Source organism: Arabidopsis lyrata (assembly GCF_000004255.2).
Source record: "Arabidopsis lyrata subsp. lyrata unplaced genomic scaffold ARALYscaffold_9, whole genome shotgun sequence".
Lineage (NCBI taxonomy): Eukaryota > Viridiplantae > Streptophyta > Magnoliopsida > Brassicales > Brassicaceae > Arabidopsis > Arabidopsis lyrata.
The window spans coordinates 1,730,705-1,869,063 of NW_003302547.1; the positions used below are offsets into that span (position 1 = coordinate 1,730,705).

The 138,359-nt window shown below is 38.3% G+C and overlaps 9 protein-coding genes and 1 long non-coding RNA gene across 14 annotated transcripts; 6 read left to right on the plus strand and 4 right to left on the minus strand.

Moving 5' to 3' along the window:
- Positions 1-4,049: 4,049 nt before the first annotated feature.
- Positions 4,050-6,873, plus strand: LOC9299390. Its single transcript, XM_002863185.2, has 4 exons — positions 4,050-4,240; positions 4,355-5,892; positions 6,020-6,092; positions 6,454-6,873. The coding sequence occupies exons 1-4, from the start codon at positions 4,193-4,195 to the stop codon at positions 6,664-6,666; spliced, it is 1,872 nt and encodes a 623-aa protein (XP_002863231.2). The 5' UTR covers positions 4,050-4,192; the 3' UTR covers positions 6,667-6,873.
- Positions 6,874-7,059: 186 nt separating this feature from the next.
- On the plus strand, positions 7,060-10,427 carry LOC9299308 (uncharacterized membrane protein At3g27390). 2 transcript variants are annotated; one of them, XM_002863186.2, is made up of 9 exons: positions 7,073-7,301; positions 7,562-7,670; positions 7,748-8,077; positions 8,164-8,452; positions 8,823-8,929; positions 9,056-9,221; positions 9,309-9,504; positions 9,593-9,833; positions 10,040-10,427. In XM_002863186.2, exons 1-9 carry the CDS (start codon positions 7,208-7,210, stop codon positions 10,233-10,235), a joined length of 1,728 nt encoding a protein of 575 aa, XP_002863232.1. In that variant the 5' UTR covers positions 7,073-7,207; the 3' UTR covers positions 10,236-10,427. The 2 variants fall into 2 exon arrangements, with proteins under 2 accessions (XP_020876508.1, XP_002863232.1); XM_021020849.1 differs by lacking the exon at positions 10,040-10,427 and having other exon boundaries at positions 7,060-7,301; positions 9,309-9,493; positions 9,593-9,679.
- A 37,317-nt stretch (positions 10,428-47,744) lies between these two features.
- LOC110227363 lies at positions 47,745-49,695 on the plus strand. The gene is made up of 2 exons (XR_002331161.1): positions 47,745-49,187; positions 49,359-49,695. It is a non-coding gene; the product is annotated as an uncharacterized LOC110227363 (long non-coding RNA).
- Positions 49,696-60,804: 11,109 nt separating this feature from the next.
- On the plus strand, positions 60,805-61,982 carry LOC9299310. The gene has a single exon (XM_002863188.2). The coding sequence runs from the start codon at positions 61,019-61,021 to the stop codon at positions 61,865-61,867; it is 849 nt and encodes a 282-aa protein (XP_002863234.1). The 5' UTR covers positions 60,805-61,018; the 3' UTR covers positions 61,868-61,982.
- Positions 61,983-62,182: 200 nt separating this feature from the next.
- Positions 62,183-64,924, minus strand: LOC9299311. 2 transcript variants are annotated; one of them, XM_021020879.1, is made up of 2 exons: positions 63,007-64,924; positions 62,183-62,498 (listed from the first exon to the last, which is right to left on the minus strand). In XM_021020879.1, exon 1 carries the CDS (start codon positions 64,686-64,688, stop codon positions 63,015-63,017), a length of 1,674 nt encoding a protein of 557 aa, XP_020876538.1. In that variant the 5' UTR covers positions 64,689-64,924; the 3' UTR covers positions 62,183-62,498; positions 63,007-63,014. The 2 variants fall into 2 exon arrangements, with proteins under 2 accessions (XP_020876538.1, XP_002863315.1); XM_002863269.2 differs by having other exon boundaries at positions 62,183-62,502; positions 63,007-64,923.
- A 1,298-nt stretch (positions 64,925-66,222) lies between these two features.
- On the minus strand, positions 66,223-68,394 carry LOC9299392 (U-box domain-containing protein 15). Its single transcript, XM_002863270.2, has 2 exons — positions 67,914-68,394; positions 66,223-67,330 (listed from the first exon to the last, which is right to left on the minus strand). Exons 1-2 carry the CDS (start codon positions 68,276-68,278, stop codon positions 66,511-66,513), a joined length of 1,185 nt encoding a protein of 394 aa, XP_002863316.1. The 5' UTR covers positions 68,279-68,394; the 3' UTR covers positions 66,223-66,510.
- An 11,001-nt stretch (positions 68,395-79,395) lies between these two features.
- Positions 79,396-82,149, plus strand: LOC9299393 (nudix hydrolase 7). Its single transcript, XM_002863189.2, has 9 exons — positions 79,396-79,689; positions 79,784-79,954; positions 80,216-80,281; positions 80,380-80,520; positions 80,670-80,747; positions 81,272-81,322; positions 81,421-81,455; positions 81,537-81,648; positions 81,747-82,149. The coding sequence occupies exons 2-9, from the start codon at positions 79,811-79,813 to the stop codon at positions 81,966-81,968; spliced, it is 849 nt and encodes a 282-aa protein (XP_002863235.1). The 5' UTR covers positions 79,396-79,689; positions 79,784-79,810; the 3' UTR covers positions 81,969-82,149.
- A 263-nt stretch (positions 82,150-82,412) lies between these two features.
- Positions 82,413-95,477, plus strand: LOC110227283. 3 transcript variants are annotated; one of them, XM_021021043.1, is made up of 6 exons: positions 82,414-82,807; positions 83,178-83,237; positions 84,133-84,363; positions 84,450-87,400; positions 87,483-87,576; positions 87,660-88,136. In XM_021021043.1, the coding sequence occupies exons 4-5, from the start codon at positions 84,554-84,556 to the stop codon at positions 87,573-87,575; spliced, it is 2,940 nt and encodes a 979-aa protein (XP_020876702.1). In that variant the 5' UTR covers positions 82,414-82,807; positions 83,178-83,237; positions 84,133-84,363; positions 84,450-84,553; the 3' UTR covers position 87,576; positions 87,660-88,136. The 3 variants fall into 3 exon arrangements, 2 of the variants coding, with proteins under 2 accessions (XP_020876695.1, XP_020876702.1); XM_021021036.1 differs by having other exon boundaries at positions 82,413-82,807; positions 84,133-87,400; XR_002331068.1 differs by lacking the exons at positions 84,133-84,363; positions 84,450-87,400; positions 87,483-87,576; positions 87,660-88,136 and adding an exon at positions 95,099-95,477 and having other exon boundaries at positions 82,431-82,807; positions 83,178-83,394.
- A 9,919-nt stretch (positions 95,478-105,396) lies between these two features.
- Positions 105,397-106,957, minus strand: LOC9299312 (fasciclin-like arabinogalactan protein 2). The gene has a single exon (XM_021020523.1). It carries the CDS (start codon positions 106,800-106,802, stop codon positions 105,591-105,593), a length of 1,212 nt encoding a protein of 403 aa, XP_020876182.1. The 5' UTR covers positions 106,803-106,957; the 3' UTR covers positions 105,397-105,590.
- A 12,258-nt stretch (positions 106,958-119,215) lies between these two features.
- LOC110227147 lies at positions 119,216-120,439 on the minus strand. Its single transcript, XM_021020502.1, has 3 exons — positions 120,160-120,439; positions 119,381-120,082; positions 119,216-119,292 (listed from the first exon to the last, which is right to left on the minus strand). Exons 1-3 carry the CDS (start codon positions 120,437-120,439, stop codon positions 119,216-119,218), a joined length of 1,059 nt encoding a protein of 352 aa, XP_020876161.1.
- Between the last annotated feature and the right edge of the window lie 17,920 nt (positions 120,440-138,359).

Below are 138,359 nucleotides of genomic sequence, written 5' to 3' on the forward strand. Positions count from 1 at the left end.
CGAACCAGTTTATCCGTTTGTACATTCGCATTTCGAGAAACTAAAGATAATGAGAATACGTCGAACTCTTCCTTGTCACTCTAAATTGCCTCTAGGTAGGTTGTGAACGCTGGCCACTCTTGCGGAGAAGACACCATCTTCACCAGGCATATCAGTCTGTAAGGAAAGCTACCTTTCTCTTGTCTTGGCCGATCATACATCTCATCGCCCAAATTAATGATTCGACCTCTGTGTGAAGTGAGGTTAAGCTTCTTCGAAGATTAGCAGCTCCCATATCTTGCGTTCCATCATTTGGGCTAAAACAAAACCATTCTAGCCCGGAAAATCGATCGCTCTCTTTCCAGGACCCATCTACAAAACACCGAAACCCATTCCCCGACTGCACTGGATCGTCAATTTTGGAGTGTGAGTGGGTATTCCCCCCGACTGAGTCTACAACGTCATCCATTATTTCCACCTGAGCTAACTACCAAGCTTGCTTTTCATTCTCTGCTAACCGTAAAATTTCAGAGAGACTTTGGTCCAAGTTATTAGACACTTTATCATTTATAGCTTTCCATAGATACCAAAGTATCCATGGAAACATATCTTTATAAACATTTGATGATATCCGCCAAAATAAATAATCCATGTTTGCATATAGTGAACCTGAAGGAAAAACTTCAGGGGCCGTTGGAATCTGTGATAAAGCCCATGTCTGGCGTGCAGGCGGACATTCAAAAAGGACATGATTAATTGTCTCTTCAAAGTCCCCACATCTGTCACAGCCTACATTGCAACTAACCCCACATTTCTGAAGGTTTAAAGTAACCAAAACACACCCATTTAATACCTGCCATATAAAATGCCTCAATTTAGGAGGACACTTTATCTTCCACGTAAATGATTTTAGTGGTTTAATATCTGGTCTGAATCCACATATAATAGAATCCTTTAGATTATCAAGACGGACTGTCTGATACCCTGATTTCACCGTATATTTACCATATTTTGTGAAATGCCATCCCATGACATCTGGGTTTGACAGCTTCCCCAGGGGGTTAGCATTAATCAACTGAACATCCTCCGGATCAACAATAGCGTTTAAACTATCTATGTTCCAGGAATTTGTTCTCGTATCGATAAGATTTTTAACTTGGAGTAAAGGTTCTGTAGATGAACCATTACTTTTTGCTGGTCTCGAGAATTGAGCTGGAATCTATGGGTCATTCCATACTGCAATGGACTCACCTGAACCAACTCTTTTAATTAGTCCTTTATTAACCAAATATCGAGCAGAAACAATACTTCTCCAGCCATAGGAGGGAGAGTATGATCGAATTGGATCCATTAGATCTGACTTTCTATAGTACCGTCCTTTGAAGACCTTCGCAAAGAGGGAATTAGGAACTCGTTTTGCAACGCTTTGTATGATTTTTGCTTTATGTTTTTGTAAAGAGTTTTGATAAAGACTAGGATATGACCCGCGGTACACCGCGGGTTAATTTTTTTTGTTACAAAATAATTTAAATTATAGGTTGTATTTGTTTTGGTAATATTGTTTGTTTTGTTTAGTGTTTAAAATTATATAATTGTATTTTAATTCTTAATTCTAGGATTTCACCCGTGATATACTGTCTCGTATTAATATAAATCCAAACCCGTCCCACCATATAACCCCGTCCGGTGAAATTAAATATCATTTTGTTATTTCTTTTTAATAGGACTTTATATTCGAGACATAATTCGAATCAATTTAAAAATTTGCTTTCAAATGGTTATCATAATATATAAGTTTATTTATAGAGGTTCAAATATTATATTAATATTATAGTTTTAATATCAAAGTTTATATTTATAAATTGATTATATTAATATCATAGTACTTTATATATTTATAAATAAATTATGCTAACATAGTACTTTATATTAATATATCAAGCAGGGAATTAGGAACTCGTTTGAAGACCTTTGCAAAGAGGGAATTAGGAACTCGTTTTGCAACGCTTTGTATGATTTTTGCTTTATGTTTTTGTAAAGAGTTTTGATAAAGATAACTTGGTTATATAATTTTTGTGTTTAATAATTACAATAACAAAAACTAACATTATCTAATTTCAATAGTAGAAGTTGTTACTATCAAATTTGTGAACTAAAAAAAAAAAAATTCGGCTATTTAAAACAAATAAAAAATTAATTTTAATAATTTAAGATATTATATGATAATTATGTTTGAGAAGACAATTAAATAACTTAACTTAAATTTCCCTCAAAGTCAAATTAACTTGTGCCCTTAAAACGGTAATTTTTCACAAAAGCACCTATACTACTATGTTGCATGGAAACTGCAACGGAAACGTGAAAGCGAAATGTTTCGGAAACGGGAAATGATTATTTTCTAAAATTAGGGATTGGAAACGTTTTGGAAACGTATACACATACATATATCTATACTAGTATTTTTGCAACACTTTGGTGACGGGTGGGTAAAAATGCTTCTGAGTTAATCGGATATCCGACCCGTTTTTTAAAATCCTTCACAAAACATTTGTTGGGTCGGGTTATATTTAACCCAACTCATACACCGGATATTCCATATTTAATAATTACATATTTAGAAGATTTAGATTTATGATTCTCCTATCATCTTTGTTTGATTTGTTTTTAATTGTTTTGAATCATCATATAATACATAAAGTAAAAAAAAAAGATCAATTTTTTTCTGTATATACTGTGATTCGAAATTTTAAAAACGGACATATATATCTAATTGACGAAAATGTGTGTTCAACGTTCTATATCGATTAAAATATTTAGACAATGATTCAGAATCATATCATAAATAAGATCAACATTAATAAAATAAATGAGTTTTTTGGCCGGACGGGTTTTTGAATCAACAATAATAAAAAGATTAAAATATCATTAATCCGCCGCTTCAATATGGATGAAATTCTTTTTTTTTAATACCATCAATATTAGACACATTAAATCAGTCTCATTTAGAAAAGATTGTATAAAACCGAAAATTGTCCCGTGGTATAATGTTACTTAATAACAATATTTATAAAATTTTAAATATCATTAACATGCCGCTTTAATACATATTAAATCTTCAGTTTATTAAAATATAAATATCTTAGAGAATGATATGATTTGTAACTTTTATATATAATAAATAATCATTAAATTTTAAAATAAAAATAAATCACGGGACGGGTTAAAAAATTACAGAACGAGTTATATTTTGGAAAGGATTTATATGGCGGACAAATTTGAATCAATATTTATACACCGCTTTAATACGGGTTAAATCCTCAGTTTATTAATAATTGTCTCGTGGACTCGTGGTATACCGTTACTTAATAACAATTGTAAACTATAATATAAATAAATATGTTATAAGGAGATACAATTAACAAAATATTTTTATACTAACTTTAAAATTAAATCATCCCGCGGTGTACCGCGGGTTAAAATCTAGTGTATATATACAACATTAACACAAAACTATAAAAAATGGTTTAATTAAACAATACAAGTCCAAAACATCAATATTAAATAGGCTAACTAAAATTCTAAAAGATAAAGATTAAGAAGTTCAAGTTCAAATATTTAATTTAGACCAATATTTTCATCATCATTTTCATTAGTTTCATCATAGATCATATATAAACTCAGATTCTTCCAAAATTAGTTATATGTATTATAAATTTTAATATCTTCAACTTTTATTTATTAAGTTTCCACAATCAATAAAAAAGATTTGTCGTGTTTCCATTTTGGAAACGTGAGTTTCCATCGTGTTTCTAAACATAGATTTTTAGGAAACCTGTTTCCGTGACGTTTTTTTATGTTTCTGAAGAGTTTTCGATTCGGAAACGGGAAACGAAGCTCGAAGAGAGTTTGCATGGATTCGGAAACGGGAAACGGAGCTCGAATAGAGTTTCCAATTCCATGGAACATAGCTATACTATCGCTTTCTTATCAAATCGGTCGAAATGTTATTTTTGTTTGCATTTATCCATCCAGATCCAGCAATAAATGTTATTTCCGTAAATTACAATATAAACCCTAAAGTTTTGATACCTAAAAGAAAGACCTTTTTTGAAATTTGAACAAACTAATAAACCTGATACCACCAATCGCGATCCCTTAGGTTTCCGTTGAAGTCGTGAGAATCGTCTGGCTTTGATCGGATACAACAGCAAGTATGAGTACTGTTCGTAAGAAAAGGGCTCGAATTTTATCCTCCGATTCGGTAATCTTCTTGCGTTCCTCTGTATACTTGACAAAGAATCGAAAATTCTCATCTTTTTGTTGTCAATTTTGATACTTTGGTTTTGTAATTGTTTTCTTTGATAACTTTACGCAGGACGACGTTGATCAAGGAAACCCTAAAACTCACGAGAATGGTAAAATTGGAGGAAAGACTCGAAATTTAGGGCAAAGTAAGGGAGGTGATACTGAGAGTGTTGTAAAGTCTAATACTTGTTTTGTGTGTGATGGGAAAGACAATTGGGTGTTGGTATGTTATGGAGAGGAATGTCCTATAGCTATTCATCAGAATTGTGCATGTGATGAACCTGATTTCGATGAATTCGCCAATTTTTATTGTCCTTACTGTTGGTATAAGCGTGTAGTTGTCAAGTGTTTGGAACTAGAAAAGAAGCTTATGGTGAGTGACAAGTCTAGGAAGGGATGTAGAGAGAGTCTAGGAGGAGTAGATTTGGGTTTTATTATGGAGAAAGAAGCTGGAGGTGTCCAGAATTTAGTGGAGGTTAATGTATCAGGAGGTAGAACTAGAACATTAGCAAGTGGTAATCTTACTGGGAATATAAGAGAAGGTGATGGATTAAACAGTAAATGCATGGTAATGGAGAAGAATCAGATAATGCAAGAAGTTGCGGCTCAGACTCATTCTCGGGGAAATTCTAAGGGTGATGATGCTGATGTGGATGAGGGAAGACAGCAGCGAGGAAGATTGAGTGAGATAAATCATGAAACTTTGGATGTGTGCAATGTTAATGCGGGTGAGGGAAGAAATAAGGCAAGAGGTAGTGAGAAGAAGCATGGAAAGGTACAAGCGCGCAATTCTGATGTAGGTGAGGAAAGAAAGCAGCAGAGAAGATGTGATGATATTAATCATGAAACAGCACAAGCGCACAGTTTTGTTGTGGGTGTCAAAACACGAGAGACGAGGAGATACAGTGAGAAGAACCAGCAAAACAAAATAGTTGCAGGAACTCATGAGCAGGCCGTCTTTATCAACGATAAAGGAACACAAGCTTGTGATTCTGATTTGGGTGAGGGAAGAAGTGGGCAAGAATATTTCCATGAGAACAACCAGCAAAAGAAAGTGTCATCTACTGAAAGATGTGAGCTCCCTAGGACCGATAAAAGAGTGTCACACGGTTGTGGATTAGGGGAGGGGAGAGATTGTGATGGGAGACATATTGAAAAGAACCAGCATACCGAAACTATTGAAACTGAAACTCTGGGGAAGGAAGTGTTTAAGGATATGAAGAAAAAGCGGGAACGAGGAGCGGAGAGAGATGGAGATGAGTTTTATTTCGCGGAGAATCAAGACAGACAGTACCAACCTGATATGAGAAACAATGATGTGGCCTTCAATAAGCAAGCGACTTGTTTCAGCACAGATGAACAAGAAGAGCGAAAGTCTGTATCGTCTATTTCATCTCCGGAGTCTATAAACAATGTTAAGGACCCTAATGTAGCTTCTCAAGAGTTAGCTTTGATCATCCACCCTAAGGCTGGTGTACAAGAACGACCTATCGAAGCACGACCTATTTGCTCTGTCTCTTCAAAGAAACCATCTTTTCAACCTGAAAAATACGGACACAAAAGTTACCTGGAGAAGAATGGAACTACGTCTAATGATCCCGGACAAAGGTTTCTTTTCATTTGGAACTTCATGGCATTTCAATTGTCTTAGCGTAATGGATGTTTTTTTGGGAAGAGTCCTAAGCAGCTTGTCACGGGCTTTCTGCTAACAATTTTGCTTCCTTTCTATGAGCAGGAAGTTTGTTTTATGCAGTGCTAAAAAACGGAAAAGACTATTTTGGACGCAGGCAGAAGAAGAAATGCTTAGGGTATGAAACTTGCACATTCCTCAATATCCTACGTATATTTCATGCTGCAGTCGTCTTGATCTTTTAGTAATTGGAACTTACTCCTTCTACGGCTTTTTCTGAAGGTTTACACCTGTTTTAGATTTTCAGCTTTATAAGAACTGTCAGGATAGCTGGTTTCATCGTCACCTAAGAGGCTGTATTTCATTTTCAGTCGTAATGCAACTGTTTTGCAGACCAGATTTCAAAAGAAGAGAATATTTCATGGTGTACTCATATCTGAGATAAATAACATTGTTTGTGGCTGTCCAAATTAGAGTCTTGTTATGTAGTGCACAATGGTGATAAATGTGGGTTTGTCTCACTTCGTCCTGTCCTTTAGGTTGGTGTGCAGAAATTCCCCGGCGAGAGGAATATTCCATGGCGCAAAATCTTGGAATTTGGTCGGGATGTGTTTCACGATGAACGGGCTCCAAGCGACCTCAAGGACAAGTGGAAGACGTTGAACAAAATGCCTTCTGACACGGGGAAATGGGTAAACCTTTCAACTGAAAGACAACCGAATTACTATGTGTCTGAAGTTAGTTCTGAATGAGCTATCGGATTTTGCAAGCATTAGAGCTTAGAGGAGTAGTAGATAGAGCTTTGCAGTTTTTGTACAACCTTGTTCATAGTTTGTTAATTGTATATTGTAGCAAAACTAATCTTACCTTTCTAATTTGTATGTCCTCGCCAATGTAGAGAATTTATAAGAGTAAGATGATTTTTCATGACACTTGAACAAAAGTTTATTATACTAAAATCATAAGCAATGCTATACTTCAATAACTATCAAACTTTTACATGTCTTTTAATATGAAATCTCTGCAATTTGCATGACGAAGATGAAAACAGTAAAGATCAATTTTTACACTTCGTGTAAACAAACAACTTTTTTCCAAGTTTTAATAATGAAAAAAAGATCTTTTTAGACGCAAAATTGATGACGGTTGAAATTCCCGCCTGTGCGTGGGTTCCACTATAAGCTCTTTAGCCGCCATGTGTCCTAGGGGAGTGCCACGTACAGCCACCATCATCTACTTTTTAGGCTTATTTCTGTCGGCTTATTCTCTGCTCACTAAGTGGCAAAAACAGAAATGGAAGTTCCCAAAGGTTTCTTTGAGAAACTATGGAGTTTTGTCTCTTTTCTTCCTTACTTCTTCCTCTTGCTGCTTCTCGGCCTCACCAAGGGTATGCAATCATTCTTCCTCTTCTAATCTTCTTCCTTCTGTCCATCCATAAGATTGCAGAGAAAGTCTCAAGTTTTGTTAGGTCCAGAGTTGTTGAATACCTGAATATGACGTTTTGCACTCTTCAGATTAGATTTTGGTATTTGAATTCAGATTAATAATTAGCCTATATTGAGTAATGAGGTTTATTGGTACAAAACCAGAGGAGTATCTAAGCAGAGCACTGTAAGTTTTCACTCTTGTTTTGGTTTTGTTTTTCAGCCCTGATTGTTGGTCCAGTTTCATCTGCTATAATTTTGATTGGGAATTCAACTGTAATCATTGGCCTTTGGCCAGCACATTTCGTTTGGACCTACTACTGTTTGGCAAGGTATATATCCAACAAATTCAATACCTTTCCTTTTGTATTTTATCTCTGTTTCCACTAAAAATCTTCTTTCTGTGTAGAACAAAGAGAATAGGGCTGGTTTTGAAGACCTTGGCATTGATATTGTTTCCACTACCTTTACTCCTCTGGCCAGTTACTGGTATAGTAGGAAGTCTCTTCGGCGGAATCGCCTACGGGTTTTTCACTCCTCTTATGGCTACATTCGAGGCTGTAGGAGAGTCTGTTACTAGCAAATGCTACCATTGCTTTGTTGATGGTTCGTTCTCCACTATTAAAGGGAGTTGTACTGTAGTTACAGACTTCACAGATTTCTGCTTCCATTCTTACTTCTCCTACATGGACGAGTTAAGAGAAATGGTTTCCGCCGATGTTGAACCTTTAGAGATAAGGTAACAATCACTCCGTCTGTGCCCGTTAAAGAAGAACAAAAATTGTTACACTTTACAGTGATGGCGTAATCTCATTTTCTTACCAGGTTGTCTCGGCTACCTAGTTGTCTGCTTGCTAGTCTCATAGGTGTGGTGGTAGATGTTCTTCTGATAACAGCTGTTGCTCTTTACAAAAGCCCATATATGTTGCTCAAAGGATGGAAGAGGCTATTGGAAGACCTTGTTGGTAGAGAGGGCCCATTCCTAGAGACTGTCTGTGTTCCATTTGCAGGTCTTGCCATATTGCTATGGCCACTGGCTGTCGTGGGAGCCGTAATAGCTTCAGTGTTATCCAGTTTCTTTCTTGGACTGTACAGTGGAGTCATCGTTCATCAGGTTCATAGCTAATACATAAAGTCCATTCATATATCTTACAGAGTTGGTTATGGAGAGGTCCTTTCGATTTAAGGCTTCGTTGGATTCTATGTCAAAAGGATTTGAAATTAAACAGAATACTTCTTGAGCTCCTCTGGCTGTGATTTTTTGCTGTGACATAGTTACTGTAGCTTCGACAATAGTTCTGGCTATTTTGGATACTTTATGTTAGTTAAATTACGGCTTAGCCATAAATTTTGTAATTTATGTATCTGCCATGAAAATTCTTAAGACATGTCATCACTTGGACATAAAAATATGTTGCTAGACACTGATAATATATGGTTGGTTAGGAGGTCTCTATCCTTTAATAGTTTGATTATTTTTTCAGGAGGACTCTTTCAGAATGGGGCTTAACTATATAATTGCTGCGGTCTCACTGTATGATGAGTATGTAAATGATTTACTCTATTTGAGAGAAGGAACTCGCCTGCCAAGGTACATAGTGGGAGCTCTGTTCCATTAGTATTTGATCACCATCACATAGACCTTCGGTTTCGTGATTCAGCATTTGTGGATTATAATAACTTATGACTGTAAAGTGTATATGCTTGTGACAGCCAGGCCTTGCTATAGAACGAAAATAGAGACTGGTCATGGGAAAAGAATATTAGTAGAGAGTAAGAACATTGATCTCAAGAGCAAAAGAAGCAGCTCCCTGGCTTCAAAGCTTGTTTCAGAACAGTCGAGGACACTGAAAAAAGCAATAACACTATATAAACCAGTTCAGGTATATTAGACCTTTGTTTTTTCATTTATTTGACTTTACAACATAATCTCTGATGAGTGAATGAACATCTTGTGTTTCTCTTTTAAGGTATGGGAATGGTTGTTTAAGTCGTGTGAGGTGAACGGGAGGATACTTCTTCGCGATGGCTTGATAGATGTGAAGGATGTTGAGGAATGTCTTGTCAAGGGTAATTGTAAGAAGCTCTATATCAAACTACCCGCTTGGACAGTGTTACAATGTCTCCTTGCATCGGCTAAATCGAACTCCTCTGGGTTGGTGATCAGTACGTATACTCAATATCTGTACACAAATCTCGTTAAAACCTTTTTCCCCAGGACGCGAATATTGATTTTCTGGTGAATGTCTGGCAGCTGATGGCGTGGAGCTTACAGAACTAAACAGCCCACGTGACAAAGTATTTGTGTGGCTCATTGGGCCTTTACTGATAATGAAGGAGCAGATAAAGAACCTGAAGCTGACTGCAGATGAAGAGTTTTGTCTAAGGAAATTGGTAATGGTATGCAAAAATGAAAGAACCGAGGACTGGGATAGCACCGGGTTCCCGTCAAGTGATACAGTAAGAAAAGCACAATTGCAAGCCATAATAAGAAGGTATGTTATCAAACATCAGCAGAAGTATTATCTTCTTTGCATCATTAAGTTGACCACATCTTCTTGGAATACTTTTCTCATGTTGTGAATGGGTTCCCATATGTTGACTTAGACCATTCTTCATAGGAAGTGAGGCTTTTTGCAAAGTTTGGGATGATCATGTTCTGTATATACATTCACTGAGGCTAGTCATGTTCTTTCCACAGGCTGCAAGGAATGGTGGCATCAATGTCTAGAATACCGACGTTTCGACGCAGATTCATGAACTTGGTTAAAGTGTTGTACATAGAAGCTCTTGAAATGGGTGTGTCAGGTAATCGAGCTGGTGGGATCCTCAAACCCAACAGCCACCAAACAGGAAATCTGGATCGGACTGAAACACCGGACATGGATGTTGTATAAGTAGTTATGGTATCTTATCTTTTTCCTTCTTCCTACGCCCCAGTCTTTCCTCTGGAAACCGTTATTTCACTGGTATTTTAGGATTTGTTGTATATTAGAAAGTGTTTTTTTTTTCTTCTGTGTTTCTGGTTTGATAGTTAAAATTTTCAACTTGCTCCATATAATTGTTGGTTGGTTTACTTTGGTTTCAAACCGATGACAGTAACTGGCTTTTGATCCATCCAATACAGCTTGTTCTGGTTGTATGCATTATATTAAACCGGTAGCTATAACCAGTAAAAGTAAGCATTTACATCATATCGGACAGCAAAAGTAAAAGTAAGAGCTGCCCATCAGCTCGGGGAAGTGAATCGGAGTGCATAGAGCTAGAATTGACGAGTTAACTAGCTGAGGCAGATACTCAGTAGCTCAGGTCAACTGAATCAACTACTCAAAAGCTCAGCTGGCCGGGGAATTTCTAGCTAAATAACTGTTCGAGTGTGGCGGTTACCACTAGGCCTGGGCATAAAATCCGAAATCCGAAAACCGATCCGAAAAAATCCGGCTCCGAATCCGAACTGAATAGTCACAAAACCTGAACGGATAATGAATTCTCCTATCTGAATTATCCGAACCGAACCGAAAACCGAAAGGATATCCGAAAACCGAATATAAAATTATATATCCAAAAATATTAGTTATATTTAGCTATAATTTTATAACAAATAACAAAAATATCCTAAATAACCTAGATATCGAAAGTTTTTAGTTATATTTGTTAAAATTATATATATTTTTGGAAAAGTTAGCCAAATTTTAGTAAGATTAAAACTATTTTTTATTTAAATTGAACATTTTTTTGGTTTTTTTTTCTCGCAAACTGATCCAAAATTAATCCAAAACCGATCCGAATCCGACACTATCCGAACCGAATCCGATCCGAATAGTCATAAAATCCGAACGGATAATAAAATCTCCTACCCGAATTATCCGAATCCGAATAAATCCGAACCGAATCCGATCCGAAATCCGAATGCCCAGGCCTAGTTACCACACGTGACCGAATGGTGTCAATGAGCGGTTATGTCCGAAAGATCTCCAACGAATAGACGTTTTTGGGGAAAATGGTTAATAGCGGTTTTGATCGAAAAACCCTATAAATAGTCTAGGAAGCACGGAAGCTTCGTCGGAGTTCTGCTTCCCGCTTCAGAATCTTAGTTGGAATCGGAAGCTCTCGGAAGCTTTCGGAATCTTGCTTCCATAGCGTTTCCAAAAAATTCATTTTTGAAGCTTGTTGGAAGCTTACGATTCTATTTTCGAAGTTTGCGCTTCCATTTAAAATTTTTGATGTCACAAAATAAATAAGAAATATGAAATTATTTTTGATAGTTTTTTAATAGGAAAATTTGCAACTGTAACCTAAAAAAATTTATAAATTAACAAACTAACCTACAAAAAAAACCTAACAATATAACATATATATAATATATATTATTACAATTTTATCCTCACCGCTAACACCACTAACCACAATCACAACCACCACCGTCGCCGGAACCACCACCGCCGCCGGAACCACCACCGTCGCCGTCACCGGAACCACCACCGCCGCCGTCACCGGAACCACCACCATCGCCGGAACCACCGTCGCCGGAACTACCACCACCGCTGCCGCCGGAACTACCACCACCACCGCCGCCGGAACCACCACCACCGCCGTCGCCGTAACCATCACCGCCGTCGCCGGAACCACCACCGCTGCGGTCGTCGGAATCATCGCCACCGTCGTCGCCGGAATCACCACCGCCGCCGTCGCCGGAACCACCACCACCCTCTAAGATCATTTTATCTACCCTTTAAGTTACTTAATAATTACATATATAGTTCACCCTTTTTAATACAACAAAAGAAAAACCAAAAATAATTTTGCATACTAATTTTTTATTTTATTTTTAAAAATATCATAGTTAGAAAAATGACAGCAGCATAGATCATTTATTTGGGAGATGTTGAAATGATTAATTGAATTAAATTAATTTCGAGAAACTTTAGATGGATGATATTTTTATCGGTAAACAAAATTTTAAAAAATTTTATTTGATGGAATTAGTAAAATGATAATGAAGATAATGTTCTTTAATTTTTGACTTTTTGTCTATTGTAAACGTACACTATTTGATTTTTAAATATAGAGAGGTATTTAGAATTTATGTATTAATTATATTTTTTATATGATATAATGTTTAATGTTTATTATGTATATATATATATATATATATATATTAATTTTAATATACGGTTCCAACACGTACCCACTTTCTATAATTTCTATAAAAAATTGCTTCCACGTTTCCAAACGCTTCGCTTCCGCGTATCCGTTTCTGATTCCATGCAACATATACAAGTCCTTGGGGCGCATTTTCGACACACAGAAACACGAGAAATACCGGAAAATCTCCAGGCCATCTTGGAGAGAAAACAAACATAAGTTATCCATGGCTACCACCCAAATGTACGCTATGTTCAAGCTGGGGACATAAAGAGAAGGACTGTTCAAGGGTTGAGAAGGTGAAGATTTTGGTTAAGAGTCCAAGTGGGTCACCTGCGTTGAATAAGGAGGCTGGGACTGTTGCCACAATGCAAGAACTAGCTCAAAGCCTTTTAAGCGATCTTGAAAAGACCACTCCAGTTCAGTTGGGTAATGCTAAGAGTGATGAGAACTCCGAAAATGTTGACCAGAAGAATCAATGGATTGCGGTGAGGCGAAGCAATGGGGGTGGTTCTCCGAAACGGAAAACAGAGGAGGAACCTTCTGCGAAGTCTGTTTCACCACGAGGGTTCAATGTTTTGCAAATAGAGGGTGATGAGGAGGCTGAAAAAATGCAGTCCCAGTCACTAGCTACTCAAATCAATAACGTTGTGGAGAAAGAAGAAGGTGAGTTAGTCGAAACAGAGGATGGTGAGAATGGTGTTGCTGCGATTCAAGACGAGGGAGAAAAAACAACTGTTTCTTCACTTGAACTTGCGAACACAGAGAAAACTGCTAAAGGAAAACATGGTCGTAATCGCAGCCGTTCAAGAGGACCTCCAAAGCCCATTACTAATCGCCAAGTACCAGGGACTAAAGGACACAAAAACACTTACTCACGGAAGTGATGACGTCTTTTTTTTTCTAGAACATGCGGGGGTTCAATAAGCCTCGTAAACATGATGCAGTTCGTAGTTGGATTCAGGCAATCAGGCCGTCATTTGGTTGTTTTTTGGAAACTCGGGTACAAGAGATACATTCGGATTCTATCATCAGTTCAGTTATGCCAGGTTGGTCGTCTATCACCAATTACGATTTCCACAGGCTGGGTCGTATATGGGTTTGTTGGAATAATGATGTGTCGATAACTCCTCTGTTCAAGAGTGCTCAGCACATCTCATGTATTGTTACAGTGACAAGTCCCTTTGTTCTTTTGTTTATGCTTCCTCTGTTCTTTTGTTTATGCTTCGAACTTCGTTGTAGATCGTAGAGCTTTATGGGCTGATTTGTGTCACCTAAAATCAGTGTTTTTGCAGCCACATTTACCATGGATAGTCCTAGGGGACTTCAATGAGATTCTCTCTATGACTGACTACTCACGAGCTCTAGATTACACTTTCAATACAGGGGGGATGAGAGACTTCCAAAACACAGTTTCTTTCTGTGAACTTGGAGATTTATCTTCCGCTGGACCAAATTTTACTTGGATTAATAATCAAGACTCGAATCCAATTGGCAAAAAACTTCACTTGACTCGAATTATTCTGGATACCGTTGTTTTGTAGATGGATCGTGGAAAGAAAGTGATAAGTTCTCCGGTACAGGATGGTTCTGTATAGGCCTGGGCATTCGGATTTCAAATCGGATTCGGATCGGATATATTCGGATTCGGATAATTCGGGTATGAGAGTTTATTATCCGTTCGGATTTTATGATTTTTCGGTTCGGTTTCGGTTCGGATATATTCGGATTCGGATAATTTGGGTTGGAGAATTTATTATCCGTTCGGATTTTATGAGTCATCGGTTCGGTTTCGGTTCAGATAGGTGTCGGATTCGGATCGGTTTTCGGGAAAAAAAATTTTTAAATAGTTCAATCTTAATAAAAATTGGTTTAATCTTACTAAAATTTGGTTAAATTTTGCAAAAATATGTATAATTTTAACAAATATAACTAAAATTTTTCCCAAATCTAGGATATTTAGGATATTTTTGTTATTTGCTATAAAATTACAACTAAATATAACTAATATTTTTGGATATATAATTTTTATTTCCGGTTTTCGGATATCCTTTCGGTTTTCGGTTCGGATCGGGTTCGGTTCGGGTAATTCGGATAGGAGAATTCATTATCCGTTCGGATTTTGTGACTATTCGGTTTGGGTTCGGTTCCAGATTTTTCGGATCGGTTTCGGATCGGTTTTCAGATTTTGGGTTTTATGCCCAGGCCTAGTTCTGTACATCATCAAACGGAGAGCCGCCAACCATGGGAGCTGCAAATCTCCGTCGAAATTTATCTCCATTACATACCGACTTCGAGGCCCTTCTCTGGGCGATGAAGTGTATGATTGGTGCAGATAATCAAGAGGTAGAGTTCCTTACAGACTGTTCTGATCTGGTGAAGATGGTGTCTTCTCCAACCGAATGGCCGGCGTTTTCAGTGTACTTGGAGGAATTCCAGAGCGACAAGGAAGAATTCTCATCCTTTTCTTTATCTTTAATTTTTCGCAATGCTAATGTAAAAGCGGATCATCTGGCACGAAAAATTCGTACTGAACCGCTTCATATCACATTTGTAAACAACATTCCTCAAGAATGGCTCTTTTGAGCTCTAATTAATTTCAGATGACAAAAAAAAAAAAAAAAAAAAAAAAAATTGGCAAAAAACTGGACAGAGAACTTGTTACGTCGGATTGGCTTCAACAATTTCCCCTTTCATATGCTTCCTTTGAAGCAGGAGGCATCTCTGACCATTCTCGATGCATGATCCATCTATCCACCTCCACTTCACAGCAACGTAAACCTTTCAAGTTCTTTAATTTCCTGACTTCTCATGAGCAGTTTCTTCCGACAGTGGCTAAAGTCTTGATGGATTCGCCACCCCTCTACCACTCCCGAGTTGCTCTGTCTCTTTTCCACCGTAAGCTCAAATTGTTAAAGGTTCATCTCCGTATGCTTAACAAGTCACGCTTCGGAAACATGCCATTAAAAACTGCGGAGGCGTATAGCTCCTATTGTGCAGCTCAGTCTTCAGCTTTGTCGGATCCTACCACTTCCAATTTAGCAGCACTCTCAGAAGCTTCCGAAAGCTGGCAGAGATTAGCATCTTTGGAGGAGAGATTTTTCCATCAGAAGTCTCGCATCCAATGGATGAAATATGGGGACCAGAATACATCATACTTTCACCGTGTGGCTCAGGCAAACGCCTCACGAAATGCAGTGTGTAGTTTAACCATGGAGTCAGGGATTGTCCTTACTGATTTGAAGGAAATAAAGGCGGAAGCTGCTCGACATTTTCGTGACTTCTTGCAAGCTGAGGTAGACGAGTATGAAGAGGTTTCTCAGGACTATCTCACGGATTTATTGAACTACAAATGTTCTCCTACACAGTGCTCTGAGCTTGTTCAGCAGGTATCAAGCGAAGAAGTACATAAAGCTTTATTTTCTTTGCCTTCAAATAAAGCTTGTGGACCGGATGGTTATACTAAGGAGTTCTATGTTGCTGCGTGGAGTATTATTGGCCATGATTTTGTTGTTGCGGTCTAATCATTCTTCCTCTTTGGTCAAATGCCACGGTCGGTAAACGCTACTTTGCTAGCACTTATCCCTAAAAATCCAGCAGCCACCTCATCTACGATAAGGGACTATAGGCCAATCTCTTGCTGCAATATGCTATATAAAGTGGTTTCAAAAATTTTGGCCAATAGACTAAAGCTTATTCTTCCAGCCTTTATCGAGCCAAACCAAAGTGCGTTTGTGAAAGGGAGATTGCTATTGGAAAATGTTCTCTTAGCCACTGAACTGGTCAAAGATTATCACCAGGAATCTATTGCTCCTAGAAGTGCCATCAAGTTTGACATATCGAAGGCTTTCGATACGGTACAATGGTCCTTTATACTCTCTATTCTCTAGGCAGTGTTTATACGATGGATTAGCGCATGCATATCAACTGCCTCCTTCTCCGTGGTTGTTAATGGAGAACTGGAGGGATTTTTTGCAAGTAGTAGAGGTATCCGTCAAGGATGTTCCCTATCACCTTACTTATTTTTCATAGTGCAAAATGTTCTCTCTTGCCTACTAAACAAAGCAGCGGCTGGTGGCACCATTGGTCGTCATCTCCGTTGTAATCAGGTCTATGTAACCCACCTGGGGTTTGTCGATGATATCATGGTATTTACCGATGGGAGGTCTTTGTCTTTGCAGGAAACGGTTCGAGTCTTTGCGGACTTTGCAAGAATGTCCGGTCTACATATAAACGCAACTAAATCTGCGATGTATATAGGAGGAAGGTTACAACATGACTTAACGGGGACTGTTGCTACTCTTGGCATCCCTATTGAAACTCTACCGATCCGTTACTTAGGGTTGCCTCTTACCACTAAATCAATGACGGCTCATGACTACGCTCCTCTTATTGATAAGATTAGAACTCGGCTGCTTTCATGGACAAGTAAGCATCTCTCCTATGCGGGGAGATTGCAACTGATTTCATCGATTATATCTAGAATTTCAAATTTTTGGTGCTCAGTTTTTCGCCTCCCGGCTAGATGGTTAGATGAGATAGAAAGAATGTGTGGTGCATTTCTCTGGTCGGGAAATCCTAATCTATCATTGGAGGCAAAGGTTGCTTGGCTTGATATGTGTAAGCCCAAGGATGAAGGAGGCCTTGGACTACGACGGTTGCGTGATGTCTCTCGTGCTTTTGCATATCGCTTAATTTGGCGGTTGTTTACCTTATCAGGCTCTTTATGGGTTGCTTGGACTAAGGTAAATTTAATGAAGGGGGGCTCTTTTTGGACAGCTCCTAGCACAACTCTAGGTTCATGGATTTGGAAAAAGCTTTTAAAGCTGCGGGATGAGGTTAAGCCTTACATTAGTGTGGAGATGGGAAATGGTGAGAAAGCATCGTTCTGGTTTGATTCGTGGCTACAGGATGGTCGTCTAATCGATGTTACTGGACCAACGGGTCCTCGGCTCCTTGGTATCCCTCTGTTTGCAACGGTCAAAGAGGCCACTGATCACGGTGGATGGAAGTTGCGAAGAACAAGATCAGCCAAACTTTACCCTCTTCTGCAATCCATCAGATCCTTTCCTTTGCCACAAGATTCAAACGGCGAGGATAAGTTTTTGTGGAGAACAGAAGAGGGTGACTTCAGGGATCATTTCAACTCTCAACAGACTTGGAACCAGATTCGTGAACACCAAACGAAATTTTCTTGGCAAAGTCTTATTTGGTTTGGCCAGGGAATTCCATGGTGTAGTTTCATATCATGGCTCGCAATTCTGAACCGGTTGTCAACAGGGGCCAGAATGCGGGTATGGGGACAGCATCAACACTGTGTTTTCTGCCGTGAGATTGACAAAACGCGAGATCACTTGTTTTTCGCTTGTCCGTACTCTTTCACGGTTTGGTCCTCCTTAGCGGGGATGTTTCTTCGGCACCACTTGACTCCAGATTGGGATGACACTCTTATCTGGTGATCTCCTGAGAGATATCCTCATTCGCTTGTGTTTTCAAGTCTCGGTTTATCTAATATGGCGCGAACGGAATGCCCGTATACATGACAATGGTGGTATAGCAGCGGAACAGATTATCCGAAATGGCGAGAAGCTTATACGCAATAGGATCTCGTCCCTTGAATACACAGAGAAGCCACGCCTACGACTTCTGCTTCAGAGATGGCTTATGGTCCGTCCGTAGCCACGTTCTCACTTTTTTGCTCTGTTTTTTGGGGTGAGCTCTGTTTTTATCCCTCTGCAATTTTCATGTGTCGAAATCATAATTGATTTCTATCTTACGGCTGTTATGAAACTGATGTATATATTCCTTTTTTATATATATAAATTACACATTTCATCATAAAAAAAAAACAAACATAAGGAGTTTCCGGATTGAGACTTGAGAATCAACGGAGGTAGGCTAACCGTAGCATAACACCGGGATAATGATCTCTGATTGTGCGGTTTGTTTATTGGTCGTTAGGAGACTTGTGGGTTGATTGATTCATTGATCTGCATAATCAGAAAAAAACATATTCATAGTCGATTCAACTCGGTTGGAATAACAGATTGGCTGAAAAGAGGATGCGACTCGCCAAGGGATTGGAGGATCGTGGTAGATCCGACGTGACTTGGCCGAACTGATGCGCATACTTTCGCTCTCCTATATGTTCTCCCGGTCAAGTTGTTACCGATACTTAGCAAACATTGCAAGGATTCTTGCATACACTAAGGAAATCAATGACATGACTTGTTGGTTTTTTTTGGAAAGAAAGTGATGGTGAGAAGGATTTGGCTTAGGCACGAGACTCATAACCGGGAAGACGGATGGTGATGGAATCGGGTAGTTAGGAATAAATATATGACTTGTAATAGCTTATACGCAAACTTATAAGTTGTATCAAATCCTTTACTTATCTAATAAAGTATCAGATTGTTTGTTTTACTCTAATAATGCAAATTGGCTCTAAATAATGAATCACAGAATGATATAAACGAATGATATTAAGGGATAGACCCTAAAATTAGAATAAGGTATGGATCATGTAGAGATCCATTCGAGAGAACCTCTTCGAACTTAATTAATCTGGGAAGGGACCTTCTAGTAATGCATGGTCCCATCACAAGTCAATCATCGGATCGCCGTCCCTTATGTGAGATAAAGCGATACATCCTAGGGTAATGACCCATCTCACCGCACGTGTAGCAATACGGCTCCCACTGTACTAGTGCTAGAACCACATGCACCTCCCTCTCAGTCCTCGGAGTATCTCCCAGTCTGATAGCATTGTACTTCCTCCAGAGTGAGGTAAGTGGATAATCCAGGAAGGTATTATAAGTTATAGATAGAGTCACTGATGATACCATGGGCTCACTCAGAACGATCTGATTATCATCATTGTTTGAAAACACTGTCGGAGAAATGATGGTTCTGAATCTTGGAAGGGTCGAATCCGGACTATCGGTAAGGACAAGGTAGCCCTACAACATAGTCACATCTATCTCGTCCTCGGACTCAATCATCTCGTACTCGTCTAGGTTGATGATAGGGATAGGTGCCTCCACACGCTCCACCTCATCCTCAGATTAGTTTGTGAATGTAGAACTCACACCACCATCCTCACGTGGTCCTGTCTCGGTCTCAAGAATACTCTGATTTGCCACCCTCTCTGGAGCAATAGGAGAGATCTCAAGAACAAGTGTCGGGACACTTAGTCCCATTTCCGCATCCCAGTGGGACAACTCCGAGAACAAAGCCTTTCCAATAGGCATATACTAGAACCTATCCAACGATGGACTAGCAATCCGCCCACCTCTAAGTCCACGACCACGGCCCCATCTCACAATCTGCATCACGATAACAAAAGGTAAATATTAAATCCCCACTACTTAATAAAAAGCAAATGATCATACCAGTTCCTTATAGCATTTTGCGAGATAATTACTTGATAAACGGTCACGTCACTGATGATAGTCCGTCGTTGGACAGGTTCGAGTACAGGCCTATTGGAAAAGCGAGTGTCTCGATGGGATACCGATGTGGGACCGAGTGTCTTGGTACCTGTTCTTGAGATCTCTCTGATTGTACCAGAGAAGGTGGTAGATCAGAGTATTCTTAAGACCGAGACACGACTACATGAGGATGGTAGTGTGATTTCTTCATTTACATGCAACTCTGAGGATGAGGTAGAGGGTGTGGAGGTGCCTATCCATATCATTGACCTACGAGTACGAGATGGTTGAGTTCGAGGATGAAACAAATGCGACTACGTGGGAGGACTACCTTATCCTTCCCGATAGTCCGAATTCGACCCTTCCAGGATTCGGAATAATTATTTCTCCGATAGTGTTGTCTGACGATGATGATGATCAGATCATTACGAGTGATCCCATGGTATCATCAATGGCACTATCTTTCACTTATCTTACCATCCTGGATTCTCTAGTTACTTCATTTTGGTGGGAGTACGATGCTATTAGACGGGGAGATACCCCGACGACGAAGACTGAAGTTCCTGTGATTCCAGCACCCATACAGTGGGAGCCGTATTGCTACACGTGCGGTGAGATGGGTCATCACTACCTGAGGATGTGTCGCTTTTATCGTCCATACTAGGATTCGGTGATCTGATGCTTGACTTGTGACGGGACCGGGCATTACACCAGTTCGTGCCCGAGAGTTATAACGGGGTCTTCAGATGGAGCGTCTCGAGTGCTTGCTCCTACACCGACCATTGAATCCACTTCGACTGTGATAGAGGACTACTGGTCTAGGCCAGGATGTCTATGTAGTATGTTTATTTTACAGACTCATCACAAAGAAGAGTCTAAATTCGAACCGAGACATTTGAATTTACATAACAGGACAAAGTTCCTTGTTTCATGCATTACCATCATTCTAAATTTATTTACATACTCATCACAAAGAACAGTCTAAATTTGAGCCGATACATTTGAATAGGCAACACGGGACATGTACAGAGGTAATTAAGATTTCCTCGTTTTATGCACTACCATATATCCAAATCTGATTTATAGACTCATCATAAGAAGAGTTTGAAACCGAGCCGAGGCATTGGGATTGGCAACACGGGACAGAGTTTCTTAATTCATGCACTACCAACATTCTAAATCTGATTTACATACTCATCATAAAGAAAAGCTTAAACCCGAGCCGAGACATTTGAATAGGCAACACGAGACAAGTAAAGAGGTAATTTAAATTACTTCGTTTCATGCACTACCATTATTCCGAATTTTATTTACAAAATCATAACAAAGAAGAGTCTAAATCCGAGCTGGGGAATATGAATTGGAGTAACTGGATAGAGTTCCTCCTTTCATGCACTACCATCATTCCAAATTTTATTTACAGACTCATCACAAAGAAGAGTCTGAAAACATGCCGAGGCATTTGAATTGGCAACACGGGACAACGTTTCTCGTTTCATGCACTACCATCATTCCAAATCTGATTTACAGATTCATCATAAAAAAAATTCTAAACCCAAGCCGAGGCATTTGAATAGGCAACATGGAATAAGTAAATACGTAATTAAGATTTTTTCGTTTCATGCACTACTATCATTCCAAATTTTTATTACAAAATCATCATAAAGAAGAGTCTAAAACCAAACCGAGGCATCATAATTTGCAACACTGGACAGAGTTTCTTAATTCATGCATTACCATCATTCTAAATATGATTTACAGACTCATCCTAAAGAAGACTCTAAACTCGAGCCGACGCGTTTAGATAGGCAACATGGGACAAAGTTTCTCGTTTCGTGCACTACCATCATTCCGAATTTTATTTACAGTCACATCACAAAGAAGAGTCTGCAACCAAGCCGAGGCATTTGAATTGGCAACACGGGATAATATTTCTTGTTTCATGCACTACCATCATTCCAAATCTGATTACAGACTCAACATAAAGAAGAGTCTAAACCCGAGCTGAGGCATTTGAATAGGAAACACGGGACAAGTCAAAATTTTATGTAGATTATCTTGTTTCATGAACTACCATCATTCCAAATTTTAATTACAAATTACAAAATAAGAGTCTAAACTTAAGCTCAGTCATTTTAATAGGCAACACGGGACAAGTAAAGAGGAAATTTTAGAATACCTCGTTTCATGTACTACCATCATTCCAAATTTAATTTACAGACTCATCACAAAGAATAGTCTAAATCCGAGACGGAGCATTTGAATACGAAACTCAGGACAAGTACAAAGGTTATTTAGGTTACTTCGTTTCATGCACTACCATCAATTCAAATCTTATCTATAGACTCATTATAAAAAGAGTCATAAACCCTGCCGAGGCATTTGAATTGGCAACACGAGACATAGTTTTTCGTTTCATGCACTAACATCATTCCAAATCTGATTTACAGACTCATTACAAAGAAGAGTCTAAACTCGAGCCGAGGCATTTGAATATGCAACACGGGACAAGTAGAGTCTTTCTCGACTATGATCTAGTTTTTCCCAAAACAAACTGATCCCCTTAGGATCGCTGGATGCAGACATTGCAAGTCTACCCCCTAAAATGAATTCGTCATCGAATTCGGTGAGTGTTGGAGTTTCTCTTCTCCTTAACTTTTTCCCATCTTAAGTCTATCCAAAAATTTAGATATCATACTTGATCAAATATCTATTTCTGAGTTTGATCAAGTTTTCCGATCCTGATCTTTTCTAACACTCGATCAAATTTCCCGTTGGTGGCCCTTTCTCGGACTAGATCCATTTTCTTGAAGTTAGTCCTTTTCCCAACTAGATTAAATGTTTCCTAATCCTTGTCCTTTCTCGGACTCGATCTATTTTCCTGATCTTGGTCCTTTCCTGACTCGATCAAATGTTTTCCATCCTAGTCCAATCCTAACTCGAACAATTTTTTGACCGTGGTCCAAACCGGACTCAGTCAATATTTTCCGACCTTGGTCTTTCCTGGACACGGTCATTATCCTCGACTTTGGTCCTTCCTGGACTCGGTTTACAATTCTCGACCTTGTTCTTTTCCCAAACTTGGTCTATAATTCTAGACCTTGGTCCTTCTAGGACTCGGTCAATATTCTCAACACAAGTCTCTTCCGGGATTTTTCGTGTTTCTTTGATCTTGGTCTTTTTTCGATAAAATCAAAATCCTCGGACATAGTCAAATTCTGACTAAGTCTAAATCCCCATGATCTTGGTCAATCTCCGAAAAATCATTTTCTGGGTATTAGTCAATTATCGACTAGATCTAAATTCCATTGATCTCAGTCAATCTTTGAATAGATATCAACACCTTTTCCCTCATTATGTTACGTCGTTTGACTACGAGGACCATATCTTAGGGCCCAATCATGCCTTGGGTAACTTTTCCGGTTCTCCAGCGCATTGATCTCAATGGTCTCTCCGTCCTCCAAACGTACGTCTGTTCGGTTTCATGGTGGCTTATCTCCATATGTCCTCCAAACGTACGTCCCTTCGGATTCATGGTGGCTTATCGAACAATCCATGTTTTTGATCAAGTCGTTTATCAATACCACCACCCACGGTTTACTAACCGTTTATCTTTTTGGTCTATGGTGGTTGGTAAAGCGTTCGGCTTATCGATCCATCTATGCAATCCGAACAATATCATTATCACACCCAAGAGTCTGTGGATTCGTCCATCAGATCATCATAGGCTAGCCTATGAAATCTTTCGTCTGTCAGCCTTTGGTTTGCCTACGGGTCTAAAATCGGTTTCGTCCATCGGCTCCTAAATGTTACTTGGTGTTCACCATTGATCCATCTTTACTGATTTCCTCCAATCATATTCCCTGGTAATCCACCGATCCCTCGTTGGTCTAAGCTCTCCGACGTATCTTCAATCACCCCATCGATCGATCCATTCAATCGGTCGAGTCGATATTGTTATAAGATCCAAAGCTTGGTGATAGGAGATGGAGTCACGGGAAGCAACAAGCTGGCTTTAACGCTCTCTCTTGTTGTTCAATGGATGGATGCGGAGATAGATATGGGATCAAACGAGCTGGCGGTCGCTCTCTCTCATTGGATCGATTGATGGTTTTGATGGTGGATCGAGGATCGCCACTCAAAGGTGTGACAGCCTTTGTGATATGATCATGAATCTAGACCTTAATAAATCCACAAAAAGGACATAGACTCAAACTTAGATAAAGGAATCCACCTAACTTAGATAAACAAAAACAAAGCCTAAGCTTTAGAGAAAATTCTCTCTTTTATATTCCAAAAATCTATATCTTTACAATGAATGGAGAGATGAGTTTATATAGACTCAATTTACAAATCATCAACATAAATGCAAAATAAATCAAATTAATTACATAAATCAATCAAGAAACAATTTTGAGAGCTTGTGTCAATCATCTTTAATGGGGATTGGTTCATTGTATCTAGACACTTTCTTCATACTTCTTTGAATTTGGGCTTGATATGCATTGAACCATTTGTTGATGGGCCATAGACGTTAACCGTATTTTCAAGATTGCATCAATATCCCTTCGATCGATCCAACTTACCCATCGTATCATCGATCCGATCAGTTGATCGTGTCACCAATCTAATCAGTCGGTCGTGACATCGTTCTGTCTTTTTTGATCCGATCTGGCTGCACGATGATCGTTCTACCTGATCTGATCTGATTAGTTTGTTCGATGATCAGTCTATTCGATCCAATCCTGTCTCTCCGACAATCTGTCTGCCCAATCTGATCCATCTCTCTGACGATCGGTCAGATCCAACCATCCATCCAATACAATACATCGAACTGTTCTATCGTGAGGTAGCATGTGCATCATTTCGGTCGAGTCTCAGTGAATCTATTTCGATTCCTGAGATACTCGCTAAGCCGCACCCCCTTTCCAATCAAGCAACTCGTGGTGTTTCCGAGGCCAGGTTTAAGCAATGGTTATAATTGCGACCTATCTCTTCTTGTGAATCATTGGATTAGTACTCAAACAAATTCATGAGATATTGATTTAATTAAGACTTTTATTGATCCTAAGGATATTTCTTTGGTATGTGCACTGCCTTTGGGCTTACAAAACAGTCTGGATGTCATAGGATGGTACTTTACAAAAAGCGGAAAATATATGGTTAAGTGTGGATATTATACAGAACAAATGATGAAACAAGGTGAAAACCAAACTCGTTATTTTGGCCAAGATATCCGGCCTCTACAAGCTTACTCTTGGAAACTACAATGTCCACCGAAGTTGAGACACTTCATTTGGCAATTTCTTACTGAATGTGTGCCGGTTAATTCAATCTAATGAAAAGGAGTATTAACTGTGAGAAGGATTGTGGTAGATGTGGAGGTCCAGAGGAAACAATTAACCATACAATTTTTGAATGCCCCTAACCCTACAAACTTGGGCAATATCGCAAATACCAACCGTTCCATGAATTTTCCCATCATCATCACTATATGTGAATATGGATCATTTGTTTTGGAGGACACCAATAGATTCCCACAATTCAGGTTTTCCTTGGATTATGTGGTATATTTAGGAAGCACGAAGTGACAAGATACACAAAAACATAGATCAATATCCTTTTGAGACTCTTAAATTAGCAGATAATGAAGCAAATGCTTGGACTTTAGCTCAACTAGATGTGGTAAATGATCTATCGCCCCGTGAGATAGTTGGGCCAGAGTTTATAAACACTACATGGTATCGATGTTTAATTGATGGCTCTTTGAAAGAGAGTGACAACTTTTCTGGTTTAGGATGATTCTTTACATTACAAGATGAAGATGAACCAACCATGGGCGATGACAACCTACGACGAGGTCTCACATGTCTACACACGGAAGTGGAAGCACTAGTGTGGGCTATGAGATGTATGATTGGCCAAGACAAATGCGAAGTAAGTTTCTTTACAGATTGCTCAGACCTAGTGAAAATGGTGTCTTCTCCGACTGAGTGGCCAGCTTTTTCTTCTTACATAGAGGCTATTCAGAGTGACAAGGATGAGTTACAATTTTTCTATTTATCTTTGATTTCTCGACATGCTGATAGTAGGATTTTAACTAAGATCAATTATCCTTTAAGTACTATCATGTCATTGCAGTATTTAAGGTGTCAATCGAAATGGATGTGATGCTAGCAATCAAGATGCAATCAGATATCATAGAGTCAAGCCAAGCAATAACAGGTTTTGGTATTGTTAACAGCTCTAGCGATCATGCAGATAACATAAATTCTAACAATAACAGGCAATATACTCGATCACACAGCTTGATGCCAAGCACTGGATGTGGTCGAGTATCAGGTCGAGTAATTTAACAGAAACTGTAAACAGGGTACTCGACTGCACAGTTTGTTACCAAACTACTGGGTGTGGTCGAGTACTTCAAATGAAACAGGGTAGAAATGATAAAACTGAGCAACAAGTAACAAGATCAAGCAATCAATAGCGATGTAAACAAGGAAATCAAATGGAAGAGAAATTCCCGAGGATGGGGTGATCGAGTAGTGAAGTCTCCTTAATCTAACAGTTGGTTAACATGCTCAACAAACTATCCCTAGACAACAAGTTCAATAGCCAAATCAAAGTGCTACCGCAGCAGAGATCCTCAAGCAAAGCTAGTCCCAGACTCAATCACCATTGACGAGAGCTAACCTAACAGGCATTACGAAACAACAAGTCTAAGCCAAAACGCTCCCTGTAACCAATACCTTGGTACAGAGCCACGAATCTCTGGAATTAGTGGTTCAGACATTTCATCGAACACCTTTTGGGTGCGGAAATGTCTGGGCTCAGATTCCAGTTGATCAGAAAGCAATCAGCATTAAGAACAACTAATCCAGAAGAGATCTACCAATCAAACTCAACCACCTAGCAGATCAAGGATTCTAAACTACTCTAACCCATCCTCAAGAACCCTAATCTCTACTCAAAATTCATAACCAAGAACACAAACCCAGAAATACATAAAAACTTCATATTAGCAAGATCTCAACAAGATGAACAACTTTGTAGAAGAAATCAAAAGCAAATACTCAATAGATAAAGAGAAATCTGGATTACAAATATGAAGAAAGCACTAATTGTTCTGCAGAATAAAACTTAGACAGAAATAAAACTTAGTCTGAAAATTATGAGAAACAACCTATTTATAGCAAATACTAGGAAACCCTAAATCACAAGACGACAAAGTATTAAGGCGGTTTACGGAGACATTCGGCTTCGTGCAATCGAGTGAAGAGGTCGAGCAAAGCTGGCTCCTTTGCGGTTTCTTGATCTGGTCGTGATGCGATCGAGTGACTAGGTCGAGTATGCACTCGAGTCCCGCTTCATCTTCTTCTCTTCCTTATGCTCAGTGTCTGGTTGAGTTTGGATCTGAGAAGCCTCTGAAGCGTGCAGTCGAGTGCTTGGTCGAGTAAGTTGGTGGAGGATACTCGACTGCGTGCTCGAGTCGTGATCTGGAGTCGTGGTCTACTTGGTGAAGGAGCTGGTACTCGACCACGAGGTCGAGTGGTAGGTCGAGTTGGTGAAGGAGAGGGTACTCGACTTGGTGATCGACTTGGTGATCGACTTGGTGCTCGACTTGGTCGTGGTCGAGTGCATTTGGAAGGTCATGATGATGGTGCTCGACCTCGTGGTCGAGCATACTGATGGGTTCTGGTCCACTTCTTCCAATTTGCTCACCAACAGCTCCAAATCACCTGAAAACAACTCAAATATGCAACATGCATGCAAAACTATCCTAATCATGCAAAGTGATGACAAATGATGAAGAATGGTATGAAACAATGACGAAATGATGATAAAGTGATGCTAAATGGATGCTCAAAACAAGTAAAATATAGACATATCAACTCCCCCAAACTTAGTCTTTGCTTGCCCTCAAGCAAACAATTAAGAACAAGCTGGAGGAGAGGTTTGAAAGCGGGGACTCAGAACCAAAGCATGCAGACAAAGCAAATGAACTCAATGTCCAAGTTAGTAATTGTGGAATGCTTAGAGACCAAACTCTACTTAAAAACTTTAGCCATATTCATCACAAGACAACCTAACATTTGTTCCAATCTACACACACCTTCAGATCATCAATTCCCTTTAACATTGATTAAGCTCAAACCATGAATCAAGCAAAACATTGTTGAAGAACTCATTTGGTTTTAAGGACAAGGCTGAGAAACAAAGATGGTTCCTCTGTAAATGGTTTCGGACTTTTTCACAGTAACAGGGAACTCTCATGAATGGACAGAGGTTTAGTAGAATGCTAAAGGTTAGAACCAACCTACGCATACAAGAACAGACCCCATCTACCCAAATAACCATAAGTATATCAAAATCCATAGATGGTCCTATCTCTAAACCCCAGATATGATCCTAATTCTACCCTTTTGCACTCAAGGCATGTTTCAATAATCTCTTGGATCAATCCATTCTTTGTTTTTGGTTTTTTGTTCTAAGGAGAGGTTTTCTTTTAGACTTTCTAGCGGATTGAGACTTTCTTTAACAACTAAGGCTCTTCTTCTCATCTCATGACTTAAGACAACTCTAGGCTTTTGCCTTTCTTTTTACTTTGCACAGAGCCTAACTTCTTTTATTTTCAAGCTTCCCAATTCCTTTACTCGACTAACATGATATTCTTTTCTGTTTCACTTCCATCTCCTAAGAACAATAACACTTGTCTTTCTTTCTCATTTTTATTCCAAACACATTCCCAAACCCAAAGTAAAACTCCCACCTAGCCCTATCTAGCCCAAAAAGCGTGGACTAGAACTACATGGGATACCATTCTTGTCGGTTCATACCTAACACTTTCTACCAAGCTCAATCCGGAAATAGGCCTCACACACACAAATTTATTCAGGGCTTGAAAGAAAGGTTAGGTTCAGGGTGGGGAAAACTGTTCCAATGATGGGAATCAGCTACTTGGATTAGCAAGAGTGGTAGAAGGTGAAAGAAAATCCAAGTATGTGTATTGGTAGCCACAAGTTCAACAACAATGCAAAGACATGATAATTATAAGTCAAGTTCAGGTTCTAATAGATAGGGAAAAGAATCTCATCAAGCATGCTTCAATTAAAACAAGAGAGTCAAGTTGTGAATTCCAAATATGGTGCAGTCTTAATTCAAGTTCTATCACAAGCATTAAACAACTAATAACGAGGGCATTGAATTCATTCAGTAAATGAGCATGCTTACAAGGTTATCTCATCATCATCCCCTATGCAAATGCAACAATCCTATATGAAACCTTCTAGACTCAATCTTAAAATGAAAATGCAACTACATGAACACTCTATTTTTGTGAAATTATTTTCAGAAATTTTTCAAATTTTTAGGGTTTTTTTTCAATAACATAGATGAATGCAGACAATATGTACAATGCAAGAAAAAATTGAAAACAAGAACAAAGAAAACACATCAGATACTTCCTGAGCCCTCCCCCAAACTCGAATCACACAGTCCTCTGTGTGATCAAACTTGGAAGAGAGTACTCAGGACAAAAACAACACAGAAACAAAATAAACAGAAGATGGTATGATAACAGGATTTTGACCAACTAAACCTAAAACACTATCGTGTCGTTGTAGTATTTTAGGGTGTCAATCCAATCTAGTGTGATGCAAACAGATGAGATGTGATCAGAATTTGCTAAGTCAAGCCAAGCAGAGAGTTGTTGTTTTCTAATAATCCTAATGCGAAATAACAGAAATGAAATGAAACTGAAATGTAAACAAGCAATAGCAGGCAGTTGAATAACAAAGCAGGTAAGATAACAGGCAATCAAATGGATCAGAGATTCCTAAGGACAGGGTAATCGAATAGCGTGGTCTCCTTAATCTATTTAGACGGTTGACAAAACTTCACAGAAGCTATCCCTTGACAACAAGTTCAAAAGCAAATCAATTCACCACCGTGATAGAAATTCTCAAGCAGAGCTAGACACAGACCTAATCACCATTAGCGATCTCTAACTAAGCAGGCAATATCGAATCAACTTGTTAAAGCCAATACCCGCTCTAAACGGCCAATACCTTGGGATAGAGACGAGTATCTCTGGAATTAGTGGATCAGACATTCCATCAAACACCTTTTGGGTGCGGGAATGTCTGGATTCATTTTCCAGTTGATCAGAAAGGAACAAGCAATAAGCGCAACTAATCCAGAAGGGATTCAAACAATCTAAACTCAACCATCTAAATCGACTAAGACAACCACGACTACTCTATCCCATCCTCAGAAATATAATTCACTACTCAGACATATTCAAAAACAATAGCAATGAAACGATTGAAAACATGATAACAAGAAATGATAAAGACTGAAACAAAAACTGAATTATAAAATACTTGAAAGCGAATACAAAGTCGCAGGAAGAACACACTGCGGCTATGAAAACAAGTCTAGGTAAAAACTGAAAATAAAAGACTGGATGCCCTAGGGAAAACTCTTAGAGGCTGCTTATATAAGCGAAAAAAAGTTAAATAAGGAAAGTTCGGGATAGTGGTCTTCACAACGAGACTTTGCGATCAAGCATTTGATGGGCTGAAATGGGCTTCCCTGTGATCGAGTGAAACTGATCAAACTAGGCTTCGGGAACTCCGTCTTGCGATCGAGTGGTCTGTGGTGAAGACGAGATGGAATGGTCCAGCGACCTTGCGATCGAGTGGTTGACGTGAGGTGGTGATCGAGTGGTGTAGAATGGGTGATCCCTCCGGGCTTGTGATCGAGTGAAACTGAGCTGCTGGCTTCTCCGGGGTTGTGATCGAGTGATATATCCTTCATGACAGCTTCTGCTCGATCTTGCGATCGAGTGGTTTCTTCTGAAATTGCTCCGGGGTTGTGATCGAGTGGTTTTGCCCTTCATGACAGTTTCTGGGGTTGCGATCGAGTGCTTTGCTCTGTCAGGGCTCCGAGGTTGCGATCGAGTGCTTTGGCTGAGGGAGTGATTGAGCGTTCTGAATTTCTGTTCTGTTTCTCCTCTGTTTGAACTCCAAAAGCATCCAAAGTACCTGAAAACAACCAAATATGCGATGCACATGCAATCCTAATGCAAAAACGTCCTAAGTATGCAAAACACACTAAAACGACCACTAATGAGATGAAATGTGACTGAAACAATGACAAAGTGATGAAGAATGAATGCTTAAATCATGCAAATTATAGACATATCAACTCCCCCAAACTTAGTCTTTGCTTGCCCTCAAGCAAACAAGTAAACATAAGATGGAAGAGAGGTTTGAAGGTGGGGATTCAGAACCAAAGCATCTGGTAAAATAGATAAAATCAAGGTCCAAGTTGGTAGTTCTAGGATGCGATATGATCGATCTCTACTCAAAAACGTTAGCCATGCCTGGTTATAGTTCAATCTGACTCTTATACTCGACCTACACATGCTTTCAAATCGACCAGTCCCTTTAACATTTGTTAGTTTCAGAACGTGAATCAAGCAATGCACCATCAATGAACTCATTTGGCTTAAGGTGAAGGTTAGGAGACAAAGGCAGTCCCTTTAAAGTGGTTCAAGTTTGATAACAGGGGACTCTCAAAAGAAATGGACTGAGCTTTAGGAGAATGCTAAAGGTAAGACCCAACTTATGCATACAAGAATAGTATCTCATCTACCCAATAACATAAACCGTGTTCACACCAGCAGATGGTACTACCCTCAAGCCCAGAAGATGATCCTAGTTCTACCCTTTGCACTCAAGGTATTTTTTTTTTTCTCATTCTTATCTTTGATCAAATCACTCTTTCTTTTTCCTTGACTCTGTTCTAAGGAGAAGTTTTCTTTTACTTGATGGATCTAGTGGGTTTTGGTTTTCTTTGACAACTATGGCTCTTGTTATGGTTTTTGCTTTTGTTACAGAGCCTATTTATTCGACTTTTTTTTTTAGTTCCTCAAAACCCTTTACTAGAGTAACTTGTTTCTCAACTTCCCTCTCCTAAAAACATCAACCTTTACCTTCTTTTACTCATATACTCGATCCTCACCCAAAAATAGACTCCCACCTAGTCCTATCTAGTCCAGAAAACATGGACTAGAACTACATGAGACACTACTCTTGTCGGTTCAAACCTAATACTTTCTACCAAGCTCAATCCTGAAACAGGCCTCACAATCACACACGAGATATTACAGGGCTTTTAAAAGAAAGGTTTGGTTAAGGACTAGGGAAACTGCTCCTATGATGTAAGCAGCTACTTGGGTTAGCAAGGATGGTGAAAAGTTGAAAGAAAACCCAAGTATGTATATGGTATCCATGAGTTCAAATTTGATGCTAAGACATGATAATTGTAAATCAGATTCAGGTTCAAATTGATAGGGAATGGTATCAAATCATGACAGTGTGATCGAGTAGAGCATTCAAGACATGGTGCAGTTTTACTTCAATTTCATTGACTACGCATCAGACAACTAGCAACGAGGGCATTGAGTCTATCTACTGAACCAACATGCTTACAAGGCTATTTCATCATAATCCCCTATGCATATGCAACAATCCTAAATGAAACACTCTAGACTCGATCCTAAATGCAATGCAGCTACATGAGCACTCTGTTTTTGTGGAATACCTTTTCAGAAATTTTCAAATTTTTTTGTTTTTTTCTATGTTTTAGATGATATGCAGACTCAAATGATATTCACAAAAAAAACAAATCAAATACGTCTTGAACCCTCCCCCAAACTTAAATTACACAGTCCCTTGTGTAATAAAAATTTGTGAAAGAATTCAAGATAAACACAAGAAACAAAAACAAAAACGGTATTTACAATTGTGTTTTGGTGTGTTACCTCAGGAAAATTGCCTGGAGATGTAGTCATCCATCTCCGCTTGAGTGTAATCCGTAGGCATGACAGGTCCTAGCTGCGCTTCCACCATCTCTTCATCATCATGCTCAATTGCAACCCCAGCAGGTTGTTGAGCTCGGCGATCATGCGATCTCCTCCTTGACATTACTCGCCCTTTGCTTGATGAACGAACTATCTTCGCATTCTTCCTCCTCTTGTGTTCTCTGGTCTCGTGAGACGAGTGCCTTGCGGGTTCTTGCGGAGCGGCGCGTTCTCTCTGTTGATAGGCGGATTGCCTTGGCGGGGCTATGTCATGGCGCCTGGACGGCATGTCTTCGGGCGGGTTGTCTCTTGCGACGGCAGTAGTCGATGATGTGCAGCTGAGGGCCTTGATACACTTTTTGATGATCTTGTCTTGAAACTTACACCATTTTTGAACTAGACTGAGCTTCTGGTGTGATCCAGAACCGCTAGATCGCATGCCCGAGCTCTCCACTCCTATGTTGCGATCGAGTGGTTTAGTAAAAATTGAAACAATTTTTATTTCAACACTCAATCGCACCCTTGTTTATTACTCCAGATGCTATTTATTCCCTGAGAACCAAAGACACAACCAAAACACATCAAAAATACCTAGAAAATAAAAAGTATATACAAGGATAATCATGGGACTTCCTCCCAAGTGAGCTTGTTTAGAGTCTCTAGCTTGACTCCTCACACTTATTAGGCTGAAAAATTATGAGAGAGAGAACTTGAGAAGTCCTCTCCTTCACTGAACTCATCGTCATACTCAGCATCCTCTCTTGACAATTGTGCAGCTGAGTACTCAATCCCTCTTTCCTCGAAGTAAGCTGCTTCCTCTTCTGGTGGATAGTCCTTTTTCTCTGACCTTTCCGAAGTGGATTTCCCAGTAGAAGTAACGTCCATGTTGGGCTGAGGTTGAACTCCTCTTTGAATATGACTTAGTATGTCTTTAAGCTTTTCAACAGTGTGGGTCAGCTTCTGAATGGTTCTTTCTTGGAGATCAGATTTCCTTTTGAGCTCTCGCCAATCAAGCGCTGAAGGTATACTCGATTGAGTGATTGAGTTCGAAGGTTGAGTCTGGACCAGAACTGGTTCCTTCACTTTTGCAGCCTCAATTCCTTCTTCCTGAACCGCTCTCTGAATTTCCAAGGTCTTTCCCTCTGTTGTTGATCTTGTTGGAGTTTTGTTGATGTCAAACTGCAACTTGACGTGCCTCCCAAGGTTGAGATCAATCTTACCATATCTGACATCTATTAATGCTCCCACTGAGGCCAAGAAAGGTCTTCCTAAAATCAGAGGGTCCTTAGGTTCTTCATCCATGTCAAGCACAACAAAATCAGTAGGCACTTCTACTCCATTAATCATTACTGGCACATCCTCCAGCAGGCTAAAAGGTCTCCTTGTAGTCCTATCAGCAAGAATCAAGGTGATGTCGCAAGGCCTGTACTGGACAAATTCCAACTTCCGTGCCACAGAGAGTGGCATTAGACTGACTGAAGCTCCTAGATCACATAGACAATTGCTGAAAGTCGATTGCTTGATGGAACATGGCAGAGTGAAGGATCCAGGATCTTCCAACTTTTCTTGAATAATCCTCTCATAAGGGGCTTGAATCGGATCGGCGTCATATTCATCACCTGAATCTTGATACATGTTGAGCCTTTCCAGTATCAAGTTTCTCACATTTCTGTGAGGGTCCGGAATCAACTTGAGAACTTCTATTAATGGCATCACTGCTTCCATCTCGTCAAGCTGTTTTTCGGCAAGAGAATCATATCTGTCTTTCCAAGTTTTCCTAAACTTCCATGGTAGAGCAAGTGAAGGTGATGGAGTTGGTTTGAATCGTTTTACCATTCTGTCAATTATAGCAGCTTTCTCTTCTAAGGAAGACTGGGTTTGATGGCTAGGTTGAGCTGAATAGTCGAGCTCAATAACAGAGATTTCAATCTGAGTAGAAGCCTCCCCTTCTTGAATCTCACTGTCCTCAGTGATTGAATTAGGGGCATGTCGAGTAGATTTCTTTATAGCATCATTAATGACAAACTCCATCTTGAAATCTTTTCTAAGATTAAGATCAATCTTCCCCTTCTTGACATCTATGACTGCTCCTGCTGTAGCTAAGAAGGGCCTCCCTAAGATTAATGGGTTTATTTGATCTTCATCCATTTCTAGCACTAAGAAGTCTGTAGGGACTTCAACATTTCCGATCTTAACAGGCAAATCTTCTAATAACCCATGAGGTTGTCTAACAGACCCATCAGCCAGGATCAAGGTGTTGTTAAAAGATTTGTACTTGCTGAAACCTAGTCTCTTGGCCACGGAGAGAGGCATGAGACTTATAAAACCACCTAGATCACATAGGCAGTTATTGAAGGCTAAAGGACCTATAGAGCAAGGTAAGGTAAACGAACCAGGATCTCCCAATTTTTTGGGAGGTGGCAGAAAGACTGTATCCTTGGTCATTGCAGCAGATGGTTTTTCAAGAAATTGAGATGCTGCAGGAGGTGATCGAGTAGATGGATCGAGTATATGCTCCTCTGTTGCCTTTTCAGCTGAATCCTGAACTTCACTGTCCTCAGTGATTGAGGTAGTGGCATGTCTAGGTGGCAGCTCTCGATCATGGCAGATAGTGATAGCATGAGCAGTGGCATACTCCTTTGGGTTCTGGATTGCTTTCCCTGGAAGTTGGCCTGGGTTGTTGGAAATGGATGTTGAAATAGGATTGCCTTCCAGATAGCGCAGTCTAGTACTCAATGATTCAAACTTGCTGTTAAGGTCATTGAAATTGCGGTCGACTTTGTTGTTTAATTCAGCCAACTTTTTCGCAATTTCCATCGCTCCTGTGGTTTGCCCTTGAAGTATCTGTTGGATCATGTTCTTTATATCAGAATCCGGGGGCGAAGGTGCTTGATGTTGCTGTGATGGGAAACCAGGTGGTGGTTGCTGTTGTTGATATCCTCCTTGGAACTGCTGCTTTGGAACGAACCCTTGACCTTGGTTGTATGGAACAAACGGTTTGGGTTGTTGTTGCTGCTGCTGCTGAGAAGGATAAACTTGGTCTTGAGGGTTGGCAATGTTGGTGCTTCTGTATGACAGATTCGGGTTTGGTCTGTAGTTGTTGTAACCCTTGTTGTAGCCACCTTGGTTCTGAATGTAACTGATTTCAGCAGACTGATCATTCTCCCCCTCTTGGACTTGTAATTGTTCATCTTCAGAGACGAAGTGAACATGCGTTTGTTGCACGTGCAGGAGCTTGTCAAGTTTGTCATTGAGAGCTTTCATCTCTTTGTGGTGCTTGTCATCAGTGTCCGTACTAGTGCGGATGCTTCTGTCATAATCCTCGTTGTAATTGCCATCCGACTGAGCTAAGTTTTCAACGAGCTCCCACCCTTCTCCAACGTCTTTGTTGAGGAAGTTCCCATTGGAAGCGGTGTCAAGCAGCATCCTTATCTTGGGAAGGACGCCTCTGTAGAGTGTGCTGAGAAGAGAAGCTTTTCCAAAGCAGTGATGAGGGCATTTGGTCTGATAACCTTTAAAGCGCTCCCATGCTTCACAGAAGGTTTCAGCATTCTTCTGAGTGAATCCGGATATCTCATTCCGGAGTCTTGCTGTTCTGGAGTTGGAGAAGAATTTAGCCAAGAAGGCTTTTTTGCAGTCATCCCAGGTCGTGATTGAACCCCGAGGTAGCGTCTTTTCCCACAGATGGGCTTTGTCTCCAAGTGAGAATGGAAACAAGCGAAGCTTGAAACCATCTTCACTTACTCCATTGATTTTAGTAAGGCCACATAGCCTTTCAAACTCGTCAAGATGATCAAGCGGATCCTCCATTGGCAAGCCGTGAAACTTGTTCCCCTGAACCATTGCAATGAGACCGCTCTTGATCTCAAAGTTGTTGTTCTGGACTGGTGGAGGAACAATTCCATGACGCTGGTTGTGATTGTGTGGGAAGTCACCAGCACCAATGTTGTTGGGTTGGTCTTGGTCATCTACAATATCAGCCATTGTGTCTGTTGCTGTTTGTTCTCTTAGTTGGCGAGCGATACGGTCGATGTTATCGTTGAAAAGGAGATTCTGATTTCCTCTTGACCGTGTATGCATATAACAGGTAACAGCAAGGCTTTAGCAGACCAATCAAAGATGGGTCTGTAAAGCTGGTTGCTATGAGTACCTGAAACGCAGACAGAAAGACACAATGTCAGTATCTTGTGTAACAAAAACGAACTTGATCTTAACGATTCTAATGATCTCAAATATAGCAAACAAACACTAAACTGGCAACGGCGCCAAATTGATAACAGGATTTTAACCAACTAAACCTAAAACACTATCGTGTCGTTGTAGTATTTTAGGGTGTCAATCCAATCTAGTGTGATGCAAACAGATGAGATGTGATCAGAATTTGCTAAGTCAAGCCAAGCAGAGAGTTGTTGTTTTCTAATAATCCTAATGCGAAATAACAGAAATGAAATGAAACTGAAATGTAAACAAGCAATAGCAGGCAGTTGAATAACAAAGCAGGTAAGATAACAGTCAATCAAATGGATCAGAGATTCCCAAGGACAGGGTAATCGAATAGCGTGGTCTCCTTAATCTATTTAGACGGTTGACAAAACTTCACAGAAGCTATCCCTTGACAACAAGTTCAAAAGCAAATCAATTCACCACCGTGATAGAAATTCTCAAGCAGAGCTAGACACAGACCTAATCACCATTAGCAATCTCTAACTAAGCAGGCAATATCGAATCAACTTGTTAAAGCCAATACCCGCTCTAAACGGCCAATACCTTGGGATAGAGACGAGTATCTCTGGAATTAGTGGATCAGACATTCCATCAAACACCTTTTGGGTGCGGGAATGTCTGGATTCATTTTCCAGTTGATCAGAAAGGAACAAGCAATAAGCGCAACTAATCCAGAAGGGATTCAAACAATCTAAACTCAACCATCTAAATCGACTAAGACAACCACGACTACTCTATCCCATCCTCAGAAATACAATTCACTACTCAGACATATTCAAAAACAATAGCAATGAAACGATTGAAAACATGATAACAAGAAATGATAAAGACTGAAACAAAAACTGAATTATAAAATACTTGAAAGCGAATACAAAGTCGCAGGAAGAACACACTGCGGCTATGAAAACAAGTCTAGGTAAAAACTGAAAATAAAAGACTGGATGCCCTAGGGAAAACCCTTAGAGGCTGCTTATATAAGCGAAAAAAAGTTAAATAAGGAAAGTTCGGGATAGTGGTCTTCACAACGAGACTTTGCGATCAAGCATTTGATGGGCTGAAATGGGCTTCCCTGTGATCGAGTGAAACTGATCAAACTGGGCTTCGGGAACTCCGTCTTGCGATCGAGTGGTCTGTGGTGAAGACGAGATGGAATGGTCCAGCGACCTTGCGATCGAGTGGTTGACGTGAGGTGGTGATCGAGTGGTGTAGAATGGGTGATCCCTTCGGGCTTGCGATCGAGTGAAACTGAGCTGCTGGCTTCTCCGGGGTTGTGATCGAGTGATATATCCTTCATGACAGCTTCTGCTCGATCTTGCGATCGAGTGGTTTCTTCTGAAATTGCTCCGGGGTTGTGATCGAGTGGTTTTGCCCTTCATGACAGTTTCTGGGGTTGCGATCGAGTGCTTTGCTCTGTCAGGGCTCCGAGGTTGCGATCGAGTGCTTTGGCTGAGGGAGTGATTGAGCGTTCTGAATTTCTGTTCTGTTTCTCCTCTGTTTGAACTCCAAAAGCATCCAAAGTACCTGAAAACAACCAAATATGCGATGCACATGCAATCCTAATGCAAAAACGTCCTAAGTATGCAAAACACACTAAAACGACCACTAATGAGATGAAATGTGACTGAAACAATGACAAAGTGATGAAGAATGAATGCTTAAATCATGCAAATTATAGACATATCATGGTATTTGACAATGGTGAATGGTAGTGCTTACCTCCGTTGAAGTAAGATTGCAGGTGATCATCCTTGTTGCGTTTCAGCTTCTCCTTCCTGTTGGTACTCGACGTCCCTTCTCCTTCTGCGGCCAACACCGCGGTCGAGTGTGCTCCTGGAGCGCATTAGCAGCGTTGTGCTGTTGGAACGGGCAAGTACAGCCTTCTTTCTCCTCTTGTGTTCTCGAGGCTCGTGTGATGAGTGCCTTGCAGGGACTGGAGAGATTTCATGCGCACTAGGCTCAGGCTCATCATATCTCCTCGAAGGCATGTCTTGAGGAGGCTGTCCTTGTGGTACTGCTGTGCTGGAAGACGAGCAGCCAACCATGGCCTTCAGAGACTTCATACCCTTTATTAACTTGTTGATGTACTTGTCCTGCTTCTTGCACCACTTCTGCAATAGGCTCTGGTTTTTGTGAGCTTCACTCAAGCTCTTACTCTCTCTTGCTGGAGCCACGTGTTCACTGAAATGATACATACTTGTATCATATGGCTCTTCCCAATCTACTTCCATCTCATCAATCTCATCATCTGCAGCTTCTTCTTCTGTAGGAACAGCCTCATGCGTTGGCTGAGCCATCTCGACGTACAGGTCGTCAACTGAAGGTTCAAAGTTGATGTTATATCCCTCTATGATGTGTGTAAGCTCAGGGCGGGGAAGAAGGATGTTGGCTCTCTTGGTTGTGGGGTGCTCAAAGCGATATCTATACATGTCGCCAACCATCGCACGCTCCAGGAATTCAATGTGATGTAGGTGTTCAATATCCATCCACTTCCATTCATGTCCCTTGGAGATGATGGGGACTCCACATGCAATCAGAATTGGTGTCACCACACCTCCTATGCAGAGAGAACCTCGTGCTCTCTTGTTATTATTGGAGACAACCCATTTCTTGTAACCACACAGGTGGAGCAACAAGAGAATAACAAGAGGTGTGTCATTGGTATCGCAGTGCAGAATCTGATTGTTATTGGCCCGATGGAAAGTGCCTTTGAGAGCCATGGAGATCATCTCCATATCAGTGTTGGTGACCGTCAATGTAGCTTCTCTGGAGTAAAGAACATGAGCTACTGAGCGTTGGAAGTACCTGATGACCGGGCTGCGTATTTGATTACTCTTTGATCTCGAAGAGTTAAGCGCTGAGGTGCTGCCAATGGTGAGCCATAGATTCTTCAGCTCGCTTCTATCAAACCTCTGTTTGGTTCCCGTTCCACTGGGGAATGCAAACAGTCCTTCCAACCGTTGGATTGTCAGCATGTAGTCCTGCCCATGCACTGTGAATGTGATGAAGCCCAACCCGTCGCTTCGCAACTCGTCTGTAGTCATTCCTTGGTAGATTTCCACTTGTAGACTCGAAAGCAACTGTATCGTTTCATCCTCATAAGCAACATAGGGGTAGCTCATCAGAGTGTCCAGGTGACAACTCTCGAACAGGTGCTCGACATCTTCCAGCAACCCCAGCTTCTCCAATGTCTTAGGACATGGATACCTTGTTCCACAGAATTCATTCAAGTAGAAGAGTCTGATGTACTCTTCAACTGGAAGCTCATCAGGTTTGTTCAGGAGCTTTGTAGGTCTGGGAGAAGGTTCAGGGACATCCTCATCTTCCAAGTCATCTAAATCCTCATCTATTAGCTCATACCCTGCTGTCATTTCTCTCTTCCCACGAGCTATCTCCGCTCTCCTTCGGAAGGTTTCATATTCCTCATTTTCTCTTGCTGGTCTTGAAGACCATGATTCTGAATCATCGACATTGTAATCAGAATCTTCTGAAGGACCACCAGTGTAATTGCTCATGTTGATTCCTGAGAATTTTCAAAACTCAAAGCTCAAAGTTAACAGGTTAGTGTTAAGAGATTATACAAACCGAAACTGGTTTGAAAGATAAACCGTTTCCTCCTTGTGGTCGAGTAGCGAAGTTAAACCGGTCAAGTATTTGGATTTGAGATCGAGTACCGGTTTAGTTTGGAGGTCGAGTTCGTGAAAAGGGAGTCGAGTGAGCAGCTAGGCGAGGTGAACTTTGCTTCTGTTTACTCCATGGTCTTCTTCTCCGGTGAAATCGCGTTTGGTGGTAAAGTGAGATAACGAAGCGAGAATGAAGCAAAGAGATAAAGTGATTTGTGAAATGGGTAGTGAATCGAGGGAATGGTGGAGGTGGTGAAGTTAGAGAAATGGTGACTTGCGATTTGAGGTGTTTGGATGGGATGAGAGTTGAGAGGAAGAAGATGATGAATAGAGACTCGTGAGCGAAAAAGATGAAGAGAAGTATGTGTGTTTGCGATTTAGGAGAGAGTGAGTGATGAGAGAAAGATGATCATGAAAGATGATAGTGTCGGTGGGAGAAGAAGGAGTGAGATGAGTGTGAACCTTTTAGTGTTTGGATAGGATGAGGGCGATTTCAAAAGGAGTGGTGGAGAATGAATTGATGATTCTCTTCATCTTCAAAAGCGCTTGGGAAGACAGAGAGTGAAGGTGGTGGGCCACGTTCTGTCTGTTTGCTTTGAATCACTTTTTCCTGTTGACCGGAAAAGTCTCAAAACATCCCGCAATCCTCTATAAACTCAACAGGGCCTCTGTAAGTCTCTGAAGCTTCTGTAGATCGAGTATAATGTTGAATTTTTAGATCAAAACAACATCATACTCGACCTACTCTTCTAATCACCATGTGGCTTCTGTAGGTCGAGTATAGTGATGATTTTTTTTTTTTTTTTTTTTATAAAATTTTTGGCCAAAATCATCACATATACTCGACCACTCTCTCCATTTGGATATGGTCTCGTGCGATAGAGTGACATGTCGAAACTTCAAAAATCTTGAGACTGAAATCCACTTCGTACTCGATTGCACAGCTATACTTATTCTTTGCAGAATGTGGTCGAGTGTTTTGTTGCACACTAGAACTAGAATCCACTTTACTCAGCTGGTGACACTTACTTCCTGAAAGCACTACCGAAATGCATTAAAAATAACAAGGAAAGTAAAAAAAAATATATACATGGATAGACATGGGACTTCCTCCCAAGTGAGCTTGTTTTAAGTCATTAGCTTGACTTCCTTACTCCCTTAAGCATCAAGAGGTTCCTGGAGATGAACTGAGGTCACCTCTGGAAGGATTTGATCTGCTAAGTATTTCTTGAGTCTTTGGCCATTCACTGTGAAATCTCCACTCTTACCAGCTAGAGTGACTGCTCCATAAGGGCGAACTTCAGTAACACAGAAGGGACCAGACCATCTAGACTTGAGCTTTCCTGGAAAGAGTTTCAGGCGAGAATTGAATAGCAGCACCTGATCACCAACTTGGAAGTCCTTGGTGATGATCTTCTTATCATGGAAAAGCTTAGTCCTTTCTTTGTAGATTTTAGAGCTCTCATAAGCTTCTAAGCGAATCTCATTGAGATCATTCAGTTGGATCAACCGCTTCTCCTCAGCGGTTTTGATATCAAAGTTCAGGAGTTTCACTGCCCACATAGCCTTGTACTCGAGCTCAACAGGTAAGTGACAGGATTTTCCATAGAGAAGGTTGAAGGGAGTTGTACCAATAGGGGTTTTGAATGCTGTCCTGTAAGCCCATAGTGCATCATCTAGCTTTGCAGACCAGTCTTTCCTTGTAGTCCCCACAGTCTTCTCCAGAATTGCTTTTATCTCCCTGTTGGAGATCTCAACCTGACCACTTGTCTGTGGATGATAAGGAGTGGCTACCTTATGCTTCACTCCGTGTTTCTTCAATAAGTTCTCAAAGACTTTGTTGATGAAGTGTGTACCTCCATCACTGACGACGACCCTTGGTATACCAAATCTAGGGAAAAATATGGTTTTAAACATCTTCAGAACCACCCTTGAGTCATTTGTCGGACTTGCAATGGCCTCAACCCACTTGGACACGTAGTCTACTGCTACCAAGATGTATTTGTTCCCATAGGAAGAAGGGAACGGCCCCATAAAGTCGATTCCCCAGACGTCAAAGATTTCTACCTCTAGTATAGGATTTTGTGGCATTTCATTTCTTCTGCTGATGTTTCCCTTCCTTTGGCATGAGTCACATCTTGATATGAACTGCTGGGCGTCTTTGAACATGGTTGGCCACCAGAAGCTTGCTTGCAGTACCTTAGATACTGTCTTAAAAGTTGCAAAGTGACCACCATATGTTGAACCATGGCAGTGAAGCAAGATGTCTTCCACTTCCTCCTCTGAGATACATCTTCTGTAAATTTTGTCTTTACAGAGAGTGTAAAGATATGGCTCATCCCAGTAGTAGTGGTTGATATCTGTGAAAAACTTCTTCTTTTCATAACTGGTCAGGTTGGGAGGCTCTACTCCGCAGGCCAAGTAATTGACATGATCAGCATACCATGGAGATTTTCCTTCAACAGCATTCAGTTGGTGAAACTCATTCCCACTGTAATTCTTTCCAAAGAATTCTGTAACCATGAGTTGCTCCTTTGGCATCGAATCATCAATAGGGACTTCATCATCGATCCTCATCCTTGATAAGTGATCAGCTACACCGTTCTCTATACCCTTCTTGTCTACTATTTCCATGTCAAACTCTTGCAGAAGTAGTATCCATCTCAATAGTCTTGGCTTGGTGTCCTTCTTTGCATAAATGTGTCTCAAGGCTGCATGATCTGTGTAGACTATGACTTTAGAACCCACCAAGTAGCTTCTGAACTTTTCAAACGCAAAAACAACTGCTAATAACTCCTTCTCTGTTGTGGCATACTTTACCTGAGCATCATCCATTGTTCTACTTGCGTAATAGATGACATGGAGCTTCTTGTCAATCTTTTGTCCCAAGACTGCTCCTACAGCGTAATCTGAAGCGTCACACATGATTTCGAATGGATAGTCCCAGTTTGGAGCTTGGACTATTGGAGCTGAAATCAGAGCTTCCTTGATGAGTTGAAAAGCTTTCAGGCATTCCTCATCAAAATCAAACTCTGTTTCCTTACACAGCAGCCTTGTCATTGGTCTTGCCAGCTTGGAGAAATCCTTGATAAACCTTCTATAAAACCCAGCATGTCCCAGAAAACTTCTCACATCTTTGACACTCCTTGGTGGTTGCAGTTGCACCATAACCTCAATCTTTGCTCTGTCAACCTCTATACCCTTCTCTGAAATCTTGTGAAATCTTGTGTCCCAATACAATGCCTTCTTTGACCATGAAATGGCATTTTTCCCAGTTGAGTACCAAGTTCGTCTCTTCACACCTAGAAAGTACCCTGCACAAGTTTGACAAACAAGAGGAGAAGGAGGAGCCATACACGGAAAAGTCATCCATGAATACCTCAACCATCTCCATAATTAAATCCGAGAAGATAGAAGTCATGCACCGCTGAAATGTAGCTGGTGCATTACATAGACCAAAAGGCATTCTTTTATATGCAAAGGTTCCATATGGACATGTGAATGTAGTTTTCTCAGGGTGAATTGGTATTTGAAAGAAACCACTATAATCATCAAGAAAGCAGTAGTATGGGTGATTAGCTAACCTTTCTAGCATTTGATCAATGAATGGAAGTGGAAAATGATCTTTCCTAGATGCAGAAGTCAACTTCCTATAGTCAATGCACATTCTATGTCCAGTTATAGTTCTAGTGGGTATGAGCTCATCTTTATCATTTTTTACAACAGTCATACCTCCTTTCTTTGGAACACAATGAAATGGAGATACCCAAGTGCTATCGGAAATAGGGTAAATTACACCTGCTTCCAATAGTTTAAGTATCTCCTTCTTTACAACTTCTTTTAAATTAGGATTCAATTTTCTTTGGGGTTCAATGCTCGAATAAGATTCATTTTCAAGATGAATGCGATGTGTGCATAAACTAGGTGAAATGCCCTTTATATCATCAAGTGAATAACCAATGGCTCTTCTATACTTTTTCAGTTCAGTTAACAGAAGATGCACTTGTTCATCAGTTAATGCATCATTCACAATGACAGGATATGTAGAGTTGTTACCTAGATATGCATACCTGAGTCCTTTGGGAAGCGTCTTAAGTTCAACTTTTGGTGCCTTGAGTTCAGACCAGTCGTCTGATGTTGGAATGATCAGCTCCTCAGGGATGTCAACTGTAGTGGTCGAGTGTTCAGTCGAGTAAGTCCTCGAGTGAGCAGGTTGAGCCTGAGTTGAGTCCTCGTCATTCACTGCCATTACCTCTGTTTCTGACCCATTCAATTCCTCAAAGGATTCTGACTCTTCTACTGCTTTGTGTGAGTCCAACAGCTTCTGGTAACCCAAAGTTTCTAAATGCAGAAACCCTTCTTCACCATTCTTGGTCAAAGCACTCTTAAGGTGATCTTCTTCTGCTAGTTCCTCTAGTAACTCATTAGCTAACTGATCCATTTCTTCAATCCAAAAGAGTTGCCCTTCTATAGTTGGCTTCTTCATTGCATCCTTTATATCAAAGGTCATTTTAAGGTCTTTACCAAGGTTCAGATCGATCTTCCCCTTCTTGACATCAATGATAGCTCCAGCAGTCGCCAAGAAAGGTCTTCCCAGAATCAATCACCATTGACGAGAGCTAACCTAACAGGCATTACGAAACAACAAGTCTAAGCCAAAACGCTCCCTGTAACCAATACCTTGGTACAGAGCCACGAATCTCTGGAATTAGTGGTTCAGACATTTCATCGAACACCTTTTGGGTGCGGAAATGTCTGGGCTCAGATTCCAGTTGATCAGAAAGCAATCAGCATTAAGAACAACTAATCCAGAAGGGATCTACCAATCAAACTCAACCACCTAGCAGATCAAGGATTCTAAACTACTCTAACCCATCCTCAAGAACCCTAATCTCTACTCAAAATTCATAACCAAGAACACAAACCCAGAAATACATAAAAACTTCATATTAGCAAGATCTCAACAAGATGAACAACTTTGTAGAAGAAATCAAAAGCAAATACTCAATAGATTAAGAGAAATCTGGATTACAAATATGAAGAAAGCACTAATTGTTCTGCATAATAAAACTTAGACAGAAATAAAACTTAGTCTGAAAATTATGAGAAACAACCTATTTATAGCAAATACTAGGAAACCCTAAATCACAAGACGACAAAGTATTAAGGCGGTTTACGGAGACATTCGGCTTCGTGCAATCGAGTGAAGAGGTCGAGCAAAGCTGGCTCCTTTGCGGTTTCTTGATCTGGTCGTGATGCGATCGAGTGACTAGGTCGAGTATGCACTCGAGTCCCGCTTCATCTTCTTCTCTTCCTTATGCTCAGTGTCTGGTTGAGTTTGGATCTGAGAAGCCTCTGAAGCGTGCAGTCGAGTGCTTGGTCGAGTAAGTTGGTGGAGGATACTCGACTGCGTGCTCGAGTCGTGATCTGGAGTCGTGGTCTACTTGGTGAAGGAGCTGGTACTCGACCACGAGGTCGAGTGGTAGGTCGAGTTGGTGAAGGAGAGGGTACTCGACTTGGTGATCGACTTGGTGATCGACTTGGTGCTCGACTTGGTCGTGGTCGAGTGCATTTGGAAGGTCATGATGATGGTGCTTGACCTCGTGGTCGAGCATACTGATGGGTTCTGGTCCACTTCTTCCAATTTGCTCACCAACAGCTCCAAATCACCTGAAAACAACTCAAATATGCAACATGCATGCAAAACTATCCTAATCATGCAAAGTGATGACAAATGATGAAGAATGGTATGAAACAATGACGAAATGATGATAAAGTGATGCTAAATGGATGCTCAAAACAAGTAAAATATAGACATATCACATGTGAATACAAAAGCGGAGAACTTGGCACGAACTGTTCGTACCCAACCTCATCTAATCACCTATGTAAACAATAATCCCCAGAATTGGCTATTTTAAGCTAATCTAATAAAGTTGTTGACAAAAAAAAATTAGGTACAAAGAATTCTATTCAATTTCTTATTTATTCTTGTCCTTTCGTCCTTTATTTCTTCTTCTTCTTCTTCCTTCTTCCTCCTTTGTTCTTTGTTCTTTGTTCTTTCTTCTTTCTTCTCCCTATTCACAATCCTTGTCTTAGAGTTTAAATTTTACTAGTGTGAGACAAACAAATATGATGCAGATCTACGTTAACTGTGGTGTATGGAGATCGTTCGATGATAAGGAGTGGAAATTTATTGTTGATGAAGAAAAATGTGCGAAATTACTCACCTTGCAATCTACAACAATTCTTGAAGGCCTAAAGATGATGGTTTCATAAAACTAAAAAATAAAACACGAACTATCTACAACATAATAAATAATGGAAAGTAAATAAATTTTGCTCTTTCTCTATATTTTCTACAAAATATTTTTAGAAAAAATTCAAATTAATTTTGGAAATTTTATATAGGTCAGCAAGATTTTAAAAGAACTGGGTTATAATGAAATTTTTGTTATATTAAAGTGTATATGACTAATATGAAAGCATATATGACTAATAATAAACATATAATACATAGATGGACAATATTTTAATTATTTATCTTTTATTTTCAATTTTCCCATAATTTATTATCTTATAATGATTCCAAGAGAAGTTATTTTGGTCTATCACTTAGAACTAAAGAAGAGGTAAATGGAAAAGTTTATTCCTAACACAAATTTTGGTTTTATAATTTTCTAAATTTGATAGTTTAACAAGTATTGTGACATATAAATCTTTTAAAAATTTATGAATAAAAAAAAAATATTGTTTACATGTGTATTCGTCAGTAAATATTTATATTTGCATGTATTTTGTTATTTTGAAATCCAAATTAATATCTAGAGTTTTATTGTATTTTGACATATATTAAATGTTACTCTTCTGTTTCAAACTATAAGATGTTTTAATTAAAAAGACGCAGATTAAGAAAATATCTATTGTAAAAAAAAATCAGCCAATCTATAAAAAATTAATTTAATCTATAATTTGCATAATAACTTTAAAATATTTTATATTGTGAAATATAAATATTTTTTATAACATTTTATATTATGAAACAAAGAAAATAATTTATATTAATGCAGATAAAAAAAATCTGATCAAATCTTCCAACAACAAAAAAGTTTACGCGTTTTCTCTGAAGCGATGGCGACGGCGACGAAGCGATGGCGACGGCGACGAAGCTAGGGCTTTGACCCGACGATGCGCTCTTCTTCTCAGGCGACGGCGGAGCTGGTTTCTCCGGTGGCGATTGAGATCTACGTCTGGTTTGCTGATGGTTGGGTTCTTTTTGGGTGCGATTGGTTTTATTGGTTTCGGTGGTGAGAGAAGTTTTGGGCCGACAGTTTCGAAGGGGATTTTCTCTTGCTTCTGGCTTTGAGAGCGAGGAGTTGTTTGATGGGAGATTTCCTCCTACGGATCGTTTGATTCCTTTAGTTTCTCGTATTTCAGAGGTTGCTAGTCGAGGGATGAGCTCGACTATGATTTTGTGTTCGCTGGCAACGGAGGCTCTGGGACCACTGCTAGTGATTGCGATAGCGGTCTGGTGAATTGAAGATAGAGTTTCTCTTCGGGTTCGTTTGATTTCTCTGGTTTCATGGGTAACTGAATCATTCAGCCGATGGATCCAAAGAGGTTATGTCATTTTGCAGGGTCTCCGACGGGTTCAAATATTTGTATAGAAGAGTGAGATCTCTCTCCTGGGTCTTGATGGAGAATTCTATATTGGATCTCAATTGGTTTCATCGGTTATTAGGATTACGCAGGCATGTAGCCGATGGTCTTGAGGGAGATGTATCGGGGGCCAATGGAGGAGGCAAGTAAAGATTGTTTTCCAAGGAAAAGAGTTTTAAGGCTTGGAAAGGGGAACAAAATCTCAATTAAAAGCGGTATTGAGTAGATCCCGGTCTGATTTAGGTGTTTCATGCTAAGGTTTGAAATGGTTTTGGTTAAGAAGGTTTGGATCTGAGATGTCTCTTTGTAAAGGTTCCTTCTTGGCTTTTACGGTGGTTATAATTCAGACTTGGTGGTCTTGTCTGGTAAGTCTGGGGGCTTTGTGCTCGATTTGGTGGTGGTGTGTGGTCAATCGACTCTGTTTCTGGTGGTGGGATATCATTCATGAATCCCTGGATTCTATTCGATTATTTTTCCTCGATTGGAACTTTGCGTGTTTGATTAATGGGTTTAATCTAGCTTCTGGGTATTAAGAAGTTGAGGATTTGATTTTGGTAAAGGAAGAGACCGAGATGGAGAGTTCAGATATGATGGTTCCCGGTGGTGGTCACTATTTGTTTCGGTTGCTGTAGTTTTCTGATTGTATTTGGAGTTTGAGTTTCTGGAATTGAGTTTCAATGGGATACAAATTTTAGATTGCGATGTGTTGATGTCGGAATTTGAGTTTGTTTTAGTTTCAGTTTGGTTTTGGGCTGCGGATCAAAGTTACTTTCGGTTGAAAACGATTGAAAAGAGACGGTTAGATCGAGGAGTTTTTAAGAGATGGTTGTCCAATGATAGGAGTGGGAGGGCCTTGATTTCTCTTCCAAGGGCTATTGTGGGTGGTCAGAATTTTCCTAAAAGGTATGATGTTGGTCGATTGTGTTTGGATTTTGAGTGTATGGAGTTGAGTTTCAGTGGTTGTAACAAACGGTTTTACTACGGTTTGATTTCCGGTTCTTTTTATGGTTGGTTGTGGATACTATAAGGGTTAAAATATTTAGTTTCAATTGTGAATGGGTTTCTTTAAAGAAGAATCAAAGGAATGAAGGCCATTACTCGACGCACTATGGCACGGTGAAGGACTTCACGGGTGGACGCAATCCGCCGAAACACAAGGTTGATAAATGATGGTTTTGAGTTGGAATTGTCAAGGACTCGGGAATAAGGCAACTATCGGTTATCTTCGGGATATATGGAAACAACACTGGCCAAACTTTTTATTTTTTTCGGAAACAAAACAACCTTCTTGGTTTATGGAAAAATGTATCGTTCATTTTGGTTATAAAAATTTAAAAACAGTTGATCCTATCAGTTGTACTGGTGGTTTAACACTTTATTATAATAATGATTTTAATGTTTCAATTATTTATGAAAGTAATCGTTTAATTGATGCTGAGGTGGTGGTAAAAGGAAAAACAGTACATCTTACTTTCGTTTATGGTGATCCTGTTCCAAAAAATAGAGATCAAGTTTGGGAACGGTTAACACGGATCGGTTTAATTAGTTGGTTATCATGGCGGGGTTGGCGGGATAAGAAACCAATACGGTGTCGTTTGGATAGAACTTTAGCAAACGAAGATTGGCATGAATTGTTCTGCAATTTTTTCGTTAAATATTTACTAATGGTAGCTTCCGACCATTCACCGGTGGTAGCTACGCTCAAGGATAAGGTCCCACGTGGGAAAAGAAATTTCAGGTTTGATAAAAGATGGATTGGGAAGGAAGGATTACTCGAGGCAATATCAAATGGTTGGAATTCTGACTCTGAGTTAGGAAAGGGAAAATTTGTGGAAAAATTGACTAATTATAGGCGGGCTATTTTGCAGTAGAGGAAAGATTTAACTCCCTATGGGCAGCAAACAATTGAGTAACTAAAATCGGAATTATTTCTGGTACAAAGAGATGATAGGAGACCACGGGGGGAGATTACAGAATTAACATTGCGATTGAAAGAGGCTTATCGATATGAAGAATTGTATTGGCATCAGAAAAGTAGGAGCTTTTGGATGCAACTAGGGGATAATAATTCAAAGTATTTTCATGCACTAACAAAGACAGGCAAGAAATCGAATAACTAGGTTACATGATGAAAACGGGATTTGGTCTGCTGATGATAAAGATATTCAATCAATAGCGATATCTTATTTTAAGGAACTGTTTACTACAACTAAGCCTGAGGCTTTTGAGGAATCCTTGGCAGAAGTTCAAACTGATTACGGGTCAGATTAATAATTTTCTAACGTCACCCGCAACAGAATGTGAGGTAAGATCGGCTCTGTTTCCAAAAGGCTTGGGTTACTATTAAAACAGACCTTCTTTTTCTAGTCAACTTCTTTTTAGAGGATGAAATTTTGATAAACGGTTAAATACGACTAATATTTATCTGATTCCAAAAACGGAAAGACCGACACGGATGACAGAATTACGGCGTATCAGTCTTTGCAATGTTGGGTCTAAAATTATATCAAAGATTCTTTGCCAAAGACTTAAGACGGTGCTACCAAAATTGATTTCGGAAACACAATCGGTTTTTGTAGAAGAACGATTGATTTCAGATAATATTTTCATTGCACAAGAGATGTTCTATGGGATAAGGACTAACCCGTCATGTAAAGGAAATTCATGGCCATTAAAACGGATATGAGTAAGGCTTATGATAGGGTGTAATGGATTTTCATAGAGAAGGTTTTAAGAAAATTGGGTTTCTGTGAAAAATGGATTAAATGGATAATGTGGTGTATTACAATGGTCCAATATAGAATTCTCCTTGATGGACAACCTAGAAGACTAATAGTACCAGAGAGGGGTTTACGACAAGGAGACCCGCTCTCACCTTATTTATTCAACCTTTGCACTGAAGTGCTAAGTGCGAATATTCGGAAAGCTGAACGGGAAAAATTAATTACGGGTATCAAAGTAGCAAATGCAAGCCCTTCGGTTTAACATCTGTTATTTGCGGATGATAGGTTATTTTTTTGCAAGGCTAACAAGGACCAGTGTGGGTTAATTTTAGGGATTTTGAAGAAGTATGAAGCGATTTCAGGACAGCAGATTAATTTTTTAAAATCCTCGATTCAGTTTGGACATAAGGTAGATGATGATATCAAGGAAGAAATCAAATCCACCTTAGGTATCACTAAACGGATATCATACCACACGGATAGAAAAGTCAGAGACCAATTTACCCTTATTTTGCTATGATATCAACCCGCTAAAAGCTCATTCTTGGCAAGTGCAGTGTCCACCTAAGATACGCCATTTCTTGTGGCAAATCTTAACGGGTTGTGTACCGGTTACGGAAAATTTGCGGAAAAGAGAAATTGATTGTGATACGGGATGTGCCAGGTGTGGCGAATCAGAGGAAACAATCAATCATACACTCTTTCACTGCCACCCGACACGACAGATTTGGGCGCTTTCACAGATTCCTACGAGTATGGAGAATTTTCCCACGGAATCTAATTTTGCAAATTTGAATCATTTATTTTAGAGAACACCTTCGGGAGTTGATTCATCAGCCTTTTGATATATCACGGATTTTACCAGTTTTTAACCGTGATTTACGTGTTAGTTTTAGAGTCTTTTTTATTGTTTCTAGTGTCTTTTTGAGTCTTTTCAGGTTTTTGCACGTTCGGGACAAAATTGGAGAAAAAGAATCATTCTGGAGCTAAACCGAAGATTTGGAGCTGAAGAGACGAATCCGGTTCGCACCAAGGAATTGGTGTCGCTTGGTGTCGCTCCATACCATATGCGGCCCAGCAAGAAATCTCGACGGTTTAGAGTTTTTAAAGTCCGCAGAATTTACCCAGAAGACTTCCTATTTGCAATTTTAGTCTCTGCACGTTTTTGAGACTTTATAAATAGTTTTTAGGGTTTTTCTATTTCATTATCTTGTTTTTGGCTTTTGTAATTCTCTAAGCTTGAACCCTTTGGAAGATAATTGGAGAGAGCAACTTTTCAGAGATTCAACACCTCGTTAGAGAGAAGATTTATTCTAAACTCTTTTCTTCTTTTAATTTCTTATTTTGCAATTTATTCAACATGTTTTCTGTTTCATTAATCATGTCTGAGTAATCTCCCTGTTAGGTTTAGAGATTCTCATTAGGGATTTAGATGAACTAGTAAATCAATTATCTGTTAGGATTAATCCATAGAGTTCTTCATCTAGGTTGTTCTTAATGCTAGTTCTAGAGTAGCTAACTAGAACTTGATCATAGGATAATAGGTATTTGATCCGAGAGGGCACCTGTTACCTGAATTACTAGATGAGCCTGGTTTATAGGTGTGTAATAAGAATCTGCCTATCTACTGAGGTGAACTTATCAAACCTGAATTTAATGCTAGTCTAGATCTAGGAATTCGCATCGAGATGTAGAATTACTAATACTAGGCTTGTTAGTTATCGCATCGAAAGGTGGTTAGCTATTCATTAGTGATTCGAGTTCAAGAACGGTTCATTAAATAATCCTAATTAACTTGCTAGATTTACTAATAGTTTATTTCCTGAGAATTTCCCTAAACCTGACGTTTTAGTCTATTGATCTTTTCACTCGATAATATTGCTTGCTCGTGTTTTATTTTAATTTTAATTATCTTGTTTAGCCTAATTTCGAAACTTATAACTTATTGTGTGAACAAAAGAACTTTATGGAATTCGACCCTAAAGTACTGCAATTGATCTCTTATTTGAGAGAGTAGTCTTAGGTCTTAATTTAACTCATATCACCTTTCCTTGGATTATTTGGTATATCTGGAAATCAAGAAACGAAAAGATCTTTGAAAATATAGATAAAGACCCAATAGAGGTATTACGATTAGCAAAAAAAGAGGCACAATTGTGGCAGTCAGCTCAAATTGAGCTTCATATTGAAAATCATGGTTCTGTGGACTTGGTAAATCGAATTCGAGTGAGGGATGCTTTACTTGAGTCGAATTATTCTGGATACCGTTGTTTTGTGAATGGATCATGGAAAGAAAGTGATAAGTTCTCCGGTACTGGGTGGTTCTGTACATCGTCAAATGGAGAGCCGCCAACCATAGGAGTTGCGAACCTCCGTAGAAGTCTATCTCCACTACATGCCGAAGTCGAGGCCCTTCTCTAGGCGATGAAATGTATGATTGGTGCAGATCATCAAGAGGTAGCGTTCTTTACTGAGTGTTCAGACCTGGTGAAGATGGTGTATTCTCCAACCGAATGGTCGGTGTTTTCAGTGTATATGGAGGAATTTCAGAGCGAAAATGAGGAGTTTTCATCTTTTTCTTTATCTTTAATTTCTCGTAGGGCTAATGTTAAAACGGATAATCTGTCACGGAAAGTTCGTACAAAACCGCTTTATATCACATATGTAAACAACATTCCTTATAAATAGAGCTCTAATTAATTTTAGATGACAAAAAAAAAATCTCATCGGACATATAAATTAATCAGTGGTAAAGGTGTCATTGGACCTATCAATGTTAGCTAATTTACTAAAGACACATGAATTTAGCCTTTTGGGGACAAAATCAGTAGATAAGATACAACACGCGTGGACGATCAGTTCCATGTGGTGACTCACATATGATACTCATAGTCTCCTAAAATATGCCAACCACTAAATAAACTTTAATATATAAACATGTGAACCAGTAAGAACTAATAAATCATGTAATCCAATTATAAATAATATCACCGGTTTTGCTTTTATAATTATAAAGATTACAACCTAGTATCTTCTGGGCATTACATAAATACATAGTTTTCAAAAAAAATATATATATAAAATACATAGTTTTCTTTTGGAAAAAAAAGAACATCTCTCAATAGTGATGCAAAATTAATATACTGAATTTTGGTGTATTAATGGATTATTACATAATTTTTGGCGAATCATTTTGATTTGTTTTACCATATTATTTTTTGGGAGAATTGGAAGTAAATAACTTTTTTTGGATAAATGTCCATATATACTTTATAAGAAAATTTTGGTGAAATAGATTTTATAATAATTCAAATCCAAATTTACCCTCATTATTTCGAAAATTTAAATAACAAAATTCAAAAAAGTAAAAATTCCTAATATATTTAAAAAATTTAGATATTTTGTGTAAACTCAAACCCTCTAGTTGAGAAGGAGACTTCTCCAAACCCTTAATTGAAACCTTTGTTTTCTTGGACTCAAAGGAAAAAAAGGAAAAAATCGAGGAAAGTATGACACAATTTCGTGGACTCAAAAGGAAGAATGTGTAAAAGAAGATAGAAATAATTAGGGCATAAACCGATTAAACCTAAGGGTGTTATGCGATTTTAGTTTAAATTTTTGTCTAAAAAACTTATACTATGTTTTCTACACTCTATAGATCGTAATCTAAACAACCAATATACTATTTAAAATTTAATATTTAATAAATTTTTAGTTTCTTTTTTAAAAATTTCAATTTCTATATTTAGAAATTCTAAGCATTTCAAAAATTAAAATCTATAATCTTTTAGAATATGTATTCAAAAATAATAAAACATTTTCTAACATTTTTAGAACATAATGTAAATCGTAGAATGAATTTTTAAATAAAACTTAGAACATAAAACAACATAATGTAAGTCTTGAAGAACAGGTTAAACAGTCCACTATTAAATTACAAGAACGAGGAATAAGGGAAGTGAGAAAGAGGGAAAGGATACACGGAGCAAACCAAACTCGTCTAGCAGGTTGGAGAAAGTTGGCCATTCATTAGGTGACTGTACCATCGAGACCAATTCTGAACAGTCTGTTTCAAACGCCTGACAATCAATCCTTCTTGAAAGGATATTCTTCATGGCCCAAATTAGAGTGTTCATCTCCGAGTGAAGGGGTGAGAGGGATCTCCTAAGGCACTTAACACTAATCAGTATTGTTTGAGCGGTCCCTTGAAAACACCACCATCCTAAACCAATAGTTGGATCCGAAGATTTCCATGAACCATCAATCCGACATCGTAACGATTGGATTGGGGGTTCCAATATTTCCATAAAGGTATTATTTTCGATCGGTTCCACTTGAGCTTCTTCCCACAGCAATTTCTCACTCAAAACGTGATTTAAAATATATGTGGGATCTGATTGTATTCCTTTAGAAACTTTTTTATTCCTATCTTTCCATATGAACCACAAAATCCAAACAAAACAATTAGTTTTTTTCCCCATCTAGAGGACTTTGAAATTTTTTAGAACAGAAAACTAATATAAAAATCGTAGAACATGTACAACAGTTTAGAATAGAAACTCTGATATTCGTAGAACTCAAAGAAACGTATTCTAACAATATTAGACGAAATTTATCTATTAAAAAATCAATTTGTTTTCAACTAAATTACTAATTTTTTTTTCAAATCATCTTTATTCTTGTATATCTATATACTTTTCTGGTTTACTTTTTAAAAAAAGCTTAAAATAGTGTGTAGGGGTATTTAAGTCCAAAGTGATATTCTCTTAAAAAATTTTATATGGTCAAATTTTTTATTAGACATCTTTTGTTTTCAATTTTCCCTTATTTTATCAATCTCTATAGTATCTATACTAGTATTTTTGCAGTTACTTTTAAGTCGGGTGGATAAAATTGTTCTCGGATATTTTTAATATCTGACCCGTTTACAAATTTTGGTCATAAAATTTTTTTGGGTCGGGTTATATTTAACCTAACTCATACACTGGTTATTCCATATTTAATAATTTAGATCTTTAGAAGATTTGATTAAGATTTAGAATTATGATTCTCCTATTATCTTTGTTTGATTTGTTTGTAACTGTTTTGAATCATCATATAATACATAAAGTAAAAAAAAAATCAATATTTTCTGTATATACTGTGATTCGAAATTTTAAAAACGGAAATATATTATCCAATTGACGAAAATGTGTGTTCAACGTTCTACATCGATTAAAATATTTAGACAATGATTCAGAATCATATCATAAATAAGATCAACATTAATAAAATAAATAAGTTTTTTGGCCGCACGGGTTTAGCGGGACTGGTTTTTGAATTAACAATAATAAAAAGATTAAAATATCATTAATCTGTCGCTTCAATACGGATTAAATCCTTAATTTATTTTAATACCACCAATATTAGACATATTAGATGAATCTCATTTAGAAAAGATTGTATAAAACCAAAAATTGTCCCGTGGTATAATGTTACTTAATAACAATTGTAAACTATAAAATATAAATATCTCAGAAAATGATACAATTTGCAAACTTTTATATATAATAAATAATCATTAAATTTTAAAAAATTACTACTTTTAGAAAACAAATCATAGGACGGGTTAAGAAGTTATAGGACGGGTTATATTTCGAAACGAAGTTATACGGTGGACGAGTTTGAATCAATATTTATAAAATTATAGAATATCATTAACATGCCGCTTTAATACAAATTAAATCTTCAGTTTATTAAAATATAAATGACTTAGAGAATGATATGATTTGTAAACTTTTATATATAATAAATTTTTATAATAAAAACAAATCACGTGACGGGTTAAGAAATTACGGAATGGGTTATATTTCGGAACGGGTTTATATGGCGGACGAATTTGAATCAATATTTATAAATATCATTAACATGCCGCTTTAATACGGGTTAAATCCTCAGTTTATTAACAATTGTCTCGTGAACTCGTGGTATACCCTTACTTAATAACAATTGTAAACTATTATATAAATAGATATTTTATAAGAAGATACAATTTACAAAATATTTTTATACTAGCTTTAAAAATAAATCATCCCGCGGTATACCGGGGGTTAAAATCTAGTTTTTGAAGTATATTTGTTAGCATGTGGGTTAAACTGTGATCCGACAAATTTAGTACCCAACTCGGATATTTCATATTTTGCTTGGATCAGATCAAAACATATCCAAAATTATGAACAGGATATTCCACATTTAATAATATAGATATTTAAAGATTTGGTTAAAATTGAAAATTATGATTCTCGTATCAACTTTGTTTGATTTGTTTTTAAATGTTTTGTATCATTATACAATATATCAAGTTAAGAAAAATCTTGAACTTTTTTCTGCATATATATTGTGATTCGAAATTTTTAAAAGGGACATATATTACCTAATTAATAAAAAATGTGTGTAATCAACGTTCCACGTCAGCTAAAATGTTTGGACAATGATTATAAGTCATATTATAAATAAGATCAAAATGAATCAAAATCCGAATGAGCAGAAAGCTTAACTAACAAGCATCCAAATTTAAAAGTTTGTATATGGCTTAATTCGGTTTTTTAGTTAAACTGTTTAAGTTTACTGGAATGTTAAATTTTAAACGTTTTAAAACATTTAAATATTGTAATTGATATATTTAAAATCAATAAAAAAAGTTTATAATAGTATGAACATTTGAACGTATAAAAAATAAAATAACTCGGAACGAGTTATATTGCGGGACAGGGTTATATGGTTGGACGTGCTTGAATCAATATTAATAAAAATTAAAATATGAATTAGACTGATTTAGATAAGATTCTGTAAAACAAAATTGTGGTCTAGCATACCACTACTTAATAACAATTGTAAGCTATAAAATATAAATATCTTATAAAATGATATAATTTATAATATTTTATATATAATATATAATCTTTAAATTTTTTAAATCGCTACTTTTAGAAATAAATTGTCCCACGGTGCACCGCGGTTTAAAAACTAGTATACTAATGTAAAAATAGAAATAAGGTTTGTCAAAAACCCAAAAGTAAGAAACTTATTTCATGTGTTTCTATCAAGAGGCAAACATGAGATTTTCATACCTATGTTGCATGGAATCAGAAACAGATACGCGGAAGCGGAGCGTTTAGAAACGTGGAAGCAATTTTTATAAACATTATAGAAAGTGGGTAAGTATTGGAAGCGTATATTAAAATTAATATATACATAATAAGCATTAAACATTATATCATATATAAAAAATTATAATTAACACATAAATCTAATACATAAATTCTAAATATCTTTCTATATTTAAAAATCAAATAGTGTACGTTTACAATAGAGAAAAAGTCAAATAGTTCAAAGTAAAAAATTGAATAACATTTTCTTCATTATCATTTTACTATTTACTATCATCCATCTAAAGTTTCTCGAAATTAATTTAATTCAATTAATCATTTCAACATCTCCCAAATAAATGATCTATGCTGCTGTCATTTTTCTAACTATGATATTTTTAAAAATAAAATAAAAAATAGTATGCAAAATTATTTTTGGTTTTTCTTTTGTTGTATTAAAAAACTATCAAAAATAATTTCATATTTCATATTTATTTTGTGACATCAAAAATTTTAAATGGAAGCGCAAACTTCCAAAATAGAATCTTAAGCTTCCAACAAGCTTCAAAAATGAATTCTTTGGAAAAGCTATGGAAGCAAGATTCTGAAACCTTCCGAGAGCTTCCGATTCCGACTAAGATTTCGAAGCGGGAAGCGGAACTCCGACGAAGCTTCCGTGCTTCCTAATTTTATACACATGGTATAAATTTCACCTACAAGAGTTTACATAAACAATAAAGGAAAACTCTTTGACAGAAACAAATTCCAGGAAACCTACCAATATGGCAAATTAGCAATATACAAAAAGTAAATATATATGATTTCATTAACATGTTTTTAAGTTTCCATTAAAACACTTGAATAATTCATACGACTATTTTTTTTTTTGAAAATCTCTTAAAAACAAGAGAAATTGTACTAGATAACCTAAAAAAAAACAAAATTAAATATCTAACCTCTAACCCCTCTATTCACTCTCTTTCTCTTCCTATCTCTCTCTACCTTCTTTCTAAAAACTAATTTTTCTTTTTTTTTTGGTTATTCACCTAAATCACCCTAAAAACAAATCAGAGAAAACAAAAACTTAGTTTCTTCTGTACTGACACGTGACTTAATAATCTTCTTCAAAATTTGAGACTGTACAAACGTTTGCTCTCCATAACTCCATGTGCAATTTAATGAATCAAAACAAAAATAATGACACATCAATTATATATTTATTTGGGTATCTACACTATCTGACCATAAAAGACTTTATAATTAAGTTTCTATCTATGCTATTTCTTTAATTGAATGGACAAGAGAGAGAATGTTGTTTTGACATTTTTACCCTTTTTATACATCTAATTGTTTCTCTTCTCCTTCATCTTCCATGAATTTTCTTCGACATTGTCTATGGTGGGTTTTCCGACGTTATTTCCGATCACCGTCTCTCCTCCAAATCCTTCTCTTTCTTCATCGTCATCTCCATTTCTTCACAAACAAATTTTATATCTAACTTTGTATTTGACTCGTCACTTCCATCGCTTTTATACACAACACACAATCAATCAATCATCACCAAATAATTCACAAAAACAAAGAGCTTGGAACAGAGATACAAAGGTAAAGAGAGAAAAAGAAATAATTAGTTTACATGATTTTAGAATGGATTAAACTTTTCAATTGAAGAATTTGGGGATGTAAATTATGTTTTTGTAATTTAGAGAAAGATCGAAGGGGAGAAAGAGGTGGGAAAAGGAGAAGAAGAGAAGGTGAGAAGGTGAAATTGGGATTAGAGTTGCAGGTAACAATGGAGGAGGAAGAAGATTTGAGAGACGTGAAGAGAGAGGAGAATATTTGAGAAGAGAAGATTTTTTTTTCCTGATAACACAAAAGTTAACCCTGATAAATAAATTATCATGATAAATAAATATACTAATGTGTAAATTAGCGGTAATAAATAAATTATTAAAATAAATAAACAAGCTAATATATAAGTTAGTTGATATATATCATATAATAAATCATTTAACACAATAAATATCAGTTTATCATATAACTTGTAAATTTATCGTGATACAATATGATTTATATTGCTTGTAAACCAGGTTAATATATAAGTTAGCTGATATCAATCGGATAATAAATGATTTAACACGATAAATATGTGTTTATCACATAACTTATATATTTATCGCGATACAATTTTAGTTATACTGTTAGATAATCTCAAATCATTGTTTCTTTATTGCTTCCGGTGATGAATAGTGTTTTCGACGATATGTGAACAGTGTTTACCGTTGTTGTTAGATATAAACTTGTTATCTCGTTATTATTTTTGTTAGCGCGCACATATAATAAAGAGTAATTTTGGAATTAATTGAGTCAGAAGAGAGAGAACTAATAAAAAAATAATCATAGTTAGTTTTTGGGTTTTTCAATCTCTATGTATTTTAATTAATATAGCCCTTTATTTTACTCTTTTCTTGGCAATAAGAAGAAGAAATAAATAATAAGAAATAACCTAAGGATATTGTTGTAGTTTGTATTTATTTTTTTTTTTGAAGTAAACGACAATTGGGGACAAAACCAACTGGACATTATTTTTTTTGCTTTTATAAAATTTAACAAAATTTAAATAAAATAAATTGAAGAAGAACAACTGGAAAAATGACAAAAAAAAATTATTATTTGTTTTTGATAATGCAAAGCTCTCTTCCTTGAATATCCTTGCGCGTCTTCATGATCACATGGATGTTTATTCTCCTTCTTTCTTCTCTCTCTTTCTCTCAAATTTTAATCTCCAGATATTTTTGACTCAGGGATCAACAAAACCCAGTTTTTTTTTTCTTGTCAAATTACTCTGTTTTGAGATCTCTGTTTTAACCGGCTTTGTAGAATTATGTCTTTGAGATCAGAATCTTCAACGGCAGAGAAGATAACAGAGGATCCGCTGACGTATAAGACGGCTCAAAGCAGCGTGACGTGCATCTACCAAGCACACATGGTTGGTTTCTGGAGAAACGTTAGGGTTCTTTGGTCTAAAAATCTCATGAACCATTCCTTAACCGTGATGGTCACTAGCGTACAAGGCGATATGAATTACTGTTGCAAGGTTGATCTTAAGCCATGGCACTTTTGGAATAAGAAAGGATACAAATCGTTTGAGGTCGAAGGAAACCAAGTAGATGTGTATTGGGATTTTAGGTCTGCTAAATTCAATGGCGGGCCTGAGCCGAGCTCGGACTTTTACGTGGCGCTTGTATCGGAGGAGGAGGTTGTTTTGTTGTTGGGTGATCACAAGAAGAAAGCTTTTAAGAGAACTAAATCTAGACCTTCTTTGGTTGACGCTGCCTTGTTCTACAAGAAAGAGAATGTGTTTGGGAAGAAGAGTTTTTCGACTAGGGCTAAGTTCCATGATAGGAAGAGAGAGCATGAGATCGTAGTGGAGAGCTCGACGGGGGCGAAGGATCCAGAGATGTGGATTAGCGTGGATGGGATAGTTTTGGTTCAGGTGAGAAATCTGCAGTGGAAATTCAGAGGGAATCAGACGGTTTTGGTTGATAAAGAACCTGTTCAAGTGTTTTGGGATGTGTATGATTGGTTGTTCAGCTCACCCGGTACAGGTCACGGCTTGTTCATCTTTAAACCGGAGAGCGGTGAAAGCGAAACGAGCAATGGAACCAAAGATAGTAGTGTTTCTTCTTCGTCTGATTTTTGTCTATTCCTTTATGCTTGGAAATTGGAGTAAGTCTAAATGTTTTCATTCCAAAAGCTTGCATTCTTTTTTGGCCTGACTGTAAATTCACATTCAACATCAATCTTAGTGTGTGACCGACTCTTGATAATTTGAGTAGTCAAATTCACCAAGACGTGTAAAGGGCTTGTTCTCTGAGACAGGCTGTTTTCCCCCACGACTCATTACTGCCGTTTGTGTGTGCTTAACACTGACCTAGACCTTTTCTTAGCCAACTCAGAAGACGATTAGGAAAATATTGTAAAATTGCTTCACTTTAGAATCCTTGTGTAAACTCAAAAATTCTTGTAAGATTGCTTCGCTTTAGAATCCTTGTGTAAACTCAAAAATTCTTGTCATCTCGAGATTCTTTACATGTTTTATCTGAGAAAGTGCAATCTATTACTACTTGAATGGCTCTGCTCAACACAGTACACTGAGCGATTGTCAAAAGAAAACCGTTAAGGAAACATTGCGATAAATGAAGACTTTGCTGCTCTCGTGACTACGTTTCTGGTACACTTATCTCTCTTGGTCGAAGAAAAGCTCTGTTCGATCCTTAAAAATGTGACGTCCAGTTGGAGAGGAAAGAAACAGAAGAGGCCCAAACTACCATCTGCCCGAGTACTAGCCGCCAAGGACATCACTGTCTATAGGGGATGGTATTGTTAAATATCCCACATTGGTTAGGAATGGGACCAACTAATGCCTAATAAAGTCACAGGGATACATTCACTCACTCATAATCTAACTTACCTATGAGAGTTATTGGACATGGTTAAGAGCCTAGTATGGGATAGGTTCAGTTTCTATTAAGGACCACAATTAGGATATAAGACAATAGAAAGGACATCTATCATTTCCATTCGAAATCTCACAAGTTGAGATAAGTCTAAGAAAAATCCATCAACTAAGCAACTGACAAAGAAACTCAACCTAAAACACCGAAGTCTATCTAGTGACATTTCAAAAAAAAGAACAAAGATGTATAGAGGTAAATACTAGTAGTTTAGAAGAAACGTTACAATAGTTATGGAACATACAAAGCTATTCTACAAGTACCAAAGTAGAACAAGTGGAACAAGATGGTTCAAGATTTCTAACAATCTACAAACAAACAACCGTCTCTGATAACAAGCTTTTGATATGCTTACCTGAGAGATCAGCTTGCTGCTACGTGGCAAGTGCCGATTCCGTCTCTACAGTCATTGGTAAGATCATTGAATGTTTCAATCTGCTTCTTCCCTCTCAAGAACACTTCCGTATCAACAGACGCTCTCATGTAACCGTCAAAATCGACTGGGTTTCCTCCATTAAGCTTCATGGTCTCTGAATACCATTCGCTGCTCTCGTCCCAGAGATCCTTAAACTCATCCAGAAGATGGGTTTTGTACTTGTCTTTCATAGGGTTAAGGAAAGTTACATCTGGTTCATTTGTTGCAATATAAAGATTCCTCCCTTGCTCGATTTTGTCCTTCAGGGTAGATAAAATGGAGCTTGGTGAAGTATCCTTTTCCAGATTAGGCCAAACTTTCTTGTTTCTCGCCTTGTCTCCTCTCTCAATGTGAATAGCATCATAATCCCAGTTTAACCTCGAAGCAATCGCAGAAACAATCTCCATCAGCCGTCTAGATTTCCACAACAGATGCCAAGGCCTTTGCACAACAGATTCTGTCTCCCCTTCACAAACTCTGTACCAATAGTTATCTGGTTCTACTGTCCCGAACTTCCTCATTATCAACGTGTCCTTAACATCAACAAGCTTCATCGGTGTGACCCTAAAGTCTTCCACAAGATGAAGCTTTAATCCATTCTTCTTATACCATTTTCCCCAATCTGCCCAAAACTGCACCTGGTCTATCACAGAAGCAGCCTCTTTCAAATGCTCGAAATCAAAGTAAAACCTAAAGTCCTTTCCTTCCTCGTTTTGACCAGACAACGTATAAACAGAAGACAAACAAAGACTCAAATCCATCACTAAAGTCCTATTCAAATACTGAGCTTCCCCCAAAGCACACAAGAAACTCCACAAGAAATGGTTCATACTCTTACACCTATCTCCTCCACCCGAATAAACCAAGTAATGACCTTCTTTAAACGCATTCTCAGACTCAACCGCAGGAAGTGAATCATTCACTGCTTCACCAACCACAGGCAATGAGAAATCATCAACCTTACCACCACTCGAATTCCGAAACCCGGGCCTCTTCCGCTTCCTCGCATTCACACCCGAATGATATTCATCAATACCCACCACACTAACACTACAATTCTCAGACTTTGCAATCACAAACCTCCTATAATCCTTATAAAACGTAGCCGTTTTACCATCCTTAGGTCTATAACGCCAAGCCATATCACAAGAACTAGTACCTTCCACAGTCACAGGTTTACCAAACTTATAAAAGTGAATGTCTTTAAACTTCTCCATAGTAGCTTTCATCATCAAGTGAAAAACTTCAGGATCTTTGCAATCGATTGGGACATTGGAATCACAATCCAATTGATTAGCATCAGAATCATTCTCAGATGTTTCCACATCAGCTATGTTGATGAATCCAGCGAATGCGGTTTGGTTCGCCGCCATGAAATCTTCACCGGTTTTAACAACACTGTCGTCGGATTTAAGAGTAGCGTCTGAATTGGATGAGAGGAAAGTTGTGATTTTGTCAGATGGGTGAAAAAGTGGATCTTCTGGTTCATATGTAGCAGCGGTAATGGTGAAAACTACAACTCCGATTACGAATATAGAGAAGCCTATGCTTCCGATTAAGCTTACTGCGTTTTGCCCTAGATTCTCTGGTCGGAAACCTCCGGTTCTGGATCTTCCTAACATCTTTGTCTTCAGGATTCTTGTATTTAGCGTAATACGATGAATGTCATTCTCAGAGATTAGAGACCATGTCAAAGCGGAGGAAACGAAGAGCGTTTGACATTTCTTGTAATATGCTTACACGTGTAGATGTGGAGCGACTCCACTTGCGTCGTCGCCATCGACAATGGCAAAAAGACGTTACTTTTAGTTTAGATCTCACGTCTCGACGAAAAGGTTTAGCCTTTAGTGTAGCAACTCCCCATGCCCGAAATTCCCGTCAACAGAAATTTCACGACATGCCCTACCAGATCAACGAAAAATTAACCATCAAAAGTGGAACTAAACTTTATGATTTAAATGATATTTTGAAAGTTCATGCTTTTTTTGTCCAAAATTTGAAATTTTCGCGCTTTTTTCGACATTTTTCCTGTATTTTATTTACTAAACATCATTATTAAATAATTTGTGGTTGTCAAAAAAGAAAAAAAAAAACAACAGTATTAATTGTGAATCAACATATTTCAATTATTTCAACATATTTAATTAAAATATCAGATTTTGTTTAGTAAACCCATAGTATGTTTTGTTAAATTTTGGTTACTGATTTTTTTTATCCGAATTTAACCTGATTTGATCCTATTCAATATTAAAGAAAATAAAATATTTTTTAAAAAACCAAATGAAATATATATTTTAAAAGATTAATAAAGCTAGATCGTTTTTTCTTCTTTTTTTGCATCTTTCCTTTTAGCACTTTTCGAGATCGAATTCTCATAAAACAATTATCAACATTTTAGAGATAATGCAACAAAAATAAAAAATGTACTAGATTTATATTGTATAGACAAATTCAAATTTAATTCAAAACAAATTTCAGCTAATTTTGAATTTTGAATTTGTCAGCAAAATTCAAGCCGTTTAAAATTCAAAAATACAAAATTATCGATCAAATATAGATTTGGTGAACCAAGAAAAGTAAAAAGTGAGAAGACGACGGGAAATGGAGTAGAAGAGAGTTGAAACAAAGCGGAATCGAGCATATCTCTAGAATCCAGTTAACCAAATTAATGGTGTTTTAATTTAATATGTTTCATGTTTTGTTTTCTTTCTTAATCGTATTATCTCTCCGTTTTATATTAAACGTTTTTGAGACTTAAAATTTTGTTCCAACTTGAGTGTCGTTTTGTATTTTCAATCGAGTCCATAAACGAAAGCCATCACTTTTGGCAAATGAGTTGCTTGTATCAGTGAATATGATGGCGTGATATACTGATATTTATGTAGAAGTCGACGAGTCTATTGTTTGCTTTTGTAGTTTTTGGCACTCTTGATTAATTCGCGTATAGGTGTCACCTTGGCAATAATTCAGATATCATTGACACTTTCCCTTAGAATTGATGTCATAGTTATAGCTCAACGACATCATTTTGTGGGTTTGTTCATTTTTAAAAGCCATTTTTATGTGCTTAGTGTAATAGGAAATCCATTTTTCTCCGGTCATTTCTACTCTCTTTCATTTAAACTGGTTAACAAACAAAGATCAAGAATAGCAAACTTCAAAAACCAAAATACCGAATCAATTTGAAACGAGACTATGTGAAAAGCATGAGGAAGGGTTCTGATATACACATGACCCATAGCCAAAAGTATGTACAAAAGGGAAAGAAAAATTCAGCCTTAAAAACTTACCAAATGGTTTTTCTTCCAACTCCGGAGAGGTAAGACTAGACCTAAACCCGGCTCTGATTCTTGAATTTTTCCAGATCAGAACCAAAAAACCTACAAATCTCATAATGCAACCTTCTTTGCTTCTAAGGTATCAATAATATTACCACTATGATCGTTAGATATTCGATTTGGAAGAGATATTAGCCTTGTGCTGGATGCTTTTCATGCTCAGCTCCATGCTTCTATGAACCATGTTCTGCAACAGTTTCTTAGCCGTTTCAGCAGCTTTTTCTGCCCCGTCGACTTGTACTGCAATGCCATAGACAATTTTCTCGAGTATTAATGGAGCCATTTCTTTCTCACGAGAGGTTTCTCTCAGTAGGTCCAAGAGAACTCTGGCTCTATCTCGGGACTTTGATGTTCCTTCTACTGTTGAACTTAGGAGACCCGGGATTGCACCTTCTTTCAGTATGAGTTTCCGGTACTTATCGCGGTCGCTGCGGCATAGAGAAAGCAAAGCTCCAACCGCGTGTTCTATGCTAAGTGGAGAACCATCCTCTACAGTCTCTACTAAAGTCAGAATACCATCTTCGCAGCTGGTGATGGCGTTTCGCCCGTCCTCAGAGTGAGAAAGGATCATCTCAACCAAGGCTGTGGCTTTTTCAGCAAACTTGGAATGTTTTTTGCATTCTTTTAGGAGGTGGATGAGCGGGGAGACGGCTTTAGCATCTAAAATTGAAGCGGAGTACTCTTTGCAAGCTGAAAGATTGTGAAGAGCTGTGACAGCATCTACTTTCCCTTGTACAGTTCCGGAGCTAAGCATCTGAACCAGAAGCGGTGGAACTCCAGAAGTTATGATCGTCGCCTTATTAGCTGGTGCAGCTGAGAGTGTTAGAATTGCTGCAGTGGCCAATTCACGCAAACTAGCATTGTGGAGCTTCAGAATCTGTATGAGAGGTGGAACGGCACCAGCTTTCACAATCTCAATCTTATTCCTGATCAGAAATCAAAACACACAAACAATAAGTAATGTAAAGGCAATGACCACCATAAGAGCTGAAAACGCAAATATATTTCCACACAAATTACCAGGGTCAGTAGAAATTACTGCTAGAGCACGTAGGTAAATTACATCCTACATTTGCTATCGTTATCCACATAGCAGTAAACTACAGGTGAAGCTAGACCTAGAGCAAGTACATCAGTATTGCAAAGTCGGTGTTGAAGTGGGAATTCGGATGTGATTTGGATTTAACCCGATATCCTCTTGGTTTCAACAGATCTAAAAGTCTAAAATGTAGCTACTCGGTGCATTCTGATGCCTGATTCATAGACTTAAACAAGAAGAACCATTGCCTTAACACTAAAACTGCAAATCCAGAACAATGTCCTAAAGCAAGCTCTAAGCAGAGCTTGGTTAAGTTTCTTAAGCAAAAACTAACATCTTAAGTACTGCCTAAGACCTCAGATCGAGCACTGAATCCGACTCTACGCAGCAAAATTAGACCTAGAACGCAACATAAGAGAATCCGTTTCTGGTACTTGGCAATAAATCTAGAACAATCCAAGAAAGATTACCGTTCATTTCTAACGGCGAGGTTAAGGAGAGCGAGAAGAGAGGCGTGACGAGCATCAACGTTAGAGGAAATGAGCATGGGAACAAGCGGCGGGATAACTCCGGCGTCGGCGAGCTTTGACCTAGCTGAAGACTTAACCGGAGACTTTCTAAGCAGCTTCCGGATTTCCTTGGCGGCTTCAATTCGGAAATCGAGATCTCCATGGAGAAGCTTCTTGGAGAGATGTAGAATCAGTAATTCCTTTGTGTTTTTCCATGTGTTGGTGGTGGTTTCCTCCTCTGCTTCGTCTTCCGATACATTTGCAGTTATCGCTGAGTCGCCGGCGATGGAATCCATCATCTGATTCTGATTCTCTTCCACCACCATTATCTCTCTCGCTCGCTCTCTCCTCGCTCTCTCTTGTGTTTATCTAGTCAAAGACGAAACGACTTATCGAATCATTTACTTGATTAATAAAAGAAAATTATGGTATTAGTTGGAAGAGGCCATATTTCTCGAGGTTAGTTAGTTCACAATTTACCAACCGGGACATTGCAATATTTTATATATATATATATATTTTTTAATTTTATGCATGTAAAAAAAAGGAATAATTAGTTAGAAAATCTATCTTTAAAATGTGATTTTCATAATTGTAAAAAAAAAAACCCAAATTTTATAAACTTTTTTAAAGTTCAACTAGGGGTGTCGACCCGTATCATGCGCGGGATAAAATGTTGTCTCGATCATTTGATAACGCATTAGTAATTTGGCTAAATTTACTAAGTTCAATATAAGTAAAAAAAAAAATTTTACCAAAAAAATATAAGTATAAAAAACTAAAAATATTCGTATGTTATATTGTTTATTATAAAGGGAAATTGTTAAAAATGCCTCTTTTGGTGTGCCCCTTTTAAAAATGCCCTTTTAGATGTCCATTTTCAAAAATGCCCCTTTTTAAATATGAAATTTTTATAAAGTTTTATTAGGTTTATAAGGTACTTATGGATTTTAACTACTACTTGAAGACTCGATCCAAGTATTTATAAGGTTTTATAAGGTGTTTTTAAAGGTTTTACAAGTTATTTTAAAGGATTTTTAAGGTTTTTCAAAGGTTTTACAAGATATTTTAAAGGTATTTAAAATACATTTATAAGATATTTATAAAGTATTTATAAGATTTTAGATACATAGAAATGTAGTTTGTGTATGTTTTAATAATGTTACATACATATTTGGGTAAATCTTATATTTTTAAGAGCATTTTTTATAAAATTTTAAAGAAAGGACATTTTTGAAAAGTGGCATTGAAAAAGGGGCATTTTTGCAAAAGCCCCTATAAAAAATTATTAGATTGTTGAGAGATTTTGTATATAACATTCCAATAACATAAAAATTACCAAACCAACATCCATCATTATTTAAAATATCAAAATAGTAAATAAATTAATAATGATGGGATTATAATATTTTATTAATTTATCTATAAAATAATATTTATTAATTTTAATTATAAATTAATAAGTTTTATTTTAGTTGTTAAATTTTTTTTTTGAAAATATGAATTAAGACAATTTGATGTTTACCTGAAACACAGTTCTCCTTTTCTCTTTCAGACACGAGTCTCGAGATACCTGAAAAGAGAAAATGTTTTCAAAATTAGTAGATCTTACCCACTTTTTTTTAGCTATTTTGGGAAGCTTTTCCTCTGTCTTTCTTTGAGAGCTCTTCTCCTAAGCCTCTTCGATAGCATTCTCTTCGGCTAGTTGTCCCTTTCTGTCTCTCTTCACAGCCTTTGCTTCCTCTCTTCTTTGCTCTTCGCTCTCTCCTCAAGCTTTTCTCTTTTGAAAGTAAAGAACGACCTATATCTATCTCCCTAGAAGACCTTCCTGCATAAGCAGAGACTCTTTTAGTTCTATTTCTAGCATCAAGCTAAGACCCGTTATTTTGTCGATTCCCTTATCTTTTCTCACCATGTCAAAGAGAGAAAGACCAAGTTGGTACAGAGAATCTCCTCCAAAACAAACTAACGTACGTGTTTAATGTGCCGGGTTTTAAAATTCCCAAATAACACAATTAATAAGCTGCAAGTGCACAACAATCAATCGTAGTACTTAGAGTATCGAATCCACACGATTGCAAATAAAAGTAAATGAAAGAAAGCAAAGAAAGCAAGTAAAATAAACGCAAGAAATCAATAGGAAAAAAACGTTGGGCATCAAGGGTATCGCAGGGGGTTCAATGATCGCTATCTAAGAAATACTAGAATTAGGTTTGTTTACTTCCAAGTCTCGGACATACGAAACACTAAGATTCGGCTTATACTAGGTTATAGGATAAGTCGGCTAAAATCCTTATACTCCGTTACTCAACCTACGCAGACAACGATGCATATATCAAAGCAATAAGATCAAGTTCGATTCTAGTCCATAAAGCCCTATAACTAAGTGGTGTGTTCTTGTTATAACACGATACACATTCGTAAGCTAGGTCTAGCGTATTAAACAACCTTGTGAGCAATTTAAACACTTGGGATCACGAGTTAGGACATGAATCTAACTACATGCATTAAGAAACAACTTACTTAGAAAGAATACAGTGTAAACGATCAAACAACCCTAGATATTGCCACCTAAACGATCGGCCATATTCCCCCCTTTGATTAACCCTTTAAACCCAACTAGAAAACTACTCTAGCATGTTTAAAGAGATCATCAAAGTAAGGTTTGATAAACTCATAAGAAAAAGAAGAATAAGAACTGAATAGGGTTTAGAGATTACATCTTTTAATGTAGACTACAAGAGGTAAGACTTCACCTTAATAGATCTTAGAGTAAACAAGAGAAAAGAGGGAGATATTTGGTGGTTCTTCAAAGCTTCAAGGAACGAAGGCTGCAGCTCACGGCGAGGGCAGGGACAAACTCTAGGGCTTCACGGCAGCTCTTAGAAGACACTTCGAAGGCACTCCTAGGTTTAGGACTCCCAACATGTATTTATAGGTTTCGGGAACCAAGGATTAGGTTTAGGGGTAAAAGCATATTTTCCCGTGGCTTAGGTTAAGTGAAACTCGCATCTCTGGACAGGGTAGAGGCCTTAGTGACCGGGGTGGAGAGTAGGAGGCAGCCCGGGCTCGGCCCATGTGACCGGTGTCGCCAAGAAGCTCCGGAACGGTTGCATAGCTTCTGGCCGGTCTGGACATGTCTTCACTCTTCTGGTCTTAACTTCTGAACGGCTCAGTTAAAAGCTCTGATTCCACTTCGAGGCGAATCTTGACTCTTCTAGATTTCCATAGCCACCGAGATATCTTGATTTGGTAATCAGAAAGACTTCGAACGGACGCCATACTTCTGACGTACAGAAACTGTCTTGAAACGGGTTTTGATCGCCTTTTGGTCTGTAAAGCTCAAAAACTCTTAAAACTTTCTTGGCTCCATAAATACTTGAATAACTCCTTCTTAGCTCTGAAATCACTCCAAATTCTCCCTAAAACATAAGAAAACAATAGCAAATATGGGCGAAAATCCCATGATATCACAAACTCCGTTTGTCTTTGAACCCGAGGAAGAAGATGATGTTGTTATTCTCCCACAATTGGACAACTTGGCTCTCCTAGCTCGTCTTCAGCTTAGCCTTGTGGGGCGAATGTTTCACCAAGGTGGACGCAGTATTGAAGCCTTGGTCTCCTTTCTCCCTAAAGAGCACATATGGGATGTCGAAGTACGGGTCTGGGGAGTCTCTCTTGGTGACTCACGGTTCCAGTTTTTTTTGAATCTGAAGATGATCTCCACAAGGTCCTTAGCAAGCATCCTTGTCATTTTAACAAGTGGTTTTTCGCTCTTGAAAGATGGGAACCTCACACAGGAACCTCTTTTCCCGATACTATGAGTTTTTGGGTTAAAAGCAAAGGAAACCCTACAAAGTTTTGGGAAGAGGAGGCTCTGAGAAACTTAGGTAGTTATCTTGGTGTGGTCCAGAGAGTTGACCCTACCAAAGGACGAATCGAGATCTCTGTTAAGGCAGATGTTCCTTTAAGATTCAACAAGAATGCCCAACTCCCTACAAGAGCAGTTGTAAAAGTGAAATTGTTCTATGAAAAGCTTCTCCGATGGTGTTCTTACTCTGGACGTATTTGTCATGAACTTGATTTGTGTCCATTAATCAATGTAAATCAGAGAGCGGCACTAGGTGCTGAGGAGGAACAGAAGAACCCTCGGTATCTCACTAGAGGTGACGGCCGTAATCAGTATCTTTATCTTCCCCATGATTCTTCATTTGCAACCTGCAATGGTCATGGGAGAAAGAACTTACCTCTGTCTGTAGGTCCTCTTTCTACAAGACTTAACCCCCCTGTTGGAGACACAAGAAGGAAAAAGGACAGATTTACCTCTAACAATTGCATCCACCACCAGCAATACCCTCTAACCTCTAATCGGTACCCTTCTGTTCGAGCTTCAAAGCACCACCGATCGTCTGCGATAGCTTCTCTCAGGCGTCCCTCCTTCCGTGATGATCCAAAAGGTAATGGGACGGATTATGGAAGAAAGTGACGTCATGAGGATTCTTTCTCCCAGGAGAAAAGCTATGAACCTTCTAGCAAAGGCCGCAAGGGTCCTTCCCGCAAAGACCCTGCCCCCACTCACCTTCCCAGTAACTCTTTTTGTGGGAAGTAGCCTTTACATCATCTCTCTGATTCGCAATGGATGCTTTCGGTTACTCTTATAGCTCCCTTGAGGGGAAAACAAGGAACTTCTTCCCCGGCATATGTCAAGGAAAAACCCTTTCATTTAAATCTCTCTAAGAATTCGTCTACCTTTCTCTAGTCCATCTGTTGCCCCTCCATCTCGTTCTTTGATTCCAACACAGGCTATTCCGAAGGAAGGTGGGAAGGGAACCATCATTCGAGGTCAGAAGCTCTCAACCTAGATTGGATGGCGGAGGATAAAGCCGCGTATCACACCATGGAACCTCCTATCGCCACTGAGACGGACGATGACCTCTTGGGTAAGGAAATCCAAGATTCCCTTCAGAATCGATAGAATCGACTACTTCAAGTCTCCCCAAATCTGGTTCAGAAAAAGTCTCCGCCTGAGAAGCAAAAGAGTATGGTTGGATCATCGGGATCTCAGGAGTTGGGCGATGATCTTCTGGGGATGAACTCCAAGATGATCTTCTGGCTCAATCGAAAGCTCGAGGTAAGGACCCTCTCGGGCCGAAGAAGTTGCAGACTCTGGCTAGGAAGCTCAAGAGCTCGATCGTTTCATCAACAACTCATGCGGCAGGTGGTGAAGACACAGCTCTAAAATTGGGTCTTTCCCATCCCAAGCCCAAAAACAAAGAAACGAAGAAGAAAGAAGGAGCCTAGACACGTAGAGGCCAAAGTAACCAAGCCCTTTTGATACTGCTTCCAAAAAAATCCTGAACATAAAGGGCTTGTCTCCCAATAAGAGGATTTCCAGCAAATCCGGCTCCTCAAAGCCGAGAACTTCAAGGAAAGCTGCTTCAGCTCCAAAAATGAAGTCTTTCCCTCGTCAAAGTCCAAGTCTGTAACGTCAAATGTTGGTTCGGTGGAGCCCCCGTCTCCCGCCGATACTAACACATGAGAATCCTTGCATGGAGTTTTTCAAGGGGCGGCAGCGGAGCTTACTTCTCGTCGATTGGATGAGATGTGTCGAATGTATTCTCCAGGTTTTCTTTTTTTTATCGGAAACCAAAAATGATCACATGCATCTTCAGAATATGCAAGTGTCTTTTGATTCTCTTCAGACAGTTGAACCGATTGGTAACAGTGGTGGTCTTGCTCTTATGTATTCGAAAGATTATCCGGTTAAGTTTTTGTTTGTTAGCGACAGGTTATTGGATATTGAAACTATTATTGATGGAAACCGTGTTTTTATTACCTTTGTTTATGGAGATCCGGTAGTTCAGTACCGAGAAATAGTTTGGGAACGATTGACTCGTATTGGCATTGTTCGCTTTGACCCATGATTTATGATTAGTGATTTTAATGAAATCACTGAAACCATGAGAAGAGGGGAGGTAAACAGAGATCCGAATCCTCTTTCCTTCCTTTTCGTTATATGATTTAGAATTACCGAATTATCGATTTTTAATTCCAAGGTAACTTTTTCTCTTGGATGGGAAGACAGAGCTGTAGTGTCAAAGGTTTTAGGAGCTGTGTCTTAATCAAAGCTCGATTAGATAGAGCAATGGGTAATGAAGAATGGCATAACATGTTCCCACACGAATGTGGAGTATTTAAAACTATGGGGACCAGATCATAGGCCCCTTCTTGCCTTTATTCATAACAGTCCACATCGCTTTTATAAGCATTTTATCTTTGATAAAAGATGGCTTCATAAACTGTCTTTAAGGAATCGATCCAAGAAGGCTGGGCTCTCTCTTCTCGAGGAGAAGGAGTACCTCTTTTTTTAAAAAGTCAAAAACTGTAGGAAATCTATCTCTATTTGGGAGAAATCAAATATCACAAACTTTGAGTAACTGATCTTAGATTTAAAAGCCCAAATTGACTTAGCGCACGAAGACGAGAATTTGTCTTCAGAAGCCCTACTAGCCCTAAAGTGGAAGCTCTATGATGCTTATAGGGAAGAATAAATGTTTTGGAAACTTAAAAGTTGAGAAATTTGGTTTGAACTTGGAGATAAAAATACAAAATATTTCCATGCTTTCACCAAACAAAGACGGACAAGGAACAAAATTATTGGACTTTTGAATCATGATGGTCTGTGGGTAGATAATGAAAAGGGAACTGAAAGTTTGGCGGTAGACTATTTTAATGATCTTTTTCCAGTTCTAACCAACAAATTTCCATTCCGTTCTTTGGGATGTGCTGGTCTTGATATCCGAAGAAATGAACCAGAAACTTACTAAAATCATTTCCCCCGAGGAAGTTAAACGAGCATTATTTTCACTCATTCCAGATAAAGCGCCCGGTCCAAATGGAATGACGGCTCTCTTTTATCAATGTTTTTGGGACTTAACTGGACTGGATCTTATAAAATTAGTCTAAAATTTCCATTCTTCTGGCTTTTTTGATGAGCGATTGAATGAGACAAATATTTGTTCTATTCCAAAAATAGAAAGACTAGAAAGATGTCGGAGTTCCGACCCATCAGTTTATGTAATGTAAGTTACAAAGTAATTTCTAAGGTCCTAAGGATTCGCTTAAAAAAATTATTTCGGACCTGATATCCGAGACACAATATGCCTTTGTGGCTGGGAGGTTAATTACCGATAACATTCTTATCGTTCAAGAAAATTTTCATGCTCTTCGAACAAACCCGGCTTGTAGAAGAAAATTTATGGCCATAAAAACTGATATGAGTACTTATGGCCGGGTTGAATGGTCTTTTCTACGAGCATTATTGTTGAAAATAGATTTCACTCAGAAATGGGTAGATTTGATTCTCTTTTGTATTTCTTCGGCATCATACACAAAATTCTCCTAAATGGGACACCAAGAGGGTACATAAAACCTTCGAGAGAAATTCGACAAGGCGATCCTATCTCTCATTTCCTCTTTATTTGATGTATGGAGGCGCTTGTGGTGAAACTGAAAGATGCAGAATGGCATGGGAGAATCCAGGGACTGCAGATTTCACGGGCAAGCCCATCAACTTCGCATCTCCTATTCGCGGATGATAGCTTTTTCTTCTGCAAAGCAGACCCACTTCAAGGACAAGGGACTATTAACATTTTCCGCTATTATGGTGAGGCATCGGGACAAAAATTGAATGCTGCTAAATCTTTGGTAATGTTTGGACACGAAGTAAACACTACTACCCGAAATACTATTAAAGCAACTATAGGAATTTTTAGAGATGGGGATATGGGATCTTACTTAGGGCTACCAGAACAAATACACGGCTCAAAAACCCAAGTTTTCTCCTTTGTAAAAGATAGACTTCAAAAACAGATAAACACGTGGACGGCTAAATTCTTGTCAAAAAGTGGCAAATAGGTACTTATTAAATTAATGGCGCAGGCCTTTCCGACATATGTTATGTCGTGTTTTCTTCTCCCTAAAGCTATTCGCTCGAAGTTAAGCAGTGCTATTGCAAATTTCCGGTGGAACAAAAAAACAAGGAAAAAAAGTAATGGTATTCACTGAATAGCATGGGACAAGCTATGTACACAACTCTCCGACGGTGGTCTTGGTTTCAGAACTTTTGAAGAATTTAATCTTGCTTTACTAGCAAAGCTGCTATAGCGCCTCATTCGATATCCAAACTCACTCTTGAGTAGAGTTTGGAGGGGGAGATACTTTCGTTTAGTGACCCTATTCATATAGGAAAAGCTAACCGCCCCTCTTTTGGATGGAGAAGTATTATGGCTGCTAAACCATTACTGTCTCGGATCTCCGATGAACTATAGGATTTGGCATGCTGACCCGTGTGTGGGAGGACCCTTGGATCCCTACAATCCCCGCAAGACTTCCTAAGAGTATCCTTAACATACGGGACCCCCACCTCTATGTTAATGATCTCATCGACCCAACTTCAAAGATGTGGAAGATGGACCGCCTTCATGCTTTGATTGATCCTTTCGATATTCCCTTAATTTTGGGAACTCGGCCGAGTCGTACTTATATGAGTGATGGTTTTAGTTGGTCACACACCAAATGCGGTAACTACACTGTTAAGTCAGGGTATTGGACCGCGAGAGATCTCTCTCGTCCTACTTTTGACCCCCTTTTCAGAGACCAGGTGTTTTGGCTCTTCAGACACAAGTATGCAAGCTTAAAACTACGCAAAAACTCAAGCATTTCCTGTGGCAATGTTTATCAGGATGTTTAGCTACTTTCCAAAGGACTTTCAATCGTCATATAGGTACTGAAAAAGGATGCCCTCGGTGTGGAGAGGAAGAAGAATCTATCAATCACCTCCTTTTTGAATGCCCGCCTTCAAGAAAAATCTGGGCTCTATCCCCAATTCCATCCTCGGGGAATTTGTTCCCTAGAAATTTCCTCTTTTACAATTTCGACTTTATTTTGGCGAGGCCGAGAATTTGGTATCACAGAGGATGCGCTAGAAATATTTCTATGGATACTTTGGTATATTTGGAAAAGTCGCAATCGTTTCTTATTTGAAAATGTCAGAGAACCAACCTCCTCAAGAGACTCTTGATATCGCAACCAAAGAAGCGAATGTGTGGAAACAAGCAAATTTAAAGGACCATGAACCTGAGGAACCCCTCCCCTCGCAAGTAAATGTCCTTCGTCCTCCCCCTCTGCTAGTTGAATGTCAAGTTGATGCCTCATGGCATTTAGATGATACCCTGAGTGGACATGGTTGGGTCCTAATAGATAATGATAAGATTATTCATCTAGGCCTCAAAAGTGTTCGAAGAAGCTTATCTCCGCTCCACGCGTAAGTGGATTCTTTGCTTTGGGCGATGGATTGTATGATCTCGATTGGTGAAACACACTACGTTTTTGCCTCCGACGGCGCTGATCTAATCTCTTTCTTGACAGCCCGTCGGAGTGGCCAACTTTTGTAGCAGAGAGATGGCTACTTTTAGATCCCTTGATTTTTTTTCCCTCGTTCAAGATTAGTTTTCTTCCGCGTTGTTTTAATGAACCGGCTGATTGTTTGACCAAAAAAACCCGAGCCCGTAGTAGTGTTTTCTCTAATGTAAATAAGTCGGTTTCTGATTGGCTCTCTCTAGAAGAGAGTCTCTAGAAAAAACAATTTTTTTTGATAAGAAATAATACAAATTATCTTTTCTTTGATACAAAACTAACAAAGATTCTAAATGTATTCACATATACAAACGATATACATATATTCAAATTATGAATGACCTTGATCAGACTATACGACTATTTAAGAGAAATATATATTCTTAACTTCGTAAAACATAGAGAAAAAAAGAAGAATACATATTCTAACTTTCAGATGACCTTAGAAAATATATTTTAACTATTGTAGAACATAGAGTAAAAAATATAATCTATATATAAAATTTAGTAGAACATAGAGTGAAGTGTAGAATACGTATTCCAAATTTCATAAACATATAAAAATATGTAATTCCAAAAAAATTTGAACATATCACAATTCTATAATTCGAAGAAAATGTAAAGTGCATAAAATAAATAAAATAAAAAAAGTGCATAGAATAGATAGTTTTTTTTTTTTTTTTTACGCAAAAGATAAAAGGCGTATACTAAACTTAGCAGACGAATTTAGTTAATCTAAGAATTTACTTATTCTCAAAAAAATCTGAAAGTTTCGTCTTTAAATCTTCTTCATCCTTATTAGTCAACATGATTTTTTTGTTTTTCTTTTTTTTTCTCCCTTACAATTAAAATGGTCCTAAAATTTGGTTTTATCTATTGATAAAAATAGTTTTAGCACAAGCATGACAAAAACAGTTGATTGAGGTCCAAGTTTTAAAATGCTACAAGCACAAGCATGGAAAATCATGGCTCATCCAAAAATAAAACACTTTTTATGGCAAATTGCTTCGAGGATTCTAGTAGTTACTTCAAAATTAGCTCATCGTGGGATACGATGTGATATTGTCAACGTTGTGAGATGAAAGAAGAAATAATTAATCATGCTCTTTTTGAGTATCCATATTCTTGAAAAATCTAGGGATTGTCTGCGATTCCTATAGTACCAGGAAGTTTTCCTCTAAATTCGGAATATTTAAATCTAGATTATTTATTTTGGAGGATTCCATCTCGTGTAGAGGGGAGGGAGACAAATTATTGTTTCGATTAGATTTTGTGGTTCATATGGAAATACAAGAACAAGAAAAATTCAAAGGATTACAATCCGATCCCACATATATTTTAAATCACGGTTTAAGTGAAAAATTAATGTGGGAAGAAACTCAATTGGATCCAATTGAATCTATAAGATGTCAGATTGATGGCTCATGAAAATCTTCAGGTCCAACTATGGGTCTGGAATGGTGGTGTTTTCAAGGAAATGATCATAAAATACTACTTGATGGAAGATGCCTTAAGAGGTGTCCCTCCCCGTTCACTCGGAGTTGGAAGCTTTAATTTCGGCTATGAAGAATATCCTTTCAAGAATGATTGATTATCAAGTGTTTGAAAAAGATTATTCAGAGTTAGTCTCGATGGTACCGTCCCTGAAGAATAGTCCGTTTTTCCAATCTGCTAGATGAGTTTGGATTCCTCCGAGCCTCATTTCCTGAATTTTCGCTCTCTTCCATTTCTCGTTTATGTAATTCTAAGACGGATTATTTAGTTATATATTCTAGATTTCTATTTTTTGTAGTTACGTTTGTAAAATCTTCTCGTCCTAATTAGACAACTAATCATAGAGTTATTTTTTAATTAGTGTGTGCTTGACAAAAAAAAAATATAAATTTAACATAAATAAAAATTTAATAATAAAAGTATAAATGGACGAATGACCTAAAAACATCCTCTATCTATAATTTTTCCTTCATAAAAATATAAAATAATAAAAATTAGAATTATTTTGCGGAATTCCAATATATCAGAAATCAGTAAATTACATCCGTCGTTCATTTATCAATTTAAAATGCTCTGCTGTTTCTTCTGAAATTTCTGAAGTGGTTCGACGATGCTTCCACTCTGTTCTGACTTCCGAGGCCGACGAGCTGCGTCAAATAAACAAAGAGCAGCGAAACAATCGTCGTTCCTCTTTTTAAATAAAAGATTAGTTTTTTCTTCTTTTCCCGGAAAACGTTCACAGGTCTCTCTCTCTCACCTTCTCTGTATAAAGTCTTCTTGAGATCGAAGAATAACTTCAATTCGATTCTCTCCAAGGTTCACACAGGTACATATTCTTCTTCATTCTCTCTTGTCTGAGTTTAATCTCGAAATGGTTTTTTTTTTTTTTTAAGTCTACTATTTGTTTTTCTCTCGTGTAGCTGTTTTTGATAAGAAGATTGATTGTGATGGATCCTAGAGCTCAGCAGATTCCTTTACTTGAAGGTGAGACTGATAATTACGATGGTGTTACCGTAACCATGGTGGAACCTATGGATGCTGAGGTTTTTACTGAAAGTCTTAGGGCTTCGCTTTCGCATTGGAGAGAAGAGGTATTAACAATATATCTCAGATTCGAGTTTTGTATTGTTTCTTCTCTAGGTTTTTCTTTGGAATTTGATTGTGTTGATAATCTCAAGTTTTTATTTGGAAATTAATGAGTCGGAGTTTATGATTCACTTCAGATTCAATCAAGCCTTATTGTTGTTGTTTTGTGTGGAATTGATTGTGATAACTGAAACACTTCTGAGATATGAGCTCTTAAGAGGATTGTGATAACATGAAGACTTAGTCAGAGAGTTTATGATTTTCAGGGGAAGAAGGGAATTTGGATAAAGCTGCCTCTTGGATTGGCTAATCTTGTGGAGGCTGCAGTTAGTGTAAGTTATTGATGTGATGATTTGGATTTCAGTTGGTTTGACTTTAGTAAGAGGTTATTGTGATGAGTTGAAATCTGTTGTGTTTGGTGTTTTTTCAGGAAGGATTTAGATATCACCACGCGGAGCCTGAGTACTTGATGCTTGTATCTTGGATCTCTGAAACCCCTGATACGATCCCAGCCAATGCTTCTCATGTTGTAGGTGCTGGTGCTTTGGTCATCAACAAAAATACTAAAGAGGTAACCGACGGTGCCTTCTTTGAGTCTCAAAGGGACTGGAGAAGAGCATAGTTTCGCATACATTGCTTAACAAACAATGATAATTCAATGGTGTTTGTTTATGAAAATTTACTTTTGACTGAATCGAGATGAACCACTTCGATGAGCAGGTCCTTGTTGTCCAGGAGAGGAGTGGGTTTTTCAAAGCTAAAAATGTGTGGAAGCTGCCTACTGGTGTTATCAACGAGGTGACTTACATTAGATTGTTTTTGTGATCTTTTATTCTCCCATTAAATATTTACAATCCTGGTGAATGACATGAAGAGTTAATCCTAAAAAGAGTTTGGTGAACGAAGCTCCTAGGATCCTATACCCAATTGCCCTGTGAATAAACACGAGTAAACTACTAGTGAGAGCTTGACTTATAAAGGGTGTCAGCGTAATGTTTAGGGGAGTATATTCTAAAGAGTTGATAGTGCTGAGAGTTGTTGGTGAATTGCATAAGAAAGTAGTTCTTACATCTTACAGAACCATAAAGTGTTTACAATAACTCAGATAAGTTCTCAAGAGATAAACATTCTTTTCCCAACTTAGCTAGTCAGCAATTCAGCTGGGTATTGGTTTTTGGGTATTAGTACAATAATCTAGTGTCAACAATTGGTCCCTGGAAAGATGATTGATGATATGAAGTTTGAAACTAAGAGAATGGTGGAAATGAAGTTCTAATTGTTTTTTTTTTTTTGCTTCTAACTAAAATATTCGAATTCCACAGGGCGAGGATATATGGACTGGAATAGCTAGGGAAGTGGAAGAAGAAACTGGTGTAAGTATCTGGCTTTCAGAAATTAAGCATTTCAATTGGGTCTCTTACTTGACATTCTAATCTAAATTTTGTGTTCTTTTCTTGGCTTTTCACTTCAGATTATTGCAGATTTTGTCGAAGTATTGGCTTTCAGGTAACTTAAATTTTATTGTTGTAGACACATTTGATCTGGCTTAAACGCATCTGTTCCTCATTGATCAACTCTTTACCTCAGGCAAAGCCACAAAGCCATCTTGAAAAAGAAAACAGATATGTTTTTCCTGTGTGTCTTAAGTCCGCGCTCTTACGATATTACTGAACAAAAATCTGAGATCTTGCAAGCTAAGGTAAACCTTTCTAACTTTCAGTGTTGATGAGCCAACAAAATGTTAAAGTAAATGTCACATATTTCTAATTTTACTTGAACTGGTATATCGTATTACAGTGGATGCCAATCCAAGAGTATGTAGACCAACCATGGAACAAGAAAAACGAGATGTTCAAGTTCATGGCCAACATCTGCCAAAAGAAGTGTGAGGAAGAATACTTGGGATTCGCCATTGTGCCAACTACCACATCATCTGGTAAGGAGAGCTTTATCTACTGCAATGCTGATCATGCCAATCGCCTTAAAGCAATGCGTGACCAAGCCTCCGCTTCTCTCTGAAAACATTCTCATCTGATTCAGTTTGATCTCGGCATGTGTGTGTCTAGTGTGTACAAAACAGGAAACTATGTTCTATATTCTATATTATTCCGATTCTACTAAATTGCGTCAATGTATTTAAGTTTATACCATATTGTCATTGACTTCTAATCTATTTCCAGTTATGGTTTGATTCTCCCAACGCTTAAGTGCTTTTTATAGATAAGAGACTAAGAGTGTTAACATAAGACTACATGGTTTACTCTTCTAAATATCTTCTCATAACCGGTTTTAAATTCTCAGCTGTATGTTTTTTTGTTTAGTGGACTACACTGGTAAATGGTGTGAATCCAAGGAAGTGTTAATCAATACAATCTCTTACTAATAAAAATAGATCATTGAGGCTTCTAAAGCTAGCCACATAAGCTTTTCAACAATGGGTTATCAAGTTGCCACGTGGCATAAGTCCAACCTAATTCCTTCTCCTAATTGCTCTTCCCTCAATTTCGTTTGTAACGCATCAACTCTCTTCCTTAAAACTCTTCACATGTCATCGGTTACCCATTAACATTCTTCCTTTCTTCCTCCTACGTACGATGATTTTCTCCCCAAAGCGTCTTTCTCTGCCTTCTCCTCTCCCTTGCAGTTTTTGGCTACATTAACCTGCTTCTACCATTTAAAAATCTCTTCGCGTTCTGCAATACAACTATTTTACAATCTTCCATGGACCAATGGCCTCTCAAATCCAGCAAGAAACTCAGATTCCAACAGTGTCAAAAGTCGCTATATGAGACGTGGAATAGAAGTCATGAATCCGGATGAGATCAATACGATTAGCAAAGCACGAACTTTCCACCAAGGTTTTTCTAAACTTGGCTTATATCTCTGATTTTGGACATTGACGTCCATGATTTGGTATGGTCTTTCATATTATGTTCGTTTTGAATAACCTATTGGGTTTTGTTCTAATCTTCCTCCCTTTTATCAAATTAGAAATTAACAATTACGATCTCTGTACTTAGCTTTGTACTAATACTATTTTACAACTGCTTATATTTTTAGCAAAGAAAGTTTGAATTCTTAATTGCTTTTCCAAGTTCGTCGTGTTAATTGTCGATATGAGTAGATTTCTTGAATTTGGGGTCGTGGAGGAAAATATACCTTAAGTCTTAACTGTGATAGGTCTTAGTTGTCTAAGTTTGATAAAGGTTTATTTTCATTGTTTTGCAGAGCTTGAGACGAAGACAAATCTTGCTCGAGACATTAAAAGACAATAAACAGAGAAGCCAAGTAAGATTTTGCATTGTCACACCTACGAAAAAGTTGGTTTCACTTATGAATTTGTGTTAGACAGTAAGATTTTGTTCCTTTACTCTCGGTTAAGAAACCAGAAGAAAGATATATAAGTTAAAGGGTCCAAAGACTTGCAAAATACCGATCTTGAAAGGTATATATATTCTTCATCGCCTCCTCTTATATATTTCTTCAGAAGAAGTTCAGTGTTTTGCTCACTTCATTCTGTTGGTTAATTTCCACATAAACAATCGGATCTTTTGTTAAATACTGATGATTTGGCTGCTATGTGGGTTTGTTTGAGTGAAAATTGTGTGATTCTTATGTCACAACAGTGCCGGCTCAACTGTATTATAGACCCTAGAGCAAAAAAAAATTTTAGACCCTTCCAATTTTTTTTTTTTTTTGTGTTCTTTGTGTTATATAAAAAAATTGTATGATATTTTTATTAAAAAGTTAATTATTAAAACTAAAAACAATAATAAAAAAAATTATGGGCCCTTCTAAATTTTATTTTTATGTTGTAATTTAAAATTTTAATACTTTTATAAAAAAAAATTAAAATGGGCCCCTTAATTATTGGAGCACGGGATTGGACACCTGGCCGTCGCACCGCTGGCCCCCTATTTAAGCCGGCACTGTGTCACAAGTGCAGAAAATATATCTTTCTTTCTACTCCTAATGTTTTTCTTATCATTTAAGATGTTTGGGGATTATTACTGAAAAAATCCTTTTTGGGCTGCCATTTTTCAAATTTGCCATTTTTTAAATGGGCTTTCAAATATGTCATTATTGGGCTGCGCAAATACCAAATCTGTCCTCCTCGCTGTTGCCTGCGTTTTGGGGGGAAAACTGAAAGTTGAATTTTTTTTTTTCAAACGCTTCTGAACAGGATGGGACGATTGCTCCTGTGGACGAGACGACATCAGCGGTTCAGATTGCGTAGATTTAAGTTTTATTTGGATGAGACTAATGGCAGTAAATTATGTGGATATTATAAAGTAATGACCTATCTGTGTACAAAGAAACCTAGTTTCTCTTTGGGAAGAAATCTGAGAAGCGAAAACAAGGAAGAACAGCAAACTGGTAGACGAATTTGCACTATAAATCAATGGTGGGAGAGGTACGGTTTTCCGTGTAATGCTGTCTTTATAGTTGTTTGAGTGCAAATGTTTGGATTTATAATCGGTAGTTTTTTTGTTCGACAAGTGGAGGAAGTTCCTGTCTTTGTTATTGCTGGGAGCTGGGAATGTTGCGTGAAGGGAATCTGGGACTTTGTCATCGCTAAAGAGTGTTATGGGCGGAGCATTTCAATGCAAATGAGTATGACTTATGAAGATCTCTTGTCGAAAATCAGATCGGAATTCGAGTTTGAAGGTATGCAGCTCAGACCAAAGCTTAGCTACTGGCTTCCATCACAACTCTCTGTTTTTTCGGTTAATACTAGGCCGCCAGTAATTATTACAAGCAGTATGAGTATAAGGAATTTTCTGGAAGTTAGGAACACTGCAGTTCATATTAACTTGTTGCTATCCCTTGAGCCTCAACCTGCGGAAAACAGATCAGTGGTAATTAGGTCTAACTGCTCACTGGCCTCAGAAAGAGGCAAAGGGAGTGTACCTGAAGGTGGTGGTTCTGACTTCTTGCGAAGGTATGGTTTAGAAACTGGTGGGACTAATAGAAGTGAAGTCAACAATGTGAGTGGTGTTAGGAGAAGGCTGTTTGATGATGATGGACAGACTGATGCAGTCAGATTCCTCTCAGTAGCATCCAATAGTGAAGCGTCTGATTTGCAGAGAAATGATCCGCTGGTGACTGGGGTAGGCCTGCTCCCTGGTGTTGATGATAGTGGGCTGATTAGACTTGGTGATTCTCAGACACCGTCTCTCTCTGCGTCTTCTGAAGGATATCTTCTTTCTGCTGAGGCTGTCGAGGAGAATGAGAGTATGAGTGAGGATCAGGCAGCGCTGCAGGCAGTTGAAGAATTTGAAGAGCAGGAGCGCCTTCGCTGTGCTGATAAAGGAAAGGCAATTCAGGGTGCTGAAGATCTTGTTTATATTGACTCTGGAGATTCGCATACGGATGGTGTTGTTGGATCAGGATCAGATGATGATCAACAGGAGGACTCGCAGTACTGGATTGATTTGTTTGATCAACAATATCCTTTGCATTGGCCTTCACCGTTGCTTGAAGTTGGTGAACCTTCTGTGCCTGTTGGTGAAAGGTTGTCTGTTCCAGCAGGAGATGATGTAGATGTTGGTGCTGCTGTGTTAACATATGTGACACAAGGAACAGCTAACGAAGAGATTGATCTTAATACAGTAGCAGGTGTGACTCCAAATATAAGGCCAGCTCCCACTGATGTTCCTGCCATACCTGCAACTACCCAAGCAAGTGAAATAGACAATGGCATGCCTGAGCTTACGCAAAGAGAAGATGCGGCCCCTGTCTATGATGACATATATGAAGTAACAGCCACTGAAGGGTCTGACAATGATTCTGCTGAAGGAGATGTTATTTACAGAGGCCGCGTGTTTAAAAACAAAGTTGATGTGCAGAATACGCTTGCCATATATGCAATCAAGAGATTGTTCCATTTCAGACAAACCAAATCTGACACCGAAAGGCTGATTTTTGTTTGTGTTGATCAGCATTGTCCGTGGAGAGTGTTTGCCCGTGTTGTATCGCCATTCTCAGAGAACTTTGAGATTCGGACATGTACATTGACACACACTTGTTCTATAACAGCAAGGTCCCAATATGGTAAGCAAGCGTCAGCAAAGGTGATTGCTGAAGTTCTTAAGGATAGGTATGCAAATGGGTTACCTGGTCCTCGAGCTGTTGATATCCCGGATATTGTATTACAGGAGCTCAAAGTTTCTATTAACTATATGAAGGCGTGGTATGCAAAAGAAGCTGCTGTTTTTGCAAGCCGGGGTAGTGACGAGCGCAGCTATGAGCTACTTGGTGTGTATATGCATTTACTGCAAAAAGGAAATCCAGGAACTGTCTACAAGCTTGAATACACAAAAGCTGCAAATGGAGTGAAGCAGTTTAAGTATCTTTTTTTCTCACTTGGGGCGAGTATTGCTGGGATAAGGACCATGCGAAGGGCTGTGCTTATTGACGGAACAACTATCAAGTCCAAATTTAAAGGGGTGTTACTGACTGCAAGTATGCAGGACGCCAATATGCAAGTCTTTCCCATTGGCTTTGGAATAGTAGATAGTGAGAATGAGCTGGCGTGGACATGGTTTTTGAGGGAGTTGAGCCTGTTGCTGCCAGACGCTGAGGATCTGGTTATTGTTTCTGACCGGCATAGGTCAATCTATGCTGCAAAGCGCCACATTTATCCACTAGCGTTTCATGGTGCTTGTGCTGTTCATTTAGTGAGGAATGTGAGGAGTAATTGCCATGGAACCGGTGTTGCAGGCCTTGTTGCAAAAGCCGCACGGGCTTTTAATGTTGGCGACTTTGAGGAGTGGTTTAAGGAGATAGTAAAGAGAGACCACAAGTGTGCAGCCTATTTGGACGTCATCCCGCGTGAGCACTGGACTCAGGCCTATTGTCCTGCAAAGAAATACAATATCATGAGCTCAAATATTACGGAGGCCCTTAATGGTGCGCTTGCAAAGATTGTTGAGCTACCTATTCTTTCTATCGTCGAGTCTATAAGGACTAAACTAATGGAGTGGTTTTGCCTACGGAGGGAGAAAGGAAAAAGACTATCTGTTTTTCCAGATCCTATCACTCCAAATGTTAACAAGCTCCTTCTTCGATACCAGGCTGACTCCGCTGATATGCCTGTGAAACCTGTGTCAGCAATGAGTTTCCAAGTTGGTGATGGCAAGAAGAATTACTATGTTGACCTTGAGAAGAAAACGTGCACCTGCTTATTGTTCCAGAAACTGGAAATCCCCTGTAGCCACGCTTTGGCTGCTGCAAGGCTAAGGGGAATTTATGTTCCAGCACTCATATCTTCTCACTACACACTTGCAACATTTTGTGAAGCATATGCAGAATACATATTCCCTGTCCCTAATCAATGTGATGAGGTAATTCCAGCAGTGGTGGAGCAGACTCAATTCATTCAACCTATTAATCCAAATGGGCCAGGCCGGCGCAAGAAAAAGAGGATCCCATCAGCCGGTGAATTCACGGTAGTAAAGCTAACCTATATGATTACCTGTACATGTACTAACCTTAAGTTGCAAAAGAGTTAACCATTTTATGTCTTTGCAGGCTGCAAAGAGAAGGAAGAGTGGACCACACAAGTGTTCAAGCTGCTTGAAAACAGGGCATAACAGAGCAACTTGCTCTAATGTGCTTCCATAAAGTATGGAATCTCTGACTTTTATGGATGAACTGTTGTAAATATATATGAGCTGTTCGGTTGAAAACTTGTATTTGAAACTGCAGGTGTCTGGTTGCACAACAGTTTTTTGGGGGCGTTGTGATGAAGCAGATAAAGGTTGTCATGGAGAAGGTTTTTTGTTGTCTGGTGAACAAGGTTTGATGTATTACCAATAGCGGATTGAAGAACTGGAGCGGGAAGGAGTTGTTCAGCAAGTAGGGTAAAGAAGCCCAAGTTTTTTGGTGACTTTGCAATGCAAAACATGTAGATATCATTGCAAAGCATTTCTAGGTGTCTGTTTTTAACTTAAACTGCATTTGGTAGTTAGAAAGTTGGGAAGATGGTGTTAAATCTCGGTATTGTCATGTAATATCTATGTGCCTGTTTTAGCTTAAATTGCATTTGGCAGTTTAAAAGCTGGGTTTGTGGGGTTAAAACTCCATATTGGCGTGTAATAGGTATGTGTTTCCCTTTTTTGTAAACAAGGCTATGTACTTGGAACTTTGAATATGAATGACAACTGCTGCGTGCCCTTTATTAAACCATGAAAGCGTGCATTCAGAAAGAAAGAAACATGGAAACGAGTGTTAACATAGGGCTATAAAACGTCTAGCATAACTATAAAGGAAACATTTCCGGCATAGATGAACAACTGCGACATTGTTAACATAACAGTAAGGTGTAGCACCCCCAAAGCTAAATGTGTGCTCGTAGCGGCCAACCCTCTCGAAGTCCATGTCAACAACTTGCCTAATAACCATCTCTGCGATGTCAACAGCTTCTTCAACGCTTGGCATGAGAGAAAAGAAAGAGTTAACGACCTCCATCGCTTCCTCGTAGGAGCCATGGCACACAAGAACAACTCCAAGAGCAAACCGTGCATAAATTATTTCAGAAGCCGCTCCACCAATAAGATGAATTGCTTCCTGGGAAGGTCCTCTTTGTGATGCAAGTCGGAGGCCCTCTACATACATGGCAGTTGCGTTACCAGCTTCCAAACATCTAAGCAGAAAAGGCCGGTAGACCGAACCTTCATTTGCGTGCCGGCTGACAAATAACAACTCGTCTATGTCCACCTCATTGAGCACAACCTCGTCCAAGGCTAGGGAGTTGCAGTAATGACCAGCAGCAATTAAAGAGCCTAGTTCCCGAAAACCATGGTGTCCCAGACGCCTGACAATGTCGATAAGTAGAGGGTGTGGAATGGTATCCATGTCTGGTTTGCGTAGATTTGAAGGTGATAGGTAAGACGTAAATGGCCTGGTCGTTGGTGGTATATATCATGGAGAGAAAAAGCGTATTGTGGGTGCTACATTTATTGGTTCAGCTGTAATAGGGACAAAGCGTGTGGAAGAAGATGGAGTAGGGGTTGTAGGGGTGGTGACTGTATAAAGCTAAGCAAATGAAGAGTGGCCAGATGGTAGACAGTAAATGAGGAAGCAGTGTAATAAAGGTAAGTCAGAGATATAAATTGAGCCACTTGTGAGTTAAAATGAGAACAGTGCTATACTTAATACAGAGAAGATACATAATAGCTATATGGATACACTTGTTAGGTATGAATAGACTTAAAATAAAGAGACATACATGTTGGCTACTTCTGCGTACCAATTGAACAGTTTTGGCTTAACAGAGAAGTAGATACATAACACCAAACCAGTAGAAAAAACACAAAGAACAACGGTTATCTATTCTGCATCCACTCCGAAGACAGGCTGGGATGTCAGGATATTTCCAGGTGTTGGCATGAGACCGCTTCTTAACAGGACGAAGCTGCATTATGTGGTGGAAGACCTCACTGGCCACCTGATCTGCTGCTTGAAATGAACCAACAAGAGAAACGAAAGTCCAATTTGTTTCAATAGCTTGTCGGTAAAAACCTAGACAAAGCAGAAGCAACGCTTTAGTGAATACTGAATGAGGCAGAGGCGTTGTATCAACGCTTAACAAGCGGAGACCATCTTCGGCGCGACCTTCTTTGGCAGCTAATCGGAGGCTCTCAAGATAAACTGCAGTAGGATTGTTAGCTGCTAGGCAATGACGAAAGAAGTGGCGGTATGGAGATTCAAGATTAAGAAGAGAAGCATCTGAAAGCAAAGGTTGGAGGGTAACTGAGGAAAGGACCTCTGAGTTGTAGGCTAAGCTGTGGTAGTATTTGGAAGTCAAAATCATACCTCCTAGATCTATAAATGAAGATGCACCAACCCTTGAAGCAATTTCAAGAGCAACATGAAAATCTAAAGTTTCCATTGATGAATAGACATAAGTTCCTATTACCTTGCAAAATGGAGTTAAATAGGAATGGCGAAATCAGGTGGGGGTGAGTAAAGGCAGTTTAATAGATATGGTAGTACAGTTGGGAAGAGGTTTGGTTAATAAAACAAGTAACAGGTATAAATAAGCATTAACACAAATATAAGAACTGATATATTTGGACGGTAAGTGATTAGAATGGGTCTTTAAAACTGAGAAAACTCAAAGATTAACCAATGTGAAGTATAAATACACAGAAAGGTAAGTGAATGCAAATAAAACGGAGGAAATGACAGTCGGAGGATCATTTTGGCAATACAGGCAGGAGTTTAAAGTGGAGAGACATACTCTCCATACATGTCTAGCGCATAGCGCATCCGGATGTTATCAACTGCATCAGGGGTAAGTTTCGTAAATGCGTTAGTAAGACCATGAGAGTGAAGCTCCATCAGCTTAACAGAAATTGGGCCACAGTCACCACCACGAGAATTCTGTGGCAGACCAGGTAGGTGCATGTGTATGTGAAGGAAGCGGACGGCCAAGTGGTTGGCAGCTCACCAATGACCGAGGACAGTAGCGACGGAAGCATCTGACAAAGGCCATTCATGTATCCAGGGACTTTTCTTGCAGGAGTGCAGTCTTCAAATGGGTCAAGGATGGTGATATGACCTTTTATGAGATCAACTGCTAAGGCAACCCAATGTGTCTTACCCCAATTCATTGGAATGTAGAGAGTATCAATGTCAGTTACCAAGTTCAGTTTCTCTGAACGACCCGCAACACGACCTTCAACATAGGCTTTAAGCAACGGGTTCCATACAAACGAGGATGAAGGGGAGTGCTGACTACAACTCATAAACTTGTTGGTTATGATTGTAGTAAACATAGAGTCAAGGATAGTGATTCTGCGTTTTGCAAGGTAGGCACCATGTTGTTTCCAAGCAAAGTCAACCAACAAATCAATGTGTTGGATGTCAAAACAAAGGGGTACTTTATTATTATTTGGGAGCTGATAAAAGAGAAGTCAGCATAAAGGTTTCTGGATTGAATAGGAAGGGTAGAAACTAACCAAGTTAGAGACCCAATGCTGAGGTTTGGAAAGGTCAAAGAAGAAGGAGGATGGGTATGGGTGACCCGCAAGTGTGTACTGACTGCGAGGAAAAATGCAGAACTTAAAGTTTCTGATACATAAGCAGAGAAAAAATTTTAGTAGGCTAAAGAAGGGCTTAGAGCAAACATGCCAGAAAAGGAGCGAAGTTTGGTCATTAACTTTGCAATGAGCGCTTTGTTATTTTTCCCAAGTGTTGACAGAATGGAGGCAGAGCAATCCTTAACAACAGGGTCAGTGGCAAGATGTCTGGAGCGAAGGTTCATGGCAGGGCCAGTAATTATTATCGGGGTCGTATCTGATTTCATAGCGAAAATACTACTGGAAAACTTCGAGCCACGTGCCTTAGAAGCCATATAGGGGCCAACAGGACGACTGGGAGAGGTGGAGGTCTGGAGAGATGGTGCAGAAGGAGGTCCCTTGTCAGATGTTTTAGGGAAGGAGCCAGAGTCAGTGTCCAATGTATCTGTACCGATTGATGGCGGAGTTGGAGATATAGTTGGAGTAGGAGACGGAGAAGTGAGTATAGATGTATGTTTAGTAGTCCCTTTTGGTGAGTGAACCTGCGAAGAAGACAAATATCAGTGAAGAGAAATGGCGAGGACAATAAGCTAAGGACCAAGAATGGAAATGGTGACTTTAGAGGGTACGCTAATTACGACAGCAGTCATAGAAGGGAGTGGAGTCAAGGAACGTTTAGGGAACTCAAAGGCACTTGTTTGCTGCAAAGAAGGATCCACCTGTGCACCGTTTGAGGTGTATGATTTTGTTTCCCAAATAAAAGAAATACGCCGACTCGAGTTCTGATAAAAATATGTAATCAGATAAGGAACTTGGTTGTACACTGAGTGAATCAGAAGCAACAGTGAAAGTCGGAAATACCATTTTAGTGGTACCAGAAGCAGCTACCGGTTTGGCAGGACTTGACGGTGGGACAAAGGTACCAACAGGGTTGCAGTGTGCTTGCAGTACGGGACGGGAGCTTTGCTGTTCCTAATGGGTAATAAGTCAGAGAGAAAAAGATAACAGTAAACGGTACCAGTAAGGGACGGTAATTGCAAAATAACCTCAGAACGCAGGAGGGGACATGAAGGATTAGCAGGGGTATCTCCAGCTTTTGGACTATCCATCTTGGTAGAAGGCGAAAACAGATTACCATCTTCCTCTGACTTCTCCGACTGAGGCTTTGGATGGATCGTAGAACGTTCAGACGATGAGTTATCCGAGTTAGCATCACCAGCAGAGCGGGTAACACGTGCAGGTATGGGAGAAATGCGTCCACAGACAGTTGAGGAACTAGCCTTTTCTGACTGAACGTCACCTTTACAGGGTTTAGGGTGAAGCATCTGCTGCATTTCTACAAGTAGAGACTCTTTAAACTGCCGCAATTGTTTTTAACAATTTTCTCAACCGCTTGGTGGCTGGTTGACGTCTTCTTTGATCTACAATGGGTGGTAGGAGGACCTCCATCATCAGAGTCGGTGCTACATGTTTCAGAGTCAGACGGGGCTGTTTTTCGCTTACGGGGAGCAGACATGAGAGGTAGGGAAGCATACCCACCATGCCAGACAGATTTAGTGAAAGCAAAGCCAGATACAAGAAGCCTCTCCATATGGCAAACATGTATGTCAACAGGACCACCCAATTCAAACTCTGGCTGCCGTGGGCGAGGATACGTGACAAGAAGCTGGTACAGGTAAACTAAAGAATTAAACACTGTAATTTTTAAAAAACGGGGCAATAAAAGAAAGAGAGTAAGAACTTACTTCAGGATCACGTTCTGTAGCTAAAATGTTTGAAGTGTGGTAGGTCTTGCACTTAGGCAGCCGCTGAAGGAATTTGTCAAGGAAAGTATAATGTTGATCACCATGACGAAGGAATTTTGTTAACAACGGGATAAACCTAAAAGCAAAAAGCTGAATGGCCAGCGGGAAACCATGAACTGCAAGCGATGACTGTCTCAGTTTTGATACAAGTGCTGAGCTGTCATTTATGTAGCTACCAACCCTGACTGAACGCACAATGCGTTGAAAAGAATGACGTCCCCAAGGGTAGCTGAGAAAGAAGTCTATATCTTTAACCATTTCAACAACTTCAACAGCTGGCCTCACAGGCTGATTGCGACAAAGCAGAACGCCTTCTACAAGGACAATAAGAGCAAGTCTAAATTTCCGCCAAGCTGGCATGTTTGGTTCACGCTTCAAACATTCCACAATTTGTTTAACAGTAATACAACCAAGCTTCCCTCCTATTAACTTATACCAATACGGGGATTCGTCCTCTGCATGGTTAGCAGCCGCCTCCAAGGCAGCTGCTGGGGGAAATGGACCGCAAGGCAGACCCGTAGCTTGCTGAAATTCCATAAGTGAGAAACGCAAGGGATGCCCTCCATAAACAAACCAAAGCTCAGATGAATTTTCAGTATCAAGCTGCCTACATAAGAGCTGGTGAACCAACTGACCAGAGAGAGAACACTGTCTCACACGAAGAGAGAACAATACTCCAAGGGGGGAACCTAATAATGTGTCCAACTCAGGCATCCCTTCCAAAATATCTAAAATATCTATCATATACTTTGGTTTCGAGTAACCATTGATTCGCACTGAATGGCTAGGATAACGGTCAGTGGCAAAAATTCTAGGAGGAAGGGAACCTGTAAAAGTAGATAGTAAGGACAGAGGTAAGCAGAACGACAGCAATGACAGCAAGTAGATGGAGCGCAGGCAATGGAGAAGCTAATAAATTTACAATTTCAAATAACTTGTAAGGGCACATGAAGACCACTTAAAGCACATAAAACTAAACCCTAGACCCAGCAGACTACTAAACCCAAGCAGGAAGCACATAAAACTAAACCCTAGACCCAACAGACTACTAAACCCAAGCAGGAAGCACAAGGTATGCAAGCACATAGAACAGCAGCAAAACATTAAATAAAATTTCGTCTAAGAACACGGCAAAGCAGCAATGGAAAATTGCAAATTCAGACAAATCAGGGAAGCATACCTTCTTCTGCCGAACCAGACGGAGCAGAATTTGGCGAATTCATTGACCTGTAAGAAAATAAAATTGGAATAAAAGCTCAACCCATTATATCAGAAGATTGGCATGACGGATAACAGAGAAAATTCCAGAGTGCAAGCCGGAAACAAATCGGGTTTTAAAGTATTAAGGATGAGTGACAGAGCCGACAAAAAGCAGTGGCAAACCTGAAACTTGCGGTTGTAAATGATGGTGGAGAATCGAGAAACGCAAAGATGTATGGATTAAGAAATGACAAATAGAGAACAGAGTAGCTTGCATGCAGTAAGAACTGTTATCAATGGTTTTTAAGAGAAAGACAGTAGAGAAGGAGAGAGAGAAGCGTGGAGCTGGGATGAAATTGATTGCGTGTAAACCGAAACGCAATCAATGATATCTTGTCGTCTCGTGGAAACGCAAAAGCTGGGGGAGAGAAGTAAAGTAAAACGCCAAAAAAAAAAATTTTGTCTGCTTCCGTGGAAAGGGCGAAATTGTAAATTCGCAGTCGGAAGAAATGGCAAATCCGAAAACAAATCCACAAAATGGCTCCCGGCCCAAAGGCCATCGCAAAAAGTCCATATGCCGTAATTAACTCTGATGTTTGGGTTACACGTTTTGTTTATTGTGGCTGAATATCATCATGTCGCCATAAGCTAGATAGAGGCACTTCCGTAATTATGTTTAAGTAGCAGCAGCTTCATACTGAAGGCTCAAGAGCTATGTTATTTTTAAACCACAAACAATAGCAAGTTTTGCTACTCTTAAACTTAGCTCACATTCTAAAATCACATTCTCCAAGCTACATTTAGGGCCAAAATATACCAGCTGTTTTATTTTTTTTTGTAGGCAAAATGTTTTAACTATTTGTTGTTTCGCAATCATTTTTTTTGATGAAATGTTTCACAATCAGTTTCAGATAATAAACTCCAATAGTTAGTTTCTCTAGAAATCTTTTCCACAAAGTCATCTTTAGTATATTTGTCTTCATTACATGTTTTAAATCTCATACGTTACACAAGTTTACTCTGTCCTTTTAACTTTTTATTTTAATTGCAATACGTATGGAGTCTCACTTGCATAATGAATATGTTTCGTTTCATCACTGCTCTCTTTTCTATGTAGATTCATGTTTTCCTTGATATTTCCAAAGCTTGGCCACATCTAAGAGTTAACTCCTTATGTTCCATGGATTGTTGGAATCAAGAGACATGATACCACTTCATTGAAGAAATACATTTAAAGATTTTAAAAATGCTTCTGAATTAACGGGAATTAGCCATCATCAAATTGCACACTTTGCCGAGAAGATCTGTAAGGGAAAAAGCTGACTTACCTTAGCCAGAGTATAAAAGCCACAAAGTCAAAGGATTGTTTAAGTTGATTATTTCCAAAATTATTGTTTAGTAGATATTCAGGTGGATATTACATTCCAAAATCAATTTGTAAAACTTATCAAAATATCTCTTATGTAAAAAGGACTAATAAACATTAAATAGTAGCATTTGTAAAAATCTAATTCCTAAAACAATTATTAACATAATTTTTTAAAACAAATAAAATATAAATCATATTCATAGTCCATACCAAAAATAAATTATCTCAATTGTCAAATTTATACCCGGGCGTAGCCCGGATTTTCTCCTAGTGAATCCAAAAGAGAATGAGTAAATCCCAGAAGAGAATGAAAGAAATCTGAAGCTTTCGATTTCTAGGGTTATGGGTTTGGAGATTTTTCGATTTAGGGCAAATGAGTTTGATTGGGGTTTTGTAAATTCAAAAAACGACGTCGTTTATGTGTATTAAAACGGCATCGTTTTAATTTAAGAGGAGCTGTTAACGGTATTTAATCAGCGTTTAATTGTTCCGTTAATCGACTTAACGTCGGGTCTTAAATGGCAAAGTCAAACAAAGTTTGGCATTTAAATGGAAAGTCAAAGAAAGTTTAGCATTTAAATCGTTTCAGGCAAAGTTGGGGATTAAAAACGACGTAATGAAAAAGTTCAGCATTTAATTGGTATTTTTCCCGATTCGCAACGGCTAATTTATCTGGCCGATGCTTTTTAGCGAGGCTAAGCTTTTCTTCTTCTGCGTCCATCCAATTAGTAGCTCTGAATAAAGCATCTTGGATGGTACTTGGACGATTGACGATGATATCCTCTCGAAACCGGGATTCATGCCAAAGTCCGTTCCTTAAAGCAGAAAGGGCAGCAGCGTGCGATACTCCAAAAATTTTGGCTATCACTTTTTTGAATTTAGCGATATATTTTCGAAGTGGTTCATTCTGACCTTGGGTTAAATTCCAAAGATCCGCATCAGAAGTTGCCTTTTCCATGAACATGGAATATTGTTTTAGGAATGCAGAGGACAATTCCTTATAACTATCAATAGTTTCTGGTTCTAACTGGGTGAACCATAACAGAGCCGGTCCGGAAAGATTTTCGGAAAATAGTTTGTAAAATCCACCATCTTCCTCGCCTGGTTCTAGATCAATTCTGCCTGCGGCGATCTGAAAAGCAGCAAGGTGATTTTTAGGATCTCCTTTACCGTCATAAGTTGGTAACTTAACTTTTCGAGAATCTTTGATCCGAAGGTTCGAGATTCTCGAGGTAAAGGGTGTTCGACGAGTTTCTTCGATTACTCGATCGATCTCAGGCGCCGAACTGGTCGCCTGATGAAATTTCGACTTCATTTCCTTAAGCTCTTGACGAACTTTAATGAAATCGTCTGATTGGGTGAAATCAAGGTCTTCCATAAGGAATCCGTCGTCAATAGGAAGATTTCCCTGACCCTGGGGAATTTGTTCCCCGGTTGGGTTGGTCGCATCCCCTACGGCTGTCTGGTTACTAGTATTAGCAGGCTGGCCTCCTGGAAGAGTTTGAGTAATCCCAGGAGTCGCGAATAACCTGCGCTGAAGCGTAGTTGTTCGCGCTGAGGACAAATTATCTAAACGGCTCGAAACAGCGTTCTGTGCGTTTGACAAATTTGTCTGGGTGGTTTGAACACTCGTTAAGGTTTGCTCGATTGAGTTTAACCTTTCACCAAAAGCGGTGTTGGCAGTAACAAGTGTACTCATCTAATTGGTCAGATCGGTGGTTGTCTGAGTAAGCAAGGCAATTGCATCGCTCAATGCTTGCTGATCAGCAATAGTTTCTTGGTTGGAAAGAAGGATTTTGAGATTAAAGAGTTTTGCGGTAACTCCCCACAGACGGCGCCAAAATGTGGATGTAGGTTCACACTCGATTATCTTTAAGTATTTCAGTGGAGAAAAACTCTTGTAAAATCAGGAAATGAATACGAGAATTCGAAATGGAAAACAACCAAGAAAAGGAGTTAAGAAATTTATCGAAAGATGAAGTGCAAAATGCCTTGTGAAAAATAGTAAAGAGAGAAAAATGTATTGTATTGCTTAAAAGTAATGAATAATCATATTCGTCCTTCAAACACATGGGTTTGAGGTTGTTTTTATAGAGAAAACATGATGAATGCGGTCATTTACTGCTCATAATCGCATTGATCCGTATTAATCATGTAAGTTACATTTTGACCGAAACGGCTTGAATTTGAACTATCTTGGGCTTCGCGTGGATCTTCCGAACTCTTTCTTGTTGACTCCGAACTCCTGCGTCTTGACGCTGCCGCGAGCCTCGAACAATATTCTCCTCGCTTCGGCCTTTCTCTATGCGAACTGTATGTTGAAATAAGAGCGAACTCCGTACTAGTAAAGATCGAACTCTTTTAATAAATCGAACCGAACTCCCGACTGGTTAAACTCGATTCTCACAATAAAATATCTTTAATTCCAAGAGGATTATTATGTAACAATGACTTGGACAGATCCAAGTGGATTCTACCAAAAATGTGTGGGATCCGACCCCATTATCCGTCGTCAACAGGAAGATTTCCCTGACCCTGGGGAATTTCTTCCCCGGTTGGGTTAGTCGCATCCCCTACGGCTGCCTGGTTGCTAGTATTAGCAGGCTGGCCTACTGGAGGAGTTTGAGTAATCCCGGGAGTCGCGAATAACCTGCACTGACGCGTTGTTGTTCGCGCTGAGGACAAATTATCTAAACGGCTCGAAACAGCGTTCTGCGCATTTGACAAATTTGTCTAGGTGCTTTGAACATTAGTTAAGGTTTGCTCGATTGAGTTCAACCTTTTACTAAAAGTGGTGTTGTCACTAACGAGTGTACCCATCTGATTGGTCAGATCGGTGGTTGTCTGAGTAAACAAGGCAATCGCATCGCTCAATGCTTGCTGATCAGTCATAGTTTCTTGGTTGGGAAAGAAGGATTTTGAGATTAAAGAGTTTTGTGGTAACTCCCCACAGACGGCGCCAAAATGTGGATGTAGGATTCACACTCGATTATCTTTAAGTATTTCAGTGGAGAAAAACTCTTGTAAAATCAGAAAATGAATATGAGAATTCGAAAAGGAAATCAACCAAGAAAAGAAGTAAAGAAATTTGACAAGAACGAAGTACAAAATGCCTTGCGAAAGTAGTGAAGAGAGAAAAATATATTGTATTGCTTAGAAGTAATGAGTAATGAGATTCGTCCCCCCCCCCCAAACACATGCGTTTGAGATTGTTTTTATAGAGAAAACATGATCAATGCGGTCATTTCCTGCTCATAATCGCATTGATACGCATTAATCATGTAAGTTACAATTTGACCGAAACGGCTTGAATTCGAACTATCTTGGGCTTCGCGTGGATCTTCTGAACTCTTTCTTGTTGACTCCGAACTCCTGCGTCTTGACGCTACCGCGAGCCTCGAACAATATTCTCCTCGCTTCGGCCTTTCTCTATCCGAACTGTCTGTCGAATAAGAGCGAACTCCATACTGGCAAAGATCGAGCTCTTTTAGTAAACTGAATCGAACTCCCAACTGGTTAAGCTCGATTCTCGTAATAAAATATCTTTAATTCTAAAAGGATATTATGTAATAATGACGTGGACAGATCCAAGTGGATCCTACCGAAAATGTGTGGGATCCGACCCCAACACATACTTGTGCCTGAAGTGTCGAAACATCTAGTCCTTGAAAAGGAGGATCACAAGTAGGACCAGATAGATCTCTCGTGGCCTAGTAAAAACAATAGGGATCTCTCCTACGTTGACACATCAGCTTTTTGAGTTGTTCTGAGAGTGACACCTAATTAAAATCAACATCCAAAGAAAACATTTTATTAATACAACTCAGCTATTCTCTGCCAATTATAATACTCATTTGTTCCACGTCATTCTTTTATTTCTTAAAGCTTATTTCATGGGCTTATAATTTAAAATGAATGTGCTTATTATTATTCAGATATCATTGAAATATTGGGCTAATTCTCCTTTTCATAAATAATAAAAACTTCTTTAGAATATTAGAAAAAAAAACAAAATAGATATCGATAAATGAAGGCAATCGTTGTGGTCATGGAAACTATATGGAAAAAAACTTGTTGTTGTTTATTGGCTACTAGTAATTATAGCTTTTTTTTTCCTTCGATTTATTTGATTCTTCAGCAATGTCGTTTTTTCATAAAAAAATTAAATCAAATATATATAGTGCTTAATGAATTTGCATTTTCAAATTATTTAAAAAAAATTTGTGAGCGTAGTAATTCATATTATTCAAACATATGTTAAACTTTGTAAAAATCGTTTCAATCGGTAATATTCAAAAGAAAGTCACATTAGCTACACAATTTGATTTAGTTGTAGATGACATATAAGGCTATTTTGAATTTGAGTAAAAAATATTTAGAAAAACTTACATATGTATCAAACTGAGGAATGAAACTTGAGATCGTGCTTCAAAAATAATAAAATATGGGAAGAAAGTCTCTAGAAAAGTCCATTGGGTTCTTCACGATGAAGCTTTTGTTGTTATCACTCGAAGAAACAATTGAATCTAAAGAAGAAATCATCTACCATTTCATGTGTTTTAGGAAGAAAATATGGACGTGAACTTAAGCCTCCATTCCTTAAACACTACAAATCCAAGACGTTGAAAAACAAACCAAACTCAAATATAGACTTATTGCTCATAATGGGAGATTAAATCAATGAAAGTAACTTTTAGATTTCTACAAAACTAGCTTTAAGTGTTTGGATCAGAAGATTGTGTTCCCTCTCAAGACAACAACCACGAATCGATGTCTCAATATTTAAAAAACACACATAATTGACAAATAAAAACCAAGAGTTTCCCACACAAGCCATGAAATTTATTGAGTGGAGAGAAACTAAAAAGTTTGCTCACTTGTATCAAATTAAACACCAAACCAAATCTTCCAATGGATCTACAAAAAACCGTTATACCAAACTCCTTAATTTATCCCCAAATCTATCCAAATACAATAACAGACAACACAAAATGATAAACAAATTCCTTCTGCTTCTCCAACCAAAATATTTAAAATAAGACAGGAGGATCAATCAACAATTTAAACATTTCTATTCATCTCATGTTTCTGATTTGGAAATTGTCAAAACATACCAGATGATGACTGCACAAGATTTGACTTCATACCGACTAATGTTAATTGGGGAAAAACAATTTTCAAAGCCTCATGATTTGATTGATAGAAGAAACAAACATACAGAGATGAACACTTTTTTTCTTTACTAATGGAAGAAGATGATTTATTGGTAGGAGTAGAGAGGAAGAGAAAGTGTGGGTTGCGAAAGAGAAGAACGATTTTCAGATTCTCATAAATGATGGACTGGTTATCGAAATTGCATAGTCTGGTAGAGATTTTTTTTTTCCTTTTTTAGAGATAATTAAACTAAATTAATCTAATTTTATTTAATTAATTAGAAAAGGGAAAAATCTAAAGCTCCAAATCAAGTGTAACATTGGTAAATGATTATATATTAGTATTTATAATATTATTAATTAATTAAATAAATAAATACATTGGATTATCGGTTCGGATTGAGAATAAACATAATCGAATGGTTTGAATGTAAGTTATGGTTTCGTTTGGATCGGTTTGAGTTTGTTTTGTTAGGTTTGGTTTGGTTTAGTTCAATTCGGTTAAACTATCCACCCTAATAATATTGATCCGATCTATTCAAAAATCAAATTATTTAAATTAAAAAATGTTTGTAGTGTTCAAATTTTAAAGAACAAAATACACACAAAATAAACTTTGCATAGTTAATTATTGTGATTTAATGGTAAAATAATTATTTAAAGAAACAAAACATATATTAATTATTTTAGTATGATTCAAATTATGCTTGAGTACCATAAATAAATTTAATATAAAGAATCTAATATTTTTAAAGTATAGTAGTCGCTGAAAAAATATTTACATATCACAATATAAAAAATGTAACATTTGTAAGAAATTAAACATATACTAAAAACATAAAATAAAACAAACAAATACAAATATAAAGTTATTTATTTATGTATGCATATATAAAATTATAAAATATAGACAATTAAAATACGAGCAAAGGTAAATACAAAATCCAAGAAATCTTTTAAATGTCTATCATAAATATTTATATTAAAAAAAATTAATTTACAAAAACTACACCACTTGTTAAATTTACCTCATGCATGTTGTTCTCTAAACATTACTTGTTGTCAAACCACTTCTTCAAAAATAAATTTTTTTAAATTTATTCTGCAGCGTAGCGCGGATTTCGATCTAATGCCATTAAAATGGTTAACATATGTAAACTACCCCAACTTTTGCGACTCGTTTGTACTGTGCCTAACGTGTAAAAATAAGGCATGGGCTTTAGTCCGGTCCGTTTAAGCCCCAAAACTTTATAGGTTCCATATTAGTATATTTATTTTTTGATAAAAATAAAATTTATTGTAACATATAAATATCAAAATTTAAAATATACAATAATATAATATTTCTGATATTTTGAAAGTTTTGCATATCAATAAAATGTCTAATTTATCCTTCAAAATACATTTATTACATTTTTTATAATGAGTACAGTAAATAACTATATAGGGATAAACTAATAAACATATTATAATTTACCTAGAATTTATTAAAATAGTATTTAAACTGAATCATGAAAAAAAACATATAACATCATCTATATTATTAATTGGGAATCACTCAAAACTAACAAACCTTATTTTGGTAGATTAATTACAATGCCATTAGAATTATTGAATTTAAAAAACAAATGAAAAAAAATTCGAAAGCATTTTTCTTTTGGTCAAAAATATATATTCAAAAAGTATATATATTTATTTTGTTGGAGCATTAACAATATATATTCAAAAAGATTTTTTCTGTCTTTTCTATCTAAAACTCAAACAAACTAAATTTACTGTTATGATTTAATAATGTTTCCACAAAAATTGACAATAACAAATTCGAAATAATAAAAATAGAAAATACAAATTTTAACGATTAAATCAAATCTTAAATTAGTTTACGAAATCATATCACAACAATTATTATACTTGTCAAATATAACTCTAATTATATATTTTTTTAAGAAAAAAATCAAGCATATAACTCGAATCTATATTTAATACTTTGATTCGCAAACATATTGTTAAGATTATAATAGTGTGTTAACCCTAAATATTGAAACTTACTTTTTGAACGGGATGGGATGAGAATTCTTTAAAAAATGTCGTATAACAAATTACAATTAAAATAAAACATTGCTTGCAATCATATATTTAAAATGTTTCTTTCAATTTATCTAGCATAGCATGTGCCAAATAAAAGATTTTGGAACGAGTAAAGTTTATTTCGTGATGGAAATTTTGGGAAATTTGGGTATTTTCTAAAACATAATAGTGAAATATTGAGAATATAAATAAAATACGGATAACTTCAACTAATTATGTAAAAATTAAATACCTAAACGAAAATACATAAAATATGGGTATTCCATCCGAATCCTAGACCTACACGATATACAATCACAATCGAGTAAATTAACGCTTATGTGATTAAATGTGTGTGGTAGATATGTGACCATACCTCAAAATTGATATGTCTATTTTCTCTCTCTCTTTTTAATTATGTAATTGTCTTTACTGTAACCAAAAACAAATCCGATTAATTATTTTGTCTAAACCAAATTGAAACTAAACCGAATACCAAACTGATATGTGGTAGGATAATGAATGTTATACCAAATAAATACATCTACAAATATAACCACGCACGAACGTGCGGGTCCGAATCTAGTTTATATTGAAATAGAGGTCAGAGGGAATATAACTTTTTTAATTAGCACTTGAATATTCAAAACTGACTCGATTTTACTTATCAATAGCCAAAATAGTTTAAAATTTAAGAAATTTTTTTTATCTAGTTCCGAATCCGGATATCCGTCGGATAACAAATTTTTGTGCAGGTATCCGAAGTCCGGATATCCGGTGTCCACGGTTCCAGATCTGGATATCAAATACATATATTCGACAGATCTAGATACTCTGAAAAATCACGGATATCCGGATCTGTTTTAGAGATAGTTATAGGTGTTTATACTATTTTATGCATTAAAAAAATGATAAAGATCTAATGACTAATATAAAGAAATAAAATTTAAAATGAGTAGGTACGAAAAAGTTAAAGAAAACTTGTAAGTTGCTTTAGGCCGTCGCATGCCTTGCTCCGGTCCAATGTTTGACACAACACAATCTATTAAAATCAATTTTTATCTCACATTAAGTTTAAAATCATGTTTATTAATATTTTCGGTTACACCTAAACCGCAAATTTAATAAGTGTAAAATCATGTTTATTACTATTTTCAGTTACAACTAAACCGCAAATTCTAAACCAGATTACCAAATTAACAAGCCCAAAACACTATTATGCATTGATGGAACAAGAAAGATCTATATCGAGCAATAAAAACAAAATTAAAAATCTGTAACAAGAATCACCCCATTTGGAGCTGGCCAAGCTAGATAAAGAATTTTTTTTAATTCTTCTTGAAGCGATGCAACACATATATGCGATGCAACACATGGTGTAAAGATTATCGACGAGTCATTTTTAAAGATGACTCAAACATTCTAGTTGAGCAAATAATTGGACAGCAGATGGATTTTGATTTACATAAAGAGTTTCGACATTGTATTAGCAAGTTTGAAGAATCTCGGTTTCAATGAAGCGGCCAACATATTAGCAAAGCAAATGGATAAATACTAACACTCATTAGACATTTAGACTCTTGTTATAATCTTTGTCCCTACTCTGATTTCCTCTGTAATTGAAAGAATACTTTAATGAATATTATGTTAAAATATTTTAACAAAAAAAAAAAAATGTTAAAATAATATATTTCATATTAGTGTGGTTATAATGGGAGCATCATCATGGGTCATATCCACGACGACCACAAAGGATGTAACATGCATCTTACAGCCCCTGTTCAAAAAATCGGGCGCCTAGCCGCCTAGTCGGTCGCCTAGTCGGTGATCGGCAGTCAACCGCCGCGATTTTAATCAAATCGGACTATTTAATCGGTAAACCGATTTTGCGGCCGTTTAATAATTAAACGTTGAAAATCGGTTAAAAGTTACCGATTTATTATAAAATTTTATACTGAATTTTGACCAAAACTCAAAAATTGATTGGGCCTACATAAGCCCACACGAGCTATACTATGACAAATAGAAACAATTAGTAGGGTCATTTATAAGAAGTCGATTCCATGCTTCCTTCCTACTATTACCGATGTGAGACTTTGTGATTTTGAGTTTTGTAGAGATACTACTTTCACATAACGTGGCAACTGGCAAGTGATATCAATTCAGTAGTCAAATTAATAATTTGAATATATTTAAGTTCTTTATTTTTTTTTCCACCAAAATCTATTTATTGGTGGTCACTATATTTAGGTTCATATATTTTTTTTTAACGTGGATGTCATTTAGTTATTATTAGTGACCGTTCAAATCTGATACTTAGTTATTTTTCGTCCATATATTTAAGTTTCAAATAAGTTTTTTAAACTAACAAACTGTTTTCATATTAATAATAGATGATATTAGTCAAATATACATATATTATATTTGATACATATATGTATTTTGAATATATATAATTAGGATGAATGTCAATTTGATGTGAAATTAAATTCGCAAAATTGATGATAGATGTTTTAAACTTTTTTCATGGTTTTTGTTTTATAAATTTTGCAAACATGTTATCAATTGCCTATTTGTATAATAAATTCATAACACTATAAAATTATTATAAAAATAACACTATATAATGATCAAAAACTAATCCCCAATTAATCTTCGATTAATCTCCGATTTTCCGTCTAGGCGCTAGGCGGTGCCCGGCCGCCCGATTAGCACCTAGCGATTTTTTGAACATGGCTTACGGCTCATAGCCTCACACTATTTCGACTTCCACCGACACTATCTTCATAGCTACACGTGATTCCAACGTATCAATCACTCTTTTGAATCATCATCACATTTTATAAAAAATAGAACATATCAGATCCAACACAAGTGGAACAATTAATTATTCCAAATCTCCACACAAAGTAACAACGTAAAAAAAAAGAATATGTAAAATAAATTCAACCGACAAATAAAAAAGATCACAATAAAAAAAAAAAAAACAAGATTCCAATCGAGGCAATTGCCACGTCACATCACATAAGCCAGAATCCAAAACAGAGCCCGAAAATGGCCGTTACGACAGTACTCGTTCGAGTAATCATCGCTGATACGGCGCCGTTTTTATCATCAGCCACCTCACCGTCATCATTTGACGGAGCATCGGCGCTAGGTCCGTCGGCGTCAGCCTCCGCGTTCTTAGGCTTTTTCTTACTCGACTTAGGAGCTGGAGCGGTCGTCTTAACGGCCTTATAGATTTCTCTAGGCAGCAACACTTTATCAATCTTGTAAACTATCAATGGCTCTTGATCCTTTAACGTCCCCATTACCTTCGCCGTCACAACGTCCGTCTCGAGCGTCACGTCTTCTCCGTCATTCTGAACGGTGAAATCAAACTTGTTGTTACCTTCCGTCGCTAACGTGTTAACGGCGCCGTTACCTGATCTAAGCATCTGTAATGACTGGTAAACTGGCATGCCGTGGTAAAGCACTAACGCGGTCTTGTTCGCCGGAGAAAGGGCTTTGAATTTCGGCATGAACTTACCGACCGCGCTGTCGGACGGACAGAAAACCGTTAAGCCTCCGTCTACGGTATCTTGGAACGTTTTGTCGGCGCCGGTTGACTTCAAGATGTCGGAGAAAGCTTTGCAACCTTGTTTCTCGAGGATTGTAGTGAGGATGAGGTCGCTGGGACTCGCTGTGGGAGCTTCTGCTTCCGGCGAGGTTAAGACTTGGCTGATGTGAAGAACAGAGATGTTGTAAGCCTTTTCAAAGATGGATTTAACGTAGTGAGCTGTGAGCTTGCTATCGTCGTCTTGGACACCAAAAGCGACTTTGCCGCCCTTTATATCGGTGATGTTGACGTATCCAGAAGTTCCCGTGGCGGATCCCGTGGATTGAAACATGGAGGCAGTGGAGGTGGAGCCGTCGGTGATCTGGTGAAGTTTCTTGGCGCCGAAGTAATCGACCAGGACGTGGAGAGAGAGAATGTTGCGGATTGTGTAGAGTGAGTATCCTTTAGAGAGGATTGAGGACATTGCTGAGTTATCAACGGCCAAGACGGTGATTGTTTGCCGGCGGTTGATCTCGTCGGCGAGATGAGTCGCAGAGAGGTAGTGGTTAAAAGTGGAGAAATCAGGGTCTTTGGCCAATATTCGGGTTATGTTATGCGCATTTGAGAGAGAGAGAAAGAGATGGAGCTGGGAAATGAGAACCAATGCGGTGGCTGCTCGCCGGAAATAAGCCATTTTTGGGCGGAGGATTCGGCGGCTGTGATAGAATACTTGTGTGGTACCATTTGGAGAGGGGTCTTATAATAATAAAAGATATATAAAATTATTATAAGAAGAAAGCTGTCTCGCATATTTCCAGCGCAGCAGCAGGTAAGTGGGCTCTACATAGGTTGAGTCTGGGTCACATTTGAAAGTAACATGGGTTCCCGAATTACATACCCCGACCGACACTCACTTCCCCGTCTCAAAACTATTGATTCAATTATTTTGGCAGACCTTACGTTATATATGTTTATCTTTTTTTTTTTTGTGTCATCTGAATAATATATTGCAAAGAAAGTAACCACATACAAAAGAAAGGCCATGTACAGACATACATGCCAAACAGTTAGTAAAAGTGTCTGCACCCTAACTGTCCAAAAAAGAGACTAACAAAAGTCTACAACTATACCAACATCCAAGCCAATTATGCAGAGGAAAGATTTTTCTCAGTCTCAAAGAGTTCCTGCAGCCAAAAAGGGTAACCAACTGCAACAATATATGTTTATCTTTAAGATTACACATTCAAATTTCTATAAACTATTACACAATAAAATAATAAATTTTAAAAACTTTCCGGTTTCATATTAGTTCAATAATTTTTTTTAGCACAATTCGATATAATAATAAAAATAATACTTTTATATAATACACAGTTTTAACAATATTATAAATTAATAAATTTACCTAAATATAAATAAAATAATTTTATAGTATACAGTTTTAGTAATGTCTTTTTTCTTTTAATATTCTGATTTTTGTTAGTATTGGCTATTTTATCATACTTTTTTGGTGTTGTGTTAAACTGGTAAATAAATCTTAATAATATTATTTGACAAGTGTTCTTATATCACGTTTAAAATTGGGATAATGGAGACCTGTAATTGAAAGTTAAGATGAAAACTCATAATCACCTTTATTTAATATTCTTTGATTTGTAATTCGTATTTTTTTAATTGTAATCGTCGAGGATACGATGGTCAAAATGTGTCAAAATTTAGAGGATATGAAATTTTAGCTTTGTAAATTTTTTAAATCTTCCAGATAAATTTCATATTATGTAGTGAATATTTGTGTTAAGAAAATTTTCAATAAAAAATAAATAAATTTTTAAGATCATAACAAAGATTTGTCATACTTCCTAAGCTATAAAAATCGAGTGTCTAACACACATTTACGAACCAATGTCTTTATGCTTACTAGGACTCAGGACCCCCGCCATGTCGCGGTGGAAAATATTTCAAAAATCGTTTAAAAAAATATCAAACGAAAAGTTCTAATGATTTGTAACAATTTTGAAAAAAATCAATATATATATATAACGAAAATTATGATAAAGAAAACCCTCACAAGTATCTATACTAGTATTTTTGAAATACATTTTTAGCGGGTGGGTTAAATTGTTATCCGACAAATTTGGTATCCGACCTGATAAAAAATTTTCTTCATAAATCTTACACTGGATAGTTCATATCTCTATTGGATCGGGTCAAAACATATCTGAAATTAAAGACGCGACCGTAGATATCAAATATACCAAAAGTTGCAATAGTTCGTCAAATATACCACATGTTCCAATGGTTCATCAAATATACTAAAGATTACATTGGTTCGTAAAACAAAACCAAAAGTTGCAATGATTCGTCAAATAAACTAAATGTTGTAACAATTCAATTAAACAATCACAGTCTCATTTAAATACATTTTAGTAATTAAAATTAATAATTTATGAAAAGTTACACTGACGATAGATGATTAAATACTATAACGATTTATAAATAAACTTAAAGTTGCAATTGTTTCTGAAATAAACTAAATGTTGCAATGGTTCAACTAAACGGTTGCAACCGTTTTACTAAGAGTTACGATAAAAAGATGCAACCGTATAAAACATAACGTAAATATATATTTTTTAGTTTAAAAAAAAACGAAATGTTGCGATATACCAAAAGTTGTAACGGTTCGTCAAATAAACTAAAGATTACAACGGTTCGTAAAACCAAACTAAAAGTTACAATGATTCGTCAAATAAACCAAATGTTTCAACGGTTCAATTAAACGGTCACAATCTCATTTAAATATATTTTGGTAATTAAAAATTAAAAATAATAATTTATGAAAAGTCACACCGAGAGACACGACGTTAGATAATTAAATGTTATAGCGATTTATAAAATAAACTAAAGGTTGCAATTGTTCGTGAACTAAACTAAATATATAAACCAAAAGTTGTAATTGTTCGTGAAATAAAATAAATAATGCAATGATTCGAATAATCGGTTGCAACTGTTTATGAAGAGTTACAATAAAAAGACGCAACGGTAGAAGACATTCGGATTGCAATTTTCTAAAAAAACATAACCGTAAATATATATTTTAGTCAACAAAAAATTAACGAAAACTTGCGATTAAAAAACACAACCGTTCAGATGTGCAAAAGACATTTATTGAGATTGTTATTATATATAGATTGTTACAAAAGTCATAGATGTCAAGCGCATTAGGCGCAGCCGTGAGAAATTTATAATTTTTATGTAGAGCCCACCGTCACTATGCATGCATAGTAACTTATCTTTTTCTCTATAAATAGAACGATGAAACGTTCATTGTAAAACACAATTCAGAAATACAATATCACAACAATCATCAGATAATAGAATTATAATAGAATTATCTCTCTTCTATTCTCAGTATACTATTCCCACCGGGTATAAATATTTCTTCTATAAATATTTTTATCTTTATGATAAATACTCATATACTTTTTATAACACGTTATCAGCACGATCACTCTTCATTTTTAAATTTTATGTATACCTTTTTACAATGATTGGTTCATGCACCATAATTAATTATTTTCTGTTAATGGTTGGCTGAGCCACCTGAAATTTTATTTACTGCTTTAAATATTTATTTCTGTTGCCGGTCGGCTGAGCCGCCTTAGTTTTATACACTGCTTTAAATATTTATTTATGCTACCGGTCGGCTGAGCCGCCACATATTTATTTACTGCTTTAAATATTTATTTCTGTTGTCGGTCTGTTGAGCCGCCTTAATTTTATGCACTGCTTTAAATATTTATTTCTGCTACCGGTTGGCTGAGCCGCCACATATTTATTGACTGTTTCTATGTAGATAAATCGTCACCATAATGTTGGGGTCGGATCCCACACATTTTTGGTAGGATCCACTTGGATCTGTCCACGTCATTATTACATAATAATCCTCTTGGAATTAAAGATATTTTATTATGAGAATCAAGCTTGACCAGTCGGGAGTTCGATTCGGTTTACTAAAAGAGTTCGATCCTTACCAGTACGGAGTTCGCTCTTATTCAACATACAGTTCGCATAGAAAAAGGCCGAAGCGAGGAGAATATTGTTCGAGGTTCGCGGCAGCGTCAAGACACGGGAGTTCGGAGTCAACAAGAAAGAGTTCGGAAGATCCGCGCGAAGCCCAAGTTAGTTCAAATTCAAGCTGTTTCGGTCAAAATGTAACCTACATGATTAATGCGGATCAATGTGATTATGAGCAGTAAATGACCGTATTGATCATGTTTTCTCTATAAAAACGACCTCAAACGCATGTGTTTGGGGGAGATCAGACTATTCATTACTTTTGAGCAATACAATACTTATTCTCTCTTTACTATTTTTCGCAAGGCATTTTGTACTTCGCTCTTATCAATTTTTTCCTCATTTCTTTTCTTGGTTGATTTCCTTTTCAAATTCTCATATTCATTTCCTGATTTTACAAGAGTCTTTCTCCACAAAAATACTTAAAGATAATCGAGTGTGAATCCTACATCCACATTTTGGTGCCGCCTGTGGGGACTTACCACAAAACTCTTAAATCTCAAAATCTTTCTTTCCCAACCAAGAAACTATGGCTGATCAGCAAGCATTGAGCGATGCAATTGCTTTGCTTACTCAGACAATTACCGATCTGACCAATCAGATGGGTACACTTGTTACTGCCAACACCACCTTTGGTGAAAGGTTGAACTCGATCGAGCAAACCTTAACAAGTGTTCAAACCACCCAGACAAATTTGTCAAACCCGTAGAACGTTGTTTCAAGCCGTTTAGATAATTTGTCCTCAGCGCGAACAACATCGCGTCAGCGCAGGTTATTCACGACTCCCGGGATTACTCAAACTCCTCCAGGAGGCTAGCCAGCAAGCACTAGCAATCCGGCAGCCGTAGGGGATGCGACTAACCCAACTGGGGAAGAAATTCCCTAGGGACAGGGAAATTCTCCTGTTGACGACGGATTTTATATAGAAGATATTGATGTCGCCCTATCGGACGATTTCATCAAAGTTCGCCAAGAGCTTAATGAAATGAAGTCGAAATTTCATCAGGCTACCAGTTCGGCGCCTGAGATCGATGAGTAATCGAAGAAACTCGTCGAACGCCCTTTACCTCGAGAATCTCGAACCTTCGGATCAAAGATTCTCGAAAGGTTAAATTACCAACTTACGAGGGTAAAGGAGATCCTAAAAATCACCTCGCTGCTTTTCAGATCGGTGTAGGCAGATTTGATCTAGAGCCAGGCGAGGAAGATGCCGGATTTTGCAAATTATTTTCCGAGATTCTTTCCGGACCGGCTCTGTGTTCACTCAGTTAGATTCAGAAACTATTGATAGTTTTAAGGAATTGTCCTCAGCATTCCTAAAACAATATTCTATGTTCATGGAAAAAGCAACTTCTGATGCGGATCTTTGGAATTTAACCCAAGGTCAGAATGAACCACTTCGCAAATATATCGCTAAATTCAAAGAAGTGATAGCCAAAATTCCTGGGGTATCGCACGCAGCTGTCCTTTCTGCTTTAAGGAACGGACTCTGGCATGAGTCCCGAGTTTGGGAAGAAATCATCGTCAATCGTCCAAGTACCATCCAAGATGCTTTATTCAGAGCTACTAATTGGATGGAGGCAGAAGAAGAAAAGCTTAGCCTCGCTAAACAGCATCGGCCAGCTAAATTAGTCGTTGCGAATCCAACTAAAAGATTCGAACCAAAAGACCAAAAACGGTTTGGAGTTAATCCTGCAACTATTGCTGTAGGAAAACCCTCTCCAAGCAGAGGAAGATACAATCCTCCTAATACTTGGGTTAGAGATGAAAGTGCCTATTGTGATATTTATAAAATAAACGGGCACTCCACCAAAGATTGCAGCGTACTCAAAAAGCACCTCACCGAACTGTGGGCAGCTGGAGAGCTCGCTAATTTCAATATCGAGGAATTTGTGGAATCTTACCACAAAAGAAAAAGAATATTCCAAAGTTTCTAATCCTCCGGAAAAGAAACATAAACCCAATGGGCCTGGAACTCCGAACACTCCTAAGAAAAGGATCGATGTTATAATGGAAGGATCCAAATTATGCCGAGATTTGATCAGATCAATCAAAAGGCATAAGAAATCAGCAGCAATTCAAACCGTTGTGGGTTTCCAATCAAATGAACAAATATCTTCTATCTCCTTTGATAATTCGGACACTCAAGGAATAACATGACCTCACGATGATGCTCTCGTAATAACTTTAGATGTTGCGAACTTCGAAGTGACGAGGTGTCTAATTGATACTGGAAGCTCGGTAGATCTCATATTTCTAAGCACTTTGCAAAGAATGGGAATCAATAAAGCCGACATTATCGGTCCACCAGCGCCGTTAGTAGCTTTCACGAGTGACATATCTATGTCCTTGGGAAAAATAAAACTACCAGTGCTCGCCGCTGGGGTTCCAAAAATTGTAGAATTTATTGTCTTCGACCGTCCGGCCGCTTACAACATAATTCTCGGAACTCCGTGGATATACCAAATGAAGGCTATACCTTCAACTTATCACCAGTGTGTGAAATTTCCGACTCCTGGTGGAATTGGAACCATTCGAGGAGATCAGGAAACATCGCGATCTTGCTATCTCATGGGACATCGTTTAAAGCTCAAATAGCAATTAATGATAAATGCTAAGCAAGAAAGCGCCTCGCGTTACCCAAGTGGTCTCAGTTCGAATGAGGTTACCACAAAAATTGAAATTGATTCCGAATTTCCAGACCGAAAAGTAAAAATCGGTACTACTTTAGATTCAGAAATCAAAGATCAATTGGTAACAGTTCTAAAAGAAAATGAACATACTTTTGCCTGGTCGGCGAAAGATATGCCTGGAATCGACAAAAGTATCATTACCCATGATTTAAACGTCGATCCCTGTTTTAAACCAATAAAGCAAAAGAGAAGAAAACTGGGTCCTGACCGAGCTCAAGCGGTCAATGACGAAGTTGATTAACTTTTGAAAATCGGTTCGATTAGAGAAGTAAAATACCTGGACTGGTTATCTAACCCTGTGGTAGTCAAAAAGAAAAATGGAAAGTGGAGAGTATGTGTCGATTTCACTGACATTAACAAAGCATGTCCAAAAGATAGTTTTCCTCTCCCTCATATCGATCGGCTCGTAGAATCAACAGCCGGAAACGAACTCTTGACATTCATGGATGCATTTTCCGGATATAATCAGATCATGATGAATCCGGAAGATGAAGAGAAAACATCCTTCATAACAGATAGAGGAATCTACTGTTATAAAGTTATGCCATTCGGTCTAAAAAATGCCGGGGCAACATATCAGCGTTTAGTTAACAAAATGTTTGCAAAACATTTGGGCAAAACGATGGAAGTTTATATCGATGATATGCTCGTAAAATCTCTTAAGAAATCCGAGCACATCACACATCTTGAGCAATGTTTCAAAATCCTGAATGAATTCGGAATAAAATTAAATCCAGCTAAATGTTCTTTTGGTGTACCTTCTGGAGAATTCCTAGGCTACATAGTTACAGAAAGAGGAATAGAAGCCAATCCTAATCAGATTAACGCTTTCCTCACGATGCCTTCACCAAAAAACATTAAAGAGGTCCAGCGGTTGACGGGCAGAATTGCTTCGTTGAATCGTTTCATTTCGAAATCTACTGATAAATGTCTCCCCTTTTACCAGATTTTAAAAGGGAACAAAAAGTTTCGCTGGGATGATCAATGCGAAGCAGCTTTCGATCAACTCAAAAGTTACCTGACAACACCGCCGGTTCTCTCCAAACCTGAGTTAGATGAGAAACTTTATCTTTACATCTCGGTTTCTAATCATTCTGTAAGTGGGGTTTTAGTTCGAGAGGATCGAGGTGATCAGAAGCCGATTTTCTACATAAGTAAATCTCTTACTAGTCCAGAAACGAGATATACCATGATGGAAAAATTAGCTTTAGCGGTAGTCATATCTGCTAGAAAACTCAGACCTTATTTCCAATCTCATCCGATAGAAGTTTTAACTTCTCATCCGCTTCGCTCAATTCTTCACGGACCAAGTCAGTCCGGTAGATTGGCAAAATGGGCAATCGAGCTCAGTGAGTACGATATAGAGTACAAAAGTCGAACTAGCGCAAAAGCACAAGTTCTGGCTGATTTTCTTACCGAACTACCACTAGATGATGGAATCCTTATTGAAACAGACTCTACATGGAAATTACATGTAGATGGCTCTTCTTCTAAACAAGGATCCGGAATCGGTATTAGGCTCGAAACTCCAACAAAGGAAATAATCGAACAGTCTTTTCGATTAATGTTTCCGGCTTCGAACAATGAGGCAGAATACGAAGCTCTCTTAGCAGGACGTCGGCTTGCTCTCGCAATTGGAGCAGAAAAAATAATAGCTTATTGTGATTCTCAGCTAGTTGTAAACCAGTGCGCTGGAGATTACGAAGCTAAGGCCCCTCGAATGGAAGCCTATCTTTCGACTGTCAAAAAATTAGCCGGAAAATTCAAAGAATTCGAGTTAGTTCGAATACCTCGAGGAGAAAACACTTCGGAAGACGCCTTAGCTGCCCTAGCTTCTACCTCAGATCCCGAGCTCAAACGAGTTATCCCAGTTGAATATATTTCTTCGCGAAGTATTTCGGTTGAAGAAACAAAAAACGATAACATTTTGGAGGCCGAGCATATCGAAATTCCAAAATCAAGTTCCGGAAATGAAAATAATTCATTTGTGGTCACCAGATCACGAGTAAAATCTCAAAATGATGAACTTACTTCACCATTGGAACTTCCTAAAAGGAAGCCAAGAAAAAAATTAAAGGATCAAGAGGTTCCCGCTGAAGAACCGTCTCGAACTGAACAGACACCTCCAGGTGATGAAGAGGTTCGGGAAACAATCGAAGATCCTAATAATACTTCCGCTAATGATTGGGGGGGCTGACTGGAGGGTACCCATCAAAAATTTCATTATTAATGGAGAACTACCATCGAACAAATGGCAAGCTCGCAAATTAAAAATCATCAGCGCTAAGTATTGTATAATTAAAAAGTCATTGTACAAGCGAGGCGTCAGCGATCCTTACCTTTTATGTATTTTCGGACCCAAAGTTGAAATAGTGATAAGCGAGGTCCACGAAGGGCTTTGTGGTAGTCATTCTTCGGGACGAGTAATGGCTTTCAAAATCAAACTGTTAGGATATTTCTGGCCAACTATGATTTCTGACTGCATCGATTACGCCAAACGGTGTAAAAAATGTTAGATGCACGCTCCTCTTATTCACCAGCCATCTGAAATTCTGTCATCTATATCCGCTCCATACGCTTTCATAAGGTGGTCAATGGATATAGTTGGTCCGATGCATCGCTCAACGCGAGGCGTCCAATACTTATTAGTTCTAACGGACTACTTTTCCAAATGGATCGAAGCAGAAGCCTACGTGAATATACAAGATTTTGTGGTAAAAACATTCTTGTGGAAACACATTATTTGTCGCCATGGAATTCCTTACGAAATAGTAACGGACAACGGTCCTCAATTCATTTCAAATGAATTTGAAGATTTTTGTTCCGCTTGGGGAATAAAACTTAACTATTCAACGCCGAGATACCCTCAAGGAAATGGGCAAGCGGAAGCTTCCAATAAAACCATTCTTAGCAATCTCAAAAAGTGTTTGAATGCTCGGAAAGATGGTTGGTATGACGAGCTGCAACCTGTGCTGTGGGCATATCGAACAACCCCGAGACGAGCAACGGGAGAAACTCCATTTTCATTAGTATATGGGATGGAAGCTGTAGTCCCAGCCGAACTGAATGTTCCTGGTTTACGCCGGAGCGAAGCTCCTCTTAACGAAGAACTAAATTCTAAATTATTAGAAGACGTTCTTGATACAATCGATGAAAGGCGAGATCAATCCCTTATTCGACTTCAAAACAATCAACAATCGACCGCTCGAACTATAACTCAAAGTTGAAAAACAAACCTTTAAATGTAGGAGACTTTGTTTTAAGACGAGTGTTCGATAACACAAAAGAAGAAGGAGCTGGAAAACTCGGTATTAACTGGGAAGGTCCTTATCAAATCACAAAAAAAATCCGAAATGGTGTTTACCGTTTACAAGACCTTGACGGAAATCCCGTTCAAAGGCCTTGGAACGTCATCAACTTGAAAAAGTTCTATTGCTAAAGCAAACACAATCGAACTACGATTTGGCTTGATCCTATTTTGGGTACGTAGGCAGCTCGCTAAACACGAGTCCAGCTATAACATAAAAATAAAAATATTATTCCTATCATGGAGTCTTGTTTTTATAAATTCAATATTCGAACATGAATATAAAAATACATTGCGAACGATTTATAGATGAATAAGCTAGACCAGATCTAGAAGGGTCTTGAGAGTTACGGAACAAATTTACTCCTTGACCTGCGAGGTCAACGATGCTCATAATACAACCTGGCATATTTCTGTACTCCTGAAGTCCTAGTTCGATCCAGTCGGAAGGATGGGCTTCGAGGCGATGAAGCTCGCGAGCAATATCGAGGCGACGCTTCTCTAGTTCCATGATCCTATGCCTAATCTCTTGTTTCTCATTTTCGAGTTCGTCGTGCCGAATAATAAGGTGAAGAAAATGAAATGCTTCGTTTAGCAATAATAAAAAGAGTTAAATCACCAGGTTTAACAATACCTTGGTAATAAACTCCTCGGCCTTGGCACGATCTTGAGCCGGTAATCTATCAATTAACACGTTTGGAACCTGAATGCTGGTTCCCCAACCTAGTGGGCGTGATTCTTCTGGTTCGTCGTTAGCTTCCGTTTTTACAAGATTGATGTATGACGTTTCCTGAAGATCATCACTTATCACTTTAAACGAGTCGAAGGGATTCTCTGAGAAATTACCTTCCTCAAACATTTTTGTAGAATTATTGTTGAATAAATTCAATAACAATCTACATCTGCTTTATATTCAAAATATACTTGACCATATTTAAGAGGGTAAATTGACGATGAGTGAATCGGCAAATTTAAAGCAAAAGAGGAATTTAATTAATATTGCTGGGCCTCTAGCCCAATAGTATTTTACATAGTAATAAAAGAAAAAATATCAAGGGACTTGTTCGATCAGGTCTTCGCCCGATAACGATTCTAGCGAGGTGGATGATCCCGAACAGCTTTCTGAGGAAAGTCCCTCGTCGGAAGATAGATCGAGGGGACCGGAAGGATGATCAGTAGATTTCTCCTCCGGTCCTTCGTTCTCTTCAGTTCTTAACATCGGAAATCTCCGAAATTCTGAAGAACACGAAAGAAACGAGGATCCATCGCCGGTTGCCAAGGATAGATGAAAAAATTTATCCAGCACTCGTAGGAATCTTCGGAGGCAAGTAGGAATAATGGCCACGATGTCTAAACCATTCCTCTCCCATTCGTGCGGTTCAGATTCTAGGCGAAGGATCTCTCTTTCTATCCTCTTTATTCGCTCATTAAGAGCATGGCGCCTTCTTCCGATTCTTTTTCTCTTATCACATAAAGCTTTGTGTCTCCCGACGACCTGTTTGAACGAACATTTTGTTAACTGGTCAAAAAAGAGTTTTTTGTCTCTAAAAAAAAAAAACTAAAAATCAGAAAGGGAACCTTTTCCAGGAAGTCATAACATTGGACCCTTTCTTCCCCCGTTCGGAAGTGGAAGAACGTGGGGTGAATAACTCCCTTGGGGGAAAATCCGTCCTCAGATTCAAACAACGGATCCCCGCGTGAGGTTGTTATTCTTGAGCTAGATCTGAAAGAGGATAGCGGCATAGTCTCATTTTTCTTACAAAAAAAAAAACTACGAGTCTCTCAAGATTCTTTTTTAAAAAACAAAGAAAGCGTTCGGACTCTTTAAAGGAATAATATATAATGGACCCGCTAAAGCAGATTTCGGGTCCAATTAAAACATGGCCCAACACTTTCGGAGCCATTGTTTAGGTCATGATCGAAACCATTACCTGGTCATTCTTATGACAAAATTCTCACGAATTGTAAAAACCTTATCCCTCGATAAAAAGAAACCTAAGCCGAGCTCTATCATCGCACCCGAGAGACCGAGGAAAAATACTTGTTAAGATTTTTTCTTTAAAAAAGGCAAGTGAGCCTGATCAGCTCATCTCTCACAATTCATAAAACCTCTTTGGTGGGCTAGGACTTTCAAACCTAGAATCGCATCCAAACCGTTTCACCTTTTATATATATATATATATATACATAATGGTGTTCAATCACACTAATCAAAAATAAAACATTTCCGTCAAACTGATTAGTCCTTATGGATATAGCAAAACAATTCTTTAAGAGCATCTCTCCGCCTCAGGAGAACCCTCGTGTGGCCGAGAACCTTCACCTACCTCGAATTGAGAGGGGGAATCTCCAAATACCAAAGAAAATTGTTTCAGATCGAGAGTAGGACGGGAAGCCGAGGATAACTCGGATTCAACCACAGCGAGTTCGGCAGCAACTTTGCTCCTCTCGCTCTCGAACGAAACTCTTCCAGCCTCTAGTTCCTTAATCAGGTCTAGATTGCTCTTCAGTTCGGCTCGATCTGTTAGAAGTTTAGTCCAAACCTCTTCGTCCTTGATGAACCTCGTAACAGATTGAATAAGTTGGCTACCGAATCCCTTCATCTCTTCTTGAGCATTATGTTCGGCTTCAGCGATATCGCGAGCCCTGTTCCTAGTTAAAAGCTCGATCTCTTGATTCGCTTCTTCGAACAAAGCCGTATTCTCCTCTAGCTCAGCCTCCAAGCGAAGAACATTAGACCACGCAGAATCTCTTTCAGCATTCGCAATTCTGATGCGTTGTTCGTTAGCTACTAGAGTTTTCTTCATATTTTCAAAAGATGACTCGAGTGCTTTTTCCCGCTCAAGTCGCTCAGATTGGTTGGCTAATCTAAGTTCGTCAACCTCCTTCTTATCCTTTGCGGTCTCTCTCTTCGCTTGATGAAGAAGGTTCTCATAATGGAAGATCATTCCATTAGTCTCCATAAACGCCTTCGGAGTAAAAAAAAAAACGTGTCGTTTAGACATAAAGCTTTTACCTAAGGAAGGGAGGTTGTCATAATCTAAAAGGAAGAAGGGACGCCCCTTCTCTGGTTTGGAAACTTTGGAAGATGTCTCCAATCTCTTCTCCGCCTGCGAAGCAGAGGAGAATAGCAGATTAATAAATAGATGCAATCTGTGACAAGTTTTGCCAATGCTCGCTTTCCAAGTAAAAACTTACCTGAAATCGAAGCGGGTAAAGGATTTTGAGTCCTACCACTCAGTCCTTGAGATAGGGGAGCCTCCGGTCTCGGCTCATCTATTTCCTCTGAAATTACTCTGTCTCCCGGAAGAGGGAGCTCAGTGTTTAAAGGTTCTGAAGAGGGAGAAACAGAACGTAGAGGGCTAGAGACTCGTGGCGGAGAACTTAATCTCACGGTTTTAAGTCTCTCGTTTGATAGATTATCGGAATCTGGAGCCTTCCTCTTTGCACAAAGAGAGGAGGTTATTTCTCCCTCACGCCCTGGTTCGGAAGGGCAAATTGCGGTGGCAACTGGAGGGTCATTAAGGATCTCGGCTCCATGAGTATCCACCGCAGCCGACAGGGGCGTTTCTAATGAACCATCATCAACCAAGAGGGTCTTCATGTGGAAGTTACCAACCCTGGAGATTGCAGCTATCCGTTTCTTTCTCCCAAATTCGGATAGCTGATCCTTAAGAGCCTTGATTTCAGCCTGCATCTTTCTTTTATCTCGAGCATTCAGGCTCGAGACGTCTTTATCCTCGGGAGGAGGATCGAGGGGGTGAGTCTGACCGTCTTTAATGGCGAGCCCCACTTTATGAATGCGTTGGAGGGTGAAGGAATTCCAGTTTGTTTCACCCTCGAAAAAAATTCGAAAGAAGGACAAGATGTCAACAGTTGGGCGGGGGATCGTTTGGTTCCCTGAAACAAAGTGTTGGGTTAAGAATTCTATCTCTTTACATAATACAGTGGAAAGTAATAAAGGTTGGATTTTTAACCAAGTTTAGCTGACCAATTGGCGAGAAGAAGACCAGAAAGACCTTGAACATAATGGGGATTGACTCGGAAAAAGAACCAGTATTTCCTCCAAGGCCCATCATTCGAGGGCATTCCGTCGATCAGGTTACGGTCAAGGATAGGGTTTATAGAAAAAATACCCGCTGCTGCGGATTCACGGGCTCGAAATAGCCCTAAGAGTTCGCTGGTGGAGAGGGAAAACCCTGCTTCTGCCGAAACAGTCAGGGTGCTCAGAACGTATCGAAGAAAGTTGGGAGCCATTTGGGGAAAGACAATCCCTAGGTGGAGGAGGTATAAAAGAAGAACTTCCGGTATGGGAAAAAACAAACCACAACATTTGAAATAGACTTCGTACGCACAACAGTAACCCTCTCGCACCACTTCCGGAGACTCGTTGGATCTAGGAAGAGAGAATTCAATTTCCTGGGGGATGTTACAAAGGCGGCGAAGAGAGCCAAGGGAAGCAGAGGTCGATTGAGACCTGAAATGCGGACAAAATTTGTCTCCCCTTTGGGTGAAGACTTCGTCCCCTCTGGGAACAGGGATTCCTTGACTGTCATCTTCGTTGTCCGAAACATAGACGGCTGGGGAAGACATCTTTTACTAAGAGGTTTCTCTTTTTCTGGTTTGGTAAAAGCTTTAAGAGGTAAAAGTACGTTGCTGTAAAAGCCGTCGTTCCATTTAACCTTATTTAGCAGAAAATTGCCTAGAGAATATTGGGAAGTGGGACGGTTTTCCCCGCATTATTAATATAAAATTAGAAAATTAATGATGACGGTTGTCAGGGATATCAAATCATTTGATTATCCGAGATCAGCGTAATAGCGTAAAACATGGAATAATTCCGGAATGTTAAAGATCTCGAGTCATTAATTACTGTTTACTTAAGTCTTCCAAGCCGAGCACTCAGCTCGCAAGACTTGGGGGGCTAAATGTTGGGGTCGGATCCAACACATTTTTGGTAGGATCCACTTGGATCTGTCCACGTCATTATTACATAATAATACTCTTGGAATTAAAGATATTTTATTATGAGAATCAAGCTTGACCAGTCGGGAGTTCGATTCGGTTTACTAAAAGAGTTCGATCCTTACCAGTACGGAGTTCGCTCTTATTCAACATACAGTTCGTATAGAGAAAGGCCAAAGCGAGGAGAATATTGTTCGAGGTTCGCGGCAGCGTCAAGACGCGGGAGTTCGGAGTCAACAAGAAAGAGTTCGGAAGATCCGCGCAAAGCCCAAGTTAGTTCAAATTCAAGCCGTTTCGGTCAAAATGTAACCTACATGATTAATGCGGATCAATGCGATTATGAGCAGTAAATGACCGTATTGATCATGTTTTCTCTATAAAAATGACCTCAAATGCATGTGTTTGGGGGAGATCAGACTATTCATTACTTCTGAGCAATACAATACTTTTTCTCTCTTTACTATTTTTCGCAAGGCAGCAATTCAAACCCACAGCGGTTTGAATTGCTGCTGATTTCTTATGCCTTTTGATTGATCTGATCGAATCTCGGCATAATTTGGATCCTTCAATTATAACATCGATCCTTTTCTTAGGAGTGTTCGGAGTTCCAGGCCCATTGGGTTTATGTTTCTTTTTCGGAGGATTAGAAACTTCGGAATATTCTTTTTCTTTGTGGTAAGATTCCACAAATTCCTCGATATTGAAATTAGCGAGCTCTCCAGCTGCCCACAGTTCGGTGAGGTGCTTTTTGAGTACGCTGCAATCTTTGGTGGAGTGCCCGTTTATTTTATGAATATCACAATAGGCACTTTCATCTCTAACCCAAGTATTAGGAGTATTGTATCTTCCTCTGCTTGGAGAGGGTTTTCCTACAGCATTAGTTGCAGGATTAACTCCAAACCGTTTTTGGTCTTTTGGTTCGAATCTTTTAGTTGGATTCGCAACGACTAATTTAGCTGGCCGATGCTTTTTAGCGAGGCTAAGCTTTTCTTCTTCTGCCTCCATCCAATTAGTAGCTCTAAATAAAGCATCTTGGATGGTACTCGGACGATTGACGATGATTTCTTCCCAAACTCGGGACTCATGCCAGAGTCCGTTCCTTAAAGCAGAAAGGACAGCTGCGTGCGATACCCCAGGAATTTTGGCTATCACTTCTTTGAATTTAGCGATATATTTGCGAAGTGGTTCATTCTGACCTTGGGTTTAATTCCAAAGATCCGCATCAGAAGTTGCTTTTTCCATGAACATAGAATATTGTTTTAGGAATGCTGAGGACAATTCCTTAAAATTATCAATAGTTTCTGGTTCTAACTGAGTGAACACAGAGCCGGTCCGGAAAGAATCTCGGAAAATAATTTGCAAAATCCGGCATCTTCCTCGCCTGGCTCTAGATCAACTCTGCCTACAGCGATCTGAAAAGCAGCGAGGTGATTTTTAGGATCTCCTTTACCCTCGTAAGTTGGTAATTTAACCTTTCGAGAATCTTTGATCTGAAGGTTCGAGATTCTCGAGGTAAAGGGCGTTCGACGAGTTTCTTCGATTACTCATCGATCTCAGGCGCCGAACTGGTAGCCTGATGAAATTTCGACTTCATTTCATTAAGCTCTTGGCGACTTTGATGAAATCGTCCGATAGGGCGACATCAATATCTTCTATATAAAATCCGTCGTCAACAGGAGAATTTCCCTGTCCCTGGGGAATTTCTTCCCCGGTTGGGTTAGTCGCATCCCCTACGGCTGCCAGATTGCTAGTGCTTGCTGGCTAGCCTCCTGGAGGAGTTTGAGTAATCCCGGGAGTCGTGAATAACCTGCGCTGACGCGATGTTGTTCGCGCTGAGGACAAATTATCTAAACGGCTTGAAACAGCGTTCTGCGGGTTTGACAAATTCGTCTGGGTGGTTTGAACACTTGTTAAGGTTTGCTCGATCGAGTTCAACCTTTCACCAAAGGTGGTGTTGGCAGTAACAAGTGTACCCATCTGATTGGTCAGATCGGTGGTTGTCTGAGTAAGCAAAGCAATTGCATCGCTCAATGCTTGCTGATCAGCCATAGTTTCTTGGTTGGGAAAGAAAGATTTTGAGATTTAAGAGTTTTGTGGTAAGTCCCCACAGGCGGCACCAAAATGTGGATTAATTTTTATCTGAATCAATAATTTTTATCTGATTGATCTCTAATTTTTCAGATTAATTTTTTGTTTAAATCTTTTTCCGCCAACGGTCTCAAAGAAAAATTTCAAAGTTTTTTCCAAAAAATTCAACTTTTTCCAACGGCTAGGAATAATATTTTTCAATCTATAAATACATTCATTTTCTCATTCATTTCATCAAAACAAAAATTTTCAACTCTCTAAAAACTCTCTCCGAGAAAAAGAAGAAGAGTTTTGAAGTTTTGAAGTTTTGAAGAATGTTTCGATTACTTTTAATATTTGTTTTTGTAATCATTATTTTGTGTATTTATAATCTTTGCGTTGTAGAATTTACTCCGCAAGATTTTCGTTTAAATATTATTTTACTTGTTTGTACCATTTTTCTTGTAGTAATCGCTTGCATTATTAATATAAACGGTTTATTTTAAATATGTATTAATTTTATTTCTATACGCTTTTATAGGTGCTTTCCATGTTTTAAAATAAATTAAATAAAGGTTTCTAATAATATTCTATGTTTTTATTTTAGAAAAACAAATGGCAAACATCGAGAAACTCAAGTTTCCGGCTCTATAAATAAGTGGAGCAAATTATATAGCATGGACAACCAATATAGAGCTTCATCTAGAAATGAAAAAAATATCTGAGACAATAAAAGAAAAAAATACTTCGTATTCTCCAGAAAAGGCGAAATCAATTGTTTTTCTCAAAAAACATCTAGATGATAATCTGACGCATGATTATGCGCAGACAAGAGATCCTGCGGAGCTGTGGAAAGAACTAAAAAATCGGTTTGATGATTTGGATGAAACCGCTTTTACTGAAAAGTAAAATGCTATATAGTGAGACTGCTGAAATAGTCTCCACTTATGCCATATATGTATAATATTATGTTTTTCGTTATTTTGAATAATGTTGTTTTAACAACAATTTAATGTATAATTATTGTGTGTTTCCCTTTTATGAATGAAATTTACTTTCTTTTTATTGATGTTTATCTCAACCACAGAAATGGATGAGGATTCAAACAAATCAAAAGCAAGGAAAAATATCAAAGAAATTTGCATACCAGATAGTGGAACAACACACACTATTCTGAGACATAAGAGATTTTTCTCTGAATTAAAACCGACAAAAGTTATTGTCAATACAATATCGGGTCCTACGGACTTAATTGAAGGAAGTGGCAAAGCGAATTTTATATTGCCTAATGGAACAAAGTTTTCCATAAAGAATGCCTTATATTCTCCGAATTCTAAAAGGAATTTGTTGAGTTTCAAAGACATATACCTTCAAGGATATGAAACTCAGTCTGCTACTGAGGACGGAAAGAAGTATATGTATATAACTTCTAATAAATCAGGAAAGAGACAGGTATTGGAAAGATTCCCAGAACTTCCTTCTGGTTTACATCATACTTATATAGATGAAATAGAATCGCATCTTGTAATCAAAAGAAATCCAGAAGATTTCACATTGTGGCATGATCGCCTTGGTCATCCAGGCACTACATTGATGCGAAAAATCATAGAAAGCTCACATGGTCATTCACTGAAAATTCAGGAGATATATCAGGGAAATAAAATGACATGTGCAGCATGTTCTCTTGGAAAGTTGATCATAAGGCCATCGCCAAACAAAATTGATAAAGAATCACCAAAGTTCCTTGAACGAATTCAAGGTGATATTTGTGGACCAATACATCTACCATGTGGACCATTCCACTATTTTATGGTAATGATTGACGCATCTAGCAGATGGTCACATGTTTGTCTATTGTCATCTCGATATTTGGCATCTGCGAGATTTATAACTCAGATAATCAAATTAAGAGCTCAGTTCTCTGATTATTCTATTAAGATAGTTAGACTAGACAACGCTGGTGAATTCACATCCCAAGCATTCAATGATTATTGTATGGTAACGGGAATTGAAGTTGAACATTCTGTACCTCATGTTCATACATAAAATGGCTTGGCGGGATCATTAATTAAACGTCTGCAATTGATTGCAAGACCATTGATCATGAGATCAAAACTTCCAACCTCTGTATGGGGACATGTCATTTTGCATGCAGAAGCACTCATTCGGATAAGACCAAGTGCATACCATAAATACTCCCCACTACAGTTAGCATTTGGTCGAGAACCAAATATATCCCATCTAAGAATTTTTGGTTGTGCGGTGTATGTGCCTATAGCACCACCACAACGTACAAAGATGGGACCACAAAGAAGGTTGGGAATATATATATTGGCTGTGATTCTCCATCAATTATAAGATACCTAGAACCGCAGACTGGTGATGTCTTTTCGGCACGATTTGCCGATTGTCACTTTGATGAGAAAGTATTCCCGGTTCTAGGGGGAGAAAATAAGCAAGTAGGAAAAGAAATTAAATGGTGTGTACCATCCCTGTTACACCTTGATCCTCCTACAAAACAGTCACAAAAAGAAGTTCGACGAATTGTGCATTTGCAAAGTATAGCAAATCAACTTCCCGATGCTTTTGCAGATACCAAAACGGTAACTAAATCATATATACCAGCTACAAATGTTCATGCTCGAATTGAAATACCACAAGAACGTGGAGGAGCAGATGATACACGTGAGTCTAAAACACGTTTGAAACGTGGTAGACCAGTTGGTGCTAAGGATAAAAATCCTAAAAAACGAAAGGAAGTTGAAAAGCATGATATTCCCAAAATAGCAGAAAGCATTTTGGAAGAAACGAATCATGAGTCTAATGACAATGATGAGCATCATAAGCCTGAAGGAAATCATGAGATTTCTATCAACTATATCGATAATGGAAAGATCTGGGATCGAAATAAAATGGATGAAGTTAATGACGTTTTCTCATACTTTTTGTCAAAGAAAATTGATGAGGAAAACGACGATCCAAAACCAAAGTCGGTATAAGAATGTCAAAAGAGACATGACTGGATAAAATGGAAAGATGCAATACAAGCCGAACTTGATTCGCTCAATAAGCGAAATGTATTCGGACCTATTGTACTCACACATGAAGATGTGAGAGCGGTTGGATACAAATGGGTTTTCGTTAGAAAACGAAATGAGGAAAATGAAATTACGAGATACAAGACTCGTCTCGTAGCTCAAGGATTTTCTCAAAGACCCGGAATAGATTATGAAGAAACCTATTCCCCCGTTATGGATGCAATAAAGTTTAAATTCTTGATGAGTCTAGCAGCTGATGAAAATTTAGAAATGCATCTAATGGATGTTGTTACAGCATATTTGTATGGATCATTAGATACAGATATCTATATGAGAGTTCCCGACGAGTTTAATATGCCAGAAGTATTGAAATCTAAACCCAAAGAGTTATGTGCAATAAAGTTGCAAAGATCATTATATGAGTTAAAGCAATATGGGCGAATGTGGTATAATCGTCTCAGTGAACATTTAACTAAAGAAGGATACGTGAACGATCCTATATGCCCATGTGTTTTCATCAAGAAAACAAAATCCGGATTTGTGATAATCGCGGTATATGTTGATGATCTAAATATAATTGAGACTCAAGATGAAATACAGAAAGCAACAAACTATTTAAAAAGGGAATTCGAGATGAAAGATCTCGGACAAACAAAGTTTTGTCTTGGCCTACAAATTGAACATTCCCAAAAGGGTATATTTGTGCACCAATCCACGTATACTAAAAGAGTGCTAAAACAATTCAACATGGATAATGCAACTCCTCTTAGTACTCCTATGATCGTTAGATCACTTAACGTTGAGAGTGATCCATTTCGACCGCATGAGGAAAATAAAGAGATACTTGGTCCTGGGGTACCATATATGAGTGCTATCGGAGCACTTATGTATCTTGCGAATTATACAAGACTTGATATATCATTTGCCGTTAATCTTTTGGCAAGATTCAGTTCATCACCTACGAGAAGGCATTGGAATGGGATTAAACATATCTTCCGATATCTTCAAGGGACGATGAATTTAGGATTATTTTATCCTTAAAATTCAAAAGGGCAAATGGTTGGTTTTGCAGATGCGGGATATTTATCAGATCCACATAAAGCCCGATCACAGACTGGATACGTCTTTACGATCGGAGGCACTGTTATATTCTGGCGTTCCCAGAAGCAAACGCTTGTGGCTACTTCTTCAAATCATGCTGAAATCATTGAACTACATGAAACAAGTAGAGAATGTGTATGGTTGAGATCAATAAGCCAACACATTCAATCAAGCAGTGGGATCAACGTAAACAAAGAGCCAACCATCCTATATGAAGATAATGCTGCATGCGTTGCGCAAACAAAGGAAGGATATATCAAAAGTGATAGAACCAAACATATCCCTCCGAAATTCTTTTCATACACCCAAGAACTTGAGAAGAATAAAGACATTGAAGTCAAATATGTCCGATCATGTGACAATGCTGCAGATCTCTTCACAAAATCACTACATACCTCGGTGTTCAAGAAGCATGTATATGCTATTAGAATGCGCCATTAACGCGATCTGTAAAGTTAATCACTTGAGGGGGAGACTCGTCGTTGTACTCTTTTTACCTACTAAGGTTTTTCCCACTGGTTTTACTTAGAAAGGTTTTTAACGAGACAACAGAAGACGTTACACAAGACAATAGTGACACTGGTCTCCAAGGGGGAGTGTTACAAAAGTCATAGATGTCAAGCGCATTAGGCGCAGCCGTGAGAAATTTATAATTTTTATGTGGAGCCCACCGTCACTATGCATGCATAGTAACTTATATTTTTCTCTATAAATAGAACGATGAAACGTTCATTGTAAAAAACAATTCAGAAATACAAAATCACAACAATCATCAGATAATAGAATTATCTCTCTTTCTATTCTCAGTATACTATTCCCACCGGATATAAATATTTCTTCTATAAATATTTTTATCTTTATGATAAATACCCATATACTTTTTATAACATAGATTAAATAGTTTCAATATTGTGGGTTTTCATATAGCTACAATGATTCTTATGAATCGAGTTGCGTGCCATGTAGTCATTGTTTTCATAGTCCTATAAAGGTATGTGCATTTTGTTATATGATTTTGTGTATTTGTGTTTCATGCATGAATTGATGATTATATTGTTTTATTGGGTTTTATTTTATTTTTATGTTAGGTTATATTCGATAAAAAGATTTGGGACGAACATGATGGTGATGAAAACCAAAAAATGTTTGATAGGGTATGCTATAAACGTTTTTGTTTGGTTTGTTTATATTCTTTTCTCCTTATAAGTTGCCATTGATATAGCTGCAGTCCAACTTGTTGTGTATGTCAGCCATCTTCTTAGCAATCTCCATTGAACCAAATGCTTGTTCTTGGAGAAGCTGTTGTATCATCTGCTTCACATCAGAGTCAGGAGCAGCAGAACATTGGTGTTGTTGAGGTGCAAACCTAGGTGGTGGTTGCTGCTGCTGGTAACCGCCTTGGAATTGTTGTTTGGGAACAAAACCTTGGTTGTAAAGAACAAAAGGTTTGCTCTGGCTCTGCTGTTGTTGTGGTGGATACACTTGATCCTGTGGATTAGCTACGTTGGTACTGCGGTAAGACAGGTTGGGGTTATTAGTCTTGAAGTTGTTGTACCCTTTGTAGCCACCTTTATTGTTGATGTAGCTTATCTCTTCTAACTAGTTACCCTCCCCATCTTGGACTTGAAATTGTTCGTCGTCAACCAGAAAGTGGAGTTGCTTCTGCTGGGCACGGAGAAGCCCGACAAATTTCTCATTCAGAGCTTTAATGTATTTCTTGTGTTTTTCATCAGAGTGAGAATTTTCCATGTTGGTTCGGTCATAGTCCTCATTGTAAATTTCATAAGACTGAGCCAGGTTCTCCACTAGTTCTCAGCCTTCAACAACATCTTTATTTTGGAAGTTGCCATTGCTTGCTGTATCTAGAAGCATTCTTATCCTTGGGAGAGCTCCTCTGTAAAGAGTGCTGAGAAGTGAAGCTTTGCCACAGCCATGATGAGGACACTAGTTGGTGTAACTCTTGAAGCGCTCCTAATAGTAAGATTTTACTCTAACAAGTATCAATCCTTAATAGACATGCCATTGTAGTATATTAGGTTTATCAATCCAATCTCAGTGTGACTGCAAGCATTCAAGATATGCACATAAAGCAAATATGTCAAGCCAATTGTGAGAAGGTTTTGTGTGTTTCTATTCAACCTAATCAACCAATTAACATGCAAGTACCAAATTCACAAGCATGAGAAAGTAAACTAAACAAGCAACATAAGCAGCAATTAACTAAAGACCAGAAGCTATCATGCAAAAGATTTAGAAAGGAAACTAAGAGCCTAACAGTGCAAAGAACTATGTCAGACCACACTCGTCAAGCATACAGTCGAGCTAAGCAATTAAGACAGACAAAAAAAAAAACGAGATTTAACCAATCAAACAAGGCAAGCTCTTAAGAATGGGGTTATTGGTTATAATGGATTCCTCTATCCCTTTAACTAGCTAACAAACTCAATCAAGCTATCCCTAGACAATAGATTTAAAGACAAATCAATCCACTCTCGTGATAGAGATCCTCAAGCTAAATCACTTTCAAACTCAATTCTCATTGATGAAATATAACCTAGCAAGCATTAAGATTCAATCTAATATAGTCAATGAACATTCTAATCATCCAATATCTTGGGCTAGAGTATGTAAATCTCTGGAATAGTTGGTTCAGACATTTCATCAAACACCTTGTGGGTGTGGAAATGTCTGAGATCAACTTCCAATTGATCAGAGAGGAAATAACATTAAGAACTACTAAACCAGAAGGGAATTCATGCATTTAAACACTTAGCTAGCTAAAGAAACAGAGGATTCCACTCACAACCTATCCCATCCTTAAGAACTTTGCAGAACTACTCAAGAACACTCAAGAACACCATAGCTAAAAACCAAGAAAATTGCACAAACCCAGAATTCATTAAAAAAACAAGTAAGTTATAGATGAGACAAAGATCTACAACTTTGATGAAGAAACGAAATGCAAAAACTCAAAGATTCAATGGAAAAATCGATTACAAAAACTAGGGTTTAGAGAGAACATCGGAAAAACCAGTGGGTAAAAAGAATATCCGCTAGATAATAGCGTGAACCCCTATTTATAGAAAATACTAAGTTGCCCTAATTGTTGGTACCGGATCCCGCAAGGGGTCCATTTTACATGTTGGAAAACCATCACTTTACAAAATACAAGGAGTCCTATCTTGCAAAAGGGGGTGGTCAAACCTTGACATTAATTTGTGATTAAATTCATAAATTAATTGCCATTGTCAAAGGAATAAAGTTTGTCATTCAAGATTAGGAGTTAATTGCCAAAAATTGGAGTTATTTTGTGGAGTTAATTCTGAATTTAATGGCCAAGTAAAGACACCCTAGAAGGAAGGAAAATGCTATAAAAGAGAAGTGAAGACTCCAAGAAAGGGAGACTCATATTCTTCTACACAAGATTCATCTTCTACATTTCTCACCATTATTTAGACACAAACAATGTCATTCCTAATAATGACTAAATACTTTCTCTTTGTTGTAATCGAACTACGTTTTGGCTTGATCCCGCTTTGGGTACGTAGGCAGCTCGTCTCTCGAGTCCAGCTATAATAAAATCTATATTGTTTTCTCCACAAATTTATACGATCTATTAAACCCATCTTTGTGCTTATCTTATGAGAACTTTGTCCCATCTTTTACATGATGTTACCAACCCTGGGGGGTTCGGGTTCAACACTAATTGGCTACAAGACAAAATAGAAAGTCGGCAGAGGTCCAACTCGAGTGTTTAGGTCGAGTCAGGGGGTCGAGCTGGCCAAGTCTTCAAAGTTGGCTCCTTTACTGCTCAGCTCGAGTGTGGAGGTCGAGTTGGTGTATCGAGCTGGGTCAGAACGTCAAAGGTGGCTCCTTTTCCAGCTCAGCTCGAGTGCAGGGTCGAGCTGGTTGGTCGAGTCATGCGTTCTTCTTCTCTTGGTGTATGTTTGGTGTTGTGCTTGAGCCCTAGTAGAGCCAGTGAGTCGAGAACACTCCTCTTTTTGCATTAAGTCCCAAATAAGCTCCTGTTTCACCTGTAAATAACTCCAATATGTAATATGCTATGCAATGCAATGGAAATCGTACTAAGTGATGAAAAGAGAAGGAAAAGGACTATGATTGCAATGAAACAGAGAGGAAACTAAGGTAAATGCATGAAAAAATGTATGCTAAAAAGAGGTAAAATACAGAGACATCAACTCCTCCAAACTTAGCTTTTGCTTGCCCTCAAGCAAACAAATAGAACTAAACTGGAGAAGAGGCTTGAAGGTGGAGACTAATTCTAGAATGCAGGGTTGACTAATCTCTACTTAAAAACTTTAGCCATCTCCTTGACATCTCAGCCTAACTTCTGCCTTAATCAATTCAAGTATTCACATTAGCACATTCCCTGTAACGTTGATTAAGTGAGAACCGTGGATCATACAATGTAATGGATATGAACTCATTTGGCTTAAGGGTAGAGGTCTAGAGACAATGATGGTCCCTTAAAGATCTGGTTTAAATCGCAACAGGGGATCTCTCAAGAATGATTGAGCTTTAGTAGAATGCTAAAGGTGAGTATCAAGTTATGCATACAAGGATAAGACCCCATCTACCCAGAATGTAATCAATATCAACCCAAATGGAGGTCCTATTTCTAATCCCAGAACATGAACTTAACTCTACCCTTTTGCACTCAAAGCATTTACAGACTTTACTCAAGTCATTCCTTTCCTTTCTTTGCTTTCTATCCTAGGAGAAGCTTTCTTACTTTGTCTAGCGGATCAGGATTCTTTTATCTGCTAGGGTTCTCTTTCTTTTCTTCTTATAACACAAGGCTTTTTGCCCATTCTCTTTTAAGCTATTTACATAACCCTTTTCTTACTTTAGCACACCCAAATCCTTTATTAGACTTTTCTTACTTTAGCTACTTGTCCTAAGGACTCATTTCCTTTTTTCTTTTCTTTCAGTGATGATCACAACCTTTTCTTTCTTTAAGAACATCCCAAACCCAGAATTTTAGCACCCACCTAGTCCTATCTAGTCCAGACAACGTGAACTAGAGCTACATGAGATACTATCCTTGTCGTTACGGACCTAACACTTTCTACCAAGCTCAATCGGAATAAGGCCTCACAGTCACAAACGAATGATAAATGGCTTGAAAGAAGGTTAAGGCTTAGGGTAGGGAATAACTGCTCCAAAGATGGGAGTCAGCTACTTGGACTAGCAAGAGCGATCAAAAGATAAAAGAAAGTCCAAGTATTTTAAAGGTATCCATGAGTTCATAACGCAATGCACAGTATGATAATTGTATGTCAAAATTCAGGTTCAAATTGATAGGGAATGGTACTAGATCAAAGCGAAATTCGACTAAAAACAAGAAAATTAAGCTTTGAATTCAAAAGATGGTGCGGTCTTACTTCAAGTTCAATCGATTATGCATTAGAGAACTAACAACCTGGGCAGTGAATTTACTTAGTGAATATGCATATTTACAAGGTTATAATCATCATAATCTCCAATGCAAATGTATGATGCAATGGTCCTAAGTGAAAGCATACTAAAACAATCCTAAAATGACAATGCAAGCTATATGAACACTCTGTTTTTGTGAAACAATTTTCGAAAATTTTCAAAATTTTATGGGTTTTTATGCCTTAGATGCTTATGCAAAATTTGAGATAAGAAAACAAAACACAATGTCAAATACATCCCAAACCCTCCCCCAAACTTAAATTACACAGTCCTCTGTGTAACAAAGATTTGAAGGAAGGTTCAAGAAAAATAACAAGAAAACAGAGAAATCATGCAATGGTATATACAAGGTATAATTGGAGTTGTTACCTCTTGGCTGGGTGAAGAAGGAGGTGATTGACTGACTACTGGTGGGCTCGATGTGTTGACTCGAGTGTAGGGTCGAGCTAAGCTTCTTTGGTTGGCTTGGAGTCACTTGTTGGGCTAACTCGACTTCACGTCGAGCAGAACCATCGAGCTGGGCTCCTTTTTTGGCAATTTTGGTCGAGCTTGACATCATGTCGAGCTAGAGAGTCGAGTCAAAGCCATCCGTTCTGTTTTGTGCCTTGGCTTCCTTAAAATACCTTATCCTGAGACACTTAAGCAAAAACATCAAAAATAACAAGGGAAATAACTAATATTTACAAGGATAGACATGGGACTTCCTCCCAAGTGAGCTTGTTTATAGTCACTAAGCTTGACGTCTCACACTCAATTGGCTTAGGGTGGTTTGTAGAGAGCATATGAGGTCTCCTCTTCTTCCTCAGTGGATGGGTCATCAACCTTAGCATGCTCTCTTGACAAATCTGCAATGGAGTACTCAATGGCCCTTTTCTCAAAGTAAGCTTCTTTTTGATCGGCTGGGTAGTCTTCTTCTATAAACCATTCTGATGTGATTTCACTTCCCATTTTGCTGACCAGAGTAGATGCTTCATCATTTGGGACATCCTTGATGTTGAGTGGTACTTGGTTGGCTTTCCCATGGAGCTCCTTGATTTGATCCTTCAGCTCTCTCACAGTGTCTGTTAGCTCTCTTATGGCTTCGTCCTGCCATTTAGACCTCTTCTTGAGGTCTAACCAGCCATCTGATGCAGAATTGCTAGACTCTAGCAGCTTATCAAGATGTTTGGTCGAGCTAGAGTTCTCCAGACTAGTTGAATGCTTGCTCAAGTGTATACTCAAGTTAGTTGGTTGAGCATGTGTTGAGCTTGCTTCATATGCCGCCTTAACCACTGTTTCTGACTCAATCAAGCCTTTTAAGACCTCTGACCCTGCTATTTCCTTGTGTGAGTCTAATGACTTATCATAGCTCAAGGTTTCAGTGAGAAGATGTCCAGCTTCACCGCTCTTGGTCAAAGAAGTTTGTTAGTGATCTTCTTCAGCAAGCTCCTCTAGCAGTTCATCAGCTAGGTGATCCATTACCTAAACTAAGAAGGTCTGTCCTTCTATTGTTGGTGTCTTCATAGCATCATTGATGTCAAACTTCATCTTAAAATCATTTCCCAGATTAAGATCAATCTTCCCATTCTTAACATCAATGATAGCTCCAGCAGTGGCTAAGAAGGGTCTTCCTAAGATCAAAGGATCTTTTGGTTCTTCATCCATCTCCAGCACTATGAAGTTTGTAGGCACTTCCACATTTCCAATCCTAATAGGTAAATCTTCCAATAGCCCATGAGGTAGTCTAACAGACCTATCAGCCAAGATCAAGGAGATGTTGCAAGACTTGTACTTACTGAACCCTAGCCTCTTAGCTACTGAGAGTGGCATGAGGCTAACCGAGGCTCCAAGATGACATAAACATTTACTGAAGAACAATGGTCCCAGTGAACAAGGCAGAGTAAATGAACTGGGATCTCCTAGCTTCTTCGGTATGATCTTCTTTCGTATGATGGCACTGCACTCATGACTCACCATAACCATCCCTTGCACTTCCTGAATTCTCTCCATTATCATGTCTTTTAAATACTTGTAAGAGTCTGGTATCAGCTTATAAGCGTCAATGAGAGGCATCTTAACTTCTATCTCTTTGATGTGCCTAGCAAACATTGCTCTGTACTTCTCAATGATGTCCTTCTTGAACCTTCCAGGAAATAGAATTTTAGGTTTGTAGGGTAGTGGAACGAAAGCTTTCTTCTTACCCTTATCAACAACTGGTTTTTCAATCTGGGGACTCTTAGCTTGATTACTAGGTGCAGCCTCTTGGTCGAGCTTAGTGGTGTCATCGACTTGAGTTTCAGTCTGAATGAAATCCTCCCCTTCTTAAATCTCACTGTCCTCAGTGATAGTAGCTGGAGTAGGTCGAATTTGCAGCTCTCGACCACTACGAAGTGGAATAGTATTAACATACTCTTTCAGATTCTGAATAGCCTTCCCTGGCAGTTGCCCTGGATTCTTTGGTGCAGAAGTAGAAGCTACTTGGCTCTCCATGTACTTCACCTTGGAGTTTAGAGCTTCAAACTTGATATTTAGATCATTGTATGAGCAGTCTATTTTGTTGTGAATCTCAGCCAGTTTCTTATCAAGAACCATAGCACTAGTTGCTTGACCTTGCATAAGCTGCTGAAGCATCTATTTCATGTCTTGATCTTGTACAGGTGGAGCTTGGTGTGGTTGCGGTCCAAAACCAGGTGGTGGATTCTGTTGTTGATAACCCCCACTTAACTGCTGCTTCGGGACGAATCCTTGATTGTCTGTAACGAAAGGCTTGGACTGGTTCTGTTGTTGTTAGGGGTAAACCTGATCCTGAGGGTTGGCGACATTCGTGCTCCGGTAAGATAGATTCGGATGAGCAGGTTTGTAGGGGTTGTAGCCCTTGTTGTAACCACCTTGGTTCTGTATGTAGCTGACTTCCTCTGCTTGAGTAGTCTCCCCTTCTTGAAGTTGATAGTGCTCTTCTTCAGTGATGTAGTGGACTTGTTTCTGTTGAGTCAGCAGAAGCTTATCCAGCTTATCGTTGAGAGCCTTGATCTCCTTACTATGCTTTGCATCCGAATCTCCAATACCTCTGTTGGAGCGATCAAAGTCTTCGTTATAATTACCGTCGGACTGAGCTAAATTCTCAACCAGTTCCCATCCTTCTTCAACATCTTTATTCAAGAAATTCCCATTAGAAGCAGTGTCCAACAACATTCTGATCTTGGGCAGAGCTCCTCTATAGAGTGTACTGAGAAAAGAAGCTTTCTTGAAACCATGGTGTGGACACTGTGTAGTGTAGCCCTTGAATCTCTCCCAGGCCTCACAAAAGGATTCAGACTGCGTCTGGGTAAAACTGGAGATTTCATTCCTTAGCCTTGCAGTTCTTGAATTTGAGAAAAACTTTGAGAGGAGAGGAGATAAGAAGCTAAACTAGCTTCTAGTCATACACACGAGATCTAGTCATATTTGACTCCAAAAACACTAACCAAGCTTCTTATTGCCTCTCAAATCTTTTTAGGTGTGGCCGAAGTCCCATGAGTTTTGGTTTTGGAGCTTCTAAACGGAGTAACATTAGTTTAGCTTTTTGGATCCGGTTGCGGTTCTAGTTCTTATACCCAATCATACACACAATATCTAGTCATATTTGACTCCAAAAACACTAACAAAGCTTCATAATGCCTCTCAAAGCTTTTTGGGTGTGGCCGAAGTCCTATGAGTTTTTGGTTTTGGAGCTTCTAAACGGAGAAACACTCCTTTAGCTTTTGGGATCCAGTTGCGGTTCTAGTTCTTATATTCAATCATACACACGAGATCTAGTCATATTTGACTCCGAAAACACTAACCAAGCTTCTTATTGCCTCTCAAAGCTTTTTGGGTGTGGCCGAAGTCCTATGAGTTTATGGTTTTGGAGCTTCTAAACGGAGTAACACTAGTTTAGCTTTTGGGATCCGGTTGCGGTTCTAGTTCTTATACCCAATCATACACACAAGATCTAGTCAATTGACTCCAGAAACACTAACAAAGCTTATTATCGCCTCTCAAAGCTTTTTGGGTGTGGCCGAAGTCCTATGAGATTTTGGTTTTGGAGCTTCTAAACAGAGAAACACTAGTTTAGCTTTTGGGATCCGGTTGCGGTTCTAGTTCTTATATTCAATCATACACAGGAGATCTAGTCATATTTGACTCCAAAAACACTAACAAAGCTTCTTATCTCCTCTGAAAGCTTTTTGGGTGTGGCCGAAGTCCTATGAGTTTTTGGTTTTGGAGCTTCTAAACGGAGAAACACTTGTTTAGCTTCTGGGATCCGGTTACGGTTCTAGTTCTTATACCCAATCATATATACAAGATCTAATCATATTTGACTCCAAAAACACTAACCAAGCTTCTTATTGCCTCTCAAAGCATTTAGGTGTGGCCGAAGTCCTATGAGTTTTTGGTTTTGGAGCTTCTAAACGGAGAAACACTAGTTTAGCTTTTGGGATCCGGTTACGGTTTTAGTTATTATATTCAATCATACACACGAGATCTAGTCATATTTGACTCCAAAAACACTAACAAAGCTTCATATCGCCTCTCAAAGCTTTTAGGGTGTGGCCGAAGTCCTATGAGTTTTTGGTTTAGGTGCTTCTAAACAGAGAACACTAGTTTAGCCTTTGGGATCCAGTTGCGGTTCTGGTTCTTATACCCAATCAAACACACAAGATCTAGTCATATTTGACTCCAAAAACACTAACAAAGCTTCATATCGCCTCTCAAAGCTTTTAGGGTGTGGCCGAAGTCCTATGAGTTTTTGGTTTAGGTGCTTCTAAATAGAGAACACTAGTTTAGCCTTTGGGATCCAGTTGCGGTTCTAGTTCTTATACCCAATCATACACACAAGATCTAGTCATATTTGACTCCAAAAACACTAACAAAGCTTCATAATGCCTCTCAAAGCTTTTTGGGTGTGGCCGAAGTCCTATGAGTTTTTGGTTATGGAGCTTCTAAACGAAGAAACACTACTTTAGCTTTTGGGATCATGTTGCGGTTCTAGTTATTATATTCAATCATACACACGAGATCTAGCCATATATGACTCCAAAAACACTAACCAAGCTTCTTATTGCCTCTCAAAGCATTTTAGGTGTGGCCGAATTCCTATGAGTTTTTGGTTTTGGAGCTTCTAAACGGAGAAACACTAGTTTAGCTTTTGGGATCCGGTTACGGTTCTAGTTCTTATATCCAATCATACACACAAAATCAAGTCATATTTGACTCCAAAAACAATAACCAAGCTTCTTATTGCCTCTCAAAGCTTTTAAGGTGTGGCCGAAGTCCTATGAGTTTTTGGTTTTGGAGCTTCTAAACGGAGTAACACTAGTTTAGCTTTTGGGATCCGGTTGCGGTTCTAGTTCTTATATTCAATCATACACAGGAGATCTAGTCATATTTGACTCCAAAAACACTAACCAAGCTTCTTATTGCATCTCAAAGCTTTTTGGGTGTGCCCGAAGTCCCATGAGTTTTTGGTTTTGGAGCTTCTAAACGGAGAAACACTAGTTTAGCTTTTGGGATCTTTCAGATCCGGCTCTACGTTAATTGAATCATAC

Bases quoted from the DNA above. Each gene is read 5' to 3' on its own strand.
- LOC9299310 (XM_002863188.2), top strand. From the start codon at position 61,019: ATGTCTTTGAGATCAGAATCTTCAACGGCAGAGAAGATAACAGAGGAT.
- LOC9299393 (XM_002863189.2), top strand. From the start codon at position 79,811: ATGGATCCTAGAGCTCAGCAGATTCCTTTACTTGAAGGTGAGACTGAT. The intron at 81,323-81,420 runs GTAAGTATCTGG...TTTTCACTTCAG, and splicing joins AAGTGGAAGAAGAAACTGGT to ATTATTGCAGATTTTGTCGA. The intron at 81,649-81,746 runs GTAAACCTTTCT...ATCGTATTACAG, and splicing joins CTGAGATCTTGCAAGCTAAG to TGGATGCCAATCCAAGAGTA.
- LOC9299392 (XM_002863270.2), bottom strand. From the start codon at position 68,278: ATGGTGGTGGAAGAGAATCAGAATCAGATGATGGATTCCATCGCCGGC. The intron at 67,331-67,913 runs GTAATCTTTCTT...ATTTCTGATCAG, and splicing joins CTCGCCGTTAGAAATGAACG to GAATAAGATTGAGATTGTGA.
- LOC9299311 (XM_021020879.1), bottom strand. From the start codon at position 64,688: ATGTTAGGAAGATCCAGAACCGGAGGTTTCCGACCAGAGAATCTAGGG.
- LOC110227283 (XM_021021036.1), top strand. From the start codon at position 84,410: ATGTTTGGATTTATAATCGGTAGTTTTTTTGTTCGACAAGTGGAGGAA. The intron at 87,401-87,482 runs GTAGTAAAGCTA...ATGTCTTTGCAG, and splicing joins CATCAGCCGGTGAATTCACG to GCTGCAAAGAGAAGGAAGAG.
- LOC110227147 (XM_021020502.1), bottom strand. From the start codon at position 120,439: ATGGCTCCCAACTTTCTTCGATACGTTCTGAGCACCCTGACTGTTTCG. The intron at 120,083-120,159 runs GTTAAAAATCCA...ACTTTGTTTCAG, and splicing joins CAATTGGTCAGCTAAACTTG to GGAACCAAACGATCCCCCGC. The intron at 119,293-119,380 runs GTAAGTTTTTAC...TCTGCTTCGCAG, and splicing joins TTTACCCGCTTCGATTTCAG to GCGGAGAAGAGATTGGAGAC.
- LOC9299308 (XM_002863186.2), top strand. From the start codon at position 7,208: ATGGAAGTTCCCAAAGGTTTCTTTGAGAAACTATGGAGTTTTGTCTCT. The intron at 8,453-8,822 runs GTTCATAGCTAA...TTATTTTTTCAG, and splicing joins GTGGAGTCATCGTTCATCAG to GAGGACTCTTTCAGAATGGG. The intron at 9,505-9,592 runs GTACGTATACTC...AATGTCTGGCAG, and splicing joins CTCCTCTGGGTTGGTGATCA to CTGATGGCGTGGAGCTTACA.
- LOC9299390 (XM_002863185.2), top strand. From the start codon at position 4,193: ATGAGTACTGTTCGTAAGAAAAGGGCTCGAATTTTATCCTCCGATTCG. The intron at 4,241-4,354 runs GTAATCTTCTTG...AACTTTACGCAG, and splicing joins GAATTTTATCCTCCGATTCG to GACGACGTTGATCAAGGAAA. The intron at 6,093-6,453 runs GTATGAAACTTG...CCTGTCCTTTAG, and splicing joins CAGAAGAAGAAATGCTTAGG to GTTGGTGTGCAGAAATTCCC.
- LOC9299312 (XM_021020523.1), bottom strand. From the start codon at position 106,802: ATGGCTTATTTCCGGCGAGCAGCCACCGCATTGGTTCTCATTTCCCAG.